The sequence below is a fragment of the Vombatus ursinus genome, unplaced genomic scaffold (genome assembly GCF_900497805.2).
Source record: "Vombatus ursinus unplaced genomic scaffold, bare-nosed wombat genome assembly UNPS02009173.1, whole genome shotgun sequence".
Classification (NCBI taxonomy): Eukaryota; Metazoa; Chordata; class Mammalia; order Diprotodontia; family Vombatidae; genus Vombatus; species Vombatus ursinus.
This window is the reverse complement of record NW_020948951.1, coordinates 5,148,262-5,257,963: the sequence shown is the minus strand read 5'-3', so window position 1 is coordinate 5,257,963 and position 109,702 is coordinate 5,148,262. Positions and strand designations below refer to the sequence as shown.

General features: G+C 38.5%; 2 protein-coding genes across 11 annotated transcripts; one reads left to right on the top strand and one right to left on the bottom strand.

The window, feature by feature from the left end:
• Positions 1-21,988: 21,988 nt before the first annotated feature.
• Positions 21,989-58,431, bottom strand: SAFB2 (scaffold attachment factor B2). 5 transcript variants are annotated; one of them, XM_027851003.1, is made up of 21 exons: positions 58,174-58,427; positions 57,323-57,410; positions 50,222-50,286; positions 49,928-50,134; positions 48,638-48,700; positions 46,693-46,720; positions 45,247-45,754; positions 44,768-44,817; positions 44,031-44,131; positions 40,670-40,819; positions 40,472-40,584; positions 38,293-38,408; positions 36,545-36,636; positions 34,518-34,654; positions 32,459-32,752; positions 31,020-31,157; positions 29,526-29,568; positions 26,688-26,812; positions 22,863-22,975; positions 22,625-22,691; positions 21,989-22,293 (listed from the first exon to the last, which is right to left on the bottom strand). In XM_027851003.1, the coding sequence occupies exons 1-21, from the start codon at positions 58,357-58,359 to the stop codon at positions 22,161-22,163; spliced, it is 2,817 nt and encodes a 938-aa protein (XP_027706804.1). In that variant the 5' UTR covers positions 58,360-58,427; the 3' UTR covers positions 21,989-22,160. The 5 variants fall into 5 exon arrangements, with proteins under 5 accessions (XP_027706804.1, XP_027706805.1, XP_027706807.1 ...); XM_027851004.1 differs by lacking the exon at positions 49,928-50,134; XM_027851006.1 differs by lacking the exons at positions 49,928-50,134; positions 50,222-50,286 and having other exon boundaries at positions 58,174-58,262.
• A 357-nt stretch (positions 58,432-58,788) lies between these two features.
• LOC114035158 (scaffold attachment factor B1-like) lies at positions 58,789-106,597 on the top strand. Of its 6 annotated transcripts, none has more exons than XM_027851170.1 (21): positions 58,789-59,083; positions 62,772-62,859; positions 65,572-65,639; positions 65,744-65,950; positions 67,493-67,555; positions 70,470-70,497; positions 71,458-71,965; positions 72,392-72,441; positions 73,598-73,698; positions 75,750-75,899; positions 76,007-76,089; positions 78,030-78,157; positions 78,289-78,377; positions 79,994-80,100; positions 83,443-83,733; positions 84,934-85,071; positions 85,597-85,639; positions 86,043-86,161; positions 89,534-89,643; positions 98,687-98,753; positions 105,795-106,597. In XM_027851170.1, the coding sequence occupies exons 1-21, from the start codon at positions 58,898-58,900 to the stop codon at positions 105,802-105,804; spliced, it is 2,634 nt and encodes an 877-aa protein (XP_027706971.1). In that variant the 5' UTR covers positions 58,789-58,897; the 3' UTR covers positions 105,805-106,597. The 6 variants fall into 6 exon arrangements, with proteins under 6 accessions (XP_027706971.1, XP_027706970.1, XP_027706969.1 ...); XM_027851169.1 differs by lacking the exon at positions 105,795-106,597 and adding an exon at positions 99,123-99,431 and having other exon boundaries at positions 65,575-65,639; XM_027851168.1 differs by lacking the exon at positions 105,795-106,597 and adding an exon at positions 99,123-99,431.
• Positions 106,598-109,702: the final 3,105 nt, after the last annotated feature.

Genomic DNA, 109,702 nt, shown 5'->3' with positions numbered 1-109,702 from the left:
TCTCTCTCTCTCTCCCTCTCTCTCTCTCTCTCTCTCTCTCTCTCTCTTCCCTCCTTATTCTCTCTTTGTCTTAGGAGAAGGAAAAAGCTTTGAGGTCCTGGGCTCCCGGCCCTGACTTACTTACTGCTTGTGTAATCTTAGACAAGTCACTCCAACTCTCTAGGCTTCAGTTTCTTCATCTGTAAAAATGAGGCGGATGGACTCAATGATCTTTAAGGTCCCCTTTCCTTTCTATAGTTCTCTCTATCTCTTACCTGTCTTTCTCTTCCCCCCTTTATCTTTCCTTCCATTATTTCTCCAACCCCTTTCCATCTTGTTTTCTAGTCTCCAGTTCTTTCCCTTTCATACACAATCTCTCAATCTCTTTCTCTGTCTCTCTCTCTGTCCCTCTGTCTCTCTGTCTCTCTATCTCTCTCTCTCTCTCCCCTCCCTCCCTCCACTTGTATAACTATCTCCTTTCTATTTCTCTTTTCTGTTACCCTCCTCTCTCTGTCTCAGTATCTTTCTATCTCTCTCTCTCTTTTTCCTCCTCTTCTGTCTAGCCATACCTTCTCTCCCCTCTCTCTCCCACTTGTCTCTCTGTTACTCTATCTCTGTGTCTCTCTTCTCCCCATTCTAACACACCCAGAGCTGCTCCCAACCAGCACCTCCTGGAACCTTCTGGTGTTTTCCTTAATCAAAGTTAATTGGGAAGGGGGGTTGTCTCCAGCCTTTGCTGGCTGCCTCTAATCCATGGCCTGGCAGTGTTATTAAGATGATATTTTAGTATTTCCCATCATCCTGGCACTAAGTGACTCAGCCCCAGGGGGAGGTGTTGGAGCAGAATGATTAACCAAATTAGCATTTTGGAGACACACTTCACAGACTCCCTTTGGCAGAGATTAAATTCTTCCCCTGCCAGCACCCTCGCCCTGCTGAGAAGATGACATGGTGGTACCCTTTTGCTTTAGTCTCCCTGACTCTGTCCTTCCTTCCTTCCTTCAATAAATGAATCCCCTCATGTAGGCAGAACGTTGTGCTGAATGCTGGTGGTACACAAAGTTTAGCAAGACCTACTCCCTGTCCTGATGGAGCTCAAGTAGGAGGATGTGTCATACAAAGAAATCATTTGAATGTACCATATCCCATGACTGGTGTATCAGGCAAACACAGGCTAGCCCCAGGCTGTGGCATTACTATAAGAGGATTTGCATGCAGGAGGTGATGTAGAAGAGAGTATCTAGGACCTGTAGAGTTGGGGAAGGACAGTCATTCCAAAGAGAGGATGAGAGAGAGAGACAAACAGACAGACAGACAGAGACAGAGAAAGAGAGACAGAGAGAGACAGAGAAAGAGAGAAAGAGGGAGGGAGGGAGGAAGGGAGAGAAGGGGAGAGAGAGAGAGAGAAAGAGAGAGAGAGAGAGAGAGGATGTTGCACTGGCACCTAAAGGAAGAATACCACCTCATTGGGTGGATCCTCAATGGAAGATTTATAGAAGAACATGTAAAAGGACTGGTATGGCACAAGATAAGAAGGGGTCCATGGATTATGATTTCATTCTATCCCATCTTTTACAATAGATTGCCTCCTCTATCATCCCCACTTTCTCATTAACCTTCAATTGTTCCCTGTCTACTGGATGCTTTCCTACTACCTACAAATATGCCCATGTCTACCCCATCCTACCAAAAAAAACCAAACAAACAAACAAAAAACCAACCTCACCTCACTGGATCTGTCCCCATACTCTAGCTATCATCCTATACCTCTTCTTCCTTTTGCGGCTAAATGCCTTAAAAAGACCATCTACACTCACAGTCTCCACTTTCTTTCCTCTCACTCTCTTCTTTATTCTTCAGAGTCTGGTTTTCAATCTCACCAATCAACTGAAACTGCTCTCGTCAAAGTTATTAACATCTTAATTGCCAAATCTAATGTCCTTTTCCCTGTCTTCATCCTTTTTAGCCTCAAAACACTCAAGCTGTTCCTTGATACGTTCTTCTCTTTAGGTTTTCATGACACTTCTCTCTTTTGGTTCTCTTCCTACCTGTTTGATTACTCTTCAGTCTCCTTTGCTGGATCTTTATCCAGATCACACCCACTAATGATGGATGTCTCCTAAAGGCCCTCTTCTCTTTTCCCTTCATACTCTAGTATGTGAAAGGGAATAATATGGAATCAAAAGGTAGGAAGGAAGGGGCCAGATTGCAAAGGATTTTAAAAGCTTTATTTTTTTTTATTTTTACTTTAAAAGCTAAACAGAGGATTTTATATTTGATCCTGGAGGTAATAGAGAGCCACTAGAGTTGATTGAATAGGGAGGTGACATGGTCAGACCTGCACTTTATCAATTTGGCAGGTGATCAATCAAGTCGAAAGGTGAGTGGATGGTGGACCTGAGTGGGGCGAGACTTAAGGTGAGGAGGCCAACCAATAGCTCTATGGCAATAGTTCAGATGTGAGGTGATGAGGGCCTGTACCAGGACTGTAGAAGTGTCAGAGGATAGAAGGGAGTATATATTAGAGCTATTACAAAGATAGAAAGGAGAGAAGTTGGCAACCAATTGGATGTAGGGCATGAGAGAAAGTGAAAGAGTCATGGACTGGGCTGGATTTGAAGTAAATATGCAATGACTATGGATATTTATTACAAGGGCTTTGTTCTTTTTTCATTTTCTTTATATTGGGAATAGGGAGGAAGAAAAAAATAAATATTTATTCATTGGAAAATGAAATGAAAGCAATGGTACTATTTGAGGTCCAATACCAAAAATGGAATCAGGAGAGTTTCCCTGGAAGAGGTGGGGTTGAGCTTTAAAAAACTGGGCAGGAATGGGCCAAGATGGTGAGGTGACCCATTTGAGCCAGCAGGAACAGTTCAAAATCTAGTCGATATGCATCTCTTATCCATTTGGTTTTTCTAATGTGGATTGCTAAGCTATCTTTTTTTGAGTGCTCAAGAATCTTCTCTGGGAGCTTAATAGTGTATTGAGTTTAGCAGTGAGAAATCAAGTCAATAAGCATTTGTTAAGCACCTACTATGTGTCAGATGCTGCTAAATGCTGGGGATACAAAGAAAGGCAAAACCAGTCCCTGCCATCAAGGAGCTCACAGTCTAATGGAGGAAGTAACGTGCAAACCGCTATGTACAAACAAGATGTCCACAGAACAAATTGGAGAAAATCACCAAAGGAAAGCATTAGTGTTAAGGGGAATCAGAGAAGGCTTCCAGCAGGGGCGATTTTAACTGGGACTCGAAGCAAGCCAGGGAAGCCAGGAGGTAGAAATGAGGAGGGAGAACTTTCCACGCATGGGCGTCAGCCAGTGAAAATGTCTGGAGTTGTAAAAAGGTAAAAGGAACAGCAGAAGACCAGTGTCACTGAATTGTAGAGAATGCGGTGGTGACTAAGGTCTAAGAAGACTGGAAAGGCAGGAAGGGATCAGGTTATGAAGGGTTTTTAAATCTAAACAGAGGATCTTATATTTGATCCTGGAGGTGATAGGGAGCCACTGGAGGTGATTGAGTAGGGGAGTGACATGGTCAGACTCGTACTTTAGGGAGATCAGTTTGACTGGTTAGTGGGTGATAGTCTGAAGTGGGAAGAGATTTGAGTCAGGGAGACTCTATTAACCAGTGGGCTATTACAATAACCCAGGTATAAGATAATGAGGGCCTGGTGACAGCGTCAGAGGAGAGCAATGTTGTGAAGGCAAAATTGACAGGCCTTGGCAACAGACTCAATGTAGGAGATGAGACAATGAGGAATTGAGGATAGCACCTAGGTATCTTATCCTGCCAGCTGATCTTCAGAATCTTCCCAAGACAATTCAAATGGAAGTGATTGAGTTTCCTGGCATGGCGCTGGTATGCTGTCCAGGTTTTACAGGTCAGCACAATGGCTCCATTCATAAACCTACAGTTTGGTAGTCCGTCTAAAACCTCTACTGTCCCACACTTTCCTTTGGAGCCTCCCAAACCCTGGCAATGCATGCGTCAACCTCACTATCAACGTGTATATCCCTGGAAAGTATACTGCCAAGGTAAGTGAACTTATCCACAGTATTCAAAACTTCTCCATTTGTTGTAACCGGTGGTTCCACCCATGGATGGAGTGGTGCTGGCTAATAGAGCACCTGTGTTCTTTTGGTGTTAATTGTTAGGCCAAAATCAGCACAAGTAACAGAGAATCAATCCATACTTTGTTGCATCTCAGCTTCAGAGGCTGCATTGAGTGTACAACTGTCTGCAAACAAAAAACCATGCACCAACACTCCCTCCACTTTAGTCTTGGCTTATAGCCTTTTCAAGTTGAAGAATTTACCATCAGTATGGTAGCTGACCTTGACGCCATGTTCGTCCTCATTGAAGGCATTTGACAACACGGCAGAAAACATCATGCTAAAAAGCATGGAAGCAAGCACACAGTCTTGTTCCACTTCACTGGGGACTGGGAAAATGCAAGCGCATTGTCCATTATCCAGAACCTGGGCAAGCATGCCATTGTGAAATTGATGTACAATGCTGATGAACTTCTCTGGGCAACCAGATTTTGACAATTTGCCATAAGCCCTCTCAGCTGACAGTATCAAAGGTCTTGGTCAGATCTACAAACATTGTGTACAGACCTCTGTTGTGCTCCTAGCATTTCTCCTGGAGTTATCAGGCAGCAAACACCATGTCAACCATTCCTCAGTCCTTTCTGAAGCCACACTGGCTCTTGGGTAGATGCCCATCTTCCAGGTAAAGGATCAGCCTGTTAAGGAGGACTCTGGCAAGAATCTTGCCGGCAATGACTAAGAGAGAGACCTTTCTGTGATTGTCACAGGACAATCTATTTCCTTTACCTTTTTAGAGATGGACTACGGAGGCATCCTTGAACTCAGGGATAATCTCCTCTTGCCATATAAACCAGAAAATTTCGGTCAGCTTTTGTATGAGCAATGGACTCCCCCGCCTTGTAAATCTCAGCTGGAATAGAATCATCACCAAGAGCTTTGCCACAGGAGAGGAGCTTAATGGCTTTCAAAACCTCTTCTTCAGTTGGAACTTCAGCTGGGGAGAGACTGAGTTCAACCTGAGGTAAATGGTCAATGGTTTCAGCATTGACTGATAATGGTCTGTTAAGAACACTATGGAAGTGTTCAGCCCATCTCTCTAGGATCATGTCCTTATCACCAGTCAATGTGGCTCCATCAGCACTGAGTAGCTGAGTCTTTGGCCCATAAATAACCTTCAAGGCATCATAAAAGTGTTTTGGATTGTTACTATCAGAATAAAACTGCATTTCATCTGCCTTCTTACTGAGCCAAGAATCCTGCATCTCTAAGCTTTGTTTGTACTTTACTTTTGATGGAGTTAAATACTGCCTTTGTAGAGCTGGACAAACTATTCTGTTGGCAAACCCTGTGGAGGTCTTGTTTTTCATTTAGCAGCCTCTGAATTTCCCCACCATTTTTGTCAAATCAGTCTTGATGTTTGCGAGTGTTCTGACCCAGATGAGCTAATGCAGTGCTGTACACTAAATCTCTGAAAGCTGCCCACTCCTTTTCTGCTCCACTGTTGCCAACTCTGTGTTGGCTCAACTTTCCCTTCAAGTCAGCAACAAATTATTCCCACTCAGAGAAGTGCTCTAATCTGTTGACATTAATTTTGGTAGTCTCTTTGTCTTGGGGCTGCAGCTTTTATTGAATGCTGCTATTTAGCTTGGAGAGGTTAAGTCTATGATCAGTCCAGCACTCTGAGCCACACATTGCCTTCATCACTCTCCTATCCTGTCTGTCTCTTCTTACAAACACATAGTTTATTAAATGCCAACGTTTGCTGTGAGAGTGCATCCATGAAGTTTTATTGCATTTAGGTAAATGGAAGACAGTGCTGGTGATGAGAAGGTCATGAGAGCACAAGTCTTCAGTAGTAAGTGACCATTACCATTGCTGTTTCCAACTCCATTCCTCCCAAGGACTCCCTGCCATGTCTGGTAGTCTGTGCCTACTCCTGCATTAAAGTCACCCAGAATTATAAGTTTGTCCTCTTTTGGCATATTGTTGGTAAGGATCTCCAGGTCTTCATAAAAATTTTTCTCTGGGGGCAGCTAGGTGGCACAGTGGATAGAGTACTGGCCCTGAAGTCAGGAGGACCTGAGTTCAAATCCGACCTCTGGACCAAACACTTAACACTAGCTGTGTGACCCTGGGCAAGTCACTTAACCCCAATTGCCTAAAACTTTTTTTAAAAATTTAAAAAATTTAAAAAAATTTCTCTGACCTCATCAGGGTTTATCATGATGCATCATAGGCACAGATGATGGCGGCGTGACATTTTCCTGCAAGTGGCAATCGCATTGTCACGAGCCTGTCATTCACTCCTTTTGGCAGGCATACAAGCTTGTTGACTAAATTAGTTTTGATTACAAAACCTACACCAGCTTCACAGCACTCCTCTTCACTGTGACCACTCCAGAAGAACGTGTATCCAGCTCTGACTTCAGTAAGCTGGCCTTCATCTGTCAGCCTTGTTTCACTCAGGGCTGCAATACCTGCTGAGTTCTCTTGCAACAAGAGCTGTTCGATTTTCAGATCTACTGTGTTATCTGTAAGTGTGCACACATTCCACGTGCCGATGGTGAGTGGAATCATCTTTGCAGAAGTTTTTGTACATTGCTTTGTGTTCTGGCCACAGGGTGGGATCCCCACCTGCTGCAGTAATCAGGCCAGGGCTGGGTAAGCAGATAATTTTTAGGGCACCTTTTCTAGCCCCTTCCTCACACCAGTAGGTGTCATTCTGAATAGACTGCTCAGACACCCAGGAGGCTGCCAAATCCCACCGCTGCTTCCAATGGAAAGACTGTATAGCCTGGGCTGCTTATGTACAGGGTTGTGACCACAGCTCCCCGTGTATCCATACCTGCTGCTTTATCACTTGCCTGTCGCCACAGGACTTTGAGATAGGTAAAAATGGTAAAATGGCACGGGTGATGTCTTTTGATTCATGCAAAAATTGGAGTTAAGTGAGGCAGAGTTGCACAAAGTCATCAGCTTCACTCTCTCTTCCAGAGTTGTGACCGTCCAGTGGCAGGACAGAGTCAAGATGGTTCAAGATGCAGTGGATGACTTTGGCTTCTTCAATGTCTAACCAAGCTCTAAGCGCTCCACAGCACCTGTTTCAGCTGCCTTCATGGCTGGCTGTAACAAATTGTTCTCATCCACACATTCCACCAAGAGAAGTCTTTACATGCTTGGGGTAGACGCCCCTCTAACCCACCTCCAGTTACGCTCAACCTGGCTTAGCCCATCTGCTAAAACAGTTGACTGGGGCACGGCCACTATGCATGCTACAGCTTCTTGGAGCCACAGGTGAAAGTGAGGTGGATCAGGTGGGCACCAAAAGTGGAAAGCAGCCCTGAAAAGGGCTCAGCAGGTCTCACACCAGAGGTACTAGTCTTCCCTGAACACACCCTACACCCTAGACAAGAACTAGAGGGGATGGCAAAACATAGAGTGATTGAAGTTGGTCATATGGAAAAGATTAGCATCCTTAGGCAATCCTAATACCCATAGCAGACAGCATTGGACAGCTGAAAGAGCATTGGACATGGAGTCAGGAGATGTGGATTCAAATCCCGACTTTGACACATACTGGCTGTATGTCAATACTGATTGATTGAATCACTTCATCTCATTAAATTCCATTTTCCTCATCTGTAAAATGGGGACAATAACACCCACATTAACTCTTTCCTAGGGTTGTTGTGAAACTGCTATAAACACCTTAAAGGGAATTAGGATAAGCACTAGACCTGTGATTTCATTGATGTGAAATGCAGGTGGGCACCTTCTCTGTAACTTATGGTATGACTTGCCAAGAGCCCTGAGAGAGTAAGTGATTTAAAGCATTGTAGAAATGGGAGTTATTTTTAGTAATGGTTATTTGTTGAATTGCAGAGAAAAGGGGGAAATCAAGTGGAAGAGGCCAACCTTCCTCACGCTGCCTCAGAAGAGACAGTGAAGCATAAGGAATCATAGACATCTGAGCTGCGAAAGACCTTAAAGATTGCCTAGTTCTGGGGGTCTTCACCTTATTTGTCTCCTACACCCTTTGGGCAGTCTAGTGAAGCTTAGAAACCCCTTTTTAGAAGAATATTACTCAATGGATAAAATAAAATTCATAGGATTGCAAGGGAAACTAATTATATTGAAACTGTTTTATATATATAATATATATGTATATATATATAGATAGATAGATAGATAGATAGATAGATAGATAGATAGTGATATAGTTCATGGACCCATTGAAATCTATCTATGGAAGGCAGTTAGGTGGCACAGTGGATTGAGCACTGGACCTGGAGTTAGGAAGACTAGAGTTTCCCTAAATAGACGATAGATTCCCTATGTACTTATATTCCCTATATACTTCTGAATGACTGAGACAGGGCAAGTCACTTAACCTGTGTATGCCTCAGTTTCCTCATCCACAAAATTGGTGTAATAGTGATAACACCTGTCTTCTCAGGGTTGTTATGAGGATAAAATGAGACAATATTTGTAAAGCACTTTGCAAACCTTAAGTTGCTATATAAATGCTAAAGATGCTGTAATGATTAGTTATTATTCTCTTCTATGGTTCAACATGACCTAGTTCAACCATATATGGAATATTTTGTTTGGTCTCATTTTGGGAGAGGCATTGATCCAAAGAAGAAGGGTGACCGGAGCAGAAAGGGGATTGGGGGTTATGCCATAGGAGGATTCATTGATGGAGTTGGAGAAGTTGACCCTGGAAAAGAGGGGGCCTACAGCAGCCCAGTCACCAGTGGCATCTTGTCTTCTGAGTGTAATGGAGTTCTGGCACCAGTGCAGTCATATCTGCTTTCTCAGCAGAGGCAGTCTCTCCACATGGAAGACACTAGGGAACTTGCTTCTTGGAGAATCGAGCTGATGTGTAAGGAAAGTGTTTTGGAGAGACTGTGGACCAGGAATAGATATTCTATAACTAGTTCTGGTTGGCTTACTCAGCTCAAGTGATAAAAGAAAGGTTCTTTAACCGGTTTATCATCAGCATCAACTAATTCTTCTGTTGTCCTGCTGGGTCTTGAGGGATAGCAGTGACTTTTTGCTCATGGCATCTGATGAGAAACCATGCAGTGAACAGGAAAGATGTTGGGGCCTTCTCCCTTCCAAAGTAACGATCTGATCTCTATGATTTCCTAAGTTTCAGTATCTCTTCTGAGGCAGGATGAAAAATGGTGGTCCCCTTCCATTTGCCTTCTCTCTCCTCTTCTCAACTCAACAAATAATCATTACTAACAATAATTCCCATTCCTAAAACAGCCCTAAGAAACAGGCCTATAGTCCTTGACTTTTTTATATGTTCTTTTCCATTCTCAGTGAAAGGAGTAAAGCCTCCAACCTTGAGAGTTTCAAAAGGTTGAGAGAGTGAACCATAAGAATCTGGGAGTCCAGGGTGGGTGCTGTGGCATCAATGCTCCAGTGAGCAAGGAGCAACCTTTGAGAAGAACTTTGGGAAGCTGAAATGAGTACTTATCTGACAAAGAGGTTACCTTTGGAGATGAACTTGACAGTACCAATCTATGTAGGAATTGAGTTAATATGAGCCCACTCTTCTAGACATTGAGGTGGTGTAGAGGAGAATATACCTTCAAGGTATTGAGGAAAATGTACATTTATTCTGGCAAGGTCTTTGGAGTAAATATCTTTTTTATAACAGCCACTTGATATTAAGTGGTTAAATGGAATAAGGGTGCTAATCATTGGCCTCTAACAATAGGGAAAACACAGCTATTGGGAGCACAAGCTGATGGGAAGAAAAAGAGATACCTTAAACCCTCAGCTATCCCCTGGAATTTTAAGGGGGCAGCTAGGTGGCACAGTGGATAGAGTGCTGGGCCTGGAGTCAGAAAGACTCATTTTCCCAAGTTCAAATCTAACCTCAGACATTTATCAGCTGTGTAACCTTGGGCAAGTCACTTAACCCTGTTATCTCAGTTTCCTCATCTGTAAAATGATCTGGAGAGGGAAACGGCAAGAAAGCCCCAAATGGGGTCACAAAGAATCAGACATGACTGAAAAAGACTGAACAACAACAAATCCTAAGGGGAAGATACGGTGACTCAGCCAGAACGCATGTGTGAGGCCTCATCTGGGATAAAATTGGACCCTATGGCTCTACTTGAGACTTTGAGTTTGGGATATGCTAGTTTATGAGATCCTAGAGAAATTGGCAAAAAATAAAATAAAAATTTAGTCTGTAATTATGCAGTCAGTTTTCCAGTGTGCTCCCTCACAAGTTAGTACCATTGAAGCGATTTTGTAAAACACTATTATTTGCTAATGTATTGAATGTTTAAATCCTGATAGTTGCTGTATTACTGCATTACTATATTATTGATATCAAGTCTGATATTAGAAATGTGGAGTTCATATTGCTAGAATGCTGGTGCCCCATTGAGAAATGTTCACAATGTTCTGTGTTCAGTTACCTAGATCACTCACCCTATTGTTAGATCCTCACGTCCTGCAAGTCCATAGGGTAATGTTTGCCCATGTGTTTAAAAACATCAAGGAATCAACTCCTCTGGCTTAGTTCTTTCTTTATGGGAGCCTTGCCTGTCTTTGGGTCTTATTTCACTTTGTTTTGCTGTTTTCTCTAATTGAGACTTCTTGTCCTATTGAATAATTCCATTCAATATTAAAATATTTGGATTGTCCTTGCAGTGGCAGGGATCCATTGAGGGAAATTTCAGGTGCTCTTTGGAATGAAGACCCAAGGAAATATACCTGAATCTCTAAGGGGATCACCTATAGTACAGGTGTCTTTGTGAAGTAAGTGCTATTATAATCTCCATTTTACAATTGAGGAAACTGAGGCAGTGATAGGTTAAGTGACTTGCCCAGGATCACACAGCTAGTAAGTGTCTGAGGCTGGATTTGAACTCAGGTCTTCCTGGCTTCCTGACTCCAGGCCATGACTGTACCCACTAGCTGCCCCAAGAGGTTCTAGGAGTCTATGATTTGGTCTGGCTGAAATAGAAGTGACAGAAATAGGGAAACAATCAACATATTTTATAAGGTTTGACACTGAGAACCTATCACAGAAGTACGGCTAAGCTCTCCTCCAGAACACCTCCAAACAGATCTAGAAAATGCACCAGACTGATCAGGAAATCCAAGGATAAAAAAATCAGAGTCATTTTTCCAGACCAGGGAGACAGATGGAGAGGTCTGCAGATACTGGAAATGGCTCAGGAAGAGACTGTAAATCAGGGAAAGAATAGGTTCCAAATCCAGCAAACAGGAGCCCATCTATATGCCAGCTTAGGTTCTCTTGCTTACTACCCATTTCTGGGTCACAAATCCAGGGCTGAATAAGGGAGAAATCTGCCTCCAGTAGTGATATTCCAGACTGAGGTATAGTCATGGGCCCTAGGCCGTGTACCAAACAAGGGGCTAGTTCAAAAGCAAGTAGCAGCTGTGCGGTTCTGATCCTAGGAGAGTGGGGTCTCAGTTCTAGCCTCTAGCCCAACCTGAAGCCTGTAGTGAAGTAACCAGTGCAAGAACAATAGACCAAGGTGCAGCCCATAGTTCTATCACTCTGAACCAGTACAGCTTTCCAGCTGGTTGATAGTGGCTGAGTACAGCAGTAGTCTACTAGAACTCCAACCCAGAGCAAGCCCTCAGGAGTGTTGTACAGACCCAAACCTAGGTTAGGAACTTGCAAAGCTCAGACCAGAAAGGTGGTGATCCAACTTTGTCCTGCATCAGACCTCTCTGGGAGTACGGAAAGCTTGCAGGTCCCCAGCCTGGGCTGTCCCTGTGATCCTAGAACAGCACAACACTCAGTATCCCCTAGAAATCAGGAGTACCAGCACAGACGTCCTTCCAGAAATGCACAGAACCTGGCCTTAACATAAAGTCTCAAGTCAGGAAGTAAGTAGGCCAGAAGAATTGACAAGCCAAGATACAAACCCAGAAGAAGAGAATAACTCCAAAACATCTACAGACAAAGCCTCAAAGCAAAACACAGCCTGGGCAAAAGTTCAACTAAAATTCTTGCAAGAGATAAGGCAAGCGTTTTAAAATGGCTTTTTAAGGTGTTTTTATAAGTGAAATGAGAGCACTAGAACATTTATCATAACTGCTAGGTTCCAAGCAGTTTTCCATAAGTTGCACTGAAGGTATCAATCTCAGGGCTGGATAAAACAGGAAATACTCAACTGCCCCATCTGTACCACATGAGGCTAACTTTGTTGTCTTGTTTGTTTTTATTACTAAAGCAATACCAAAGATTTCAGGGCCTGCCCTGCGGAAGGACTTCAAATTACCACTTCCATAAGGTCTCTCCCATGCTCTAGACCTCTCACTAGCTCCCTAGCTCCTTGATTTGGCTTTTAAGGATCAAAAGATCTTAGGGATGTAAGAGATTTAAGAGATCATCTATTCCAACCCCTTCAGTTTACAAATGGGGAAACCAAGGTCCAGAGCTAGAAAGTGACATGTCCGAAGTCACAAAAGAAAAGTTAGAACCTGAAAAGGAAACAGGGAATTGCCTCTGTGTATCCACTAAGGTACATACCACAGAGCTTACACAGAGTGTAGGAAATATAGCAGTAGGGACACCCTAGAGATCATAGGAGACAAAATCCAAAAATGGACCCAGTAATAAAACCCACATACTCTGATTTGTTGAGTCATTTTTCACTATGTCTGACTCTTCATGACCCCATTTGTGGTTTTCTTGGCAAAGATACTGGAGTGATTTGCCATTTCCTTCTCCGGCTCATTTTACAGATGGGGAACTAAGGCAAACAGGGTGAAGTGACTTGCCCAGGGTCTCACAACTAGTAAGTGTCTGAGGCCAGATTTGAACTCAGGTTTTCCTAACTCCAGGCCTGGTGTCCTATCCACTGTGCCACCTAGCTGCCCCTACCTTAAAGTAGGTTAAGCAAAAATAACCAGACACAGAGGAAGAGGAAGAAAAAAAAAATTGGGTGGGGGGGGTAGAGAAGCAATATTAAAGACATATGGAAGAAAATATAACCCTAACTCTCATAACTTTAAATGTGAATGAATTAAACAAGCCAATGTACATGACTGAAAATTTACTAAACAATAACTTCTTGACTCTAAGCACAGTCCTTGAAAATGGTTCTATTTAGGGACAGCTAGGTGGATAAAACCCCACCCCTCCCCCCTCAACCTGGAGTCAAGAAGACCTGAGTTCATATATGGCTTGAGATACTAGCTGGGTGACTCTTGGCAAGTCACTTAACCTCTGTCTGCCTCAGTTTCCTCATCTGTAAAATGAACTGGAGAAGAACACGACAATAACTCTGTTCAATGACCATCTAATCATAAGCACAGGACAGAGGGTGTAAAACAAGGCCCATCAAAGGCAATAAAGAGTCCAAGATGAAGAGAAAGGCTTCTATTTGCAGGTGACATTATATTGGTTGCATAAAGCCCTGGAATACTGGAGAGCCTCCTGGAAGAGATCGATAACCACCCACAAGGGTTTGGTTGGACCATCCATTCAGGACGATTATGACAAGAGCTTATCCATCATCATGTATATTTGGGACAGACAGTGCAGTACAGGATAGAACTTGACCCAGAATTAAACGGGAGAGGAAGGAACGTTAGATTGCCTTTAGGGAGAAGGATTGCTTCTAAGGTCAAATATAAGCTCCTCTATTTTATTTTTAAAACTTTTCACAACCTGGAACCAACTTACCTTTCCAATCTCACTATACATTACTCCTCTTCCGACGCTCTACAGTACGGCCAGAAGAAGAAGAATTTATATACCGATCGATGGTTTGTGAAACACTTCACAAATATCTCATTTGACTCTCCTCACCCTGAGAGGTGGGACATTATTATCCTCATTTTACAGGTGAGGCAACTGAGGCTGAGAAAGGTTAAATGACGTGCCCAAGGTCACAGAGTAAACATCTGAGGCTGCGTTTGAACTTGGGTCTTTCTGACTCCAATTCACCATGTCTCTGATCCCCTAGCTGCTAGTGCCTTCTCCTCATAGATTTGCCTGGTATTTATTCTCTGTTTATTTTGTATACATGTCTTCATGTACACAGGATTACAGCATCTGAGAGGTGGAAGGGACCTCAGCTGCCATCTAATCCATCTCAAATGAAAGAAATCCCCACCATCACACACTGTACAAGTGATTGTCTAGTCCAGGGGTGAGGAACCTGCAGCCTCGAGGCCACACGTGGCCCTCTAGGTCCTCAAGGGCAGCCCTTTGGCTGAGTCCAAACTTCATAGAACAAATCCCCTTGTTCTGTAAAACTTGGACTCGGTCAAAAGGCCACACCCAAGGACCTAGAAGGCCACATGTGGCCTGATGACCTCCAAGAAAAGATGGCAGCCCATGCTGTCTTGGAGCTCCAATTGTCAGGAAGTTTGTTTGTGGCTTCAAGCCTCAATTTGTCTCTTTGCAAATTCTACCTATTGTTGCTAGATATTTGAAGGCAGCTATCCTATCCTCCCTCAAGTCTTCTCTTTTCTAAGCTAACCACACCCATTTCCTTCAGTGGTGCCTCATAAGACTTTGGCAGGCTCAGTGTACTTCCCCCTCCTGGCTGCCCTCCCCTGGGCACACTCTAAATGATCAATGTCCTTCACTAATCATGGAACCTAAAACTGAACCCAATACTCTAGATGAAGTCTAGTCAGGGCAGACTACAGTGGGACCGTAAATTAATCTCCTCAATCCTGGAAGCTTTGCTTCTTTTCATGCAGTCCATGTTGTCTCCCCTTTTAGAATGGAAGCGATCTGAAGGCAGGAACTGTTTCATTTTTGTCTGTACCCTCACAAGCTTGGTGCAGGTCCTCTTCACCTCACTGCAATAGCCTGCTGGTTGGTCTCCCTGCCTCAGGTGTCTCCCCACTCCCATCCATCCTTCATTCAGTTGTGAAAGTGATCACATCACCTCCTTCTCAACTAACTCTAGTGGATCCCTATTACTTCCAGTATCAAATATAAAATCCTCTGTTTGACTTTTTTTTAATGCAATTGGGGTTAAGTGACTTGCCCAGAGTCACACAGCTAGTAAGTGCCAAGTGTTTGGTCTGAGGCCAGATTTGAACTCAGGTCCTCCTGTTTTCAGGGCCGGTGCTCTATCCACTGCGTCACCTAGCTGCCCCTACCTCTGTTTGACTTTTAAAGTCCTTCATAATTTGGTCCTTTCCTACCTTTCCAGTCTTTTTACATTGTACTCCATGTACAATATGATCCAGCAAACGCTGGTCTACTTGCTGTTCCTTGAATAAGATACTCCATCTCCTGACTTGAGGGCACTTTCACTGGCTGTCTCCCATCCCTGAAATTCTCTCTCTCCTCAGCTCCACCTTTTGGCTTCCCTAGCTTCCTTCAAGACTCACCTTAGTTCCCACATTCTGTAAGACTCTGTTCTCCACTGGAGACTGCCTTTTCTCTGAGTTCACCTCCCATCCTCCCAGATGTCGTTGTTTAGTTGTTTTCAGTCATGTCTGATTCTTTGTGACCCCTTTGGGGTTTTCTTGGCAGAGACACTGGAGTGGTTTGCTATTTCCTTTTCCAGCTTATTTTACAGATGAGGAAACTGAGGCAAACTGGGTTAAGTGACTTGCCCAGGGTCACACAGCTAGTAAGTATCTGAGGGCAGATTTGAACTCAGGAAGATGAGTCTTCCCGACTCCAAGCCTAACTCTATCCACTGCACCACCTGGCTGCCCTGTACATGTGCCCTGTACATATCTCATATAGATGTACATAGTCTCCCTGAAGGCAGGGAATGTACTTTCACCTTTCTTCGTCTCCTCAGTGCTCAGCAGAGTGCCCAGCACACAGTAAATGTTTAATAATTGCTTGCCATTGTTGATGATGAAGACATATATAGTAGGCATTTAGTAAACACTTATTGATTAATTGAGAAATTACTAAGTTCCTTTGATGATCCACAGCTTCACCAAGAAAGAAGGCACATCTTTTTAATACAAATACTCCAATGGTGGTATATGGCTGCCTGACATGAGACATAGCAGTCTCCAAAAAACTGAAGAGGACTCCCACAAAGAAGGCAATGGAAGATGTGACATGTCACCTGCAACCTATCACCAACGGAGAGCTTCAAAGAATGGGAACACAAAACAGCATTCAGAAAAAGCACAGTAGGGAGAAATCGAGGAAGGGCATCCTTCAGTACATTTTTGTGAGTTTATGGATGTGGACAAGAGTGGCACAGGATGGACGGGTTGCAATCCACAATAGATGAGAGCACAGCTCTATTTGAAAACTTACATACTGTGCTATAGGAAATGATGAGCAGAAGGATTTCAGAAAAACCTGGAAAGATTTGTACAAACTGACACAAAGTGAAATGAGCAGAACCAGGAGAACATTGTACACAGTAACAGCAATACTGTATGATGATCAACTGTGAATGACTTAAGTATTCTCAGCAATACAATGATCCAAGACAATTCCAAAGGACTCATGATGAAAAATGCTGTCAACCTCCAGAGAATGAACTGATGGGACCTTGAATGTAGATCAAGGCATACTATTTTTCACTTTCTTTACTTTTTTTTGAGTTTTTTTTTCCTCCCTTTGGGTCTGTGTCTTCTTGCACATCATGACTAAGATGGTAATATGTTTTGCACAATTGAACATGCACAGCCTATGTTAAATTGCTTACCATCTCAGGGAGGGGGAAAGTGAGGAAGGGAGAAAATTTGGAACTCAAAAATTTTTTTAAATGTTAAAAATTATTTTTACCTGTACTGGGGGAAAAAAATAAAATATCATTTAAAAAAACTTTGAATATAGTTTGCAAAGATGGAAGAGCATTGCATTTGGAATCACAGGGCCTGTATTTGAATCCTGGTTCTGATCCTTACTATCTTTGTGACTTCAGGCAAGTGTTTTCACTTACTTCTCTCAGAGCCAGTTGCCTCATCTGTAAAATGATCTCTAAGGTTTTTTTCTACTCTTAGTCCCACGATTCAGATCAGTTTTCTGACAACCATTTGTGAGGCTGAGAAGGGTATTATTATCCCCATTTTGTAGAGGAGTAAACTGAGGCTCCTAGCAGTAAAATCACTTGCCCAAGCTTGCATGATATGTGGTTTGGCGGGGTCTCAAATCCAGGACTATGCTGTCTCCCTTATCTACCATATGATTCTCTCCATCATCCTACCTGAGGGGAGTTGAATAATTAAAGATCTAGGAGACAGTAAATCACAGTGACTTACCTGATGTTCCTTGTTCATGACGTTCATTTCCCACCTCTGAACCTTTGTCTAGACTGGAATGCTATCTCTTCCTCACCTCTACCACTTAACTTAGAATCCTTAGATCTCTTAAGTTTCAACTTAAGTGTTAACTTCTTTACACCAGGCCTTCTTTGATTCCCACCAACCTGAAAAATTTATTTTGCATTTATCTTGCATTTACTTATCTGAGTACATGTGATCTCTCCCAATAGAATACAAGCTCTCTGGAGCTTGGGAGTGAAGCTGCTTTATTTTTTTGTCTTCGTATCTCTGCTGCCTAGCTCAGTGCCCAGCACATAGTAAATGTTTGATAAACGTTTGTCAAACTGCATTGATTTGAACAGTGTGACAGCCTTCAGAAGGTTGGGAACCACAGGCCAAATTCAATAGTCAGTCACATAACTTTAGTTGGTGTGTGCTACTGGTCTCAAGATTTCAGCTTTTCAGTTAACCAAAGCTCCCAGTGAGAATCCAAAAGTCTCCCCTTGGAGACAGGAAGGAATTATTTCCAAATCTGCAGCAACAGTAAAGTGAGGGATGTTGAATTTAGTCATCTATGCTGCAGGCTTTCCTACATGACATGGGGCTCAGAGTAGAAAACACTCTCCAAAAATGACTCAGAGACCCCACTCAGGCAGGAAAGCTCAGAGAACTGCTACCCACTTCAATTCCAACCCGCAAAAGCTTCGTGGTGTATCCACCAACCTGCTTTTAATGTTTTTTTATCTCGCCTGCTACCTGGAGAGTAGATTTTCAAATTCACTTTTAGAATAGAACATGCCAGAAGGAAGACTGGAGCATTTTATGAGGAAGGACAATTGTTCAGAGAGCTCAAGCAGAGACACTATCAGATTTCTAGGGACAATGGAAGGGAAAGGCAGGTTTCCAGGGTCCTATTTGAGCCATTTTTAACTCTCAAATGACTAGGAGCAGTTTGACCCAGGGAAAAAAACTAGGAATATGTCAGTTCTAAAAGCCATCAAAAGTATGCATCAGTTGCAGATAAGTATGGGAGAGGGGTATGAAGCACTCGGTTCAAGATGTTACGACCATCCATGGTGGATGGCACCTTGGACCTAACTCTGGAAAAACCCCACTGAAACTGGACTAATTAATCCATTCATATGATGCTTTCAGATTTGGCAAACACTTTCTTCACAACCACCCTGTGAGACAGGGAGAGCAAGTACCATGATCTCTGTCTTTCAGAGGGACTGAGACACTGACTCATTCAATGTCATAGTTAAGTGTCAGAGCTGGGGTTTGAATCCTGGTCTCCTAATGGCAGGCACTGTGGGAGTGCCTCCCCTGGGTCAGCACTAGGTCTAGTCGGAGAACCTGGTTTCAAATCCTGCCTTTAACACTTAGTAGCTACTTGTGTGACCCGGGGACAAGATACCTGTAGGCCTCAGTTTCTTCATCTGCAAAATGTTGGCCTGGATGCCTTCCGAGGTAATCTCCAGATCATTGAATGATCTTTGAATCCAATTTCAGCACTCCTTCCCATGATACCACAGAGGTGAATGGTTAGGGGTGGCCAATAAGAAATCTCGAGTAGTTTCAGAGGCTAAAAAATCAGACCATGAGTGTATTGACACTTTGATGGATCTGCAGGCTAATCAATGCAGTTATTCCCTCTGATGGTGCAATGTAACTCTTGTCCCTAACTTCCACAGGTGATCCAGGTGCTGGGAGTTTTCCTCCAGTCTAGATCTAGTTTATTTATTCTATTAAATAAGTATTTATTAAGCATCTACTATATTCCAGCCTGGTTTACTGGATAGCAGGCCTTGGAGTTCAAATCCTGTCTCTGGCAGACTAGCTATGTGACCTTTGACAAGTCACTTAATTTCTCAGTGGCTTGGGAAACCCTTTCAAGACTATGTCCCACAATAGTTGTCAATTGGCATTGACAGAGGTTTTATTTTTGCTGGGAGTTCTCTACAATGAAATCACTGGTACAGACCAAAAAACCAAAACAAAACAAAAAATTGTGCGCTGGGTGCTAGGGACACAAACGTAAAAAATGGCAAGGGTGTTAGATCTCAAAGACTTTACATTCTACTGGGGGAAACAACCTGTGCATAAGTACATGCAAACTAAATAGAAATGAATCTCACAGGGTAAGAGAAAGCTCCAGTAACTGGAAGGACTGGGAAAGGTCCCTCTTAAGAGTGGCATTTCACATTTTGTGGGTATTGATGGATCACAAAGCCATGGCTGTGCTTTGGTGACACCTTGATGTTGCCCACCCCCCCTTCTCCTCGTCATACGTTGGCGAATATATTTCATGGTACTCAGCACAATATTTCCTTGATAAACAAGTTGCAGCCTACTCATACTAAGCGTGCATCTCTCCCTTGTCTTTTTAATGACCCGAAACTTAAAATTCTCTGATGACGTCAAGATTCCCATGCTCTGCAGCCATCAAGTTACCAAGCATTTATCAGACACCTACTATGTGCCAGGCACCATGTTAAACACTTGAGGATACAAAGAAGCTCTGTAAAAATATTAATTTTAAAAAGATGAGCTTCTGTTCAGGGAGAAACTTGGGGTCATTAAAAGCACTGCACTATTTTCCAAATGGAATCCAGCCTACCGTCCTATTACATATTGGGTCCAGTTTGGTGTTCATGGGCAATCTCTAATCAAGATAGCTGTAACTGACGACCAAAGCTATGGGTTGCCCCATCCAACCACATATTATAATCTTTAGACAATAAGTTTAGTTTATTTTTTAGCCCTTGGGTGCCTCATGACAATTTTCTAAGACTATAAATTACTGATTTGCAGTGACACTGAAAAAGTCAACAGGCCCACCTCCCCCCACCCCACAAAAATGATTTTTCTAGGCATCTGATATGATCACCTCTTTTCACATATGATAAAAAGTATTATTCCAATTCACAAGTTTGAATGCCAGATGTTCAGATTCTAGTTGTGTGACCTTTGGCAAGCAACTTGAACTCTCTAGACTTCTTTCTTTACCCTTAAAAATTGGAAGATTTGCACCACACGATGTCCCTTCTGATTTTAATACTGTGCATCTATGCAGAAGGCAGGAAGTTATCAAGAGTCCCAGATTTGCAAGCAGAAGACTAGAGTTCGATTTCACCTCTGCTCCTTGACCTTGCCATACAAATCACAACTTCCCCTGCATTGTTTTCTTGTGTAATGACAAGAGATGTCCTCAGTTAATTCCTAAGGAACCTAATTTGGAACTCGACAACTTAGACTTACGAATTATTTCCATTTCACAATACCACCTCAATTGAAGACCTCAATATAGTCCTTCAAGTGAACCACGACACTAAACTGAAAAGGCTTCACCTAAACATTTGGGGAAAGGACTGTCATCTGAGAAATAGCCTAAGAAATCATGGGACGGTCCCTAGAAGGTTGGGACCAAGGGTTATTTTTTTTTATCATAGTAATGCACATTTGTAGCTATTTCACAAGAAGTATCAATACCAATAAAAATCACTATCTCTGAAATACTGAAATACAAAAAGTTGTCTCAGTAAATGACCTTCAATTATCTATGATTTTCATCATTTTAAACTGTTCACTACATGGTCCCAGGGGAACCTAATAGCATACTCAAATTGTGCTCATTTACTTCTTATCCCAAAGCTAATTTCAAATGTTTTAGATTTCTAATGGGGAGAGCTGAATAAATTGAAAACCTTGTCATGCTTATCATAATCCTGTTGTAGGAATTGCTGTTTAACAAAGATACAAAAGGAGCAAAAGTACCAGGCCCTGGAGACATTGCAAACCTTTTAAGATTATATGATTTCTAAGATACTTTGCAGCTCTAATTTCTGTGATCCTAGGATTCAATAACCAAGCATTGATTAGGTACCTACTATGTGACAGGCACTGTGCAAAGTGATGAGGACACATGGATAAAAATCAAACAGCTCTAGTTCTCAAATAGCTTGTACTCTCTATTGGAGAAGACATAGAGTACTTAAGCATATACAAATTTGGGGTAAGTTAGGGAAAATGGGTGGGCACCAACTACCGGGGTGGAGGGGTGGGATCAGGAAAAGCTTCATGCATTAAGTAGTGCTTGAGCTGTTTTGGAGATTCTATGAGGTAGAGGTGTGTGTGTTGAGGAGTATACATTATTCAATGCATGAGGACAGCCAGCTCCAAGAGAGAGGAGGCAAAGCATCATTGAACAGTCAAGGTAAAACTGGATGGAGAGCAGGGAAAAGGAGTAATGTACTAATGAGTCTGGAATAGTAGACTGGGGCCAAATCGTGACAGACTAATACTGTCAGATACAGCCATGTTACCACACATCTTACTAACAAGAACTTTTTAAGTATCAGAATACATAAGGAATAGGGAATTGCCAGGGTTTCAGAAGGTCCGAATTCCGCTACCACTGACTTGCTTTGTGATGTTGCTGGCAATCTTTCCCCTATGGGTCTTGGTTTCCCCATTCATCTGGTTAATAATGTTGTGTAATTCAGACACTGAAACTGAGGGATCAGCAGTGAGGAGGAGATGGTATAAAACATTCAAGACAACACAGCGGTTTCAGCTCCCAACAAGTAAATGATGGGGCAAGACGGCATTTTTTGGACTTCAATTGTGTAATAAAGCTTTGTCAAACTCCAGAGAAAGAAAACAGCAGTAACTGTAAACTTTTATTAATGGAAAATGGAATGCTTCATTAACAGAAACTCTTTAAAGAAATGGTATGAACAAAAACACATTTATTACAAAAAAACCCAAATGAGTTCACATTGTATTGAGCTACAATATGGTGGCAGAGTTTAAAAAAAAAAAAGACCCACAAGTCCAAGGGAACCCTGGCTAAAAGAACTCAATACTGCCGCCACCTAACACCAAAACAAGAAGTTACTACTTAGTATCGGCGGGTGAAGTGAGGGTGACTGCCTCTGCTGGCTCTGTCTTGTCCTCCAAATCCTCTGCCTTGCATTGCACCACCCTGCATCACGTGGCCCTGGGAGTTTCCACCTTGCGCAAAGCCACCACGCCTAGGAACAAATTCAAACTGTTTTCCTTGAAGTGTTTTTTTTAAAAGTTTTCATTGCAACACTGTTCAGTAAGATTCTGTAGCATTTACATCTCTCTTGATTTTTTCCCCCTCTTGATCAGATGCACCAGATGCGAAAAGCACTACAAACACACACTGAATTCCAGGAAACTGAAGAAGGTTATTTGCATAAGTTGGAAATACCTGATTTGTTTTCAAAACATTCAATCAAGTAAGCTGAACTAACATGCAAAAGAGAGATCGTATGTTTAAAAGGGAGAGCAAGTGAAGAATCAAGAACAAATCAACTATTGTCGGACAAAACTTCTTACCCCGACATTCCTCCCCGATTCACCATATGGCCTGGTCCTGAGTGACCAGACATGCCTCTCTCACCACCTAGAAAATATGAAAAAAAGTTTTCAAATACTTGAATGTGACTTAGAAGATCATTTTATTTTGAGATTCCCAGGGGTTAGATGGTATACATGTAAGCGAAAGAAAAAAGGGGCTTGGGTCACATTAGGGGATCTCCCAAGCGACAAGTTTCCCAGCGAATCGGCCCCATACCTTGCCACCTCTCATGATCTCGGCCCATCATTCCTCCGTCCATGCTGCCCTGCCAAGACCGATCCTGATGATCCTCTATCCTTTGGGTGTGATCTCCCCACTCACGGCCACCCCTTCACCAGTAAATAAATAAATAAATGACAAAATAAAATTACTTAGATGATATTTTTGGTTCTTGTGTAACTACTCCATACAGTATTTATTTAATAACAGTCAATTTCTCTAACTGAAACTGAGATACGGCTGTAAAAAGTTTGACGTCCAGTTTCAGATGCTGTCAGACATTTCACCTCTCAGGGCCTCAGTTTCTTTCCTTTATTAGAGTAGGACTAGATGAAGAGAATATGTTCTCTTTTCTATTCCTGATCTAATAAAGACCAACAGTTGCTCTGATGCTACTTTCCAAATTGTAATGTCAAAATTAGATAGGCAAATTGTGTATCCTAAAACTAAAATTCTAAAATGGTACCCAGTTTACAAAACCCATGCTAATCTCATTGTTATTAGGGCAAACATACCAACAGGTAAAAGATATCCTGATTTTTATAACTGCCCATGTATAATATCAGCATAGCCTACATAGTAAAGGAATAAATGTGACAGCTTAATTGGCTTGATTTTCAAAGATAAACTATGATGAAGCCACAGAGAATCTTGCAATTACATGTAATTATATCAGACATGCTCAGTCTACAGTCATAATAAAATATCAATATTTTTTAATATCCTTGGGCAAATCCTCATCTTTAAGTTTTCTGATGATTTTTTTCAGGCAAAACTGATTAAATCAGAAGGGACAGGAGAATTTACACCAACTTATCTCCAATATCAGACTTACATTGAGCTCCCATAGACTCTCTCTGACACTTAATAATTAAAACCTATGCACCAGAGCAAAAACTATTATCGGAACCCAAATTCCTAACTTGAGAAAAAGGATTTCAAGCCAGAAGGCACTTCAAAGATACTTCAGTCCAATGCCATCATTTTATATATTTGGAAAGTAAGATTCAGATAGATTTAATTACTTCACTTTTCAGTATCACGCCAAAGCAAGTCAAGAAGCATATATTTATTGCCTTCTATGTACCAGGCACACTGCTACATGCTAAATACAAAGAAAAGTAGAAAACAGTCCCTGCTCTTGTGAAGCTCAAAGTTTCATGGGGGAGACAACATACAAATACCTGTATAAATAATAGATATATACAAACATATAGGATAGATATAAATAGAGAAAAGGCACTAAAATTAAGGACTGGGAAATAAGGAGGGTGAGAGATACAGGTATGAGGGACAACCACTAAACATACTCAGTCAGGCAATGTCTTACGCAGATGGTGTGTCTTGTGCAAGGACAGCAAGGTGGCCAGGGTCAGTGGCCCACAAATCATATAGTGGGGACTGAGGTGAAAAAAGACTGGAGAGGTAAGAAGGAGTCAAGTTACGAAGGGTTTGTGAGCTTAGGTGAGTAGGATGGTAATACCCTTGACAGAAACGTAAAGGTAGGAAGTGGGGGGAGGCCGAAGAGAAGACGGGTTCGGTTTAAGACATATTGAGTTTAAGATGTCTAGGAGATATCCAATTTGAGATGTCTAAGAAGCAGTTGGAGATGTGGGACTAGTGGTCAGGAGAAAGGTTAGGACTGAACAGTCTGAGAATCATTTGCATATGGATAACTGAATACACAGAAGCTAAGCAAAATCTATAAAGGGAGAAGAGAAGGCAGCCCAAGACAGAGTGCCTTGGGGGAGAGCCACAATATGCAGGCAAGAACTAGATGAAGATATAGAAAGGGAGATTGAGAAGAAAGGATCAGACAGGCAGCAGAAGACCCAGGAGAGAATAGTGTCATGAAAGTCTAGAGAAAAATGAATGTCAAAAAGGGTGACAGTGTCAAATACTGCAAAGAAGTCAAGAAGGTTGAAAACTGAGAAAAGGCCCTTCATTTTGGAGATTAAGAACTCATTGGTAATTTACTGTTTCAGATGAATAATAAGGTTGGAAGCCAGACTGCAGAGAGTTAAGAGATTGTAGACCACCTTTTTTCAGAGGGGTATAGCTATAATAGGGAGGAGAGATATAAAACTCTATTTCTGACTGCCTTCTTCTAATATGTATAGATCTATAGTTATTTTCATGTTTGCCTCTCCCATTAGACTGTGAGCTCCTTGAGGGCTTAGCCTATTTTTTGCCTTTCTTTGAATCCTCAGCACTTCATACAGTGCCTGGAACACAGTAAGCAATTATAGATAGTTCTTTATGTAAATTCACACTATGCAAAATTAGACTTTATGCGAAGAAGTCTACTGAGGGAGAGGGGCAGGGAGAAGTCACATAAGAGTGGGAGGTAAGGGAACCACCTCAGGGGCTTCCACTTCCCAAGAGGAATTACAGGACTACAGAAGAAGAAAGGGAAGCTTTGGAACTCTCAGCTGAACCAAAAAAGTTCACAAGTGGCAGAAACACTTCATCATTTGAGTGAAAAAAGATATCCAAACATCTCTTGATAACTTAATAAAAAAAAGTTGTACAGCCAGCCACCAGTGAGAAAGCCTAGATGCAGTGGGTGGGGAAGGAACGATACACTGTACACCTATGTTAACTTTACTATACAGTACTGAGCAAACATTATTATTAACTTTACCCTTCATTTCATAATTCTGTTTATTATCATAGTACAGTATTTAATATATCTGTATTCTAGTACATTTTATGACTTGCATAAAGGTATTACTTTGTGTGTATCTTTGTTATATAGGCTAAGTGAAGTGGGTGGGTAGGGGCAAGTTGCATTAGGTAAAAATTGCATTATGTAGAGGTCTGTGGAATGGTCCACTTACATAAAGGGAGAACTGTCTGTACTTAATAAATGCTTAACTGACTTGCCCAAGATCACATAATTACTAAACCCAAGCAGGGTCTAAGTCCACAGCTTTCAAATGTGAAGTACTATCCATTGCAATGGAGTTAAAAATGGGGTGGGGATGGGGGAGAAGGAAAACTCTCTCTGTTGCCAACAGAAAGATCTTACACCAAACAGTTGAGAGTATACCAATGAAGTGCGATGAACAGGTCTGATGGCTAGGAGTATTGGAAAGGGAACTAGATATGGAGTCAGAAGACCTGGGTTCAAATCTTAGCTGGCATGACCCTGGCAAATACCTTAACATTTATGAGACTCAATTTCCTCATCTGCAAAATAGATAGAATATTTGCACTGTCTACTTCACAGGTTGTGAAATAAACATTTTGTAAAGCGTAAAGAGCAAAAGAAATGCAAGCTACAATTTTCATCACCATCAAGAAATGTTAAAATTATGTTCGGTACACTCTAAGAAAACTGGGAAGCATATATAGATAGATATAGATAATATGTGTGTGTTTGTGTGTATGTATGTGTGTGTGTGTGTGTATATATATATATATATATATATATATGTAAATAAAGATTTCCATCAAAAAAACAGCTAAAATAAACTTAAAAGATTTTCAGTAAGATTCTCATTTGGAATGCCATAATGCATGATGCTAGGCACCTTTGTCTCTCCTTTGAAGATGGTAGTTGTTTTGTAGTAAATGGCCCAAAATACCTCAAGTAGTTTAAAAAAAAAATAAAGTCAGAATTGGGTAAAACTCCCAGATTTCCAAGCCAAAACCAAGTAGGCCTGGCTGCTTCCTACTGAGGAACATTCTTCTAGGCAAAATTGTCTCACTGAGCTGAATTGTTAAAGAGGACTAGGATGGCTACTAGATTGCCTAACAGTATGAAATCTTACACAAAAACATCTGGAGCACGTAATTTTTCTCCTTAACATTGCTAACCTGGGTGGTGGAGGTGGCAGTCCCCTTCCTTCACTCATTCTCTTGTCAGAACCATAGCTGCCCCACCCATCTCGTGAGTCCCGTCCATGGCGCTCTGGTCCTCCATGGCGATCATCTACATAGTGCTAAAAGGTAGAGAAGTAACACAATAATGCTCTCCTGTTCATTAGATTGCTAACACCGATGCAGAACAAAACACCAATCCTTCTAATTCACATTTACGCCATGCTTTAACTTTGCAAAGCTACCTTTCCTCATGACAATCCCATGTGCAAGATGAGGAAACTGCTAGTGAAAATGGTGAACAAACTTGCCCCAAAGTCATACCAACTAGTAAGTACAGGGCTAGGATTGGAACCCTAATCTAAGCTCAGTCCTTTTCCAGTTGAAAAACACTGCCTCTCCACCTTTTTGTGTTAGCGCTAGTTCGTGCTGGTCACTTCAAAGTTGTGCTTCACTGAACAGATCTGCTGCTGACATTTAAGATGTAAGACTTGGCTTAAAAACTCATTTCATCACCATTCCACTTCAGTCACCAGCCTGAACACCTTTTTTCACACAGCGAGATACCAAAGAGCGAGATACCAAAGAGCGTAGATGAATCCTGTCAGGTGGTCATGCGTATTCAAATCTGTACCATTCAAAGTTAAAATTATGCAAAATACGGCAACTGGTTCCAATCTTGTGGAAACATGTCAAGTGAATTCAACTAATAAAACCACTTCACTGAATTTGCTATTCATATTAATGGGGACCCAGCTCTAGCCTTACTATGTTACAGGACTCCCAACTTTTTTTTTCTTTCACAGATGACACCCATATTTAATTTAGAAAAAAGTAAGATGTTCCTTAGCCTCACCCTCCCCCTCCCTCGGCTACCTCATGTTTGAACACTCCAGCTCATAGGTACAAGGATGTTAGCCTACTCCTAAAACACACTTTCTGACCTTTCAGCTAGGTGGTACAGTAGATGCTGAGCTGGATTCAAATCTGACTTCAAATACTTAACTAGCTTGTTGACTCTGGGCAAACCACTTACTATCTCAGCCTCAGTTTCCTCATTTGTAAAATGGGTATAATAATATCATCAACCTCCCAGGATTGTTATTAGGGTCAAATGAGATATCACTTGTAAAGTACTTAAAGTACCTGGTACATAGTAGGCACTTAAAAAACACAGATTTCCTTCCTTCTCAACTAATTGGTAAAACTTTATATTTCTGTTCTGCTGAATAAAGCTATTTAATAATTATAGCTTTAGAGAACCAAGGAGCAACTACATGACTTATAATAAAATGATATTCATGCATAAAGAACATAATACTCAAACTTATTTGATGAGGTAGCACCTTTCCACCTTTCAACAGAAAAAAGTTAACAAATCAAAAGGGACGAAAAATATATTTGGATCTTGACACACTGTGGTCAATATAAAGAATTTTGGTTAGAATATCCATTGCTATTAGACTACCATCAACTTGCCAAAAAAAAAAACCAAAAAAAACAAAAACAAAAAACATTCTGGTAACAAAGATAGTTGTGGAGATGAAAACTATTAATATCATGATTATGAATCATGGCTCTGGAAAATATTCAAGACAAACCAAAGAAATGAACCAAAGCTCTCATATGCCTTCCTAAATCTTTTGATATGATACTAACTTATTGGAGGAATCAAACATGGCCTAACCTATCAAGACAGCCCACTCTGACCATCTTCTAGCATTCCACGCTCTACATCACTTGGCTCTCCAGAGACCATGCTCCGGGGGACTTAGTCCACTCGCCCACCTCTGGCCCTGCATTGTTCAGACTGTTTGGTATGTGAGGGAACTCGCATGGGCCACACTATCTGCAGAGAGTCAGTGCAGTAGAGCAGAGGTGCCAAAATGCAGTCCACAGGCCTGCAGCACTCCCAACTGCAACCTGAACCAGATTAAAATGTAACTGGGAAACATCTAACAAAACAAATAAAATTACAGTAAGACACAGATAACTAGCACTACATTTTCAAACTAGGTCAACATGCAGCCTACAGGGATTCCTATCTACAGATTAGTGGTTCTCATTTCTATTTTGGCTTGACACCACTGCAGGAGAGCACTGGGCTTGGAATCAATGAAATCAGGGTCAAGCGTGTGACCCTGGGTATATTACTTGAGCTCTCTGGGACTCAGTTCTTTAATCTGTAAAACAAAGAGCTGAACTCAGTGACTTCTAAAATCCACTTTCAGCTCTAAATCTATGATCCTAGAAAACTTTCTAATACAATATTCACTTGGCCCTTAATATTCCATCACATGACTGTTAACTTTCTCACAAACACATCCTTTCTTCTTAATACTGAACACCTTCAACACAGACATTCCACCATACTTTTTTAGTACCTGCTCCCCTAACCCCATATCTAGAATGTCTAGTGGCAGGCACTTGTACACAAGAACTTAAGTTTTTTAAAAAAACAGATTCTTATCAGTTATTTTGGTTCTCCAGAGTTAATAAGAAAAATAACTCACACTTTTTATGGTTTACCGAGTACTCTTCCCCATCCTTGTCCCCCACCCCATTCAATGAGGTATATGGTACAGATATTATTCCTATTCTTATTTAATCCCCAAAGGAATGAAAACAGCTAGCCAAAGTCACAAAGCTAACGAATGCCAGAGTCTGGCTTTGAACCCAGGTCTTGTGATTTCAAGTCAAGGGCTCTGCCACCATACCCACCCTGTCACTCATTCTGCCAGACTAATAATCATCAGGAGGAGCTCAAGTCTAAAAGTTACTTAAACTACCAAGAAGAATGAAAGTGTTAGAAGGAGATCTCAAGATTTAACTCACCTGCCCATCTCTTTCTCCCATCACTGACCTTGAACCTTCCCTCCTGGGAAACAAAAACAATTATTAAAATACCAATGGGTAGTTCTTTCTATCATTCTCACGAAGTCTAAATCAGATTTCTGAAGTGAAATCTAACACTATTTCCACAACGCACAGATTTCATTTCTAACCAATTTTCCAGGGAGAAAAATGAAGTGACTCTAATGCTCAGATACCCTTGCAAAAATCTTCTACAACCACCTCTATTTACTCAAATCTCTGACATGAAACTTCACACCACTGAGACAGAACTTTGATCATTTATGAAGTGGTCAAAGGGAACAAAAATAGCCCAGATGAATACAAAATCCACAGAAGTGCCAAAACTTCTGATTGTTAACTAACAAGTCCAACTCTCTTCTACCAAATATTTTCCTGGCGCTAACAATAATAAATAATTAAATTAACTACCTTGTAATTCACCTTTCATCTCTTTTCCTTTCTTTCCTCTGGTAGAAGAGCAAATGAGCACTGAAATGGCCAAAAGAAAGGCAGCTCACAGTAGAGCTACAGGATTCACAAAATCAAAAATTTGGAACTAATTCCACAAAGCAGGTACATCCCTATTTAAAATAGGGACTGATTCGTATGGCCAGTCTCCCAAAATTTAGATCCTAATGGGAAATGAAATATACTTTGCCCTTTGGATGTTATTCTTTTTGCTAGATCTGTGAAGGAACCCTGGGCGTATCAGTGAAAGAGAAACATTTGATGATTTAAATTAAAATGTATAAGTCTAAAAAACATGGAGTAGCTATGGAAGAATGAAATGGTGTGGGTAAATGTGGGTGACTTGAATATAAATCTTAGTAGACCTAATATTTTCTGAAAATTGAGACTAATTTATTTTTTTATTGGACTAATGGACCTAAAAGGAAACACCAAAAGATCAGGCCAAGAACTTGGTTTGTATAAAAAGAGTGATGGACTATGACTAGATTCTGGTAGTAATTAACTGCCTGTGCTCAAGGAAAGAACAACCCGAGAAAACTTACAGAACCATACGTTTCAAAGCGAGAAGGAACAAAAACAATTATTAAAATACCAATGAGTAGTGCTTTCTATCATTCTCATGAAGTCTGAACCATATTTCTGAAGTGAAATCTAACATTATTTCCACAAGGCACAGATTTCATTTCTAACCAATTTTCCAGGGAGAAAAATGATGTGACTCTAATGCTCAAATACCCTTGCAAAAATCTTCCACAACCAGCTTTGAAACTACAGTTCTGTAAGTTTTCTCAGCAACTTCTACATGCCATCCAAATTTGTTCATTGCATCTAAGAAGGGATCACAGATTCAGGAAGTCAAAAGTTCTTGGTTAACATGCTCCAAAAGTAAAGCACAACTGCAAAGAACATTGTCACAACTGCATCTACGTCCTATTCAGAAAACAAAATACCTAAATGCATGAGCCTACATTTCTGAGCATGAAGGGAATGAGAAGGGCTAACCTGTCCACTGAATGGTCCTGGTATCGGCTCCGGTCCCTGTGGTCAAAATCATGAAAACGATCTTGCCGGCTAAACTCAGATCGGTATCTATCATCGAGTGCAGCTCGTTTTCCTTCTGGCCAATATGAATCATCTCGTCTGTGTGTATACCCCCCCCCAAAAAGTATTTAATTTATAAATAAGAATAAAAGAAAAAAGAGAAGAAAAAGCACTCTGTCTAGACCAAGTCTCATTTAAAATGTCCTGCAGGGCTAATCTCTGCACATTCAATCATTATCATTTTGATCTGATAAATTAAAATCCCTCAAACTGCCAAGAGGCATACTGGCATTCTAATTTGACAATCTCAAGAAAGACTGCTGTGAGCTAATTGTATCAAGATGGTTAATACCCTGATCCCTGCATGTGTTTGAACAAGAGTGTAATGAAATATTTGATTCTCCTGGAATGACAAAGTATGACTTTCTACCTTGAATGTAAGTCTACCTAACTAAACTGAGCCTCCTCCCCAGTTTCCTATAAAGCCAACAGAATTAAAACAGGAAATACTTATTAGAGTACTATCCAATTACCTTTTGTTGAATTTTACAGGAAAATTAAACTCAAAGCTAGAAGGGTGATAATTACCAATTTAGGGCCAATGATACACTGAAGAACAATAAACTTACTTTTAAATCCATGGACAAGTTTCTTTAATACCCTTTACTCATCCCTTCTTCAGTTGTACAAAGGATGTACTGGACTGAGGCTACCAAAGCAATTTAGGCATAATCGATATTTAAAGGCTTTTAAAGACATAAAATATCTTAACAAGTAATGGAACTGGAGAAACTCAAAGGAATTATTCTTCAAGTAGGGACTGAGGTCTCCTAAGGTACTTCTCAACTCTAAGAGTGGTTTTAAAAGGATCAGTTAAGACCCTTCAGAAAGTATCAACTGCCAAGAAGACTCAGAAGGACCTCAATCCAAAAGAAATGAATCACTCAACAATTTCATGGTGAAAAAATTATAAATTTCTATGGCTTACTGTGTTCCAAACAATGTATCAAGATATGGCAACCGATATATTTCTATAACTATACTTCAACCAACTTTCAATTATACACGCTAAAAGAGAAATGAAAACAATCAACACCTCTCCCACCTTTCAAATGGACTCTTACTCTATCCCGAGATCCCCACTTTCCTTCAAGGTCCAACTCAAACGTTACAGCCTCCACGAAGCCCAGCCTGACAGTCAATGTGAGGTCGAAATGGACTCATCCCATCCACCCACTTCCCCACCAGTTATTTGTGTTTATGTTTTTCCTCTGAATTGTAAACTCCTTGAGAGCAGGGCCTATGTCATAGTCATCTTTGTATCCCTAGCACCTGAATGATGCACAAGCAAGAACATGGGGCATGACGGACCATCCTTCCACAAAAGCAGCTGCCCTTACCTTGAATCTACATCGTAAGGTCTTCTCAGAGCAGGCCTTCGCTCCTGTTCATAGCGTAATTGCTCCTGCTGGCGCCGAAGCTCCTCTCTCTCCCTATGGATGCGTTCCTGCTCTTTTCTCCTTTCTTGCTCTACACGAATTCGCTCCCTCTCTAGTCTCTCCCTCTCCATTCGCTCTCGTTCAAGCCGCTGCCTCTGACACTCGAGCCGCACACGTTCCCGCTGCAGCCTGGCTTTCTCTTTTCGTTCTCGGAAGGCATCAATTCGCTGCTCCCGCTCCCGCTGCTCTCGTTCTCTGGTTAAACACAAACATTCCTGAGCGGGAACTCTTCTCGTTGAGCTTACAATTTCTTTCAACAAGGGATAACCTCACTACTCAACTGTTCATTAACATGCAAAATAAACACTTTCTCCGAAATGAAAAGACGTAAAAATGTTTTTTTTTTTTTTTACAGACTGCTTGTCCTATTCAACTATTCAGAAAATATCGTCACACTCATTTGCTCAATGCTGATCCACACATAATTTACATGGGAAAAATTTAACAGAAAAAAAAATTATAGAATGAACTAGAGAGAGAATCAAGGAAAAAATATTCACTAAAGCATTAAAAAATTAATTTCTAAATCAAAATAGATGATGTGTTCAGAAGAGGGAAAACGAAGGTTGTGGTACTATAACAGGCACTGGATTCAGTCAGAAAAGGTCCCCAATGTATCATATAAGCGCCACTTTCCTAGGTTGTACAGAAAATCAGTATGATCACAAGACTGTATAAAGCATTTTATAAGATATAAATGTAATGAAATCATTACACTGATAAGCAAAATCTGTACACAGAGTAGAAACGTCCATTTCTAAGTACATGAATTCTTCTATGAGGGGTCATCTTTTACAGATTCCTTTAAGTCTAACGAATATCCCTAAAAATGATAACCACATGGTATGTACAGTATTACACGGTCTCTTCCTCACACAAATTCCATGATTGTTATTATGTCACACAATGTATAATTAAGTATCACGCCCATTTTTACCGATGAGGAAATTGAGGCTGAGAAAGGTAAAATTGCTCATGGTTATACTCCTATAGTCTCTAACAGTTTTTCTACCATGTAATGCCAAAGAGAATAGAAGTCAGTAGCTTCCATATAACTACCAAATAGACTTTCAAAATGTGTTTTTAAAAAGACAACCTGCTATCAGCTTAAAGTATTCCTAAATGTTAAGTATGCTGAAAGTCCTTTGTTATATTAAACGATGATTAAAAATATAACCTGACATAAGACAGGAAGCCTAGACCCTAAGGTGGTATGATAATCAAAAGCTATAAAAACTTTTTGCCCCACCCTTAAATGAAATGTAGGGTCTTTAAATGAAGCACAGGAATTTTTTAGCAGTCAAGATTTCCTACAGCAGGACATTGATCTGTCTCCTTCCTATAGTACAATAAAACTACGACTGTCCAAACTGCCCATTTTTATTTGAGAATAGCTTTGGGATCAGTGATTAGAACCTGTCAAAATTAGGGACGTTAAACAGTAAGTTCGAGGACAGGGACTTGTTTTGCCTTTTTTGTATTCCTAGTGCTTAGTACAGTGTCTGGCACATAATTAGTACTTAATAAATGCTTGTTGACTCGGCTGGCTGAGCGACCCTTTCATCAAAGTAATAACCACTTCAAGTGTTTCCAACTTCTTCATGGAGCTTCTCTGTCACAATTTACTTATGGTACTCTCCTTTCTTCTGTCAGATGAAAATTTGAAGATTAACAAGCTGATATTAAGCAGAATGGGTTGCCTTGAGAGACAGTAAACTCCCCCTTTGTGGATTCCCACTTGTTCACTATGTTGCAGGAGGGACTGTTGCTTAGGTACTGGTTGGAACAAAAAGCCTCGAGATTTGGTGATCTGGTCTGCTGGCGCTAAAAACATGATGAATGTATTTAAGTGTCCAACCAGAAATGAAACTGAAGTCTCTCTCCAAATACTGATGAGGAAAAAAATAACTTACTCCAGGAGAAAAAAAGTCAAACCAATTTATTTTGACTTTCTACTCACCTACGCCTTTCAGTTTCTCTGATTTCTCGTTCTCGTTGCCTTTGTCGTTCCCGTTCCCGCTGTTCTTTGATTTTATCAAATGACAAAATGTCTCTCTTTTCTTTGCTTTCTGATTTTCGATCCTGACTTTTAGAGCTCTGTTTACCAAAGTTTTTTCAAAAATTAATCTCAAAAGTGTAATAATAGCAAATATTCAGTGAAAACAAAATATCCATATTTGAATCATAATAAGATCATCTGTCCCATTTAACTTATATGAAGTATCATAATTCCTGAATAAGAAAGAGGTTTAAAGATGAGAGTATAAATACATTATAAATCCAAGGAGTTTAACTGAGTACATGCAGCTGCCTACAGGCAATCCAGTCCACTAATCAAGTAAATAAGTTTCAGGCAATGCCTTTCATTCACATATGTAAAGAAAATCAGGTTTTCAAAATTCAAAAAGAAAAAATAAAAACAAAAAGAGATTCAGAAATGTCAGAAAACTCATGTGCAATGAATCTTTTCCTACAGTAACATTTCTGAGACAAAATACTTTTGTAATTCAATAGAATATTAGTTTCTGAGAGCAACCACCTAATTACATAGGATATGTCTAGGTAAAATAACTACTGTGATTTGATATGAGAGGTACAGTTAAACTTACTCTAATTACTAGTCAAGTGAATTTTTCACTTTTCTACCAGTCATTCTCTCTCTTTTTTTTTTTTGGCTAGGCAATGTGGTTAAATGACTTGTCCAGGGTCACACAGCTAGTGAGTGTTTTCTATCTGAGGCCAAATTTGAACTCAGGTCCTCCTGAATCCAGGGCCGGTGCTCTATCTACTACACCACCTAGCTGCCCCACTCTACCAGTCATTCTCACTGGACGAGAAAGTCTTAAGAAGAAGAAATCTAACACTGCAAAATGGCCTAATGAGGCAAGGACAACTTCCACAAATCCTGTTGCTCTTGACATTCTTTGAAAATCTGAAACTTATCAATTTACATGAGAACTGTCTAAGAAAAAGTACAGCTACCCTGGCTAATTTAATAAGCATTCTAGATACAATGTGTAAAAGTGTTTTGTTTTTTAAAAAGGTTATAGCTGCCTTCATGAAAAAAAAAATCAAACAGCACACTACTATGTTAAACACCTAAGTGTAGAATACAAGATCACAGGAAATGCAGCACACCATCTGATAGTATGGAAGACAATTTTAAAAGGAATTCTAGTTTACTTTCTGGTTAATTTAATAGGGCTTTATTAAATTAACCAAAAAAAAATTTAAACTGCTATTAAATTAACCAATGAGTAAAACTTACCTTTTACCTTGGAAAATCTGTGCCCTTCCCCTGCAATGGTGAGCTGTATTTCCTGTGTCAATTTACTTCACAGAAGGAGGTGTGGTCTGATGGAGTATCAGCAAAATGGCGGCAGATATTTTGAAAACATGTTTTAGATCTTAATTTTGTGTACGTACATATAATTTCAGTTAAAGAAAAGGATGTATTGGGATTATCTATACTTGCTGGATGATTCATAAAATAGATTGTTAAGTGGAACTGGAATACTGCATTAAGAACATGAAAATTTATAGTTAAGAAGGAATCTTTATGACGTTCTAGCACTTCCGGACAACCATTGGTTTAAATTTTCCTAACCAAGGATTACTCTAAGACAACTGTGTTGCCTCATAGCCTTCCCTCTAGGCCTTCATCGAAAGTCTCTCATCTCTGTTCTCTCCCCTTTACCTCCAAAAGGTAAAATTTGGATTTTTCTAAATTTGGATTTTTTTTTTTTAAAGATGAACATACTGAAAAATCTGTTTCACATGTCAACCCATCACTGCTGGAGCATTTAAACACATTATACATAAAACCAATAAACACATGCCTACCCTCTTACATCTCCAAAATATAAAACGTAAAAGTGCCTTAGGGCACTCTTAATTTACAAGATCAAATAATAATTTTCATAATGTAAATCCAAAATGTTTTTACACATCCCTCACAGAGAAACTGGACCCAGACATGATACTTACCCGATCTTTAGACCTGGTTGTGGTTTTCACACTAATGACAGGTTCCCCCTTTGACTTGTCCATTACAACTGTCCGTTCTGTCCCTCTGCTTCCTTCAGATAACAGATGACAAAACAGCATTAGTTATGTGGCTGTCTTCCAACTTTCTATGATTTAGTATTTAATCCTCAAAATTTTGCTTAAAATTCTAAACTTTATCATAAAAAACAATTTTTATCATTTGAAATTGTTCTCATGCAATATTTACTATTTCTTATAACCAGAGCAGAAATGTTAAGATTGGCACACTTCAATTTTGAGATTAAGATTTCATGTTCTGGGTCTGAAAATAGCTAACTGCAGAGCAGTTTTTTTAAGTTGATTAAAAAAAAAAGCCCCTGCAACCATATTTAAAAACTTAAGTTTCTCTAGTAAGATGATCTGTCCCTTTGTATAGAAGCACATACACATACCCTGTGGATTTCTACTACTCTGCACAATGTCACAGTAGAAACTAGGATAACAAAGCTATTGATTTTTGTTCTTCCCACACATTTTAAGAATGCTGCAGACTCCTAGCCTATGTTCTCTAAATCAATGCACTGCTGTTCCCCTGCACAGACTGACAAAGTGAAATAGATATGTTCACTTCCCCTACATTTATCTTGGGATACTAAATGCTTCAAAATCCACTTTCTTTCCCTAAAGCAAAACAATCCAACTTTACCTTCCACAAGTTATCTACTTGATTAAATTTGCAATCCTTGCCAGCCATCTTTAAAACAACTTGTTTGACATCAGGTTGCATCTCAGATAAATTATCACAAACATTTAAAATCTAGCATGTAACAATGTGCAAAAACTTCCAATGCTTCTAAAAAGCAGGGTTGGGTCCAAAGTAGTGTAGAATTATATACACACATACACACACAGACAAACACACAAAATGAAGCTCACAAAGTATTAGGAGGAACCTTTAATTACTACTGGCCTGATTCTGGTCCTTGCCACCTCCATTTCCCCTTATCTTATCATTTTGTTTTCATGGGAAAGGGAGGCACATGTGATGACAAGAAAAGGTTCAGTATATGTTCAATTTAATAATATGTTTAATTTAAATGCTTGCAATTATATAAAATTGATAAAAAACCAAGTTTATTATCATTGTTGTTAAGATGATTGCCCTAGTCCTACACAATTCTTAATCTATTAAAAAAGAGAGCAAGAATTCAGGAGTCCAAGTTTACCTACAAACATGATTAATTCTTAATGTTAATGTTTTCAGATTTCTGGATATTTGTTTAAAAAAAAAAAGACAATGCCAGGCTATATGAGAAGACCTATATGAAGACACAGAGATTAGCAGCTGCAAAACTATAGACATACTTTTTAAAAACTTTTGACTCTTTTTAAAGAAAAGCCAAAAATAGTTTCAGATTGATTTAGAAGGGAAACAAGCAAATGTACTCTATGCTTATTTATTATATGCTAACTCATCTGGTGCTCGTCTGTTAAATGGAAAGGGTTTCATGTAAAGAATTATTATATATGTAAATTTTTATTGATGATTATAAACTTTTAAAATTTTTCTTAAAGTCAATTTCATCATTGAAGGGAAACTACTTTCCTGAATTTTCATCTGGTACTTCTTTTCTGAATTTTCTACAAATAGCAAAACTTAGCAACCAACTGCTGAGATATATTCTCAGGACATATTTAATACCGCTGACTGGTTTAGTTCCTTTTAATCAACCCCAAGACGATTTTACCTGATTTGGTGGCTCTAGAACGATCTGCTGACCCAGGTTTCAGGTCATCAGGGTCTTTTTCATCCCTCCTGTCTTCAGACCTCTTATCATCCTTTTTCTCACTCTTAATCGAAGTTCTGTTTAAAAAAAAAAAAAAAGCAGAGAAATAAGACTCAAGTACCTAAAAAAATAAGCTCTTCATTTTTCAGGATTGAATTCTCATTAAAAAAGATCTAAACACATCACACCCTTCCCTCCTCCTAAACTCCAGCACCTCCCTAACAAATCTAAGATGAAATATAAAATTCTCTGTCATTTAAAGCCCTTCTTAACCTGTCCTCCCCCCTCCTCACACTACAGATGCTTCACTCCAATGTCACTAGCCTCCCGGCAGCTCCTTGAAGAAGACACACCATCTCTCAACTCTAGTTATTTTCCCTGGCTGTCCCTCACACCTAGAATACTCTCCCTCCCCATCTCTGCCTCCTGGTTTCTTTTAAGTCTCAGTTAGAAGCGCACATTCTACAGGAAGCCTTTCCCAATCCCGCTCAATTCTAGCTGTCTTCCTCCATTAATTATTTTCTATTTATGACACACAGAGCTTGTGTGCACATATTTCTTTGGGCTGTGTCCCTCATTAGAATACGAACTCCTTGAGAGCAGGGACTGCCTTTTATACCTTTCTTGTACCCCAGCATTTAGCACTGTGCCTGGCACATAGTAGGTACTATATAAATATGATAGCTATTATTATTATTACTCTTCCTTCCTACTTCCCTAATGAATACTACAGTTCCTTCAAAATTCAGTTCAAATTACCTCTTCCACCCACTGTTTTCCTTCTTTACCATCAGCATGTCCTCACTGTACCACATTTTGGCATTCATATTTAGCATTATTTTTTTAGCTGTTTAATAGATGCTTTCTCACGTCAACAAGACAGATCATAAGCTCCTTGAGCTGGCATCCTCCATAACATTACCAGGTACACTAGGAACTTAAAAATCTCTCTAACGATTCAAACACCTCATTTGGCCAGGCTCCCATATTCCACCACCTTAGAGTCTAACCAATACTCTCTACAAAGTCTTATCTGAAAAAATGCTTATGAAATGCTAAGTTTTGTTTCCAAGTAAAAAAAGCTAGGTGGCGCAGTGGCTAGAGCACTGGCCCTGAAGTCAGGAGGACCTGAGTCCAAATCCAGCCTCAGACCAAACACTTGACACTTACTAGCTATGTGACCCTGGGCAAGAAACTTAACCCCAATTGCTTAAAAATAAAAAAAATTTTTAAAAAAAGGCTAATTCAACTGACATCCATAATTTATTGTCCTACAAGCAGCTGTTTGGTCAAGATGTTGAAAACTTGCAGTTCCACATTTAATGTCCAAGGTCTATCTATCAGTAATAACGACACACGTATTCTACTCTAAAAGATTTCTTGTAAGAGCAACAAAAAGAAAATAAAACGACTATGACTGTTTCATGAGCCTGACAAATATTTTTCAAGAGGTTCAGTTTCAGCGTTTGAGTAAAACTAGATAAAGGCAAACAAATCATATTGTCAGTATGTGGAAAACAGGAAGCATTTGCGGGGCTTATCTGTGAAGTAGGCACCCTGTGAAGTGTGGGGGATACAAGCACTTCTTTAAAATCATACTTCACAAATAAAGTGAAAAGAAAAATGTACAATTTTAATGATTTTAGTTCTTTAACGATCTAAGAACTAAGAGAACTTAATTTCATGATTTAAAAAAACCCTCTTTTCAACATCATCTTGGTGAAAGAGTACAGAGGTAAGCCACAACACAAATACTAACTATACCAAATATGTGAAAGGGAAATGTGCTCCAGAGAACCGGCAACAGTACTACTGTGGAAAGAGAACTCACCTGGGAACCAGAACCTCAATTACTTACTGTGTGACCCTGGGTTAACACCTCTCTGGGTCTCAGTTGCCTCCTTTATAATGAAGAGACTGGACTACATGATTTTTAACCATAAATCTATGATCCCATCATCTCTAAGTACAAATCTCATGACAAAACATACTTTCCGGTAATTCCCTCCACTAGTGTTGCTACTGCTGATATAGTTTCCACACCACTCTAACACATTTGTAAAGGGTCCTTTTCCAAGTCTTCCTCCCTGCCCCACAACCCATAAGGTACCAAAGAACAACATTTTAAAAACTCCTTTACCTTTCAGGCCGGGAGTCAGTGGAATGATGTCTTTCCCCGCTGCCTGATTTTTCCTTTTTTATTTCACAGTCTCTGCGGTCAGAAGGTTTCTTCCCAGCAGGCTCATTTTTGGCCTAAAATTAATTTGGCCAGAAATGATGAACAGGGAAGGTCTTTCATTTATATGATACACAGCAGTACATAACTGCCACCACTTACTTTTTCTACTGAGATCATTTTTCCATGTAATTCTGTTCGGTGAAGGTGGTTAATACACTTTGTGGCTTCATCAGATGTTGACATCGTAACAAAACCGTAACACCGTGCCCCTGGACTACGAGCATTAGTTACCACCTTGGCTCCAACAACCTTTAAGGAAACAATTTCTTTTTGAGTTTTAAAATTTTATACAAAAGTAACCTGACAAATTGTTCAAACTGATAACAAGTCCATAACATCCAAAAGCTGTCATCATTACATTTGTCACTGCTATAGGAACTACTCCTTAAAACTATAAAAGTTCCTTACAATCAACTGAACAAAATGATAGGTGAAGATTAAGGGTCCCTGTCCGTCATAAGGGAAAAACCAAAGTTCAAATTCAAGTAATTAGTGTTACATATAACCTCACTAAAGACATCTTGGTGACTCAGTCAGAATCTCTCTCATTCTGCCCATTTTCTTATGCCTATTTCAGTGTTCCCTAGTTCATCCCCGTTTCTCACTCCCTGACCTGTTTGTTACTTATACCACAAGCTAAGGCCCTCATCCTTCAAAAGACGTCACATGTATGTAAGGGTCTCTAAGAAATCGCACTAAAGAAGAGGCAAAATGCAAAAAGATGTATAGCACTAGAACATGGCAACGTATCACCAAGTTTCTAACTTCAATCCAGGGAGGTAGCTCTGCCACAAATTTTAAGCATGCCATTAGAAAAGCCCTTATACCTCTCTTGGCAACAGCTTCCTGATCCGCAAAATGAAAAGTTTGGACCAAATGATCTCAAGTTCCTCCTAGTTTTAACATTTTAGGACTGAGACTGCTGCTATGTCCCCTGCCAGTCCTTCAAATTACATATAGGATGCTTCCACCTCACAAGAAGTAAGACAAGTAGTGTTCAGGGAGTCATGCTGCCAGGACGAATAAGCTGAAGTGAATTCTCACTTCTTCCATTAGGTAAACTTTAAAATCCAAAACTTGTTTTACATGGATATTGTTTCTTTTGTTTACGACAAGTTAGGTCCAAATGAACACAGGCAGTTACTATAAAAAAAACAAACCCAACAACAAACATTCTTATGGATAGGAACTAGACCCATGATTTTATTAGTATAGGGCACTCTCAGATGTGGAAACTACATTTACCAATGCAGGGTGCCTAGGGCATCTGTTAGATTAAGCTGACTTGCTCAGGGTCTTAGAGCTAAACGCACATGGGTGGGACTTGAAGCTCAGTCTTCCTAGTTTCAAGGTCAGCTCTCTATCCACTATATCACACTTCTCAATAAAGCACAACGAAACTATTGCTGCTATACTTGTAGGTATAATGCTTTTCTCAGTTCCTGTCACACCTAATTCTGTTAAAACTGGCCAAGGAAACAATCTGAAGAACCCAGTAAAAAAATCTTAGCAAGTAGTTTATTAAGTGGTCATGTTTGGAGTCTTTACTCTCTAATAGGGTTATGGCTCCTTCCTTATATGAAGCAAAATTCTATTTCTGCATGCCACAGGAAGGAGTATAAAATCTAGTACAATAGAAGATTTAGAAATCTTGCAAGGAGATTTTAACCAGTATTCCACCCCCTACACCACTGCCATGGCCCATTAAGGGGGAAGAATGATACAACAGAAAGAATACTGGAATCATCATATAACACTAGCTATGTAACTTTCAGCAATAGCAGCAGCAGCTAACATTTATAGAGCACTTACTAGGTGCCAGCACTGTGCTAAACACTTTACAAATATTATCTCATTTGATCTTCACAACAACCCCGGGAGGTAGGTGCTATTATTATTCCATTTTACAGCTGAGGAAACTTAGGCAACAGTGGTTAAGTGACTTGCCCAGGATCCCACACAGTTAGGAAATATGTAAGGTTAGATCTGAACTTGGGTCTTCCTGACTACATGCCCAATGTTCTATCTACTGCACCATCTAGCTATATGCGTAACGTTAGGCTGTCCCCCATGCCTGGAATGCCTTCCTCACCTCACGTCAATAACAGTAACAATGATAATGATAATAATGTTAAGTGCTTTAAGATTTGAACAACATTTTATGTGTTATTATCCCTATTATTATATATTGACCTATTAGTGTCCCCATTTCACAGATGAGGAAACTGAGGCTGGGTTAAATGACTCACCAAGGGTCATATAGCTAGAAACTGTTTGATGCAGGATTTGAACTCAGGTCTTATAGCTCCAAAGCCAGTGTTCTACCCACTTTACCACCTGCTCCTCTGCCTCTAGGAATTCCTGGTAAACTTTATGGCTAAGTTCAAGTGCTACCTCCTACAGGAAGCCTTTTCTAGGGCCCTCCTTATCCCCAAATTACTTAAGAAATATTTTGTGTTTATCTTTGTCCATATTATTTTTCCCTAACAGAATTTAAGTTTCTTCAGTGTAAGGACTCTTAAAATTTTTGTTGTTGTGTCCTTAGTGCCTTGCACAGAAGCAGTCACTTGACCTTGCTCTAGGAAATCAATTTATCTGTAAAATAAGGGAAGGCAACGACATGTCATCTAAGGTTCTTTCCAGCCCTAATATTACATAAATCTATAAAATCCCTGCCACTGAGACACTGGTGACTGGTAGTACATCAAATCAAATTACCCTTAAATGGTAGAAAACATAAAGCACATTTCAACAATTCATCTATTTACAATTTTTTCAACTAGCTATCCTGAACACACACACAAAATGAACGGGATTCATCAGCAAAACTATTTCTATTCTTTCTTAGAATCAGGAATTCAGCAAGGCAATGATTAGTTAGGTCCTACATGCCAAGACCGGTTAACATCAAGTCCACTGACATCTCAGTTGTTTGTGACTGGACCCTCCTGAGAAAGATGCAATGAATCGCACTGTCCATGGGATAATATTTGGAGTCTATTATAAAGTGTCATGTCTTGCCTATGTGTAGTTTTCTCCAAGAAACAAAAGTTTACAAGTTAACTCAGTGACTTGGAAAAGTCAACTGGAGTGAACCACTATGAAAGCAAACACAATGGAAATTCTTCACAACTACAATCAATGTAGACCAATAAATAGATGTTAGCGGGCTGACAGACAAGTTGGTGGATCCCCTTTCCCCCAGCTACAGGTTTAGAAGGAGGCATACCATTATCAGACAGGCAAATGGTTGTTTTGCTTGACTAGCTCTTTTAAGATAAGCTTCTATTCAGGGATAGGAAGAGATGCATTCATTCGGAAGGGATAGTGATGTAAGCAAAGAAAATAGCAGCGATTAAAAGTTGTTTGAAGTGCTCTAGGAAATATCTCTACTATCTCAGATTAAAATTATTCATTTAAATCTAGCTACAATTGGTGGCCAGGTGGTACAGGACCTTACCTTTCCATATTTGCTGAAAAGGTTCTTCAAGTCTGTGGCTCTGGTAGTTGAAGACAGTCCACTAACCCACAAATTCCTACCAGAACTGCTACTAGTACGACCTAATTCAAAAAAAAAAATTACAGCTTTACCAGAAACTGCTATTTAAAAAAACAAACAAAAAAGCCCACTGAAACACAATTTCAACTCTCTGAGTTCAAGTTCCTTAGTAATTTCCAAAGCTTTTCAGGATATCAATTAAAAAAATTTTTGTGGTAGCCGTAAGTTACTTTATACATGCACCTCACAAGAATAGTAAACATGATTAAAAACTCCAGTAACAAGATGCAAGTGCTTTCTATTTGTCAGGCAACCCTCTAAGACTGGTCATTTAATTTTAATAATCAAAATTTTTTGCCACTGAGTTAACCAGTCAGGAAAAAAAAATGACCATGATGATATAATATGGCCCTTTATCATTTCACTGGAAGATGACAGCCACCTTCAAAAACTAAATGCTAATTCTCAAATATTCAAAAGCTAGCCTTATTCATAATAAAATTAGGTAGTGCTCTGCAGTCCTAGCGAAATGTTCCATTAGTGGAAAATTGATTAATAGTTTCAAAATAGTCTGCATCTTTGAATCATATCTTTAAAAAGGTGTTGACAGGAATGATACAAATTTAAGGAATGACCCTCTGCTTCCAAAATAGGGAAAATATATAATCAATTTATCCATCCCATAAGTAAAATCATACCTCTGTCATCCTTTAAGGTTGGCTTTATATCTGTGTCGTCCTCAGCAGAGCTAAAGACAAAAGTTAATGTTACTCGAGCAGGAAAAAGCATTAGGAAAACTAACTCAAAAAAAGTATGGCATGTGCTACAACTTAATACCTACCAGAAAATTAGGTCTGAAATAAAAATTTAAAAGACAGCTTTGCAAACTTGTATCAGAAATCTGACAAAAAGTAATAAGTCAGATTCCTAAAGTCAATTCTCTTTAGCTGCAGATGACAATTAGGAACAATTTAAAGACACAACCATGTTAGGTTGAGAAAAGGAAAGAAATCAAATCACCCATTAAAAATACACAAAGGGAAATAAAACAATCTCTAGAAGTAAACTACAATTTCATCAGTCTGGCTGGCCAATTGAAGAAAACAGCTTATGTGTGTCATTAAATGACCAATGAAAAAAAAGATAGCATCTGGTCTAGAACTGAGAAAAAACAAACCTCATTTTCTGATCACCGCCCTCATTGGTAGAGGACTCTTTAGTAGCAGATGAATCTTCATTATTAGCTTCATCTTCACTTTTCTTAACGTCTTCTTTGCTATCTTTGGTTTCAGGGCTTGAGGCTTTCTCTGGTGTTTCCTGGGCTTCCTCGCTAGAAGCTTCTGCATTTTCTGATGCTCTGCTACTCTGATCATTTAGATTCTCTACCACTACAGTGTCAGAGTCCATTTTCTCTTCATCTACTTTCTGCTCGATTTTCTCCTTTTTCACTATATCTAAGTGCTTTTCTGCCTTCCTGGCAATTGCTTGTGTTGACTCGCTGTCCAAATCTAATGCATCCTCCTCTGGATGAGCGGTGACAAAATTGTCCTCTTCCTCTGCAAGCTTTTTGTTTGGCCCCACGCTACTTGCATCCTGTGAAAATGGCTGCTCCAGGTCGGAACCTTCTTCTTTTAGTGGGTCAGACTTACAAGTTTCCCCCAAAATGTCGAGTATTTTCTCATTTTCTATGGATTTAACAGGAATAGAATGGCACAAGGTTTAATTACCAGGGAAATAAAGCAATCACAAATGCGGAACTGGCACGGCTGCCACACTAACACGAAGAGAACTGCTAGCTACACAGAGATTGGAAAACCCTGATGTACACAAACTTATACTGTTTAAAACTACCTGCATTCCAACAGTCTAATATATTAAGCCTCAAAAAACTACAGGGAAGATAAAAGGACCCCAAAGATTTAACCCCCAAAACCCTTCTGGCTGTTCCTTGGTATTCTTCTTGACAATGTTGTTCACGTCTCACTCTTCACACTTAGCTTCCAAAGTCCAAGGTCTTTAACCGAAAGTATCACCATTCACTGACAGCTCAATTTCGAAATTTCTTTTGAATTTCTTTTAACAGAACAGTCCAACATGAAAACCAGAAACTCTTCCAACGGTGCAGGAGTATTATTTGCAGTCCAGAAAGGGAACAATACGTTTGGAATTCTCATGTAGAAACTGTCTTTCCTCTTCTGGAATCCAGTTACTTCTTAAGTTTTTAACTTCCCCTACAACAGCTTTAAACTGCCTGAACTGCTTTAATCAAAATTACCAAATAAATAAACTGCACAATATCACAAGATCTGTTTCATGTGTAGAAGCAAAAAGAATGACTGGGGTAAATTATTTCAAGATCAGTTAAAAGAATGTGGTTAAAAAGATGTAAATAACCATTTCATCTCAACAAATATTTTACCTCAACTAACCAGAACACAACTTCCACAGATCTGGTGATATGACTGGGTTTCCAATCTCTGATCCTTGTATGATCCGGATTGTCCACCATTAAAATAACACACAACAGTCACACTTCTTAAAAAAAAAAAATAAGCTTAAAAAAAAAAAAAGATTAGTGGGGATATTGCCAAACCATAACTATCATGTTTCTGTTTAACAGTACCTGGCTCCAAGGGTGGTTCTTCATTATCCTATGAAGAAAAACAAAGCAAAGCACCATAACCAATCATTTTCCACAGTAGGTAGAACAACATGTTACCTAACAATTTACAGGACAATGCCACTAGAAAACAAATTGTTTCACTTAAAAAATAATTTTCAGTTCAATTCAGACATTTTCAATTTGTCAATTTCATTTTCCTTGATACAAATTCTTCATTTAATTCACAAGAACCAAGTGCTACAGAACTGTGTGTCCCATGTTTTCTGAATGTACACCTCAATCAGTAAAACACTTTTGAGCAGATATCCCCTCATAAACCATACACGTAATACTGTGACTCTTCCACCTACAAGAAAACTGAGATTGAGGGTTGGGAAAGAAAGATGAAACTTCCCAAGGGGGAAATGTGGAGGGCAGGAAGTGGAGGAACAGGGGAATTTCCCTAATAGTACCTGTACAGGTACTGCTATAGGTGCTTTGGCATCCTTAGGTTTTTAACTGACCTGGAGGGTTGATGGCAAGAGATAGGAGCTTAAAAAGTAGGAAGGGGGTGCAATGTTAGGGAATAATGATTTTTAGTTATGACTTGTATGTAAGCTCTATAAATGGTTACTACAAAGAGGGTGATATTTGAACCAACTTCCCACCCTCCAATGGGCTATTTGGGGTCATGTCTCAATCCTCATTTTTGAGACCGTAGAAATACATTATTAAAGCCTCTATTTCTGGACTCACTCAATTTTGTCTCTATGCAGATCTGCTTTTGCCCAGTTCAAGCAGAAAACTATTAGCCTGTGAAGCTGCCAAAAACAATCATTTAGAACAATGGATAGAACTCAAATTATATCATTTTAAATTATCTTAAACTGTATGGAATATCAGAAGAACACAAGTTTCTACCAATGAAAAACTATAATCTTGGACTAGAAAGCTATGCTAACTGGTGGTCAAACTCAAGCAGATCCTATCTCGATGGAAAATCTTCAGGTATAGGCCAGATGGTAGACTTGTCTGAAGACTAGCCTCGCTAACGGACAAGAGGCTCATCATCAGAAAGCTAGCCACTAAGTGATGACTACTCTGAGTCATACCAATCCATGAAGACTATCCACTAAGGCATGGAGAGAAGCCCAAATCTGGAGGATGTACCCAACACTGAGGAAACAAATCTTTAAAAAATCTTTGCATGTTTCTGTTATTATTTCTATGATTTTCAGTTTCAGGTACGTTCCATACACTTTCACATCTGACTAATTCCACACATTTTTCACTTGACCTCATTTACCAAATTGTACACTAGAGTTCAACGTCCTAATGTGATCACTAACCAATGAATCAGTTTTCAATTGTTGTGTTCAAAGTACTAGGATTTGGAACCTGGGAACTGAGCCCCATGATCTGCCATTTAGTATTTGAACTTTTAGACTCTTAACCTTTCTGAATTTTAGTATCTTTATACCTAAAATAAGAGAACTAGATTTTCTAAGACCTCTCTAATTCCAAACTTTTTGGTTCATATTTTGGTCCTGAATTTACCCTACCCCAAACATTCATTCCAGTTGTTCCTATATTAGTATACTGATCTGGTCTGAGATCATTCTCCTTTTCCTATAACTTATCATAAGGTGATAAGGTCCTGCAACAAGGTAGTAGCAATGCGAAGAGAAAGAAGGGGACAGGTGCAAGAAACATTTTGGAGAATAAGTGTATAGGACTGAAGAGCAGAAATATATAGAATATTAGAAAAATGCTGGAAACAAGAGGATGTGGGGCCTGAAATTCTGGTTCTGCTACTTATACTACATGTGTGATCTTAGGTTACAATTCATTTTTCTGGGCTTCAGTTCTCTCATCTATAAAACGAAGGGGATTGACTAGATAATCTGAGGTCCCTTTCAGTTCTAAATCTAGATACTAAGATACTAAGAACCATAAGATAATTTACCTGTATTATAGTGAAGTCTGATGATGAAGCACCCAAACTGTTTCCAACTCCTTCTCCAGTCACCTGAAAAAATAAATGAAAAATTACCTCACAGAAACCAAAAAAATCATACCTTTGCCATCAGATGTCTGAATAAGACATTAAACTTCTAAGAGGGAAAAAAAAAAACAAACAAATCACCAGTCTGATTCTTTTCCAGATATCATATTTGACCCATGTAGGCCACACTCCAGTAGATTTGAGTCAAAGCACCAAAGAAAAATTACATTACTTTCTATTTCTATTTTTTTCTGCTTTAAGATCGCAAATTAAAATGTAACTTAGCAATTAGATACTTTTAAAATTCAGGACTTACTGCATTAAATAGAACTTCTGAGGTTCCTTTTACCTCTAAATCTAGGGAAAACTGTTAAGAAAAATTCCAAACATTTTCAATGGAGGAGGGGAGAGAAAGGAAGTAAGAAGGAGAAGGGACCCAGAGGTATTATTTTATCAATGTGAAGGCTCTACAGCACTGGAAGGCTAAGTGATCTTCCCATGGTCACACAACTAAGCTGTGTTATATAATAGTTCCCTTTTCTATTTTCTAAACTTGAAATGTTTACTGAAGTTACAAGGAAAGAAAATAGACGCTGTAAATACAGAAACGCTCATACAAGTCTGCAAAGAAGAAACAACGTAGCCCTATTACACAACTCCAATTATGCTCACTTATTCTCAGCTGAAAGAATGCTAAGAATTACACTTTTTCCCCCCCAACTCTTAAGTGTTTAAGCTCAGTCCTGTAATTCAAATTCACTACAGTTTACAGTTGATTATGAATCTTACAAAAAATGTTAATTCCAGTACAAAATGTCCACACCAAGATGACCAGATGGTCCTAAGGCTGCCAAAAAAAAAAAAAAAGATTCTTGCTGAAGTAATACCTAATCGGCTCTCTAAAAACTATTACTATGATGCAGATAATGTATTAAGTACTTGAAAGGATTAAACCCATCTCCCTGCCAAAAATGTAACATGATAAAAGGTCAAATACTGATAATGGAAGCTAAATTCAAGCTATCTTTTACAGTTGATAAGCTCTACATAAGTGTTAAATGGACATAATTAGTCTCATATCCCACGAATTTTTAGACCCCAAATTAAGTCTTTATTGACAATGATAACAGTATCTATTTGATTTAAAATACTTTGATTCCACATGTGTAGGAGATGCTACAGCAATGCTTGTATTTCTTTGAATTTTAAAAATGTTTTGGTACATTTCTGAGATGTTTCCAAGTTACCTACAGTATGTTCTGTAAGCTGATCTGGAAGTTGTTTCAATTCTGCATCAGCATTTTCTTTACTATCAGACAAGGAGTCAAGAATATTATCAGCACTGTAGTCTTCACCACAGTCAGCAGCACTGCCATTATCTATTTCAGTCTCATCTAACACACTAATATCCATCATGTCTATATCCTGCAAGTTATCCAAACTTGTTTCATTGTCCTCCTGCAAAAACAAAAAAAGTATATATAATAGCTACTTGGACTGAAATGCAGAACTAGTATATTGCACCACCAAAATGATTCCACTTACCTGTCCATCTCCAGAATCTTCCTCTAGTCCATTATCTTCAGCACCCTCTTCCTCTGGCTTACGCCCTAACAACAGTATAATTGTGAAATATCATACATTCTTATAGAAATTCTCTTCTCATACCTAACTCATCTTTGCAAAAACTGCAAGAGACTTAACAGCTCAACTTCTTTTAGTATAATTCAAACTAAGTGAGAATGAATTTCATGAAGTATCCAAATTCCTTTTGCTGTGCAGTGGTAGGTTAGCTGTGCAGTAGTAGTTTAACATTAGTTATCACTAGAATACCAGCTAAGAGACTGCAATCTCAAGTTGTGTGAGGGTTTTAAAAAAAATTAAAAATTTCAGCGCTACCCTTTAATCCGGTCATAAAATACTTGCTGACACCTGCTGTATCATAAAGTAAAGATCTTGAAATGATCTCAAACTCACAGTGACACCTTAGGCATCAAATTCACCTCACCTACGCAAAATACCACTAATACGTAAACACCCAGTCTAAAAAAACCCAGTCATTCATTCACAATAGGGCAGGTTGCAGGAATAAGGTAGAACAATCGTCAAGGGGGGAAGGGGGCAGGAGAAAGGGAGAAGAGAAGGGCAGGATGAGACACACAACTAAATGTACCAACAAAAATGTGACCAAAATCAATGATTATATAAACATAAGCAATTTTCCTTCAAAATTATCACCAAGGTACTGTACAGCTGCCTTTGTTATTCAAAGGAAAAGTAGAACACTTATGGAGGGGGGAAGGGGAGGAAGGGAGTATGCAGGGCAAAAAAGATTAAAAAATGGAGGGGGGAGGCATTTCTTCCTGCTCTCCCAGATATGAAAACAAGAAATTGAGTGCAACTGCGATACTTTATCTTTAAAGAAAGGCAGTTTATTCAGTTGTTGGAATATGTCCAATTGCGGCCCATGGCTTCCAGAAGACAATATAATTTCTTAATAGAATAATTAAGGTCTGATTTAAAGACATCATGTTAAATTTTAATAGAATTGGTCCTAATCAAAAACACATTTAAGATATCCAGAGCCACCCATCATAATGTTTTTAAAAATAATTTTTATATTTCTAAGTTAGAATATTAATATGAACCTTTTAAGAAAGAATTTAAACTCTAAGCAGTTTCCAGTCATTCAAAATTTTAATCTTGAGCCACCTCTAGGCAGAAATTTGAAAAACTTAGCTAAGTTTTGTTGTATTCCAAATCCTTACTTTAAGTGCTCGCAACTTTGGCTTGAATTTTGAATTTTACATTCAACTGCGTGAGAAATCACAAATCATACTGAAAAGGCTCAAAGTTCTCTCACATCTAACTGCAGAGCTGCACAATAATAAAATTTCTGAAGAAGCAGATTAACATCTGACCACAAGCATTATTTATATTTCCCCAGGGCAAATGAAATCAGCATTCTGAAAACATTCCATATTCTCTTCTTCATTATAAATGAAAATAAAGATATGGATTGTAACAGCGGCAATGAATCACAACAAGCATTTGTTAAGAGTCTAACTATGTGTAAGGCACTATGCTGGGTCCTAAGCATAAAATGGTCCCTGCCCTCAAGGAGAGACAAGATGTAAGCATATACAAAATACAATGTCATGTTTCAGGGAAAATCAGAAAAGACTTCATGTAAGTGGTAGTGCTTAAGCCAAGTTCTGAAGAAAACTGTGTATTCTAAGAGGGAATGTACTTCAGAAATGAGGGACAGTTATTCCAAAGATGAGAGTCTTGTGTGAGAAACAGTAAGACGAAGGCCCTAGTTTGTGAAAGCAGAATGATATATAAGGTTGGAAAAATAGGTTGGAATTAGATTGTAGAGGGTTTTAAATACCAAAGAGGACTGCTTCGAAATTTACCCATTAATGGAGAGACATGGTCAGAAGTATGTTTTAGGAAAATCACTTTGGCAAACTAATAGCATGGATTGGAGAGGAGACCAATTAGGCTACTGAATTAGGGTGGTACTTGTGTGAAAAGGGGAGGGGAGGAAAGAGGAGAGAGGAGTGAAAGGAAAGGAAGAAGCATTTATTAGCACCTACTATATGCCAGGCACTGTGCTAAGTGCTTTACAAATATTATCTCTTTTGATCTTCACAACCACCCTAGGTGATAGGTGCTATTATTATCCCCATTTTACAGATGAGTAAACTAGGCAGACAGAAGTTATGTAACTTGTCCGGGGTCACACAGCTAAGAAGCTCCTGAGGCTAAATTTGAACTCAGGTCTTCCTGACTCCAAACCCTGTGACCCATCCACTAAGGACATACAGGAGAGGTATAAAATTATAATCATTGAAACTCTTGTTATATGGGTAAGAGAATGAGGAGACATAAGACTGTACACTGGGAGATTAGAGGGATCATGGTGCCCACAAGTAAAAGAGGAAAGTTAGGAAGGGTGGTTTTGAGGGGAAAATGAGTTGCTTTGAGATGCCTATGGGGATATTTAAATTTATTAAAACTAACAACTTTTAAAAAAAAAATCACGCTAATTTTAGACCTTATAAACTGTCAAAATTTTAGCTTTTTTAGAAAACATATCCAAATTTACAAGGACTTTAATGCACTATATGAGTTTAACTTCCAAAGACAGCTGTAGAGTTATAAAAATAAATAAACAAAACTAATCTAGGTTAAAATTTTGGATAGTGCCAGCAACAGTTTTCTACTCTGACTTTCTAAGCAATATCCTCCACTGCTTGTAGTAGAGTCACACTTTATTAACAATAGCTGCTTTTTAAATTTCTTCTCAAGAAAATAAACTTAGTGCTTCTATCTAAGTGCTTTAGTCTTCCTAAATTTTATCAAATTGATAGCTTAAAAGCACATACTAAGGTCCTGTCTTATTTATAAATTCCTTAGTATACAATACATGTACACAAACAAAAGGAATCTTTTACTTTCATAATCATGTCATCATAATTTTTTATACCATAATTTAGGTGAATGCGCTAATAGTGTTCAGTTGACTGCCCTGGATATGACCTCTCAACAGCAGCGCCACCTCAACTGCAAGCAGTGAGTCAAAGGAAAAGATGGATTTTCCACAAAGACTACATGAATACCTAGAAGAAATGAAGCAAGAGATAAAATAATAATAATAATAATAATAATAATAATAATAAAAGGAAATAAAAGCTCAGGAGCAAAGAAAAAGGAGAATAAATAGTTCAGAAGATAGTGGTAAATCTTACCCAAGAAACAGAATCCCTGAAAACTAGAACAGACCAAACAGAAATCAATGACTCTTTGAGACAGCAAGAAATATTAGAACAAAATCTAAAAATTGGGGGAAAAAAAAGTAAGCTATCTGGCATCATAAATAACTGACCTAGAAAACTGGTCAAGGAGGTATTAATTTAAGAATCATCAGACTCCCTAAAGACCCTTTTTAAAAAAAGCCTCAACACTACATTTCAAGAAATCATAAATGGAAACTGCTCAGATCTATTAGAACCAGAAACCAAAACAAAGAAACAATCCAAAATTGAAAAGTCCCGGGAATGTCACAGACAAAATTATGAATCCCCACATCAAAAAAAAAAAAAAAAAAAAAAAAAAAAAATACCACAAGCATCCTGAAAGAAGCAATTCAAGTACTAAGAAACCAGTTGGGAACACACAAGACCTGGCAGCCTCTACTATATATGAGCAGAGATCTTGGAAAATTCCAAAAGGCAAATGATAGACTTACAAGCAAAAATAACTTACCCTGCAAAGCTGAATATAATCTATAAGGGGGAGGAGGGGAGGGAAATGGACTACAGGGGTTTCAAGCTTTTCTGATAGAAAGACCAGAGTTAAGAAATTACTTTGAAATACAAACACAAGAAAAAATGCCAATACTACCTAAATTAATTTACTTCTTCTATGCCAAACCAAACTATCAAAGGATCATTTTGTAAAACTAGAAAAAACAACAACAAAATTCATTTGAAGAATCAATAGGTCAAGAATCTCAAGGGAAGTTTTTTAAAAAGTAAAAATGGGGCTCAGCAGTACCAGATCCCCAAACTTAGAAAAAAATCAGTAATCACCAAACAATTTTATACTAATTTAAAAATAGAGAGGTTGACCAGTCAAACACATATGGTGTACAACATGCCAAAGTAATGTACTTTAAAAACCTAGTGCTTGATAAACCCAAAGTCCCCAGGAACTGGGGTAAGGTCTATTTGACAAAAAATGCTGAGAAAACTGGATAGCAGTCTGACAGAAATTAGGTTGACACTAACATCTTAAATCATATATCAAGATAAGCTCCAAATGGACACACAACTTAGCTATAAAAGGTGACATTACAAACAAATTAGAAGAACAAGGAAAAAATTACCTTTCAGATCTATGACCAAAGGATAGACAATCACTTAAGATAAAACGGACAATTCTGATTACATAAAATTAAAGCTTTTGCATAAATAAATCCAACACAACTAAGATTAGAAAGGAAACAGTTAACTGCGGGGAAAAAACCCTTGCAACAAATTTTCTCTGATAAAGGCCTCATTTATAAGATATATAAGGGACGGATCCAAATCTGTAAGAATAAGAGCTATCTGCCAATTGATAATGGTCAAAGAATATTAATATGCAATTCTCAAGTTATCTATAACCATAAGAAAATGCTACATATTATTAATAATTAGAGAAATGCAAATTAAAGCAACTCTGAGTCCCCAGTTCACACCCATCAGATTAGCAAAGTAGACAAAAAAGTTAACTGACAAGTGCTGGAAATAAAACAGGAATACTAATACACTATTGGTGGAGCTGTGAATTGGTCTAGCTATTCATGAAAGCAATCTGAAATTATGCCAAAAAGTTATTAAATTGTGAATATCCTTTGACCCAGTTATACCACTATTAGGTCTACAATCCAAGGAGACCAAACAAAAAGAAAAAGGACTCATATGTACAAAAATATTTATAGTAGCCTTTTATGTTGTAGGAAAGAACTGATACAGAGTGAAGTGACACAAATCAAAAGAATAACTTATACAATTATTGTAACACTGTAAAGACAACAACTTTGAAAGACTTAAGAACTCTAACAGTGAGTATCCACAATTCTAGAAGACTGCTAATGAAACATGCTGTCCACCTCCTAACAAAGAGGTGAAGGATTCAGGGTGCAGAATGAGATACATATTTCATGGACCAGGTCAATGAAGTAATGTCTTCTCTGACTATTCACAGTTGTTATAACGGTTATTTTCCTTATTTTTTCCAGTGGAAGGAGAGAAGTAGGTAGAGAAAAAATAATGCTTGATAATTGAAATAAAAAATTTGCTTTGGGGAGTAAACTTACTTTGTTCTGAGAGTTCTAAGAGGAAAAGAGAAGGTATAAGAAATACACCAATGGAGAGAGAATGGGGTGAGACTTGTTATTTTCATAGTTACTGTGCATGAGTATAAAACCATGGAGAAACCAGTAGAGGAATCAGGCATCTGATAAAGCTCACTCATGAAATGGATAAAATAGGACTGAATGTACAGATACCATTTGGTGTAGAAATACATCAAACTCAACAGAGAAACAAGCAGGGATGGAAGTAGGGAGAGAGGGTTAAGAGGGAAGATAATACCAAGAGGTGAACACCCACAAGGAAAACAAACTTCTTGACAGTGAAGTGGGGGGTGGGGGGAGGGAAGGAAGGGGAAAAAAGATCTAAGAGGATACCCATCAATGGCAGAGCAAATTATGGCATATGAATGTAATGGAACAATATTTCATCATAGGAAAAAGATGAATGCAGAAAATCAAGGGGGTAGTATAAGCTGATGTAAAGTGAGCCGAACCAGAACAATTCACACAAGGACAACAATACCATAAAAGAAAACAACTTTGGTCACTACTGACTAGGGTTCTCGTCTTTCAATCAGTTTTCCAGTGTACACGTATATGGAGAAGTATGTTACCTACCTCCTTACCACATCCTGAGGTACATGACTCAAAGTATAGGAAGAAACATTTTAACATTTAGGGGCATAGCTACTATGCTGATCATTTCCTTGATTATACTTATTTGTTACAAGGGTTTTTTTCTCCCCCTTCAGTTTTTAATTGGGGAGAAAGGAGTTGGGAAAATAGGATGTTAGAAATAATGTCCAAAAAAACCCCACAAAAGAATATGGCAACTGAAACAATTTTTAAAATGCACAGGAAGGAACAGAAAAATGTTTAGAAGGAAGCACAAAGAGAACAGTTTTGAAAATAACAAGGTATTTTAGGTTTTTTTAAAGCAGAATGGAGACTTTCATATACAATCCTCATGTTCTTCCATATATATGGAATTTTTTTTAATATTTAAATTCAGAATAAAAAATATTAAGAAATATTTATCAAAGGAAGAAAAAACTACCACCTGAGCTAAAAATGTTACCACGTAAAGTCATAATAACTGGATATATTTATATAATATCTTTCTGACAGGAAAACTTAAAATTGTACACAACAGAACATAAGTGTCCATGTCAAAATCATCACAATATGCTAGCCTGTTCTAGCACATCAGTCCTAAAATGGATCAAAATTTGGGAAGGAAAAGGAACGTGAACAGTATTTTTTGATGATCCAAAGTATTTGGCAAGTGTTCTTATGCTATTTTCAAAAGACCGATTAATTCACATTAATATGCTAGTCAACTGACTAAAATGTGTTTCTTCCTAGAACAGAAGACTGACCTCTGAGTTTCCTCATTTGAAAATTAGGCAACATAAATTCCACTTTCCCCAACTATCTCAAAGACATGGTCAAGATCAAATGAGATAATATAAGTCAAAGTACTTAATTTTTTATTTAAAAGCCACATGAAAATGAAAACTCTTATTACCATTATCAAGAGTGTAATTATTAAAGAAAACTGGAATTAGGTACACTGGTAACTCTATCAGCCTGTGGGCATTTGAAAGCACCTGCTTGGCTCTCTGCCTAGTTCAACTAAATGCTAATCTAAGCTCATTTTTTAAAAACAAAGTCAAAACTACATTAATCTGAGAAAGAAATACAGCCAAAATGTAAACAAAAAAGGTGTTCTCTGTCTTCTCCAGTCCACCAAAACTTCTGTCTGGAGTTTGCACACATACCTTTGATATACCTCTTTGGAATTTTCTTGCTGGTAGTTTCTGATGCAATCTCAATCTCATCAGGATCGCCCCCTTCTTCCTCAATAGCCTATTAAGATATTAGTTTCATGAGAGCTTATTAGGTGTATGACATTATGTACTTTATTAGCAATAAACGTTCGCTGTAATAAACATTCAGTTCCCTTACTCTTGTTCTGCTAGTCTGGTTGGGCAAGAAGCCCAGAAGTCAAGAGTCGGGTAAACTTCACTATCACATCTCAAGATGGTTTATATTCGTTTGAAGCAATGACTTACATTTCTTAACGGGCACTGGACCTAAACCAAGGCCATTCATTTGTAGGTACTGCATGCATTTACCAAATGTTTTTTGTAAAGTTCAGAAACCAACAGGTTGTTTGAACTTTGTACCGTGTGAGAGAAGAGCACTGATTGGGGCAAAAGGTCAAAGGGTCGTGGCTCTGTGCAGAATAACCACTCTCCAGGCCGATTGGGGGAAGGACAGCAGTCAGAGCCCTAGGACATTAAGTACTTTCTCCGTACTTCTCTCCCTCCCACCCCGACACGAACTTCCCAGCATGTCGGTTCCCCAAGAACCCAGGTCCGTTCCAGCGCGCTCGTTCCCAAGACGTTTTCTGGCCGGGTGGGGTGAGCAAGTTGACAAGGGATGCTGGGGGGGGGGGCGCGCGTCGCGGAACAGAGGTGCCAAGACCCGGGCAAAGGGGCGCGCACCCCCCTTACCCCAGCCTCAAACACGCGTGCGCGGCGACAAGCTCACACACCGGCCTCGTCGTCTTCTCCACCCGCCCCCTCCAAACCGAGCGCCAGGGCCCCGGATGTGCCCGGTCCCTCACCTTCTTGAGTCGGTCCATCAGGACACTCTTGTTGCCGCCGGTATCCAGGTTCCGCTTCTTCAGCTCGGCCCGGAGGTCGATCACTCGCAGATCACTTAACCGCCGGGTCCCGGTCTCCGAAGAGGCGGACCCGAGACCCGCCGGGCCAGATCCCGAATCGCCCGCCCCTGACAGAGCCTCTGCCATCCTGGGTGCCCTGTCTTCGCTGCCCACCTCACACACAGCAGTCGCTGCGGCAGTTCCGAACACAAAATGGCGCCGTTTGCGAGGAAAACGCACTAGCCTGCCTCCTTTCCGGTTACGCATGCGCGCCAACTGATTAGGCTTTTTTCCCCCTGCTTCACACGGAGGGAGTTTGCACATGCGTGCGGCAACCACCCACGTGATACACAGATGTATCCAAGGGTCCGCCCACACCAACTTGCGCTACGCATGTGCTCTATTAGTTGAGGGCGGGAGTTTGCTTGGGTTTTGAGCGCCTGCGCATCTAGACAGTGAAGCGCCTTCCTTCCCTCCTTCCTGGTTACAGAGGAGCTCGGCGCATGCGCCAGGAGGAGGAGGTGGGGAGCCTCCCAAAAAGAACCACCTTCTCGGCGCGCGCGCAGTGACGCCACGGGTGGGGGAGGCTGGTGCCGCTCCCTCGCAGGCGGCGCCATTTTGTGTTCCTAGCTGTGGCAGTCGCCCGAATCGTGCGAGTTGGGCAGCGGAGATAGGACCCTTCGGGATGGCGGAGATTTTGTCAGGCGTAGGCGATTCCAGTTCTGTCACTGCAGGGCTCAGCTCCGCCTCCTCAGAGACCGGGACCCGGCGGCTAAGCGACCTGCGGGTGATTGACCTCCGGGCCGAGCTGAAGAAGAGGAACCTGGATAGCGGCGGCAATAAGAGCGTGTTGATGGACCGACTCAAGAAGGTGGAGCCTCCTAGGGCCTAGTGGAGTGTGAGGGTCGAGAGAATGGATGGGGGAGGGGGGGTTGAGAGAGTGGCTGGGTCGCCATAGCCGCGGGCCTCGCCGCGCACGCGTGCTGGGGGCTGGGCGGGCCCTCGAGCTCCCCCGCCATAGCGCCCTCCTCGCAGTCCCCACCCCTGGCCGCAGACCTCCGCGCGCCCCGCCCATCCCCGTCTCGAACGTCCAGAGACTCGGGCGGGGGGGCGCGGAAGTGAGTGCCGGCTGGGGGCCGGAATCCGCTAGGCCGGGGCTGCTTAGTCTGGGCACGGTGGAAGGATTTCAGGGGACAGTGGAACTAGTCGAACTAGGAAGGGGCGGAGGAGAGAAGGAATTACATCTCGACATCGATATCATCGGGTTCCTTTGGTAATTTTGTGTGCTTTATATGTTTAAAAGCAATCTAGGGAGGAGTCCATAGGCTTCGACAGACAAAAATTGGGTAAGAGTTTTTATGCTAGATCCTGGAGAAGAAAGAAAATAGGTGCTTAGACGGCCCGAGCCTTCTTGGAGTTTTTATAATCGATTGGGTGCGGGGGTGCCTTGGAGGCTTCTCTAGTGTACAGTGCTTGGGTGAATTAGCTTATTACTAAACAAAGTGCTGTGAGCTGTCTGAAGGAGAAGATGAGGGGGCAGGGAGAGACAACAAAGTCGGGTTCCTGGGGGAGGTGGGGCGTATGAGTTGAGTTTTAAGAAGAGGGGGACGTCCTAGGACTTGGAAACAGTGTGAAAGCAAAGATTATTGATAGAGTGGAACCTTAGAGATAATATAGACAGCTGAACGTTCAGGGCAAGGGGTTGTTTTGATTTGGTCTTTGCATTCCTCCATACTAGCAATGCTAGTACTTGGTAGATATACTTAATAAAATGTTTATTGAACTGAATCTCATTTTACAGGCGAGGAAATTGAGACCCAGAGAGGTAAAGTAGCTTCCTAAGTTCACACAGCTAGTAAATAGACCTGCAATATCAACCCTAGTCCTACCTTAGTGCCGAATTGTATACTGTGCTGCCGTGTCTGCAGAGGTTTGAGAGCCCAGTTTTTGTGTACTGTGGATAAAATAATCCAGTATGTCTCGAGCAGAAGAGCTCATAGGAAGGAGTAACTATGTGAGATAAGAGCGGAGCCAGATTGTAGAGGGACTTGAGTCCCAGGGAGAGGAATTTGAGCTTTACTGGGACAATAAGAAGCCACTGCAGATATTGTAGCAAAGAAGTGTGGTGAGAGCCACCTGTAAATCTCTTCCCCTTCCATGGTGATTACGACAATGACGCCATGTGTGGTTTCATGAGCTTTTGTACATTGTCTCCTGTCCTTAAGCCATTTAATGAAAAAACATTTTTGAGCCCTTGCCGTTCAGTTGCTTTCCATAAGCATTAAATGCCGCCTAGGTGCCATACACGGGCTAGGCACTGGGAATTCAAAAATAAAACAGTCCTTGCCTTCTAGAAGCTTAAATTCTATTGCGGGCAGTGACATACAACATGTACAGAAATAACATACAAAGCATTTTGTGCACAACATCACCAGTAGGGCTGGCTGTACTTTGAGATTAGGAGATGATTTCATTTCTAGTTAAGTGGTTTTTAATAAAAAAAAGAGATACTGACCTTGCCTTCTGTAGGTAACAATTTATGGTGGGAGACAAGTAGTGGGATAGAACCATCCCAGGAAGATGAGACAGTGTTATCCTCATTTTGGGGGGGGGGGGAGAAGCAGAAACTGGAGTCATCCAGTTTACTCTAGGTTGAAGGGGGCAACAAAGGTGGGAGATAAAGAAGTAGATAACAAAGATAAAAGTTATGTGACAACTCATTTCAGAAGTTCAAGAAATCTTGTGCTCTTTACACAAATTAGATCGTATCTTATAAACAAAACATCTAGTTGATTTTTTTTGTAACTTCTTTTTCCCTTTCCAAGGCATGTCCTTTATGTAACCTTATTTCACATGGGGAAAAAAATGGATGCAAGGGTACCACTCTCTAGCTTTTGAGGTGGAGAATGTTCCACATCTTGCCTCAGGCAATATTTAGAGTCACCCTACTATTCAATTCTTAGTGGTGTTGATTGATGTTTTGTTTTTTAAAGTTGGGCCTATTGGTCTAATTCAATTGGTTGCTTCCCAGGAAGATGTATGGTTGCTTCTGATAGTGTTTCCAGGGTAAACCTAGCTCTGGGAAAAATTGATCTTTTCAATTCATTTCAATATACATTCACTAAGCATGAACTAGGCATTGGAGATACAAAATCAAATGATAGCTGACACCCAGGTAGCACTTTAAAATATGTAAAGTATACATCCTCTCATTTGAGCCTCAAAACAACCCTATGAGGCAAATACTTTCGAGTTATTATTCTCATTTTAGTGATTAAAAAAACATGGACTCAGAGAAATTAAGTCATACTGCTGGTAAATGTCAGAGGTGGGATTTAAACCCAAATGACTCCTAACTCTTGATTTCCACACTGTTCCCACTATAGTATACTTGATCTTCAAAACAAAAGCCTTTGCCCTCAAGGTTATGCAATTAACTTTCACTTAGTTTCTAAATTATGACGCACTTAATAAACCCTACTCCAAAATCCAGTACTACAGGCAGTAAACTAGTTTTTCGTTCTGTTAAGTTTTTAATGACTTGAAACTAGCCAATTACAAATTACTATGGTCCTATGGTAAATACTGTAGTTATCTGCAATTTTACACATAAAGAAAATAATGAAATGGGGTTTCATTGTCACCAGTAAAATTTAGGTGACACAATCAGATCTCAAGCATAGATTGAACATTTCTCTTACTTTCCAGTTAATCACAGAATGTGAGAGTTGAAAGAGGCCACAGCAGCCATCTTTCCCAACCCCTAAGTGAAAGGATTATGTGTTAGGATGCACCTTACAACATGGTTTATCTGGCTCTGGTAAAAGACTCCAGAGGGAGACAGTGGCTTTTGGTTTATTTCTGTTAGCAAGTGGGAACAGGCCTGGCCTCAGAGTCAGAGAGGACCAAATCTGAATCCAGCCTCTTGACATTTCCTAACCATGTTGCTCAGCTGCTCAGTGCCTTTGGCAAAGAAGTTGCTGACTGTAATTGGTAGGGCAAGTTTGCAAGCCTGAGAGTTACCTGTACCACTGATTATAGGTCTTATCCATATCCATATTCCTTTGTACCATTTTTATTGGGAAAATTTGGATTGATGTTCATTCCTTCCCCCTTCTTGTAGGTTCAACTGGCCAGAAAAAGCTTTTTATGCCAAAAGATTCCCATTTAGGAGACAAGACACCCCAAAAATAAAAGCTTGGAAGCTTAAAGGGCAGTTCAGCTCTTCACATCTTTAAGTAGATCACTTCCTTTCCAGTATAGAATAAGGACCAGATGCAACTTGAGTACATAATAAATTGAATTTTAATATTGCTTCATTGCATTTCTCATAGATTTAAATTTTAGGCAACATATAGTCCAGATTCCCTATTTTACCAGTGAAAAAGCAGATCCAAAAAACAAGTGTTTTGAAATGATTTTATACAGAAATGTTGACTGTAAGTTAATGAAATTGTTTTTATTAGATACTATTCCCTTTTAAGATAAGTAATCAGGAAGTATATTTAAAGTTTATGTGCTATCACTTTTGGTCAACACGTACTCTGTATTTTTAATAGGCAATTGAAGATGAAGGCGGTAATCCTGATGAAATTGAAATTACGTCTGAAGGAAGCAAGAAAACAACTCCGAAGAGACCCAGCAAAGGTATTAAAGTCATAAAATAAACTTGATCTGACCTTAAGAACCAAATTCAAAATGTGCTTTGCTTCTCCCCTTTTCTTCCAATGTGTTTTACTTTTGAGTAAGAGTCTTGTTTCTCTAATCAGAAGATTGATGTAGTGCTGGAGTGAGGTATTTTAGTTTTGCCACCTTCCCTGTAATGCATTTGGTTCCCCTGGTATCCGGTACTCAAAGGAGTATTAAAAACAAACAGATGTTAAGAATGATTCCCTATTGCATTCATTTTCTTCACTAGGACTGCCAGTGAGCCCCAGTGCCCTTAGGAATTTATATCCCTTCTTATATAACTCTTAGATTTAATTGGCGCCTTCCTATTGCTTTAGCTTAACAAAAAAAATTTTCCTGGGAGACAGTATAAATAGGATATTCAATAGGAATGAATTGGCTCTACATAAGGACATAGACCTGTTTGAACTACAGCTATTTCAAGATTGAGCCAACTAAATTGATTCATTTAACAAACATTTATTGAGTACCAGTTACAACCAAGGCCCTGTCCTGGGGGTAGGGGTCTTAGAAAGAAGATATGATCACTCCCTTGCCAGTACCTACAATCTCTTCAGGAAGGTAAGTTAAATCAGTTGAATCTCTTTCTCATATTTTCCTAATGCACTTTGGATCTACTTTATTCTCATCACTGTATTTTAAGTTAATTATCTACGTGTTGCTTCCCCCTTAACAAAGAGGACTTGCAAACAAGGACTAATTTTTTAATCTTGTTGTCAGCCCTCCTGGAAAACTACTGAATGCGTAGAGTCCTTTCTTGATTTGTACCAGGAAGGTAGTTCTAGAGAATGAAGCAACTTAATTTTTCTGTCTAAATCAAGAGCATAAACCACTACAATAAAATTCTGACCGTTGTGTTAAGAAGCCAGTGCAAAACAGCCAAATACCGATTTGAATTCATGGGGAACCTGTTTTAATGAATAAATCAGAATGACTTCTAATTAACAAACCATTGTTTTTGTGTGCAAAGTTGTGTTGAGGGTGCTACTGATTTAAATGTTCCCCTAAAATCTTTGTGAACTCATTTGTATAGCAAACCTTTGTAAAATGGCTGTCACACCTCTCCATTTTAGTCTTTTGGAATAATCATGAATTTCACATTAATAAAACACAATTAAGTTTCGCTGTCATTTAAAATAAAGGATAAGTTTAGCAGTTTGTGTTAAATCAGTGTCTTATATTGGATATGTTTAATATGAAACATAAGCCAGAAGTAACATTTTTTTGTGTGGAATACTTAGTCTTCAGCATTGAGAAGTTTGTTCACTTTATATAAAGCAGGGAAAAGTATTGCAGATAAGGAATTAGTGACCAGATTATATAGAGTGTAGACAGTATTGTAATAGGAAGGGCCTTGAAAAGCAAACTTAGACTTAATCATATGCTACAGTGCAGTTATTCATATTCACTCTCTATTCATATTTATTTTTTATACTTTGAAATGTATAAAACCACATTTCAAATTATTTTTGTAACTCCTGAAAATAAGATGTATATGTGTGACTTAAACCCACAAAACAATTTTTGACAGTCACGTTGTTTCCATACCATTTTGGATGGTGACAGGAATTAACTGGGCCTGTATGCTGAAAGATAAACTCAGTTGAGGTCACAAAAGCCACTAATCATTTTAGTCACTTCTTATTAAGAGATCTGTGTTCAGATTTCACTACTTGATGAATACTGGCCTGGTTATTGTGGGGTAAGTCACTTAACCTCTCAATGCTTTAGGCATCTCTTTAATTCTGTGAAGTTGCAGCCAGCATGCTGACTTGTATGTGTAAAGGAAATTTCCTCACATCGGAGGTCCATTCCCTAGGGCTTTTATCTAATTGAGGGAATTCTGTTCCTTTGAAGTCAGTTAAAGATGCTTTAGGTGTATTATTTGTAAATGTTTGTGAGACAGTGACATAAAGCCAAGGAGATGTATAAATGTCAGCTAGAATATGGACTCAAGGAACTAATTATGTACTTGGCTGACTTTTCTGTTGTGAAGTCTTAGGAAGAGTAGGTATTTATTTGTACTAAAGTGATAAAACTTTGTCAGATAGCCCTTCATAAAAATATTGAAGGTTCTCACTTGTAGGTGAATTTCATTGTACTATACTGCATACACTTAGATGTATTCAGGAATCTCATGTGTAAGTCAGAGCTTTGAAATTAGAACACCCTTTCTCCTTAGAAGCAATGTAATAGGTGTTGGTTAGATTTTTAGTCTAGCCTAAATTATGTAACCCATAATGTAACTGGACTCTGGTACTCAGAACTAGTATAGCAGTTCTATTTCAAGAGTCTTAAGCATTTAAATAGACTTGTGGGCTAGCCTGCTGACCTACCCTCAATTTTATAACCTTTGTAATGGAAAAGTATTCTTTGTGAATGCATGGGGGAATCACTGGCATAGAGAAAACATCTCTCCCCTTAATTCTTTAAGTTTCCCACCAAGAAAGGAAAAGTTCTTTTTTTAAACACATATCAGTATTATCACCCCCTTATCCCATGTGATAAGTATCATTTGTTTTAATTCAGGGAGTTCTGTGATTATTTTATTTGAATGTTAAAGCTTTAAAAGCAATATTTTACTTTTGATTAATTGGGGTACATGAGAATGAAGATTATTTGTTCTGATAAGATTTTATTATACTTTTTTACATTGCAAACTTACTTTAGCAGGACGAAAAACAGAAGAAGAGGGTGCTGAAGATAATGGACTGGAGGAAAACTCTGGAGATGAACAGGTATATAGATTCTGATTGAAGGTGCAAATTAGTAGTTAAGCATTTTAATCCAAATACCTATCACATGCTTTTCCCCCCCCTTCCCCCCATTCTTCTTCTTACAGGAAGATGTTGAAACAAGTTTGGATAATTTTCGAGATATTGACATGATGGATATCAGTGTCTTAGATGAAGCCGAAATAGATAATGGGAGTGCTGTAGATTGCGGAGAGGACTACAGTGCTGATAATATTCTTGACTCCCTATCTGATAGTAAAGAAAATGCTGATGCAGAAATGAAGGAATTTCCAGATCAGCTTACAGAACATGCTGTAGGTAACTTGGAAACATCTCAAAAATGTACCAAAATGGTTCTGTGGCTGCGTTATTTTGGTAATCCTCAAAACTACCATCATTGGTGGAATGCATCTCTTAAATGTGTGGAATCCAATTGTTTTTAATGACCAATGAAATAGAACACTGGTACATGACAACAAGTGCAGAACACCCCAAAAAGAGTCTTATTTTGTTCAAAAGTAACATCCTTTAGCTAAATGCCTCTCTGGTTGTGTGCTATTGTTTTGTATATAGCATTAGATTTTAAAATAACATCATTTTTACATTTTGAATGTTGGGCCAAATTAAGGCCTGCGTGCTACTATAAGACTCGAATAAAAAAAGAGTTCAGGATTGTGATTTTCTTATATAGCCCCATGGCAGGGGGTAATAATTCTAGCTGTTTTAAACTTTACTCAGTCAAAGCTTGTTTCATTTTGGAAACAGATAAAATAGGGGATTAAATAATGATGAGAAAGTGTATCTTGTCTATAGGCTATTCTGTTTGCATATGAGTCTGATAGTATTTAAGGTAAAATAACAAAATTTTAAATATGGAAGGAACCTTGAGACATGATCCTAGTCCAGCTTGATAATTTTAAACTGAGAGGGGCAGCCAGGTGGCACAGTGGATAGAGCACCGGCCCTGAAGTCAGGAGGGCCTGAGTTCAAATCCGGCCTCAGATCAAACACTTGACACTTACTAGCTGTGTGACTCTGGGCAAGTCATTTGACCCCAATTGCCTTAAAAAAAAGAAAGAAAAGATAATTTTACAACTGAGGAGACTGATACCAGAGAATTTGAATTGTTTGCTCAGTCTCAAAAGGCAGTGACAGAATAGGAATGAGAACTCAGGATTTTCTTCACTACACCACTGCCACATAAAAGTGAGGCACACTCTTGATTTTCACACAGAATGGAAGGCAGTCAAAAAAAGAGCAGTGTGGCATTTCTTATGGAAGTCAAACATCTTTATATATTAGTGTATAAAGATGTGAATTTTAAAAAGAAGTTATACATTATAGTGAGTGTTGTACCCTTTAAAATTAACTTTTTGAGGTTTCTTTTAATGATGGTGCCACTGCCCAACTGGAACTCCTTTTCCAGAAATGCCTTCAAAGCCTGTCATATGCTTTGGAATAGCCTTCATTTTGTCTGGTCTTTGTACTTGGGTATTGGATTTGATTTTAGGAAAAGAGCCAGAGTTATTCAAGGTTGGTGAATAAGGTAAGTGGTCAAGATGAATTTGTATTCTTTTGGGGTCCGAATGAAGTGTGAACGTGAAATAACACTGATTTTCTTACATGGCTCATAAAGTGGTCCAAAATAAGTGTTTTGAGCAACACTAGGATTATCAGAATAATAGTATTGCCTACTGAACTGTCTGCTTTGGCAAAGGTAGCACTTATTTGAGTATAGATGTTCAATATCATATGAAATCTTAATGTATATTTTGGATAAAGAACTTTGGTTTTTTGAACACAAGGCTTTATTATTCCTTTAATGAATGATAAAATGTTCTTTGCTTGTTTTGCAGATGGTGGACAAAGAGAGTGTAAACAATTTAGATACTTCATCATCTGACTTCACTGTGGTGCAGGTAAAATTCTAATATGTCCACTTTAACACTTACTGTGCAGTGAGTTCAGTTTGTGTTGTGCTAATTATTTTCACAAGCAACATTTATTAAGCACCTGCTATGTACCCTTAGGAAATAAAGACAAACAACAACTATCCCTACCTTCAGGAGATGAAATTCTTGTTGTGAAGACCACATGTACCCAAATGGTTCTGTGGCTGCTTTATTTTTGTAATCTTAAAAATTACCAAGGACCTAAAATTGTACTTGAGGAGTTAAATAACTATCAGGAAATGTCTCAGGTGGACAGTGGCACCTGAGCTAAGCCTTGAAGAAAATTAAACTGTATAAAAGAAGCTTTAGGTGAGAAGCATGGAAGTTGCAGGCATGTGGGACCTGGAACAAGGGGACATCCTTGGAAGAAAGGGAGGCCAGCGATGGACACTCCCAGCCCAAGTAGGCTGATTGAACTGGAATAGCAATTGTATCAAATGAAGTAAATCTCAAAAGGTATCCTGAGTTAAAATTGTCATACTTTGTATCTAAATAAAACAAAACTTATGCTGCTTGAAGTCAGGACATTGAGACATTTTATGATACCAGCTATGCAACAAGCATGCTTTGTTTCTTCCCCACATCAACACTGCTGTCTTCCCCTCATACAGTGGATAGAAAGGGGTTATTCTCTTTCTTACTGCTATTTAGCTGAAGGCTATATTTAGCCACCTGTAACTGATAGGAAAATGTTTCCTCTGGGAGTTAATTTCTTTGGCATATTTTGATTATTGAGGGGACTGAGTGGCTATTTGTAATTAGCCAGAAGGCATTTTTACTTTGCCTTTAAATAAGATATTTGTCAGGAAGAGATTAAGGTGATAGACTGAGACCTGGAGATAGGAGGCAATGAAAGTCATGGAATTAATAGTGTCCACACATAAGAAGGCTAAGGGGGCAGCAAAAAGACAGATGGTGATAATGTTTCACCTCTCTTGATGCTGGTTTTGTCAGTGGTTATTGTCAGGGATGGAAGAGATGGCATGCCCATTTTCCACATTGTTTCCATGGATGACGGAGGTCTGTGCTAGAAACAGAATAAGTTGGTCTGATGAGACCACTTCTCATCAGAGTGCTTCTATTACTATACGAAGATGTGTAAGAAACTATTTTGCTCTTCAGTTTGTCTGAGTTGTGTAAAAAATTAAATGAAAAGAAATGATTCCAGATAGTTCTGCTTTACACACATAGCTTAGTTTTCTTCTGTAGATTGTTTAAATGTACATCTTGAGTTTTCTTTATTTATAGCTAGTAACCTACATAAATTTAAACTATGGGAGTAAATTTATCTTAGGTTAAACCTTGCTTTCGACTATTGGGTGTATCTAATTCAACAGGCATTTATTAAGTATTAATCTGCAGAACACTTTTTAGTGAACCATTTTTATGGAAACACTTGAGGCATAGGCAGCTCTTGCAGATCTTGTTTTATATTTCTGTTCCCAGATTGAGCATCTGCCTCTAAAGAATCAATGAGCCAGTAACCTTCCTTGTTTTATTTGTTTGTTTTTGTTATCAGAGAAAATGCACTCTGTTCTTAGTTTGAAGTTTGGGGGACAAGGGAGAATCTGGGCAAGGGGTTTCAACTGACCTTTACAGGGTATTTTCATTATTTTAAGTTATGTAGATTTTATGGTCAGTGTAATAGCTAATCAAATGTCATTTTAAAACATCTTCCAGAACCTCAAACAAGATTCATGGGTTGGTTTGCAGTTTGACTAGATGGGTTCTGAGGTTCTTTCTGTCTCTAAGGCCTTATGATGCTGTCGTGTTTTGTTGGTGTTGTTTTTTATAATGTAAAGCAGACAAATATAACTTTAGGTCAGTCATTCATGCTCATACTTGCATTACAACCTATCTGTGCAAATCTTATTTCAAGTGTGTTAACAGCACCTACTGCATAATTACTGTTTATGGCCCTAAGGGACTCCTTTTACCCTAACGTTGCATAGTACCTGTGTCTGTTTCATCACGATAACACTTTGAAATCCAAACATGTTCCCGCTTTTTCCCCCCTATTGAGGCTGTTTAAGTTGCACCTTTACTTAGGCTGGCATTTTGTACCACTCTGAAAGAGGAGCTTCACAGAAATCATAAGATTGAGTTAGAACTAAAAGGAAATTTACACATCAGCTAGTCTAGCTAGCCATCTCATTTTCTAGATGAAGAAAGTGAGGCTGAGGTCCAGAGAAGTAGAATGAATTGCCCATAATTCTGCAGATAGAAACAACTAGAATTCAAACCCAGGTCTTCTGATTTCAAATTCAGCCCTCTTTCTGCAAGATCGTAAAGCAGAAAAGCCTAAGAGATTCCTAGCTCACTTTTGGGTCTTCATAGTAAGGACTTTGTTATTTTGTTGGACATGAATTCCCAGATCACCAGACATGCCAGTTCTCAAATGTAAGTACAAAAACATCCTTAAGGCATGTAGAAATGATTTTCAAATACTCTGCGTATTGGATTATCTGCATTTCTGATCCACCTCCATCTGAATTATCAAAAGTGACCACGGTTTCAGAAATATACTGTATTATTGATTCCTGAAAAGCCAATGACCAAAAGAAAGAATAGCTTGTATGTGCAAATCCTGTTTCAAGTTTATTAATAATACTTAACTGTTGTTAAAGGCCTACATCTCCTGCTCATTAATAGTACTCCAAAATTTGGGAGAACAAGGTGCAGAAGGGAGATTGCTTGCTTTGGGCGTTTCTTTCCCCAGGTGAATAGTTTACCTTACCTGGACCAGTATCTTTAAAAACATTTTTACTTCATAATTTGCATTTTTCAAGGTTATAGTTTTTCCACTCTTGTTTAGTATTTTTAAAAAACTATAAGTTTCATTCGTTTGGCAATGTCTTTTTTTCTCTTTTTTGTGTTACAGGAGATTGAAGATCCATCTTTGGAGCCAGGTACTGTTAAATCAGAAACCAGAAGCAAGGGTTTGAAACCATTTCAATTTTCCACCTACTACATTTTAAATCCTTAATTATTACTATCAATATTATTATTTCCTAGTAATTACCTTACTATTGTATTCATTATTCTGATGGTGGACAATCCCAATCATACCAGGATCATAGAGATTGGAAACCCAGTCGTATCACCAGATCTGTGAAAGTGGAGTATTTATCATTTTATGTAATAATGTCTGGGAGATGGATTATCCCATTCACTTTAATAAATATTAATTAGATGAATATGAAGAGTTTGCATTACTCTTAAAAGGTTTTGTACACCAAAACAGATCTTGTGATATTGTGCAATATCTTTGTTTGATAGTTTTGATTAAAGCAGTTCAGGCAATTTAAAGCTGTTGTGGGGAACTAAATTTAAAATACTAAGAAGTAACTGGATTCCAGAAGAGGAAAGATTTTCTTCATGAAATGTCAAAACAAATACTGTTCACTTTCTGGACTGCAAATAATACTCCTGCACCGTTGGAAGAGTTTCTGGTTTTCATATTGGACTGTTCTTTTAAAAGAAATTCAAAAGAAATTTCGAAATTGAGCTGTCAGTGAATGATGGTACATTCAGTTATACACGTTGGACTTGGAAGCTAAATTTTGAAGAGCCGTATATAAACAGCAACATAATGAAGACTGTCAAGAATCAGCCAGAAGGTTTTTAGGGGTTAATCTCTGGGATCCTTTTCACTTCCCTCTAGGTTGACACTTTTTTAATATACTAGACTATTGGAATGCAGGTAGTTTTAAACAGTATAAGTTTGTGTACATCAGGGTTTTCCAATCTCTGTGTAGCTAGCAGTTCTCTTCGTGTTAGTGTGGCAGCCGTGCCAGTTCCGCATTTGTGATTGCTTTATTTCCCTGGTAATTAAACCTTGTGCCATTCTATTCCTGTTAAATCCATAGAAAATGAGAAAATACTCGACATTTTGGGGGAAACTTGTAAGTCTGACCCACTAAAAGAAGAAGGTTCCGACCTGGAGCAGCCATTTTCACAGGATGCAAGTAGCGTGGGGCCAAACAAAAAGCTTGCAGAGGAAGAGGACAATTTTGTCACCGCTCATCCAGAGGAGGATGCATTAGATTTGGACAGCGAGTCAACACAAGCAATTGCCAGGAAGGCAGAAAAGCACTTAGATACAGTGAAAAAGGAGAAAATCGAGCAGAAAGTAGATGAAGAGAAAATGGACTCTGACACTGTAGTGGTAGAGAATCTAAATGATCAGAGTAGCAGAGCATCAGAAAATGCAGAAGCTTCTAGCGAGGAAGCCCAGGAAACACCAGAGAAAGCCTCAAGCCCTGAAACCAAAGATAGCAAAGAAGACGTTAAGAAAAGTGAAGATGAAGCTAATAATGAAGATTCATCTGCTACTAAAGAGTCCTCTACCAATGAGGGCGGTGATCAGAAAATGAGGTTTGTTTTTTCTCAGTTCTAGACCAGATGCTATCTTTTTTTCATTGGTCATTTAATGACACACATAAGCTGTTTTCTTCAATTGGCCAGCCAGACTGATGAAATTGTAACTTATTTATAGAAAATCTGATTGTTTCTTTGTGTGTTTTAAAACATTTTATAATTTTTTTTTCCTTTCTCAACCTACTATGGTTGTTTTCTATAATCTTTCCTAGTTAGCTTTAATCCAACAATTAATTAACTCTTAAGAGTCTGACGTCTTAGTTCTTGGGTCAGATTTCCAATGCAAGTTTGCCAGGTATCTTTCTTTTATTTCAAAACTAAATTTCTGGTAGGTATGCAACTGTAGCACGTATATTATACTTTTTTAGTTAGTTTTCTGTATGTTTTTTTCCATGCTTATATAACATTAACTTTTGTCTCTAGCTCTTTTGAAGAGGACTCAGATACCAAAAGAGTCTCCAAAGATGAAAAAGGTATGGTGTCAGATTATGGGATGTTCTCTTTAATTTCAGTAGAGGTTGTAGAATTTACCCCATAATAAATCAATTCATTGTTACACAAATGTGCAATGTTCTCATTGGGGAAGAAATTTTCCTATTTGATATTGTCATTTATTTCATAGAATACTTCAGGTGAGAAAATTCCATTCGAGAGTGGTTAAGTGTCATAGAAGGGGCCACATTTATAGGATTATATAAATCTAGAGCAGGCCTACGATATTTGAGGGGTGATGTAGCTTAATTCCCTCATTTGATAGATTAGGAAATTGAAGCGCCATGAAGTTAAATGTTTGCCCAAGGAAATAGAAAGTTATAAGAGTGTTTTTGTTTTACAATCTTAGAGGCCTTATAGTCTCACTTGGGACCTGAACAAGAATCCCCTCTCATTCCTGAGAAGTGATTATCTTGCCACTGCTTTAATACCTCCAGTGCTGGGCAACCCAACTCTTGTAGGGGCAACACATTCAACTAGAAAATTAGAAATATTTCTCTTTACATCAAGCCTAAATTTGCCTCTTTGGAACTTTTACTGCTGTCCTGTGGGGTCCAGGCATACTTTACCTCAAGGTTAAAGTAGCTTAGTTCTTAGTTGGCAGGAGGCTGTTAAGCCACATTTTGAATTTTATCCATTTTCAGGCCACTCCCCAACTTGAATAGTTGTGGTGTGCATGTATGTAAAGGGATTGTGATGGTAGGCTTTGGAAAGCCAACTGTGCTACACATTGAAAAATAATTCTGGATTATCTGGTATTTGGATTATCCACACCTATTTTACATTAGTGTCATTAATTGAAAGTAATTTTATTGGCTGTGATCACTGGTTAATAGGTTTGAGTGAAACAGCTTCAAGATAGAAGAGCACACTAAAGCAAAGAAAGAGGTAGTGATTTCCTGGAGAATTTTTATATTAATGTTGTGTCTTCTTGACTTGAGAAAAATAGGTTTTAGTGATTCACCTTCTCATCCCTTACAGCTCCCATAAAAATTTCTAGTGTGTTAGTGCCATCTAGAAATTGTATCTGTCTTTGTGTGCACATGTGCTTGTGTGTGCTTTAGTCTTTCAGAGTTTCCCAAGGGACTTACAGTCTCCAAAACACTAATTATTGGCTGAAATTTTCTTTCAAACCAGGTCATGCCACTAGCAGTTGTGGTAGAAACTTTTGGGTTAGTGGACTTTCTTCTACTACCAGAGCTATAGATTTGAAGAATCTTTTCAGCAAATATGGAAAGGTAAGAATTGAAGGCTTTATAAGGTTGTATGGAGTATAATAAGAAGTTGGACCAATTTTTGTTAAACATCCCAAAATTTACACATCAGAATGAGTGTTAATATTTTCATAATAGTCAAAGAGTCTGTAGTGTATATGTTCTTTATAATCTCAGTGGTGGCAAATCTTCAACCTTAGAGCACTTGTACTTTTGATTTTTTAACAGCTAAAAATCCTTTGGAGCTAAATCCAAATGGGTGGCTGATCAAGCTGGGTAATAACATTTTTTTGACCACAGTAAGATTTGCCTGGAATGATGAGATAGTTTTCTTCATAGATTTTATATTCTCACTGTCAGCAGTTCTAATATTGAGCAATGAGAGTGTCAATGGAAATTGTATATAGAAAGCCTCCCAAGATTTAAAAAAGACAGTTCTTGTTGAGTATATAAGTGTTATTTTATATTAATAACTTATTTCATATTTATGTGTTGGGTTGTTCAGTTTTAATTTATTAAAAGAATGTGGAAAGTAAGACTTTGGAAAATGGAAAACTTAAGCAAAGTGTCCTCATTGGCCTTACTTAGCCAAATTCATGTCTTTCATGTAAGAATGTCCATCTAATATGTAAGTGGTTTCCAGGTCAAATTGGGAAAAGTTTCCTCTGTTCTTTTCAGTATTCTTTCTGACTCGGTATCATCCCTCTGTACTTCAGGTACTCAAGTCTTCTTTGCTTTTATATCCCTTCCCCTTTGAAAACAGGAGTTCATTAGTTTAAAAAAATAAACAGGGAACCTCAGTTCTGACATTTTGACAGGGGAGAGATGGAGTGGGGCCTTTGTGGGAAGTTGTAAAAAAAAAGAAAACCAATTTTAAATATCTCTAGTTTATGAAAATAAATAGTAGATTTTATCAGGAAAAATTCATCATTACCAGTAGCCTATAAAAATTAACAATAAAGTGAGAAGGGGAGGGAGCCTAAAATATTGGCTTGAGTGTATATGTATTTTTGTGAGTTGTACGCCTAATTTGTAGTACAATGAAAATTATAAATATGTCATTAAACTCTCATGTTATTTCATTGCAACAGTAAACTCTGTGTGTATATTCAGAATCATAGATTGATGCCTCTATATGGTTGTCTACTCTTTGTGTAATGTAGCAATTTGGTTACAATTTCAAAAAAAGAGTTTATGGCAGCACTCACTCTGACTCCCAGTTCAATATTCTTTTCTGTTATACCGCACCAACTCTTTCTGATTTTGGAAGAGATTGATCCTCTTCCTCAATAATAGCCATTCATGATGATTAGTAGTAAAACCTCCTCTAAAATCCCACTCGTGATACCTCATCATGGTGTGGATATGGGTTCTCAAAGGCAACATCTGTAGAATTCACATTTTGTGGATCCTGCCAAGCTTGAAAGGTTTCATACTATAGACCTAGATATGCTTAAGCATCTCTTGGCTGATGGCCAGACTAGCATCAAAGTTCATTGCTTGGAAATTTGTTTGCTAGGTAACTGGGTTTTTTGTTTGTTTTAGCAACTCTTGAGACTGTCTACTAGGGTCAAGAGGGGTGTTAGTCCTCCAAAGTTCATTGCTTGGAAATTTGTCCACTAGGTAACTGGGTTTTTTGTTTGTTTTAGCAACTCTTGAGACTGTCTACTAGGGTCAAGAGGGATTTTAGTCCTGCTTTAGTGGAGGGAACTTATATTAATGACATTGTGAATCTTTAGGAATGTTGCAGTAGAATAGAAAATGTAAATGACATCTGTACAAATAACAGCAATAAAATATATGTTGTCTGTGCCCTCACCTGCCACGGTACCCACCCTCTTTCGTTTAGTCTCTTTTCCGTCTTCTACCAGCAGCAACACAATAAAAGTTGATGGTTAAGTAATTAAACTATCCCAAGAAAGGGTTGGTGCATCTAGCTATTGACATGAGTGTTGGATCTTCCAGTCTTTAATATTGTCCTCTTGGTGGTATTATCTTTTCCTTTCCTTGTAAGTGATAGTTTGTAGCTGACATGACACATATAGTGATGCCTGGTGTGTATTTCTTTCCTAAAGGTTGTTGGTGCCAAGGTGGTCACTAATGCTCGAAGTCCTGGGGCTCGATGTTATGGTTTTGTCACAATGTCCACATCTGAGGAAGCAACAAAATGTATTAACCATCTTCACAAGACGGAGCTTCATGGGAAAATGATCTCAGTAGAAAAAGTAAGTTCTAAACCTCCTTTTGTGGTGGTATGACCAATTACTTAAAAGAAATTAGTTCCCTGTTTTGCTTCTGTAATTTAAATTTTTTTAAATTAATATGATTTCAGACAAAAAATGAACCTGCTGGCAAGAAAACTTCGGACAAGAGAGAAAGTGATGGAAAGAGAGAGAAATCAACTAACAGTGACAGGTATTTGTCTTAACTTTTAAAAACTGAGAACATAATTGATTTATTAAATCCTTTTGGTGAATCTTAGTCCCTAACTTCCTGGTGCTATACTAACACAATTCTGTAATCCAAAACAATTTTATTGAGTGCTTGCCATGTGTCAGGTACTACTAGGTACTGGGGAAACAAAAATTAAATAGTTCCTATCTTCAAGGAACTTACTCTTTAAAGGGGGAGGGCTGTACATGTAAACATTTATAAAATAAACATAAGGTAATTGGGATAAGGATGGGGGTCATAGGTAGAAGGATTAGGAAGGGCTTCTTGTAGAAGGTGACACATGAGCTGAGCTTTGAAAGAAAAGAAATGAAGATTTCTCTTAAGCTGAATGGAATAGGGAGTGCATTCCAAGCATTAGGGACAGTCAGGAAAAGCTCGGAGATGGAATTTAGAGTGTCATATGTGAGAAACAATAAAAAGATCAGTTTGGTTGAACTACGGACTATGTGAAGGGAAATAATAAATAATAAGACCAGATAGAAGCCAGGAGGAAGGGTTTTAAATGCATAGAGAAAGGGGAGTCTGAAAGCAGGGAGATTTGAATTCTGGACTAATTATCCAGAGAGCTGATGTATACCTGGACTGAGGTGGTGCCCATGGGGCTGGAGACAAGGGAACAGATGCTCGAGATAATAGAGGTAGAATGAATCAGTTGTGGCAACTAGATACGCTGCATGGGTGAAGAAAGAGTAGGGATTTAGGGATGACTCCAAGGTTGTAAATCTGGGTAACTCAACAGAGGTAGGGAAATCCAGAAGAGGAGTAGCTTTGGAGAAGACAGTGATATGTTGAGATTAAGGTGCCTAAAGGACATCCATTTTGAAATGTCCACTAGTCAGAGATAGTTTTGGAGCTTAGCAGAGAGACTTAGGCTGGATATATAGGTCTGGGAATCAATCCATAGGCATTGGTGAAATCAAACAGCCTTAGGGTACATCCACAGTTAAAAGCTATACTATAAATTATCCAGAAAAAATAAATTTCAAGTCACTCCTGTACTCTCCATTACACCACAACATCTCCAGAAGATGAGAGTGAGGGCATTCTAGGCATACAGAGCATTATGAGCACAGCAGAAGGAAAGTGCTGGAAATGTTCATTCACCAGACATGGCCATGGACTGGGAGTATAGAGAGCACAGGGTCGTGATAGTGCTTGAAAAGTAGGGGGTAGTATCAGATTGCTGAGGTACTTGAGTGCCTAAGCAGTGGCTTGTCCACACAGATGCATAAGGAAGATTAGTCTGGGAATGACATGCAGGCTTTCTTGGAAGGGGAGGGAGTAGAACCATGAAGACCTTTTAAGAATGTATTAGAATTTACCCTGATTTATGTTAGAGTGCTATACTAAGATTGTTGTTGTAGGAATAGAGAATGATGGGGTAGACGGGAGAGGTGTTGCAAAAGTAGAATAAATTGGATTTGGTAACTGATTGGAAAGGGAGGATGCAGTAGAAGAAAGAGCAAGGTTTCAAACATGGAAGATTGGGCTTCCTGCAAATCATTACTAAGTTTTTATTGATTGATTGAGGGAAAGCAAATAATAAGCTTAACTTTGGACAAGGTAAGTTTGAGGTGCCCTTGGGACAATTTCTCTATTGAACTCTAATTTGATGGAATCTTATGTTAGGCTTAAAAGTTGAAACTTCATATTCTTCTTGCTGCTTTACACACAAAATTACTTGAAGGTGGCAACTACACCTTATGCTTTCTACTCTTCCGTAGTGCTAACTACATAATAAATATATTAAAAGGCCATGTTTCTAGTTGGTGAGGAGAAAAGAAAAAATTATACAGGTTATTATCAGTCTTATACCAGATATTGGAACATCCAAATTATGGTTCATTACTTAATCTGATAGATATTCTTTGTGTGTTGGGGGGTTGTGATGATATTCCTAGATCTACCAACATAAAAAGAGATGATAAAATGGACAAAAAAGATGACACTAGAAAAGAAGATGGAAGTGATGAGAAGGATAAAGATGAACAGAAACCTGGATCTGATCGAGCTAGAGCTACTAAGTCAGGTACATTAGTAATATAACTTACTGTTACTCTCTTCATAACAGATCAGTTGCTTACACACATGCATTGAGATATATTTTACTGCTGGAGTGTTATGCTGTTTATCTTGGATTTCTAATTGTATTTCATATAGGAAGTCGAGGTACAGAGAGGACTGTAGTAATGGACAAATCCAAAGGAGAACCTGTTATCAGTGTAAAAACAAGTGGAGGAAAAGAGGGAGTAAGTATATTTTAATCAACAGCGTCTTGTACCTTTTATGTGCATTTGAATAAACTCATAATATGAAAATACCTTCTAGTTTTTTATAAGAATTAGACATACTGAGATTTCATCCCATTGAGCTTTTTTTAAGAAAAGAGAAAATGTAACTCCATTTTTCCTGATTAATTGTGTAATTGTGGGTGTCATACTTTTTAAAAATTCAGGTGACAGGGGCAGCTAGGTGGCGCAGTGGATAGAGCTTTGGCCTTGGAGTCAAGAGGACTTGAGTTCAAATCTGGCCTCGGGCACTTGACGCTTACTAGCTGTGTGACCCTGAGCAAGTCACTTAACCCAGTTGCCTCACCCAAAAAAAAAAAAGGCAAAAATTCAGATGACAGCATATTTAGTTTTCATGTTACTATATTTCATTACTTGGCATTTGTAATTATTTTAAGTGTACATTTTGGAAAGCTAAGTAAAATTGAAAATTTCTCTGTTGAACTCTAATTTGATGGAATTTTATGTTAGGCTTAAGAGTTGAAACTTTATATTCTTCTTGCTGCTTTACATACAAAACTCCTTGAAGGTGGCAACTATACCTTATGCTTTCTACTCTTCCATAGTGCTAACTACATAATAAATATATACTTTGTTGGTTCATAGAATCATATATAGATGTACAGTTAATTGGGACTTCAAGTGTCATCTAGCGGCTAGATATAGGGTTGTGACGCATAATTTAAGAAGTACTGAAAGGGTCGCGAGTGGAAGAAGTTTAAGAAGCCCTATGTAGTCCAATTTGTACCACATTATGAACTACTTCAGTCTCTAAAAATGACCATTTATTCTCTGCCTTGATTGCTGTTGAATGTGAAAACTGACCCAAGGAGGGAGCCCATCTCCTTGATGTTGAATAAAAATCTGTATAACTTACGTGTCCCTGTTCAAATATGGTACTTGGAACTGAGCACAATACTTCAGGTGTGCTAACTAGAGCATCGTAGATACGTGAAGACCATCACTCCTTAAATGTGAACATTTTGCTGTTACTAATGGAGTCAAAAGTGACTTTTTTTAAAAAAAATTTCTACATCACTGGCAATTCATTGCATTTCCAAGCTTTTTTATTTTTTAAATAAAACTGCTTTCTAGCTATTTCTCCTCTCTATTCATGAAGTTTTATTTTTTTAAATTCAGCTGAAATACTTCACATTTATCCAAATTAAATTTCATTTTAATAGCTTCTATGAATATCACTAGTCTCTAGATCTTTTTAGATCCCATTTCTGTCATCCAATGTAAGTGCCGTCTTTCCAGTTTTGTCATCTACACATTTGATGAGTTGACCATCTATATTAGCATTCAAGTCATTGATAATAAATGTTGAACAGAAATCCAATTACTTGAATAAATTCACGATTACAATCAGTGCAGATGTTAATTCCTCTATCTTTTCTACTTTGTGATACTTTTTCCTTATCTCATTAAGAGTTTACCTGACACACTGGAGAACTTCTGGTTCTTTTAGTATTTAGATGTTAGTATGGGGCTAAAAGTTCTGCATCTGCTCTTGAGTTTACTTTCTCAATTTTTTTTCTCACTTAAAAGTTTATAATTCACTTTTAAAAACTCAGGTCTCAAAGAGCCAAGATCGCAAATCTGCCAGTAGAGAAAAACGGTCTGTTGTATCATTTGATAAGTCCAGAGACCAGCGAAAGATGAGAGATTCAGAGTCCCGAAGGTAAGTTAACATCAGAAATATTGGTTGCCTTTTCTGATTGCTGTTACATTATACATCTCCTAGGATTTTACATCAATTTGTGAACAATTTGGCAGTTCTAAATATAGAATCAGGATTTACAGCATAAAAGAACTTTATAAATTGTCCAGTGCTTCGCTTTTATCATATATGTACAGGAATTAGGGCCCAGAAAAGTTGTAATTCGTTGGAGTCACAGAGGTATTAGGAGCCCAGATTTTAAAAATGCCCTATTAATGCCTTTTGTTTTGTTATTCATCGTTTCCAAATATAACACACCACCACCTCTACTTCTCCATTGAATCCTCCCTTGTAACAAAGAGAACTAGGCAAAACCAACCAATACTATAATTAGGATTTAGAGTGAGTACAATAAAGTGCACCCTTAGTCTTCTACCTCACAGGAGGAAAGTATGTTTTGTTTTCTCTTGTTGGAGCTAAGATAGGTCGTTAGAACTCCTCTTAGCTTAACCTCATTTTAGTGGGGGGGTGGGGTTGTTTTGTTTTGTTTTGTTTTTTATTTCACTTATTGTAGACCTTATAAATATTCTGTTGAATCTGTATACTTCATTCAGCATTAGTTCATACAAGCCTTACTGTATTTCTCTTAATTCCTCATATTTTGTGTCTTAAGGCATAATAACATTATGTTGAATTCCTGTGCCATAGTTTGTTCATCCGTTTCTCCAACTCAGGCCTACCCATTGTTTCTAATTTGGGGAGAAGCCCAGATTTTCCAGGGATTTTCTATCTTCAAAGATTTTGTACTGTCCTTTTTTGTTACCCTTAGAACTTTATAAATAATGGAGCAGGTGAAGATATTTCAGATGCATTCCAGTTCTTTGAAAGGTGATTTTGGGGAGGCAGCTAGGTGGCACAGTGGATAGAACTCTGGCCTTAGAGTCAGGAGGACCTGAGTTCAAATCAGGTCTCAGACACATAACACTAGATGTGTGACCCTGGGCAAGTCACTAACCCCCTATTGCCTCACCAAAAAAAAAGTGATTTTGGGCAGCTAGGTGCCACAATGGATAGAGCTCCAGCCCTGGAGTCAGGAGGGACCTGAGTTCAGATCTGACCTCAGACACATAACATGCACTAGCTGTGTGACTCTGGGCAAGTCACTTAACCCCAATTGCCTCACCAAAAATAAAAGGTGATTTTTCAGTGGAGCACTGACTCCAGGATTTCCCTCTGGTCTGGCTCTTTTACTGCATAATCACATAGAGTTGTATTGAATCTCCAAATTTGAGAGTTTGGTGACAAGCTAGATCACATCATACACTAAAAGAATCCCCACTATATTGTAATCAATGAATGATCTGTCCATTCTCTGCTGGAAAACTTCTAAAGAAAAGGAACTTATCAAGCCTAAATAGACCTCTTTGCAACTGCTACCTGTTGTTCCTCGTTCTGCTCTCTGGATCCAAATCATATCCAGAAGAGAATTCTTCTTTGTTGGTTCTTCGTTTTTTTTGAGTGATGAAATCATTAAGTCAAGAAATTGTTAGCTGCTGTGAAGTCATTATTCTGCTGCTGTGTCAGGCACGTGATATACTTCACAGACTACTTCTCTGTTTCTTTGTGTGGTCTCTAGTGTATTCCTTTGACAGAATCTCTTATTTGTTGTCCTTAGACTTTAGTACCCAGATATTCTGTCATGCTTCACTACTCATTCCTGGATTTCCTTACATGAATATATATATATTCATTTTTTTGGAGAGGGGGCTAGGCAATGGGGTTAAGTGACTTGCCCAGCTAGTAAGTGTTATGTGTCTGAGGCCAGATTTGAACTCGTCCTCCAGAATCCAGGGCTGGTGCTCTATCCTCTCTGCACCACCTAGCGGCCCCTATATATAGTCTTAATATACAATGCTGTCTCCTCGCCCTTTTTGCCTATGCTTTTTCTTTGGAATAAAGTATACCTATCCAAAGCCATAGTTCAGTCATAGATTCATTTCAAAATTCCCAATTATATCTCTGAAACAGAATTTCCCCCTTTGCAGTAAGAACTCTAGTTCCTCCTTGTTGCCTAAACTTTGGGCATTTGTGTATAGACACTTAATAGGTTTTACTGCTGACTCCTTTTCTTGGATTTTGTCTCTTGTGAATTTCATGGTGTTTCATCTGTTAGTCTGCCTTCTTTGTGGCTACTCTCCATAACAGCTAAATGTGAAGATACAATTTTCTGCTCTTGTCATTTTTAGTTTAAAGCTCACACTTGGCAATTATATTCCTATTAGCCTTTGTTAGGCGTTCTCCATCCCTGACCAATTATCTGTCAACCCTGTATTGGAAGCCATGATCCAGAATTCTTAATTCTCTCAAATACCACCTTCTTTTCCACTGTCCAGTTGTCCACTTTGCAAATTAATTTTTCTTTTCTGCATCCCTTGCCTTCAGTGGGCATTAGTTCGGAAAATACAGTCTGTTCCCTTAGAGTCTTCAGTTTTTTGCCTAAGACTTTGTAGTCGTTAGGAAAGTGTTTTAAGTTCCTTCTGGTAATGTGAACCACCAAAAGTGGGTGGTTATCGTCTGTTTTGATAATTCATGGGAGTTCTGTTATTTTATTTCAAGGAATACAACGGGACTCTGTTGTTATCAGGTCAAAAAATACCGGGGGCAGGGCTACTGCCTTGGTACCGCCTGTGGAAGAAGGCACCAACTACCACTGCTGCCTTTTCAAAGCTTTTTCCTTAGTGATCTGTTAACTGATAGCTTCTGTGGTTCTACTAGATCATTCTTGGGAAAACAAGAAGCTTCTTCCACTAATCTGTTTTTATATTCTAGTTGTATAGTCCTTTCCCTTCCTCTTGTCCTCATCACTCTGACAAAGTCACTTCTCTACTCCACCTCATATTCATTCCTTTTTTTCCATTGAAGCAATATATTTATTTCTTATAGGAACAATCTCAATTATCTATTCCAACCCCTTCATTTCACAGCTTAGAAAATATAAGCACAGAAATGTGAACTGATTTGAAACATACAGTTCTCAGTAGAATGATGCCAGAACCAAAAGTTTCTGATTTTTAGTTCAGTGCTTTTTGCACTACTGTTAGATTATCCATCTTCATCTCCTCAGCTGGTTCTTACATTAGTAAGTGGCAAATTTGGATTCTGATGTGCGCATTTTTTTTAATGAATTTTGAAATACTTTTGTGCCTTACTTTCTTCATCTAACAAATGTAAGGGGATCACACTGGATCTTTTAGCTTGCTTCCAGCAATAATCTATAAGGTTTTATCTAAATGACCTACATAATCGTGTCAGCCTGATTATATTAGAGTCTGAAAGATTTGATTATTTCTTATTTTAACTCAGAGCATGTGAATGGAGTGAGAGAGAAGAACGAATTCAAGCCTTACAGGAGCGAGAAGAAAGAGAACGCTTGGAAATAGCTCGTGAGAGACTTGCTGTTCAAAGACAGCGTCTAGAAAGAGAAAGAATGGAAAGAGAGCGACTGGAGAGGGAGAGGATGCACATAGAGTATGAGAGGCGCAGAGAACAAGAGCGAATTCATAGGGAGAGGGAAGAACTCCGCCGACAGCAGGCACTCCGTTATGAGCAAGGAAGACGACCTGCAATCAGACGTCCTTACGATGTGGATGGCAGGTGAAGAAAATTTTATTTTTGAGAAATATCGAATGAATTCAGAAAATGAATGCCTTATTCATTCAGCTGGCATCCTCTTGTGTTATGTGTTAAATATTGGGCAAGCTTTGGGAAATTTCTGTATTGCTTTGGAAAGATAGTAGGGGTCATAGAACACCAGTTATAGTAATGATGATAGCTAACATTTAAATAGTGCTTCAAAATCTTGCTCTTTGGAATTCAAACCATGGGTTTTTATATTCTTAATAATATGAACTTGTGGAGAAGAGCAGTGTGAATCAGTACCACAGATAAAAATCATTTCATTTTGGTTTGGTAACGTGGAGAGTGAGGAGGTTGGGACTTTTAAGTTATGATGCATTAATTATACCCCCACTCTTCAGTCTGTGCCAGAAATTTTGGGTTAGGAGTAGACACCACACCTATGGTTGCATTGCTTTAGAGAACTCCTCGCCACAGAACTCCCTCTACTGACATAGGTTAGCACCTCTCTTTGCAACTTCTTAAGAGTTGCCTAGAGTGTTGAAAGGTCACACAGTCATTATGTGACATAGGCAGATCTTGTACCCAGGTCTTCCTGCCATCTCTGTATCTACTATGTTACACCATATGTAGCAGTTTATAAAAATTATTATTACACAGTTTTATTTCTGTTAAATGAGTCAGCCATATTAGTGTGGTCCTGCCTTTTGTCAATAGTAGTCTAAATGTTAGGTGTTCTTAATGGAACTTCTATAGCATTGTTGCCAAGCAGTTCTTTGCTGCTTAAAGATCCAAACTTCAACTCTAGTATGGTAACATCTTTTCTACTGCTGTGGCATATTGAAATAAAACTTCTCTCGTTATTCTATTGAACAACACTTAATGTTTTGTAAAGATAAAATATGTTCTTATTTAAAGTCCTTTTTAATGTAGATAAAAGCAGTGAGTTAAATCATTAAATTCGAATTGGGGCAAATGTTCTTCTGATAAAAAGAAAATCTTTAAACACATGCAGAAAAGTCTGCTGTCTCAGTAAAATTAATGTATAGTCCATCACTGAATCCATTTAATACTCTAACAAGTAATAATTTGGAGACTTAGTCTCCTCAGCATAACTTAATAGACATTATCAATGAGATTTAGACTGAAAGAAAAGTAGGTTTGTTCTTTTTTTCTCTTATTTCACTAAACTAATAGAAATCTATGCTTTTCCTTTAGGAGGGAAGATTCGTATTGGCCAGAAGGAAAGAGGGCAGCACTGGATGACCGATACCATTCTGAATTTAGCCGCCAAGATCGCTTCCATGATTTTGACCACAGAGATCGTGGCCGGTACCAGGATCATTCAGTGGACAGGTTGGTATATTGCAAACATTGGACTAAGATAAAAATGAAATAATAATTTGCTTTGTCTAGTACATATTTAAGGAAAGCATACAGAAAAAATACACTTCTTAAAGCCAGCTTTTCTTGTTACAGTTGTCGGTATAAATGGATTTACTTGGGAAAATTTAGAAATGATGGAGACCCTTTCCTGTTTCTTTTTTTTTTAGAGGATGTATAGGAATTGGTTCACAAATAAAATAAAATCAACTTGTGCAATATTTGTGGGCTTATAAACAACCATAAATGCTGTAATTTTGGTGTAGATTGTGTTTTACCACCTTCCTTTCATTTTAGATGACAGCATTCATTCTGAAAAAAAAGTATTTACTTCCTATGAATGAGTTTGTCTTGGTTTTTTCAAATCAATAAATTATGGTGACATTTGTATGTGAGAATAATCGTTCTCTTTGTATAGGTCACAAGTGTATAATTTTATTAACAGGAATCATCCATTGCTTAAAATGATATGACAAGTATTACTGCTTTTTCCCTCAGGAGAGAAAGTTCAAGGTCGATGATGGGAGACAGAGATGGACAGGTGAGTTGAATGGAATTTAGTGGAACTCGGACCTTTTTCTTTTTTGCCTCCATTGGGTACTTGGGGGAAAGAATTAGTAAAGGGGTTTTTTGGTAAGAAGGAATATTGTTATTTTTGCCTAGCTTAAAAATTCTTAAGAGTTTTTAAAAATCAGTTTCTCATTCCGTTGATGAAGTGTTTCTACTATCTGCAATTGAATGGGAATTTAATCTAAAGAACCTATAAAATGTTGGTTCACAGAAAGACAATAGCCCCTCTCTGTGAATTTAGAGATAATAAAATATATTATTTTTTAAGTGAGCTAGTAGCATTTAAGGTCATTTTCACTAATAATATTCTTTGCTGTGTAAGTGGTGTATAAATTTGTACTAAAATATCATTTGTTGCCTGTTTAATTTTTAAGCACTATGCAGAACGCCGTGGAGGACCAGATCGCCGTGGACGGGAATCTCGAGATGAGTGGAGCAGTTATGGATCTGAGAAGAGAATGAGCAAAGGAAGAGGGCTGCCTCCTCCACCCAGGTTAGCATAGAAATTAACAAATCATACCTATTTGTTCAATGAATTAATGAGTTCTTGAGGTTCTGTGGAAAAATTTTTTTAAAAATGAGTTAGTCCCACCTGTCCTCCCATTGGAGCTTTCAGTGTAATAGTACTGGCCAATGAAATGAAGAGAAAAAATAGCTGTTTCAGAGAGTTAGGTGGATTGAGAGAAAGTATATCAATGAATGATTAGGTGGATAGATGAATAAAGGAAACAAAGAAAAAGCATGTATCAAATACGTGCTGTGCGCCAAGTACTGGGAGTAGAAATATAAAAGCAAAGACAATTCCTGCGTTCAAGAAACTTACATTCAGAGTGGGGAGCCAGGGCACATAAAAAGGGTATTGGTGGCCAGGAAAGGGTATTTTGGTTCAGAAAGTTGAAGGGTGGTGTATGAAGCCATAGGTAAGTCAACTGACAATTTCCAAAAGTAATTATAGATTAGATTTGATTATGGATCCAGAACTTGAAGGCAGGTAGAGAGGCTTCGTGGCAGCTGGGAAGAAAATGGCCAGGCATAAAATGAAGCATGACTGGAATGAGGCCTAGACGTGATGCAGCCACCATCATTCAGGACAATGAGGCCTCGGGCTAGGGGTTTTGAAAGATGAAAGAGCTAGTTCCTCCTTGGTATGGTTTCTGTTACAAAGAAAGGGAAGAGGCCTGTGTATCCTGAAATGAGAGAAGGGCAAAGGGGCATGAGGGACCTTAAAGCAGCTGGTGAAAAGGTGGCTGGAGAATGGATTGCATGAATGAAGCAAAGCATATATATGAAATAAAGCATGCTCTGAGTGTTCTACTCACAGCTGTCTTCAAACTTTAGCGTATATAGTCTTAGCTATCCACGTTAAAGGAAATATAGGAAGGAGATAGTGTGGCATTTTAACTAGGAGATTATCATTGTTTTATTTTAAGTTTTTTAGAACAGATTTTCCTTGTCACTTATGTTCTAATTAAGTAACAGTGTTAGCTCACAGTTCCATACATAAACATCAGTGGGGTCAGGTCAGGAGTGTGCTGGAACCAGCTCAAAGGGGCCTCTGAAAGCCAATTGTTATATTTTCAGTGTGAATATTTACACCTCACAAGTCTACAGACTACAAATCTGGGCTTGATTTTGTTGCTGTTGTTGATTTTCTGGACTTAAGGAAGTGATGGAGCAATGTTAATGGTGTAGATTAAACTTTAAAATATCTAGAGAATTTTTTGTTTTGTTTTTAAGAACTGAAGCATTTACCAGCACACCTCAGGGCATAAGGAGATGGCTAGGAAATAGACTGGTTTGCAGAAAACAACCTGCCTAGGAGCTGTAAGCTGTTCTGTATCACCTCCACAGATAAATCACCATTGACTGTAGATCAGAAATGGATATGAATATATTAATCCAAATACTGGCTATATGCTTAAAATAAAGTTTTTTCTTTTTTTTTTTTTTGTTTACTACTTTTATTTTTTTCCAGTTACACGTAAACTTTAAATATTGTTTTTTAAAATTTTGAGTTCCAAATTCTTTCTCCTTCCCCCAACTGATGAAGTAAGCAGTTTGATATAGATTATGCTAAGTCATTCACAGTTGATCATCATACAGTATTGCTGTTACTGTGTATAATGTTCTCCTGATTCTGCTTATTTCACTTTGTATCAGTTCATGTAAGTCTTTTCATGTATTTTTGAAAGCATCCTGCTCATCATTTCTTATAGTATAGTAGTATTCCATCACAATTATATACAACAACTTGTTCAGCCATTCCCCAATTAATGGACATTCCTTCAGTTTCCAGTTCTTTGCCACCATAAAAAGAGCTGCTATAAATATTTTTGTACAAATAGTTCTTTTTCCCTTTTTAAAAAATCTTTTTAGGATACAAACCTCATAGTGGTATTGCTGGGTGAAAGGGTATGCACAGTTTTAAAAACTTTTAGGCATGGTTCCAAATTGCTCTCCAGAATGGTTGGATTAGTTCACAACTCCACCAACAGTGCATTAGTGTCCCAATTTTCACACATCCCCTCCAGCATTTGTCATTTTCCTTTTCTGTCATGTTAGCCAATCTGGTAGGTGTGAGGTGGTACCTCAGAGTTATTTGAATTTGCATTTCTCTAATCACTAGTGATTTACAGCATTTTTCACAACTATAGATAGCTTTGATTTCTGTTCATATCCTTTGACCATTTGTCAATTGCTATTCATATTCTTTGACCATTTATCAGTTGGGGAATATCTTGTATTGTTATAAATTTGACTCACATCTCTATGCATTTGAGAAATGAAGTCTTTATCAGAGAAACTTGCTGTAAATAAGTTTTTGCTTCCCTTCTAATCTTGGCTACATTGGTTTTGTTTATGCAAAAACTTCTTAATTTAATGTCATCAAAATTAAATATTTCTCTCTTAATGCTCTCCCTTGTTTGGTTATAAATTTTTCCTTTATCCATAGATCTGACAGGTAAACTATTCCTTGCTCCCCTGATTTTTTATATCACCCTTTATGTCTAAATTACATACCCATTTTGACCTTACTATGGTATATGGTGTGAAATCCCGGGAGTTTTTGTCAAATAATGAGTTCTTGTTCCAAAAGCTTGGATCTTTGCATTTATCAACCACTAGATTACTATGGTCATTTACTACTGAGTATTGTGTACCTGATCTATTCCACTGATCTACCACTCTATTTCTTAGCCAGTATCAGATTGTTTTGATGATGACCTCTTTGTGATCTGGTATGGTTAGGCTACCTTTTTTCACTTTTTTTTTTTTTAATTTTTTTATTGATTTCCTTGATATCCTTGATCTTTGGTTCTGTCATTTTTCTAGCTCTTTAAAATAGTTTTGGTTTTTTTGTTTGTTTTTGGTATTTTGATTAGTATAGCACTGAATAAGTAAATTAATATAGGTAGAATTGTCATTTTATTGTATTGGCTTGGCCTACCGATGAGCAGTCAATGTTTTTCCATTTGTTTAGATCTGACTTTATTTGTGTGAAAAGTATTTTATAGTAGTGTTCATATAGTTCCTGTGTTTGTCTTGGCACATAGAGTCCCAAGTGTTTTATATTGTCTGCAGTTATTTTTAATGAAATTTCTCTTTCTATCTCTTGCTGCTAGGCTTTGTTGGTAAGACATAGAAATGCTGTGAATTTTTATGTGGCTTTCTTTTATATCCTGCAACTTTGCTAAAGTTGTTAATTTTTTCAACTAGTTTTTTAGTTGATTCTCTAAGTATACTATCATATGGGAAAAAATATGTAGGTATCCTTTGGAAAAATAACATATTCTGGTTTTATATGAACCAAATTAAAGGATAGGTTCAACCCCAATTCAGATTTATGTGCCTATTTATTTTTCAGGGGACGAGACTGGGGAGACCATGGTCGAAGACTAGATGACCACCAAGATCGCTCATGGCAAGGAAATGTAGATGGAGGAATGATGGGTCGAGATCATGAGAGATGGCAAGGTAAAAGACTGGCTAGTAGAGACTGTCCCTTTTTATGATTTAGTTTTGTTGCTATTAAGAAGCAGTAATCTACAAGAAAGAGTGGGACATTCATTGGAAAGAGCAAAGAACTGAGAGTCAGGATTTTTGTATCCTAATCTTAGCTCTTCAGCTGACTTGCAGTGCGACCTTGGGCAAGTCACTTCACTCTGGGTCTTAGTTTCACCACTCATAAAATGAAATTTTCTTAATGATCTAGGATGGCAGAGCCAATTCATTGAAAAATTATTTGGGACTTTTAATACTGTGCAAGCTATTTGATGGATTTCTTGTAAAAAGAGTGATTGATAATATGTGATCCCAGCTCCCCTTCATTACTTCAAAACAGCCAGAAATATGTCCAATGAAGCAAAAGAACAAACCTGTCCCCTTTAAAACAAAAAACAAAACCTAAAAAATTAGAAGTCTTTTAGAAGCTCCGTTAAAAAAAAAACCGTGGAAGAAGAACCAAGGGGAAAAACATGTGCTCTCAATGAATTCAAGGCCATGAGAATTGACTGTCTGGCGTAACAGCGGGAGATCTCACTGAAGGAGCAGACACTGAGAAAGAACAGATTCATAATTCACTTTCAGAAAAGGAACAAAGACTCAGAACAAAACAAGATGGCAAAATTGGAAGAGCGCTTGAGGTCTCATCATACTGAGTGAACGTACCTTGTACAGCTTCATCAGATAATTTGAGAATTATTGTTGTTCCATGAAAACACAATAAAACAAAGAGTCTGTACTATTTTAGGAAATCAGAAAATACAATTGCCTAGAAATATTGGAAACCAAGGTCAACGTACAGATACCTAGAATTGGAGAAGACCACACCAGGCTTTGCTCACCAAGAATGTCACCAAGTTTGGAGCTTCAACTTTAAAGAATTTTGTGAGCATCCAAGAGAAAACCCTTCAGTTTCAGATTCAGGAAACCCAGCTAAATCACACAGAACTACTACTCAAAGACAAGAAGCAAAAGACAGTGCTGGAATGTGAAGGACATGGAATCTAAGCATCTCAGTTTACATCTCAAAAGAGTATCACAATATTGAACATGATCTTCTATTTTTTCTTTACTATGGAGAATTTTCAGTAAGATGAAGGAATTTGTGTAATTCTTTCTAAGGAAAACTGATGAGCAGGCATTTGATAATACTAATTAATCAAACAGAAAAAATTCATGTAACAAGACAGACCAAGTGATAACTTAATATTCACATGCTGGAAAGAGGCACTTTTCTTTTAAAAGTCTTGCCTTTTTATTAAGAAAACAATTATGGACATAGCCTATGAAATGGGGTGGGGGAGGGGGGAGTTGCGTGCACAGACAAAGGGTAAGGGGGACAGATCTAGAGAAGTAGAAGGGAAAATTTTTAATTGAAAGATAGTGAAAGATCAACAAAGTAAAATTAAGGAGTGCTGATTTGAACAGAGGGTAAGAAGGGAATATCTGACCCCAGGGAATGAGACTAGAATGTTTCAAGCAAAAAATAAATAAATAAATAAAGGTACTTAATGGTCCTGCCTTTTTTTTTCTTTTTCTTTTTCTTTTTTAAGGATATAGCCAGGAATCTGGGTATAGTGAGGGTCCAAGATTAGACTGTTTGAAGTAAAGCAAGTTGCGGTTACCTGGTGCTGATCTTTAAATTTTATTTTTAAGGTAATTTGATGATGGGAAAATAACTTTTTATGTTAATGGGCCAAAGTCATCCTTAACACAGAAAAAAATTACAGAATTGATTAGAAAACAGAACTCAAAAATTTATATGTATACACAAGGAAAACATTTAAAACAAAGTTAAGACAGGGGACTGAAATATATTATCGTATGCTTGTGATTACAGATAAGAAAAAATCACAGTCATGGTTGCAGATAAATCAATAATAAAAATAATTTCTAGAAACAAATTGGAAAACTGCATTATGTATAACAGTAAAAGGACCAGATGTGTAAATGACACAAATTTTATTAAATTTTACTTTCAAATAAACATTTTCATCCTATCTCTATTTTCTTTGCCTTGTGTATTAAAAAATATTATCAATTGATGTAGTTTGGTCCTTCAGGGTATTCTTAAATTCCTGCCCTTCTAGTGTTAATGAAATAGTCTGTATTACCTATATATACACCAACTGGCACAACTTTTAATTACATAAAAGAAATGCCAACTGAAGTGTGAAAAGACTTTGAACAAAATAGTCATTTTAGATGACTATTACATTTGCTTTTCGTAACTTGTTAAATCTAATATAAACAAGAAAAACATTCTCAATATGAACATAATTGTGAAAGTTATGACAGTTTTTGAATGATAGTTTTTCAGCATCACATGGTACCTTTGCAGAAATTGGTCATTTGCTAAGGCACAAAGAACCTAAAAATGAATGGATAAAGGGAGAAAAATAGTAAGCATATATTTTACAGACCATAGTACAATAAAAATTATAGTCTCCATAGGAACAATATTAAGATTCAAATTGAGCGTAATTAACAGTCCTAAATAATGAGCATGTCAAAGAACAAATCATGTAGAAGCAATAATTATGTTTAAAAATGGGTGTGGCACTTTGCCTTAATTTATGGGATGAGACTAAAGAAAGCTCCTTCCCGTAAAGGGAAACCTATATATCTGAACACATTATTAAAAGCAAGAATTAACAAATTGACCATGTGATTTTAAAAACTAAAATATCACCATGTTGATAACCCTAAAAAGAAGAAATGTTGAACATTTAAAGCAAAACTGATAAAGCTGGTTTTTAAAGACTAACAAGGTGAGCATGATTGCCAAAACCAAAAATAAAAATAGAGATTTCATAACAAAGAGGACAGAAAGAAAATTATCAGAAACTTCAATACATAACCGTATTCCCACAAAATTAGAACTGAAGTAGAATAAATATCTACAAAATCATAAAACACCCGAATTATTTTTTCCACCAATTAATAGTATTTTATTTTTCCCATTACATGTAAAGGCAATTTTTAATATTCTTTTTTTTTTTAACAAAATTTTGAGTTCCAAATTTTTTCTCTTCCCCCCTCCCTAAGACAGTAAGTAATTTGATATAGGTTATATATGTGCAATCATGTAAAACTTCATTCCATGTTAGTCACATTGTGAAAGAAGAAATAATTTGTAAAAAAAAATTTACAGTTTGCAAAAGGAAAAAAAACATGAAAAAAATAAAGTGAAAATAGTATGCTTCAATCTGCCAAATTGTTTTTAATGGTGAGTCTGTATGATTCAATCTTAGGGGGAAAAAATTTATCAAGCCATAAATGAACTCCAAAGAAAAAAAGTGACTGAACTGGAGTTATATGCAAGTGTTTTATTTCTATCACAAATCCTGTGTAAAGATCATTTAATACCTGTGCTGCATAAACTCTTCTCAAAAATAGGGAAAGAAAGCATTCCACCAAAGCCCTTCTATCAGACAAATATCAGAAAGAAATAAAATCACCAGTGGTGCCAAAATAACCAAAAAAATGCATGGATATATAAATAAATGCAGGAAATGCCTTCCACATTTGTCCTTCAATTTTTAGGCAATGTAGTATAGTAGAAAGAGTGCTGGATTTGTAGCCAGAGAATCCAAGCTCAAATCTTAGGCCAGTTATTTAACCTCTTTGGGCTTACTTTCATTGCATAAAATCAGAAGATTGAACTCAAAGGCTCCTGAATTTACTTTCAGCTCTCAGCATATGCTCCTTTGAGCCTATGATACACTCCTGTTTAAAATACAATATGTGTGTGTGTAGGCTTAGAATGACCGATCCTTTTTGTACTTTGAAAAAACATCTTTATTGATCTTCTATTTTATATCACCTTCATTTCCAAAATACATTTTTCCTCTTCCCTCCCCAGAAAACCATCCCCTGTGAGAAAGAGTGGAAAAAGAAGAAAAGGCATTTGGTCAAAACAAACCTATATATCAGCTGACTCTGACCGTATACAATTTCTCATATTTAGAGAGGCTCCTTCCTTTGCAAAGGTCTGGAGGTAGCATTTTTCTTTAGGGCCTACCTTTGTTCAATATAGTTACACAGTTTTCTGTTCGTATCTTGTTGTTTGAAAGAATCAATCCTTATCAAAAACATATGTCCAAAAGCAAGAACTAGCATTGCTCATGATGGAAAAATGCTGGAACCATTCCTGTAAGATCAAAGATAAAGCAAAAAGGCATACTACCTCCACTATTTCATATACCACTAAAAATGTTAGCTATGGCAGTAAACCAAGAGAATAGGCAAGCCCTGGCAAAGGGAAGTAAAATTTCCTTAGTTGTAAATTTGTTCTACTTAGAAAATTCTAGAGGATCAATGAAGGAACTGATCAAGACAATTGCTTCAGAAAAGCAGCAGGATGCAAATCATCAGTATTTATGTTACTAACCAAAATCAAGAGGAAAAGATAAAGAAGAATTATGTTTGCAAGAATACAAAATATCTGGGACCTAACCTACCAAGAAGCAAACAAGACTTAGATAATTACATCTGCCTATAGGTTAGGGCTTCACTGTTCTGATTTCATTGATGTAGGTTCTCCATTAACAAGCCTAGATCAAAGTCCATATATTTAACTTTTGAACTAAATCTCAAGAAAGTTGTTTGAAGTTGAGAAAGATTAAGTGGCCCATATGGTCTCTTAACCAGAAAGGGTCCAGGCAAGACTTTCAACCAGATCTTCCTTAGTCCATTTAGTCAAGATACAGTATTCTATCCACTGTGCACATTACTCTTTAGCCAGGGGACACCATAGAAATAGGCAAAACAAGGACAGAGTTTATCAAGAAAACTGGTTAGCAAGAATGTCAAGGAAAATTGTTTTGTTTTGTTTTCTTTTTTTTTCCAGGAGGAATGAGTTGGGGTCTTGTATCATTAGATCTCAAATTATATTCCATAGCAGTAAATATCAAATCATTGGAATAAATTAGCCAGGCAAAAGCTCAGAGTAAATTTGGATAGCTGTCTAGTGTTTAAAAAAAAAACAACAAAACAACATGAGAACAGAAACTCCTGGAAAAGGAAGGTGTGGTTCAATAAGAATTTTTTGGAAAGCCATTTGGTATGAAATAGATTTGTGCTATTATTTTATGCCACAATAAATTCCAAATGGATAAGTGATTTAAATATTTTTAAAACTAGGCCATGAAAATTTTAACAATTTGAAAGTCATAACTAAACTCAAAGTGGACTTATTTTTATTATAAAAATTAAAAGTTGTTTGTATGTAGCTACGAATTAACAGAAAGTTAGATATTAGAAAAAAAATTGTATCAGACATCACTGATATAAGTCAGTCATCCAAAATCTGTCATCAGTTGACATGAATCTGCATAATTCTAAGCTATACCCCAAAAGGTAAATGGTCAAAAGATGGGAACAGGTCTCAAAAGGAAAATGTAAACTGAACAATTCCAAAAATAGTTCAGATTAGTAATAATTAGGGTAATACAAATTAAAACAACTCTTGACATATCACCTATATTTTTCAAAATGAAAAAGATACAAACAAGGAAGAAATTCATTTTTGGAGAAGCTTTGGGAAACATCAATTCCCTCCAGCTAGAGCTATGTTAAGCAGTTTGGAAATGTGTGAGAAAAATTGCCACATTATTTATAAATTAGAAGTCCTAATTAAAGCAAATTTGAAGAGGTATGACCTAAATTTACTAGAATGAGGCCTAGGACTGGAATATAAGGGGTCTTGAAGGGCATACTTTGTTCAAAAGAAACAGGCTAGGTAAACCAGGACTGCTGAGAAAGAGCATTATAATTTAAGACCCTTTCATGGTCAGATAGCCAAGAATAATATCAAGAGAAGCATCACATAGAACATTTGAGAAAGGTCAGTGAAGACAGAAACAAGTGCTACTGCCGTCGAGACTAGATCACAGACCAAATGGACAGAAAGAAAATAGAGAAGAACTCAAGAAATAAACATCTGGCAGGGAGGTATGATATAGTAGTAATGGGAGACTTCAGTTACACATCTGCTAGAGCACACTCTACCTAAAGCAGAACATCTAGTGATTTCATGACTTTATGACTGCTTCAAAAGATTGAAAGAGCTATGAACAATTCCATTCTACAACTGATTATTATCACCAAGGAGGAACTGAGCACTGGGGTGGAAATGATGGGAACCTGGAGGAAGTGACCACTGCATCTTAGAAATTTGTCTTACAGAAGGAGAAGAAAGCTGGGCACACTATACATGTGCTCCCATTATTATCATCATTATTATTATTATTATTAAAGGAGATGGTTAGTGTTCATATGGAAGTAATATAGTGATCATAAAGAGCCAGCACGACTTTATCAAGAATGGGTCATGCCAGAAAAAACTCATTTTCTTTCTTGCCAGGGCATAACCCAGTACATGAAGGGAATGCTTATAAGTAAATCTAGATTGGCAAAGTCTTTGATATTATTCTTAAGGGGAAAGATGGAGAAATACAGGGTTAGGCAATAATTCAGTCTGGTGGTTTCTGTATCATTTAAATGACCAGACCAAAATAGGAGCAAGTCTCTATAGTAGAATAGCTCAGATACCTGCTTGATTTTATGCTGTTACAATTTTTTTTTTTTGGTCCATGATTTTTTTTTTTTTAAGGCAATTGGGGTTAAGTGACTTGCCCAGGGTCACACAGCCGTGATTTTGATAAAGACACAAATCACATTTGCACATGACTCAAAGGTAATGATAGCACATTGTCAGGATTCAAAAAGACCTAGAAAAATTTAATTGAAAAAGTTGAAATTTAGAAAGGAAAAACTTTAAATCCATTGCACTTGGCTTTACAAGGACAATATGGAGTAGACATGGCTAGACAGCAGTTCATCTAAAAGATTTTGTAGTTTTAGTGGAATGCAAGTGATGGGTCAACAAGGTGATCTGGCAGCCAAGAGAGGCAATGCATATGTCAGGCTACATTAAGAGAAACCTGGTGTTTAAAATTAGGGAGGTCCCCGTGCACTCTGCCTTGGTCAGATCATACGTGGATATCTGTGTTCAGTTCTGAGCCCTTAAGGAAGACACTGATAAACTCTCCTGGAGAGTGTCCAGAGGAGAGCAACAAGGATGATGAAAGGACTTGAGTTCATGTCACATGAGGATCAGTAAAGGAACTGGGGATCTATGTTCAGCGTGGAGGAAAAACTGATGATCTGGTGGACATGATAGCTGTCTTCAAGTATTTGAAGAACTGTCATGGGAGAAGGGTCAGACTTGTTCTGCTTGGCCCTAGAGTACAAAACCCAGAGCTATGGTAGAAGTTGCAAAAGGGAAAATGGGCTTGATGTTTACATCAAGGAAAAACTCCGTGATAGAGCTATCCAGAAATGAAATGTGCTGCCTTGGGAGGTAGTAGTTTTTCCTTCACTTCCCCTTCATCAGGTAAAGACTGGATGATCATTTCTCAGTTACGGTGTGGAAAAGATTGTTCAGAATGGTTTGGATGAGGTAGCCTTTAAAATCCCTGCTAATGGATGTCAGTGACAGAAATAAATGACCCATAGTATTAGTTGTAATAAAAAACTGGGAACAAACTGTGCACCTGATTATTGGAGAATAGTTGAACAAATTGTGGTGTGTGGATGTAATAAAATATTTTTGTAGCATAGGAATGGCAAATACGAAGAATTCAGAGATCCTTGAGTCTTATTGAATGCTGTGTGAAGAATGCAGTCATAAAAACAAGAGACACAAAGACTACAACAATATGTGATTGTAGATACAGAGCAGGAAAGGATTTAGTGGTCACCTGATCAACCCCTTCATTTTACAGATGAGATGTAGAGAAGTTGTTATTGCCTGATGTCACACAGGAAGTGACAGAACTGGAATTTGAATCTTGGCCCTCAGACTCTAAATCTAGCCTTCCATATATCTTGCGTAAAAACACAAAAGACATCAAGGTTCCTTGCATATTAGGGAAGGTTGGTTCCAAATGATTGAAGGGAAAAGCACACAAACTTTTTATTAGCAACTGGTAAAACTACCCACAAAAATGAAAGGCAATATACTCCCAGTTACTATCACTGAGGCAATTGTGTATGGCTTTCTATAAGAAAGTGCTGGGGTGGGGGTGAAGGTTATTTATTAGAAAATATATCAATAAAAATAAAAGCATAGTGTCCACAGTGAAGGAAGCAGTGGTAGCCATGTCCTCTTCCACATGGTTCAAGGGGGCCACACTTGAGGCAGGACATTAGCAAATTGGAATGCATTCGAAGGAAGGCAACCAGATTATGGAGGGACCTAGAAACCATGAAATGCAGATTGTTTGAAGGAGCTGGGGATGATGCACTCAGAGAGAGAACCTGTAGGGAAGGTGAACAAATACCATGGCTGTATTCAAGTATTTAAACGCCTGTCATGGCAAAGAGCAATTAGATTTGTTCTGTATGGTCCCAGAGAGTAGATCTAGGAGCAATGGGTGAGAATTGCGGAGAGATGGATATCACGTCAATTAATATAAGGAAAAACCTAGTAAACGAGTTCTAAGATAAAATGGACTGCTTTGACAAAGAGCAGACCTGTGGAAGCAGCGGTTGGATAACCATTTGTTCTTGGGGGTGTTGTAGAGAAGATTCCTGTTTAAATACAGATTCTCTGTGAGGTCATTTTCAGAATCTCTGTAATACTGTATCCTTTACACTTCTGAAATTGTTCTAGACATTAAAAGTCCTCTACAGGCCTGGATCTGTACATAACAAGTATAGACACCAAACAGGATCTGCCTTTTGAAAGATGAAAAAGTTAGAAATGAGAGAAAGCAAGAGACAGTGCGCCTACATCAGTCACTGCCAGTGGGCCATAGTGGGCAGTATCTTACGCAGTCATTGTTACGTATGTTAGTAATAGTAGTGCAGTAAGCATCTAGCCAGACCCCACTCATTAATCTATCTAGATTTTCATTTAGTGGGAAGTAAGATGAGGAAGGGCTATACCAAAGCACTACAGTTTCTGGAGAATTTTCTCCAGATGTTTGAAAACTGTCTTGTCTTTTAGGTGGTGAGAGAAGAATGTCTGGTCACTCTGGACCAGGCCATGTGATGAATCGAGGAGGGATGTCGGGGTAAGAAGTTTCGTCGAGGATAGTTGATTTTCTTTTTCTTCACGCTTCCCTTCCTCTTCCTTTTATAACAGCCTCTTTTTTGCATGTTTGTTTAACTTGCTGATTTGAAGGTTTCAAAACAAAATGAAATCTTTCCAAGTAATAACCTTTGTTACCTAAAGCCATGTGTGATCGATCAGTCATATGTTGTTCCCTATAAAGCAATCTCATGGTTCTATCATCTGATGCATCTGATCAAGAGAGGGAAGGCAATAGATAAGAGTTGATGGTTGTGAATCATACTGAACAGCCCTCCTTGAAAATGTACAGGTAGCGGCCTACAGGGGTGGGAGAGAATCTTGGGGACAAAAAGTTTGAATTTGTTCCTAGGCGTGGCAGCTTTGCAGGTAGAAATTCCCGGGGCCATGTGATGCAGCGTGGTGGAATGCAAGGTGGAGAATTTGGAGAACAGGACAGAGGGAACAGACCTAATGACACCCGCTTTACTCGCCGCTACTGATTATTTTAAAATCTATGTTAATGTCATATAGCAACAGTGATGCATTCTGTTTGCCAGGGCAACCTTGAACTGTGTAATATTTTTTTTATCTGCTCCCATATTGTAGCTCGATACAATGTGAATTTTATTTGTTCTGAGGTTTTTTCTTTTGTAATAAACGTGTTCCTGTTCACACACCATTTAAAATGTTCTTTCTTTCTGCCTCAACAAGTAAAAGAGTAACAATTATAGAAACAATGCTAGAGCTATTATCTCTAAATTAAGACAATAAAGCCAATCAAAAGTTTTATCAGACGGGTTCTCCAAAAGCTTTATAGAGAATTTACTCCCTCAGCCTACCTGCTTGTACCTATCCTAGATCTCAAAGCCTAAATCTTTACAATATTTCTTCTTTCTTTTGGGGTATATTTTACATTATGGATACATTGGCTGCCAACAGTCTCTACTTGTCTGTATTGGTGCTTACATTAAAGAGTGATGTAGTTCCTCAAAACGTGAGAAGCTAAGTTGGAAGTCCTTCTGTCTCTCTTCTCACATTGTTCCCTCTACATGAAATTCCTTTTTCCTTCTCCCCCATTTCTGCCTGCTTGCTGTCTTAATTTCTGCCCAACTTCAAGGCCTAGTTCAAACGCCATCTCCACAAATATAGTCCATTTCAAAAAAGAATCTCCACCACAACATAATTTGTACATCTAATCACTTTGATAGTCTAATGATTTGTATTATCGTATGCCAGCTGACATCTAAGACATCAAGGATACCTATCTGCAGAAAAGGATGTGAAACAATTTTGTAGCAATATAGCACACAGAGCTTTAACCTTGGAATCAGGACCTGTGTGCAAATTCTGCCTCTAATGTTTACTGTCTTCAAGTCATTTAATCTATTTCCTATTTCCTGGGCCTATGTCCTTATCAGGAAAATGAGAGGATTGAATCATATAGCTGCTGAGGAAAAACCATAGGCCGGCCTCCTGGTTGTTGAATCGAAATTTCTTAGATAGGTATCATAGAATAAGAAGGCACCAAGGGGTGCCATTTGCATTTGCATTGGGAAAGGAAATTTTCCATGCTGATGAAATGGACATACTGAAAATACCTCAACAGCTTGAGAGTTGGAGGGAGCCTCCTGCATTAACCTGTAGGAACACGAGTCACCTCTCCCATATGCCCGACAGGTGGCCAGTTAGGCTTTGCTTACAGAGCTATAGTGAGGAAAAGCCTGACACCTCAAGTTGCCTGTTCTACTTTTGCATAGCTCTAAAATTATTAGAAAGTTCTTTGTTGCATTAAGCTGAAATTTGCCTCCTTGCAATAATTGATTATTAATTTAAAACTAGGAGAGACTTTGGAGGTCTCCAGCCCAATAGGATCCTCAAACTATGGAGTTGGTGCTCATCACTGTGCCAGGTTGCCATGGTTCCTATTTCTGCCCTTTGGACCCAAAGCACAGAAAGTCTGATTCTCCCGTTGAGCATAACAACGCTTCAAATAACAGAAAACAATCATTAACTGGATCTTGCTAGTTGGTAAATAGTCCATTTCTTAAAACAATTCTCATGGCATGAGAGAGAATATGTGGAAGAGGTAATGCTAGACTTGTAGTCGGGAAGATCTAAGTTCAATTCCTACCTCTGATAAGTATTATCTGTGTAAGCATAAGCAAGCAACCTAACCTGAGCCTCTAGCTTCTTCATCTGTAAAATGAGGACAATTCATTTTTAGAAAACATTAAATGCCTACTAGATTAGGCATTGTGCTAGGGATGCAGGTGCAAAAATGAAACATCCCTCAATGATAAGTCAATACAGGACATATACAAAATCAATACAAGGTCATTGCTGTTGGAAGGTGGGATACTAACAACTGAGGGAACTAGGAAAAACCCGTTGGATGTGGCACTTCAACTGAGTCTTGAGGGGAGCCAAGAGTCCCAAGAAGTAGATGCATTCCAGACATGGGCAAACATCCCATGCAAAATTTTGGAAGTGAGAGAGATCATCTGTATGTGGAGCAACAGGTAGGGCAGTTTGGCCATAGTGGTGAGTTGAAGAGGAGAGTGGTGTGTCATTGGTTCTCAAGTGTCAAACAGGGTTTATATCTTACCGTAAGTGTAATGGGAAGCCACTGAAACTTTTTATGAAAGAGGGGAGTGATATTGTCAGAGCTGCATTTTAGGGTTATTATTTGGCATCTGTATGGAAGAGAAATTGGCAAGGAAAGACTGGGTGCCAGGAAACCAAGAGCACAGTGCAATGGTCCAGGTGGTGAGACCCTGAACTGAGACAGATGTGGTCAAAATAAAGAGGAGATGGTGGTTGAGGAGGTGGAATTGAAAAGATTTGGCAAATGTTTGAATTGGGGATAAGGGTGGGAGAAAGGGATTGATGTGGTGAAGAGTTGAGGATAATTCCCAAGTTGCATAGTTTTGTGACCACAGGATTGGTGGTGTCTTCAACAGGAGGGGTGGGTTGAGATGATTAGATTATGAATGCTCTTCCTAAAATGTGGTACTCAGAACTACCACAAAATACTCCATATGGGGTCTAACCAGAGAAGATTATAGCAAGAAATATCACCTCCCCAAACCTAGATATTATGCTTCTTAATATAGCCTAAGATGGTGCTTGGACCTGGTATTATTAAAGTGCAAGTCTGTCCTTTACTGTAAATGTGGGTGAGTCAGTCACAAAGTCTCCCAACTGGTTTTTTTCACAGTGATTTGGTACATGGATCTCCACCAAGGAGGAGCCAAGATGCTCCTACCAGCAGTTTCTTTCAACCTGACAGCCTCTAACAATCCCTGTCCAAGTTGTTTCAGGGCCACTTTCCACAATCAACTGTGTGCTGATGTTCCCAGCTATTAGTGTGGATTATTATTTGAGAGTTACCCATATCTAAGCAGACAGGAGAGGCATTAGGGGAAGTATTCTGGGAAGGAAGAAAAGATTTGAAGAAACTTTTTGGAAAAAAAAATTTGAAGTCTAAAATGTCTTTCTTTTGAGGACTCTGTTCCCTTTGCTGTGAATATTATGAAGCCTAGCTTCCAATTTCGCCCCATATCAAGTTTCAACAGCAAAAAAAAGTTTGTCAAATGTCCCTGTGTAGGAAATCTGAGCTATTTTAATAACTGGGCAGTTATTTCACAAAATAAATGTACTGTTCAAAATCTGTAAATAAAGTTATAAAATTATTTAATTTACATAGAAAGGCATTAGGGGGACTTACTACATTTATATATTTATATAGTAATACATTAGGAGGACTTATATAAAGAAATAGTATGAAACAAATTTAGGAAAGTAGGAAGGCATCATGGTGCAGTAGAAAAAAAGCTGTATTTGGATTCAGAAAACCTGGTTTTGAATCTGGGCGTTTCCACTTACTACTTTTGTAACCTTAGGTAAGTCATTTCAGCCTTCTAGGCCTCAGTTCACCTGCAGGGGTGGGAAAGTTGAACTATATGACCTGTAAGACCCTTCTAACTATATATCTGTGGTCCATTAAATATATATGTGTGTGTGTGTGTGTGTGTGTACATATATATATATATATATATATATATTTGATTAACATCACACTGTCAATTCCTATTGGGTTTACAGTCTGCTAAAACCCGCACATCTCTCATAAAATGAGTATCCAGCCATACTTCCCTGTTTTGCATTTGAGTTAGTGGCAAAGTCCAGTTTAGGGCTCAGATGGAGTGTCCAACCTCCTCACTTTACAGATGGGGATATCAAAACCCAAAGAAATTGAGTCATTTGTCCAAGGTCATACATACAGGTAAGTGACAGATGAATACACAATCTTACCAATGTGGGGCACATCCACTATCATTGAGCACAACGTTTCCAGGCCTTTTTATCTTATATAATTCTTGTCCAAGTCTGGAATCCTCCATAGAGGAGCTTTCCAGTGTGCTGCAGGTCTCCCCCTGCATATTCTGATAACTGATATTTCATAGATAGTAGTGCAATACTCAGGCTGTCCCTTGGCTTGTCTTCTTTTCAGAGAGAGAGAGAGATTAGATAGTGGTACCTGTAAAGATATCACTAATCTGTGTGTGTATGTAATATGTATACATATATACACATACATACACACACATATATATGTATTACTTTGATGATGCCTAACAGTTTCTGGGTAATTTAATCATTAATAAGGTCAGCAGGTTATTAATAAAAGGATGGTCATTTGAACTTCTGTCTTAGACCAAAGACAAGCTTGGTGGAGGGGCTTACAGTTATCCTTAGCTGTTCAATGAGGGACTGAAAGTGGCCTTGGGCAGAGAAATTATCTCTACTCAGACCACCCAAGACTTTGGCTATTTAGACACAAGGATCTGTCTCCACCCAAGTTTGAGTAGAACATGAAGGGCTTCCCCACCCTAGATTAAGTTTGTTGCAAGGTTGAGTGGGGTCTGACCAACAGGAGAAGTTAAGGCAAATCTCATTATCAGTAATGTCCTTCAAGAAAACAACTTTTTAAAGTGAATTTAGAAAAAGGGAACACTTCTGAATCTCCCCAAGATATTGGTTATTAATGATAATTTCTCTCAATATTTATGTCTTCATGTATTTGGAAAGCTGTCATAAGGAAAAGGAATTAGTCTTGATCCACTTAGACCTCAGAAGACAGTACTAGGAATAATAGGGGGGAAGTTACAGAAAGGCAAATTGAGGTTAAATGAAAGGGAAAACTTCCTAATGATCACAACCATCCAAAAAGAAATGGACTGCCTTGGAAGGTAACATAGACCTCACTCTTCCCCCATCTTGCTTTGTTTACCCAGCACTGACTCTGTGGTTTGACATGTGGCTTAGAGGAAAGAACACCCAACTTTGAGTTGGGAGAGATACAAGTACCTTCCTTGAGGATTGTGACCATGAGCAAATCACTTGAGGTCTCTGAGACACAACTTCTTCATTTGTGAAGTGGGAAAAATAATTACAAATAAATAATTACAAATAAACATACTTCACAGGGTTGTTCACAGGAGGACCTGATGAGACATGCTAACAATTTTCAGCTCTTTAAAAGTTTTCTATAAATGTCAGCTAATAATGTTTGACATTTGAATGTCTCACCCTAGATCCCTGCCCTAGACTACTTTGCCCCTGTGACCCTCTACCATTCCTAAACTATAAAAACCTTGTCCTTGGGTGACCCTCCACCATCTAACTTCTGTGCTCCTGTTCCATAAATTACTATCACTAGAGAAAGATCACAAAATTTTACTTTCTTCCAATGTAAATATATGGAATCCTGTAAATGTAAGGGCTCTCAGCTGGCTCCTTTCTGCTTTCCACAATCCTCCTCCACTTGTATCATACTCATTGTCTTGTTCCCATTTAAGGGCCATAAGCATTTATTAAGCACCAGACTCTGTTCTAAATGCTTTACAACAATTACCTCATTTAATCTTAGTAGCCTTCTCTTCTATAACCATGAAATGCACCTCAAACCCCACATCTTTGGCAGGTATGGGGAACCCGTGGCCTCAAGGCCGTAAGAATTTGTTCTGTGAACTTTGGATTCAGCCAAAGGGCTGCATTTGAGGCTCTAGAAGGCCACATGGGGCCTCTAGGCCAGAAGTTCCCCTGTCCCAATAGACTCTTCCACTGAGAAGATTGAGGCAATCCAACATAAACTTCCTCAATCCTCCTCTTCCACCCCTCAGACTTCAGCATTAGCATTTTTTCTACTTCCTCCCTAGCTACTATCTCCTCAATCCCTTCCAATTAACCTTCTGCCCCAACCACTGCCTGCCTTCTCTAAAGTTATCAATGACCCCTCTACTTACAAAATCCAATGACCTTTTGTTTTTCCATTCTATATCCTCTTTGACCTTGGCAGTTTGGGGCACTTTTGTGAAGTAATATTTTAAAGTCGAAGGACTGAGTTACACCCAGTTCAAGTTAGCAAGAATTTATTAAGTACTATGTGCCAGGTACCAGGCTAAACTCTGAAGCTAAAAGAAAAGCAAAAATAATCCTTGCCCTCACATTCTAATGGGGGAGGCAGCATGCACTGACTACTTTAGGACCATGGGTAAGTTAAAAAAAAAAACCTGTTCAGGCCTTCATTTCCTCTTTTTCTTTTTTTTTGAGGCAATCAGCGTTAAATGACTTGACCAGGATCACACACAGCTAGTAAGTGTCTGAGGCTGGATTTGAACTCAGGTCCTCCTGACTCTAGGGCCCCTACTCTATCCATTGCACCACCTGTTGGCCCCTAGGCCTTCCTTTCCTCATCTATAAAACGAGCACATTAGGACTAGACTCAGATTCCCTCCAGCTTCAAACCTATGATCCTCTGATCAATGAGTGTACTGTTATCAAGTGTAAAATTTAAAAATTTATTTTAATTCTATTTTGCTAAGACTTAACCAAGCTACATTTAGTATTCCATCTCCCAGTTCCTAACTTTTGTAAACTTCACTGACCACCCACATTCCAGAGAGACTTGCGTAAAGGTCAAGTTTTTGCCTTGTAATTACCTCCAGCTTTGTAACCCCACCCATCATTTACTTTGCAGAGAAACCTGATTTACCTAACTCCCATCACGGGAAGGTCTATGGAGCCATTGTGCCGACCTCATTGTTATTTGCCTGGGAAACCTGGACAGGCTACCAGAACCTGGCCAGGAAATTGAATCGCTTCCATTGGAATTGCCTTAGGAAGATTTTGAAGATTATGGTACCAGACACAGAAGTCCTTTCTTGAGCTGAACTACCAAGCATTCAAACTCTACTTCAGAGAGCGAAACTCCAATGGGCTGGCCACCCCAAAGACTTTTTACAGAAAACTATCACAAGACAAGCACTTGCACAGAGGTCAGAAGAAGTGAGACAAGGACACTCTCAAGGTCTCTCTGAAGAACTTTAGTACAGGTTGTGAGACTTTGGAGATGCTGGCACAAAACTGTCCAGCATGGCATGCCCAGATCAAAGAAGGCAAAGCAGAATCACACTAGCACAAGAGAAACGCAAGATGCACAAATCTAAAGACATCATATTGGACTCATCGGCCACCTTGACCTCAACATTGTGATGTCATTGGTTCTCTGTGAGTATGAAGGATGAACAACTCCCATCACTTGAGAACCTTTCTTATGATTCCAATCACATGTCTTGGCTGAGATTAAGGGAGTTTCAGAAGGGGAGGTCCAAATGATGTAATCTCAATTCTGACTATGTTGATAGCCAGTCAGAAGAAGACATATCTATGTTGCTAGAGATTGTGCTGTGTCATCTTGCTATAAGACCTTGTCAGCCCTCACTCATGTCCTTGGTCATCGAAAGAGGCCATCAACCCAATTTGTTGGTTACTGCTAACCTAATCAATAAATTGATCATGTTCAGAACTTTGTCTCTCAGTTTACCTTAATTTTCAAATGTAACACAAGTTTGAGCTCAGTCTGCTCTGATGAGCCTGATACCAGTTATTTATTGACCCAGATCACCAGATAGTGAGCTCCTCCCCGAAGGCAGTCAGTTAACAAGCATTTAGTAAGTACTTGCTATATGCCAGGCTAGGTTTACAAAGGAAGGCAAAAAACAGTTCCTTCTCTCTAAAGAGCTCACAGTCTGATGAGCAGGACCACACAAAAACAACTATGTATAAACAAGATCTAGAGGGGAAGGGCTTTTTGTAGAAAATGAGATCTTAGCTAGGACTCAAAGGGAGCCAGAGAAGCTGGGAGGCGGTCAAGAGGAAGGGCGTTCCAGGCATGGTGAACAGCCTATACAAAGGCACAGTGTCAAGAAATGACCAGATGATTTATGACTAAACAAGGTAGAGAGCATTATGAAATGCAAAATGGATAATTTTTATTACATTAAATTAAAGAGAACAAAGCCAATGCAACCAAAATTAGAAGGGAAGCAGAAAGCTGGGAAACAATTTTTATAGCCAGTGTCTTTGATAGAGGCCTCATTTCTAAAATATGTGGAGAACTGAGTCAAATTTGTAAGAATACAAGTCATTCCCCAATTGATAAATGGTCAAGGGATATGAACAGGCATTTTTCAGAGGAAGAGATTAAAGCTATCTATTGTCATACGAAAAAATGCTCTATATCACTATTGATTAGAGAAATGCAAATCAAAATAACTCTGAGGTACCACATCACACCTATCAGATTGGCTAACATGACAAAACTAGAAATGAGAAATGTCAGAGAAGATGTGGGAAAATTGGAACATTAATGCATTATTGGTGGAGTTGTGAACTGATCCAATCATTCTGGAGAACAGTATGGAACTATGCCCAGCGGGCTATGAAAGTGTACATACTAGGGCAGCTAGGTGGCACAGTGGATAGAGCACCAGCCCTGGATTCAAAAGGACCTGAGTTCAAATCCAGCCTCAGACACATAACACTAAATAGCTGTGTGACCCTGGGCAAGTCACTTAACCCCATTGCCTAACCAAAATAAATAAATAAATAAATAAAGAGAAAGAAAAGTGTACATACCTGTTGACCCAACAATAGCACTTCTAGGGCTGTATCCCAAAGAGATCATAAAGATAGGAAAAAGACCCACATGTACAAAAATATTTATAACAGCTCTTTTTGGGGTGGCCAAGAATTAGAAATTGAGGAGATGCCCATCAATTGGGGAATGGCTGAACAAGTTGTGGTATATGAATGTAACGGAATATTACTGTTCCATAAGAAATGATGAGCAGGCAGACTTGAGAAAAATCTGGAAAGACTTACATGAACTGATGCTGAGTGCAGGGAGCAGAACCAGGAGAACGTTATACACAGTAACAGCAACATTGTGTGTTGACTGACTGATAGACTTAACTCTTCTCAGCAATGCAAGGATCTAAGACAACTCCAAAAGACTCATGATGGAAAATGCTATCCAAATTCAGAAAAAAAAAAACCATGGAGTCTGAATGCAGATGGAAGCATACTATTTGCTCTCTCCTCTTTTTTTTTGTTTCTTCTTTCTTGTGTTTCTTTCATTGGTTCTAATTCTCCTTCACAACATGACTAATGTGAAAATGTATTTAATATGAATGTATATGTAGCGCCTATATCAAATTGCATGCTGTTTTGGGGAGGGGGCAGAGGGGAAGGGGAAGAAAATTTAGAACTCAAAATCTTGTGCAAGTGAGTGTTGAAAACTAAAAAATAATTAATTAATTATTTTTTTAAAGAGGCAATTACATGTATAACCTATATCAGATTGCTTGCCATCTTGGGGAAGAGGGAGGGAAGGGAAGGAGGGAGAAAAATCTGGAACTCAAAATCTTATAAAAATGAATGTTGAAAACTAATTTTTAAAAAACTTTTTTTAGATTTCAGCATTCACTTCCATAAGACTTTTGAGTTTTAAATTTTCTCCCCCTCCCTCCTTCCTTCCCCAAGATGGCATGCAATCTGATATAGGCTCTACATATACATTGAAAACTATCTTTGGGGCAGGTAGGTGGCGCAGTGGATAGAGCACGGGCCCTGGATTCAGGAGGACCTGAGTTCAAATATGGCCTCAGACACATAACACTTACTAGCTGTGTGACCCTGGGCAAGTCACTTAACCCCAACCACCTTGCAAAAAAGAAAGAAAACTATCTTTACATGTAATTGGAAAAAATGAAATACTATTTACCAAAAAAAAAAAAGCAATGACCAGATGAGCATACAGAATGAAATTTCCTCGTTTTACAGATAAAGAGTCTGAGACCTAGAGAGGTTAATGACTTGTCCAAGGTGAAAAGGTAGCAGAGCCGGGATCTGAAGCCATGTCCCCTAACACTTAACTCAAGTCTCTTTCTGATATATCTCATTACCCTAAAAGCTGATTATTGATTTAAGCCTTGTGAGGCTTAAGTGAAACATCATTTGTTTTTCCTGCTTAATCACTGAAGTGAACATACAGTGAAGGCAATTCAGCCATAGTAGATTTGGCTTTCAATTTCACTTGTCAATGTCGATGTGTCACTGCCTGTGATTCCTGTTTGTTCCAAGGCTGTAAAGCAGGAGCTTCTCAGTATAAAGCAGACTCTGAAGGTTGAGTAATGAGGTTAGCTATTGACAAAGCTAAAACACAATGTCCTAAGTAGCAGAACACTTTGGAAAAAAAGCTCCAAGGAAAATGAAGCTATAACAGGGCAAAGTGAATAAAAATCAAGGAGGTAATTGGCATTCTTGAAACAATGCAAAATACTGCCTTGGTTCCTTATAACAGTCTGCCTCTGAGGCCATCTCCAGTGGTCCTGATCTATATCTTGCCACTGGGCAGATGGCTCTGGAGAAGAGAGTGAAGCTGGTGACTTTGCACAGCCCTCCCTCACCGTAAATCCTATTCACTTGTGTGTGGGGTACAGAGACCCTTATCAATGAATCAGAGACTCAGAGATATTAGCAAAAACAAAAATTGATTTATTAGCTTTCTCAAGAAAGGGCTCCCTCAGAGCACCAAAAAATTGG

Excerpts from the sequence above, each read along its gene's own strand:
- SAFB2 (XM_027851003.1), bottom strand. The coding sequence starts at position 58,359 with ATGGCAGAGGCTCTGTCAGGGGCGGGCGATTCGGGATCTGGCCCGGCG. Across the intron at positions 50,287-57,322 it reads TCCAAAGAGGTATATCAAAG|GGCGTAAGCCAGAGGAAGAG; the intron begins GTATGTGTGCAA and ends TACTGTTGTTAG. Across the intron at positions 48,701-49,927 it reads ATCAGCTTACAGAACATACT|GTGACTGGAGAAGGAGTTGG; the intron begins GTAGGTAACTTG and ends TTATTTTTTCAG.
- LOC114035158 (XM_027851168.1), top strand. The coding sequence starts at position 58,898 with ATGGCGGAGATTTTGTCAGGCGTAGGCGATTCCAGTTCTGTCACTGCA. Across the intron at positions 65,951-67,492 it reads ATCAGCTTACAGAACATGCT|ATGGTGGACAAAGAGAGTGT; the intron begins GTAGGTAACTTG and ends CTTGTTTTGCAG. Across the intron at positions 85,072-85,596 it reads CAGGATCATTCAGTGGACAG|GAGAGAAAGTTCAAGGTCGA; the intron begins GTTGGTATATTG and ends TTTTTCCCTCAG.